General features: G+C 42.9%; 2 protein-coding genes across 3 annotated transcripts; one reads left to right on the top strand and one right to left on the bottom strand.

Annotated features, from left to right (window-relative positions):
- Window positions 1–4,932: 4,932 nt before the first annotated feature.
- On the bottom strand, window positions 4,933–68,023 carry LOC115143879 (rhomboid-related protein 1-like). 2 transcript variants are annotated; one of them, XM_029684313.2, is made up of 8 exons: window positions 67,566–68,023; window positions 53,981–54,139; window positions 42,027–42,251; window positions 40,258–40,406; window positions 39,871–39,983; window positions 17,068–17,168; window positions 11,979–12,039; window positions 4,933–10,820 (listed from the first exon to the last, which is right to left on the bottom strand). In XM_029684313.2, exons 1-8 carry the CDS (start codon window positions 67,602–67,604, stop codon window positions 10,549–10,551), a joined length of 1,119 nt encoding a protein of 372 aa, XP_029540173.2. In that variant the 5' UTR covers window positions 67,605–68,023; the 3' UTR covers window positions 4,933–10,548. The 2 variants fall into 2 exon arrangements, with proteins under 2 accessions (XP_029540173.2, XP_029540174.2); XM_029684314.2 differs by lacking the exon at window positions 67,566–68,023 and having other exon boundaries at window positions 42,027–42,618; window positions 53,981–54,060.
- Window positions 68,024–78,833: 10,810 nt separating this feature from the next.
- Window positions 78,834–80,253, top strand: LOC115143880 (histone H1.0-B-like). The gene has a single exon (XM_029684316.2). The coding sequence runs from the start codon at window positions 79,069–79,071 to the stop codon at window positions 79,663–79,665; it is 597 nt and encodes a 198-aa protein (XP_029540176.1). The 5' UTR covers window positions 78,834–79,068; the 3' UTR covers window positions 79,666–80,253.
- The last annotated feature ends 44,416 nt before the right edge of the window (window positions 80,254–124,669 follow it).

Below are 124,669 nucleotides of genomic sequence, written 5' to 3'. Positions count from 1 at the left end.
TAAAACACCTGACATTATATTTAAAGACTTTTGGAATCCACATTTTACACTAAATAAGAGCTGATATTTCCTGGGGACAGAAAAGGCATCGCTTACTAGGAATGACCCAGCACCGACATTAGGTCCACTTAGTACAGGAGTAGCCGTGGAAGCTCCATCATTCCACACTGTAGTTCCACCAATCTGTGTTACAGGCTCTACATATGATACAGCGTGGCTAATTATATATCTCTGAGCCTCTCTCTGCACCTTGCATCCACCAAATGATGCATAATGTTCCCCCACACAATTACAACACTTAACCTTCACTTTGCTCCCACATTCACCGTAATCATGTTCCCCTCCACACGCGGCACATCTTTCCTTTACATTGAACAGCTACATGTCCCATTCTTTGGCATTTAAAACACCGCACTACAGATGGGACAAATTCTCTGACATTGAAACTAAGGAATCCTCTCTGTACGTTTCCAGGTATAACCTTCTCAAACCTCAGCAGCACTGATAGGCTTTCACTTCTTTGACCTTCTTTCCTACTGATCAACCTTTCATTTCTTCCCATTAGGCGTTTTCCATTTTCAGAATCTTCTCTTGCTGAGCCTTGCTACCACAACATATGAACAATTTACCATTTCCAATGAACCAAACTAATTTGACTTCACCTACCTCTTTCTCTATGGCAATAGTTAGTCAGATAGGGTGTAAATGAGGCCCCGTGGTCTCATCAAACACTATCACCACTTTCCACCCTAACACATCATCACTCTTGCTTCCTACCTTGGTCGTCTTTATGCTTTCCTTACTAGATGCTCCACTGCTTACTGTATCACGATCTCTCTTCTTCATATGTCTTTCCACTACTGACCATTACGGTCCTTGACCCTCATCCTCCCACTCCATACTATGCGAACTGACACCAATATTGGTCGCATTCCAGCACAGCTGTTGCTTCACCAACTTTTTCTCAATTTCCTCCAATTCGCCAGCACTACTCGCCACGATTTCCAAATCTCTCCTCCATACATAAGACAGATGGTTACTTAAAGAATGTAGGGTGGGTGGGCGAATGATCCGAATGCAACATATCATACTAAATGGAGTGTCTCGGATTTACATACAGAATAATACAAAATGCTCTGAGACCAGGTTGCAGCCACACATGGTAAGTGTTTGTTTAATGTTTACTATTCCGGCATCATGACTGTCTTTGAAGTTGCAGCTGAATACATTTTTCGTGTTCTTCAATACAGTTTCAGTTCATGGGCATCCATTGAATATGCTATTTTTGGCCAAAATGAATATCAATACAGAGAGTACTGAACTGAGAATGAGGCTTGTCAACTATGGTTTCTGTTCTCCAGTGCATGAAGGTTTAGATAGCAGCAGTCCTCGCAGTGTGTGTCAGGGGAAAAAGCACCCCCTCAGGAGTTTTGGGTAATAACAACATTCCCTTGTGTGTGCTGTCTCCTCAGGTCTGAGGTAGTTTCAGCCCACCATTAACCCTGTACAGCAATGAATGGAGCAATATTTTCCATGCTTTTTGATTGATGTAAGTTAACATGGGATATTGAGTCTGAGACTTGTCTCCAGCCAAGTATCAAGAGGAGCTGCATGCAGCCATCGCTGTGTGTCCTTACAAATATCACCCAACTAGAGCTGGTGAAACTGATGGAGTGGATTCTCACTGAAGTGCAGACAGATGCAGAGCCTTATTGACTCAATAGCCATTTTTTCAATGTTTCTGAAATTCAAGGTAATAATGTGAATTGAAAACATCTCCTACTAAGATAAATAAAGCTGTGCTTTATTTACTTTCCATGAGCAGAGGAATCTCTTTAAACTCCCTGCTCCCTGGTTGTGAAATGTCTTGGCACTTTATCCCCTGCAGAGGGGGGAAGTTCCGCCCGTGGCTGCAGCAGCTGGTGGCCACTAACAGTGAGGAGATATGGAGAACTGCTACAGAAAGGCCTTCAGTTTCCTCCCTGACATACATGCAGCTATCACAGAACTCGGCTCTATCAAAGCCCTGGGCCCAGACACCGCCTCAGGTCAGCAGCAACTAGGGGCCAGGGCAGGGGTCTGGAGTGGAAAATGCTTCTTTAGGCACTATCTAATACCGACAAATAAGGCAGATATTTTTTCTTCTTATCAAGAGCAGAAAAAAGTAACCTAGACAAAGTTGGTTCAGTGGCGCTCTCAATCAGATTACGCAAGCTGAAGAGAGCTCACACTGCAGCCTTAATAGACGGAGTTCCCTACCCTGTAGTTAATAATCAGGAAATATCAGAAATCTGGCTAGGGTTCACATTAATTTGGCCTATCGCTGACAGTCCGTTTTGTTCCAGCTGTTTTGGCACCAGGAGCTCCGGAGCAGGCAGCGTTCATGGCCAACAAAGCTGTTGAAAGTGTCCCTGGACTGAGGCCCTTCCAGTACACAGCCAGACACTATGCACTCTATCTGAACAAGATGGCTTCACACACACAAAATCAATCAATCAATCAGATGTATTTATAAAGCCCTTCGTACATCAGCTGATATCTCAAAGTGCTGTACAGAAACCCAGCCTAAAACACCAAACAACAAGCAATGCAGGTGTAGAAGCACGGTGGCTTGGAAAAACTCCCTAGAAAGGCCAGAACCTAGAAGGAAACCTAGCGAGGAACCAGGCTATGAGGGGTGGCCAATCCTCTTCTGGCTGTGCTGGGTGGAGATTATAACAGAACATGGCCAAGATGTTCAAATGTTCATAGATGACCAGCAGGGTAAAATAATAATTATCACAGTGGTTGTCAAGGGTGCAACAGGTCAGCACCTCAGGAGTAAATGGCAGTTAGGTTTTCATAGCCAATCATTCAGAGTATCTCTACCGCTCCTTCTGTCTCTAGAGTTGAAAACAGCAGGTCTGGAACCGGTAGCACGTAGTGACACACCCCTAGCGATGGCATGGAAGAGCACCAGTAAGCCAGTGACTCAGCCCCTGTAAAAGGGTTAGAGGCAGAGAATCCCAGTGGAGAGAGGGGAACCGGCCAGGCAGAGACAGCAAGGGTGGTTCGTTGTTCCAGTGCCTTTCAGTTCACCTTCACACTCCTGGGAAAGACTACACTCAATCATAGGACCTACTGAAGAGATGAGACTTCAATAAAGACCTAAAGGTTGAGACCGAGTCTGCGTCTCTCACATGGGTAGGCAGACCATTCCATAAAAATTGAGCTCTATAGGAGAAAGCCCTGCCTCCAGCTGTTTGCTTAGAATTTCTAGGGACAGTAAGGAGGCCTGCGTCTTGTGACTGTATGTAACATTCGTCGTCTTCCTCTGATGAGGAGTAAGAGAAGTCGGACCAATTTGCAGCGTGGTAAGTGTCCATTTTAATAAGACAAACTGAACACTACAAAAATACAAAATAACAACATGACACAAACAAACCGGTCTCGTGTGGTAACTAACACGGAAAATAATCACCCACAACTCAAAAGTGAAACCAGGCTACCTAAATATGGTTCTCAATCAGGGACAACGATAAACAGCTGCCTCTGATTGAGAACCATACCAGGCCAAACACAGAAATCCCAAAACATAGAAAAAGAAACATAGACAACCCACCCAACTCACACCCTGACCATACTAAAACAAATACATAATAAAAGAACTAAGGTCAGAAAGTGACACCGTAGCGTACGTGTAGGTATGTACGGCAGAACCAAATCGGAAAGATAGGTAGGAGCAAGCCCATGTAATGCTTTGTAGGTTAGCAGTAAAACCTTGAAATCAGCCCCTTGCCTTAACAGGAAGCCAGTGTAGAGGGGCTAGCACTGGAGTAAGAGGATCACATTTTTTGGTTCTAGTCAGGATTCTATCAGCCGTGTTTAGCACTAACTGAAGTTTATTTAGTGCTTTATCCGTGTAGCCGGAAAGTAGAGCATTGCAGTAGTCTAACCTAGAAGTGACAAAAGGATGGATACATTTTTCTGCATCATTTTTGGACAGAATGTTTCTGATTTTTGCAACGTTACATAGATGGAAAAAAGCTGTCCTTGAAACAGTCTTGAAATGTTCGTCAAAAGAGAGATCAGGGTCCAGAGTAACGCCGAGGTCCTTCACAGTTTTATTTGAGACGACTGTACGACCATCAATATTAATTGTCAGATTCAACAGAAGATCTCTTTGTTTCTTGGGACCTAGAACAAGCATCTCTGTTTTGTCCGAGCTAAAAGTAAAACACTTAAGTTAAACACTTAACAAAGGTGGGATAGCAACTTGGTTAGAGTGTTAACCTGTGCTCTGGAATGCACTTTTTTTTTTAAATATTCAGTTGGTCAAAATATGATCAATCTGCAACATTGTAGTATTGCTCCATGTCCATTGCTCCTGGTTTGTTTGTGTGAGAGACAGGAGGGGGATGTGAAAAACCTGTGCTGTAGTCTATGCTGTTGTTTGTTGACCCGCCTCCTCCATCTCGCTCAGTGAACAGCGAACAGGAATGGACGCCCCATAGGGTGGAGCTGTGTTTGTGGGCATGGGTGTAGCCAATCAGCTGCAGCTTCCCCTGATGAAGGACATCAATCTAGAGAGCAGCCTTAGCAATAAGACAGACCCAGAGACCAATGACAGGCCAGCTAAGAGACAGAGGACAAAGTAAACCCTGTTTAACTTCAACAAACAACCTTGTTAAGCCTTTAACTTTGGAGAATATGACTGATGAAAGAAGGCTACCTCAACATCATGACAATATAGTATTTTGTCTTTACGTCTACAGTAGATTTGTATAGTGTAACTTGCAAATAAATCTTTGATATTAAACAGGATTGATTTTGCATCTGGCACTGTGTGTGGTTAACTCACCCCATGTACCCACAATGTGTAGTGCCCAGTGCCCACTTGATGATATGTACAAGGACAAGGAGGCTAGTAATATAGCAGTGGGAAGATGAGACATTTCCACAGTATTGTTCTTTATTCATATTGTTCCGAAATTAAAGCAAGTACAATGAACAGTACAAAATAAAACATAAATATATACCATATAAAAGGGTTCAATTCAGAACATTTAAAAAGTACAATACATCATTAAATAATTAATGAGGAATTTAATATAAACTATCCATATTTACATACATTTTGTGACCCAGAGAAAAATAGCCTCTCTATTAATTTTTTATTAATTATTTTGTAAACGCTGTTTTGGCACAACTTCTGGTCTGGATTTGGAGGCTTAACCTCCTAAGCTTGGCAACATTTTTATCAATGCAAGAGAACAGCCAGTGTAAACTACCACAGCAGCACACATATGACCATAAACCAAACTGCCCCAGTTATCCATAACTACTGTATCATATGCTGCATTCAAAACCTATATATACTGGTATTCTAATGGTCTAGACATAGATGAAAACAACTTGGATAACTATTCAGCACTGGTGATTGTTGTATGTTGGTCAAACCATGTGTGGATTCCACTGCGCTCAAATAAATTAATATTAGGAGATACTGAAAAAGTAATGCGCTGGTTTGCTTGCTTTGATTTTTATTTAAAATAACAGTTTATCTGTCGAATGAGCTACAGTAGCCTGCCTCATACAGTACAGCATTAAAGTACCCCATGTTCAAGTAGTACACCACTGACACGTACTGGGAGAAGGCAACCTGCTTGTTCACAAGCATCAGCTTAGAGCAGGTATCGATATAATTAAGGTTGGTTGATCTACATATCCATACTATATAAAGATCAGGACAGTGACGCAGTGCAGTGACCCTCATAACCTGATGCCTTTAATCACACACACACGCAAAAGCCAAGCCCCCTCTCCCATTGCTAAGTTTAGGATGTTGACGCACTCGTTGTAACAAGGCATTATCCGTAAGAGCACAAAAAATTGGGGTAAAGAGGTAATACCAATGAAAGCATAAAGAACAAAATGGCACTATAACATATTGGCACGAGGACATGTCAGTTTACCACATTACAACAAGTGCAAAAAAGCTCAATGATGTCAAAACACAAGAGGCTGGAGTATCTAATAACAGTATAAATCTCGCTACAAAAGTTATGTTGCATTTAGACATGAACACAGAAAGGATGAACAGGGAAAGGGGTTTGAGAACGGCCCCATAGATGATGTCAACTATGGGGTTGATGCATCCAAGGAAAATGGAGGGCACATGGCAAGGTGGTATGTTGGTCCCACTTTTTGTTTTAACCAATCATTTATATATACACACTAGAGAAGATTTAGAATTCCATTTATTCTTATTGAGGAATGCTTTTCTGAGGAGTGCCAATATGGCCGACCAGTGGCTTCAAAGCCTGTCATCAGCAATCAAGGCTTTATATATATCATTGGTTTTAACAGTGACGTCCTTTAATGGTGATGTGGTTCAATACCGATCCTTCCTTCCTTCAAAATGTTAGGCTATTCATGGACACTGACAAATACACTACATAACCAAAAGTATGTGGACACCTGCTTGTTGAACATCTCATTCTAAATCATGGGCATTAATATGGAGTTGGTATTCTCTTTGCTGCTATAACAGCCTCCACTCTTCTGGGAAGGCTTTCCACAAGATGTTGGAACATTGCTGCGAGGACTTGCTTCCATTCAGCCACAAGAGCATTAGTGAGGTCGGGCACTGATGTTGGGCGATTTATGCCTGGCTCACAGTCAGTGTTCCAATTCATCCCAAAGGTATTTGATGGGGTTGAGGTCAGGGCTCTGTGCAGGCCAGTCAAGTTCTTCCACACCGATCTACACCAACCATGTCTGTATGGAAGATTTCCCTTCACTGGAACTAAGGAGCCTAGCCCGAACCATAAATAACAGCCCCAGACCATTATTCCTCCTCTGCCAAGCTTTACAGTTGGCACTATGTATTGGGGCAGGAAGCTTTCTCCTGGCATCTGCCAAACAAAGATTAGTCTATCAGACTGCCAGATGGTGAAGCCTGATTCATCACTCCAGAGAATGCGTTTCCACTGCTCCAGAGTCCAATTGCGGCGAGCTTTACACCACTCCAGTCGACACTTTGCATTGCGCATGGTGATCTTAGGCTTGTGTACGGCTGCTCTGCCATAGAAAACCATTTCATGAAGCTCCCGACCAACAGTTATTGTGCTGATGTTGCTTCCAGAGGCAGTTTGGAACTCTGTAGTGAGTGTTGCAACCAAGGACAGGCGATTTTTAAGCACTACGCGCTTCAGCATTTGGCGGCCCCATTCTGTGTGCTTGTGTTGCCTACCACTTCACGGCTGAGCCGTTGTTTCTCCTAGATGTTTCCATTTCACAATAACAGCACTGACAGTTGACCAGGGCAGCTCAAGCAAGGCAGAAATTTGAGGAACTGACTTGTTGGAAAGGTGGCATCCTATGACGGTGCCACGTTGAAAGTCACTGAGCTCTTCAGTAAGGCCATTCTACTGACAATGTTTGTCTATTGAGATTGTATAGCTGTATGCTCAATTTTATACACCTGTCATCAACGGATGTGGCTGAAATAGTTGAATCCACTAATTTGAAGGGCTGTCCGCATAGCTTTGTTTACATATTTGAATGTGAAGGGGGCGGGGACCAGTAGACCACTCACTAAAGAGGTGGTGGTGGTGGGGTTCTAATCAATAGAGCATCATTTATATAATGGATCACATGGTATGGTTGGCTGGCCCCTATCCTACTCTTCACCAGATGAAAACAAATATGTCACATAAAAGACAGCAATTAAATCAGCATCATGCAGCCTTTCACATCGACTTAAAGAAAAATAGATCATGTTTACAGTGGTGGAGCCCCGGGTCCTGGTAGAACAGAGCCCCACTTAACAGCCATACATCATTTCTGACGCCCGAGGCATTGTGACGGGTAGAAGACAAGCTATGAAGGCACACACAGTTGTTTTGACCCCAATGGTGTTTTATGAGTGGTGCCCATCTCCAATCCTCCTCCTCTGTTCCCCCTCTCCCGCCATCGCTCATGGACACACATTGGCACCATCTAAAACGGTCACATATGTCAGCCTGTAGATTGACACTTGCTCTTTCGTCACAGCATTTATGCCTCTCCCTCCAGATCCTCGGATGTCTGGACAAAGCAGGGGCATCTCAGCCAAAAGGAGAGTGGGATTGGATGGGCTTTTGTAGAAGATGTGTTGTTAATACTGCTGTGTTTGGATGCAGCCCAAGGTGAAGTCATTTGGCTTGCAGACGGGTAATAAACTACTCCCGTCGCCTCTTCTCTGCCTGCTTAATTAAGATATACGCACTTCTTAATTCCTCCGACGGCTGTCTCATTCGCGATGGTGAAAAGAGAGAAAAAATGAACATGTCTATGAATACAGAATTGGAGACTTATTTGAGACGGAACAACCGGTTGACAAATAACTTAACTGAGACCTGGGTGTGTTTTTAAGGGTGGGGAAATAGATGCTTGTACCTTGTACTTCAGCTTTTATCATCCCCTTTAGTTTTCATTTTCTGGAAGGTTCCTACTCCTATTAACAGTTTTACCAATATTTAGTTTCTAGCCCTATGTAGGCCCCATTGCCTTTTCTGTGTTAATGTCCTATGGATTCTATGGTTTACGAGTATCATCTGTCAGACCAACTGTCAACATTGGAAACTAAAACTTCTCTAAAGCAGTCAGAAGAAACCTTTCACATGAATTAGCTGACAAACTGAAAAAAAGAATACATATAAGCACATTTAATTTCAAGTTTAGCAAATGCTTGGTTCAGACAATGAGCTAATTTGGGGCATGTTCCTCTATCCAAAATGTGTCATTAACCAAAAAAGACTAGTCAGGCATCACCACACTGGGGTGATTTGGAATCTGTCAATCATACAGTAATGCTGTGTCTGAATATTCTATCGGTCAACCAAGTTGTTAAGATGTGTTGAACAACAAATATTTAATGTTTAACAGTCCAGCATTTCTCAAGCATGTTCTTGCACAAAGAGTTTGGCTTTGTCATCCTGTATTTCATTTACCACATAACATATTAAATATTTGATCAGCTTTGACCTTAATAATGACGACTACACGGCAGAAACATTCACCAAAGCATATACCAGAAATCAGGCACGGACTGTTTTTACTCATCCTTTGTTTTCCATGTCTATGTTGAATTGGTTCTTCTATGGCTTATTCTTTAAAGCACTAAGATTTATAAAGACGAGTGTAACCTGCGTCATTGGTGTTCATTCGTCATAGTAACCAGGGATTTCTGCTCGCTGATTATTTTCAGAGGAACAAAGCTGTATTGTAAGAGTAATCGTAAGAACAATCATAGCATTATGTCTGCACCGTTTGAAACGTTTTCTTCTTTTGTTTTCCCAAACAAGGAAAAAAATACAAGTAAATATACTCTTAATTATGAACATATAATATCCACATCCACTATCAAAGGAAAAACAGAAATAAATTATTAACACTTTTTTTATGCTTACATTCCTTTACAAAAGTGTACAGTCCCTAAGAATGAGACACTGAGGTATAGACTGGGCCTCGACAGACCGACCCCAATGCCCGCTGGGGCACAGAGGTCAGAGGTCAGGCGATGATAACATGTCCGTTGCCCTCCCCAGTTCAGTGTGTTGGAGTGAGAATTGACAGTGTGTGCATCTCTCTCTTTGCGTTCCCACACCGACAGCATCAGGCAGTTGTTGTTCTTGGAGATGGCAACACAGAAGGGTGAGGGCTGGTGTGTCCAAGGTGCACAGAGCAAGCGTTTTAGTTACGACCTTATAGCATTAGCTAGATGAGATGCTGGTGCTTAGCAGGTTAGCATATGGTAGTGGTAGAGATTATGCTAACCTGCTGAAGCATTTAGGTTGGGTGGAAAAGGAGAGTGACAATGGCTACGGACATGAGCACCACGGTGGTGACGGCGAGGAGAAAGGATGTCACAGTTTCAGCATTTTTTTCCTCCTCTCCCCTCTTGTCTTTTCCACCTCTATACTTCCTAGCTGCATGCCTTGTTACATGTAATGCCTATTCCTGTGAATTCCTATCATTATTCCACAGTGTAGATCTTGTGTTTAGGTGCATGTTGAGCAATAGAACACTGGTGCCCTGCTGCCTCATGGCTTTAAAAGGGGCAGTGAGGGATACTGACAGAACGCACACCTGTCCAGTAAGAAGCACCTAGAGGGTCATGAACCCACTCTGAACACAGGAGAACTGAAGCTGCATGGGTATTAATCAAAATGGCTCGCTGACAGGTTCAACCTTGAGGTGGGTAAAGCTTCAACACAAAAGACAAAAGGGATGACCTTTTTACATAGCTGCTCCACAATGAGGATTTGAAGAGAGCTACACAGGTTTCACCTGCATATGTTGCTACCAAATTCCCTCCCACCACAAAACAGATATGATTTTTTGATGATATGGGTACATGGAAAGAATCATTCCTGCCCCGTACAGTTAAAACGTATGGTGTTTTGAATGGTGTTGTTGGGAGGTTGGCTGAGGGGACAGGAAAAGGATATGGTAAAGTGGACGGGTCTTGACATATGACAATGAGACGGGCAATGTAATGGAGTGGGAGGGAGCTTCTTGGTGTCAGGGAGCAGGCGGGAGCTGCACGCCTAGCAGCTCGTAGGCGAAGATGTTCCAGAAAATCGCAAAGAGAAGGAACGTGATGAAGGAGAAGACGATGACCCACCAGGAGCACTGCTTCTGCAGGCTCTCTTCATAGCTGCGCAGGATGAGCAGGCCCATGCTGATGCCTACCACCGCCCCCGACAGGTGGGCCATGAAGCTGGGCTGGGGCCCTGAGGAGGGCAAGGGCGGGGAGAAGCGCAGCCACACTGCACGGCCCACCTCCGAACTCACTGCAATGGAAAGGAGAGGATGTTTATCTCCTCCCCCATTAGGCTACTGAACAGTGGGACATAAGAGATTCAGATTCAGATTTGATATGTGAAAATGTACATTTGTGGCTTGTGTACTAACTTTCCAGTTTTCCTTACTGCATGTAATATATTGTATTGTGTTTGTGTATTTGTGTGCTGACATCACAAAATGAATTTCCATGTAAATGGACAATAAAGTATATTGTATCATAAGCCATCAATATCAGTTGAAATGTGGGATTTGGCAGATAGATTTATGGTTTTGAGTACAGTTCAGTTGGAAGCAAAAGCCAGGGTGCAGATAACATAAGAGTTACACTTCTGGCCAAGACTAGGGCTATGATAAGGCTAAGGCTATGTTAACAGATAGGGTTATGGCTAAGGATAGGGCTATGATAAGGCTAAGGCTATGTTAACGGATAGGGTTCTGGCTAAGGATAGGGCTATGATAAGGCTAAGGCTATGTTAACGGATAGGGTTCTGGCTAAGGATAGGGCTATGATAAGGCTAAGGCTATGTTAACGGATAGGGTTCTGGCTAAGGATAGGGCTATGATAAGGCTAAGGCTCTGTTAACGGATAGGGTTCTGGCTAAGGATAGGGCTATGATAAGGCTAAGGCTCTGTTAACGGATAGCTAAGGATGGCTAAGGATAGGGCTATGATAAGGCTAAGGCTCTGTTAACGGATAGCTAAGGATGGCTAAGGATAGGCTAGGTTGAGGTTTAGAATCAGACGAGGGACAGATGGAGGGGACATATAGAACAGTAACGAAAGTCGTAGTGAATTGGCCCCCATGTGGGGAAAAGTCACTGCCATACAGCACGAGTAATATCATCGGAACAAAATGCAACATAACCAACATGTAACCCGAGGACCACTCATTCCTCCCAATTAACGACTGCACTAGAACAATATCTCCATTTCAGGAGGCCAATAAATCCCACTCAAGTTATAATTACCTCGCAATTAAATGATACTGTCAGCAGTTGTGTGGACATGAGGAAGGCTTAAAGTTAAGGGGTGTTATACGCACACCAATTATGTCTGGATGCAGCTATGACCATAACACCAATGGCTCTCGAGAATGAATATAGTGTGGCTATGGAATGGATATATGGATAGAGTATGAAACTTACTGCACACCAGCGCCAGAATCATGCGGAGGAGCTTGTATGGACAACGCATGCCGGCCCAGTTCTGCAACACAGAGCGAAAGAGGCAAGTCAAACACAGTCAGTTCCAAAGACCTGCATATTTACAGCTTACACAGTATCTCCACCATCTCTGAATTCTGTAAGGAATGTATGTAGACCACAGAGCGATCAGAAATCCATTTCAATACAGGCAGGATGAGAATAGGCCTACTAGATGGAGAAATAATTATCCACCTGGCTGGTCTCCATTTGGTGGTTTCACCTCGCTAACGATCTATTAATCAGGGTTAAGATACCTTTAACGGAGGATGAGAACGGCCCAATAAAAAGCACGTGTTCCTCCTGGGATAAAACAAAATCCTTTTGCCTCACAATAACGTATTTATTCCACAGGATGAAGAATTGCACCAATCACATCCCTCTTCACGTCCTCTGGGTCCTGGGAGAACCGGGGGGAGCAGCAGTGTTTTTCTCCATGCAGAGGAAGCCAGGCAGGCAAGATTGAAGATACTAAAGAAAGTCAATAAAGTGGAGTCCTATAAACATGACTCTGCTCATTTGATTGATATGCCTGTGGGACGGCAGGGCCTCATAAAAGTGCAATAATATCACAAATAAAGGATGAGTGTTTTCCTTACTGAGGTAGGGTTTGTTTTACATGACTGTGCTCTCGGCGGAGAGAAGTGTGTCCTCCATTTTGACTGTCTCAACACCAAGCTTAGGGATTTGATTGAAGCTGTACCTCCACAGAGACAAGAGGATAATACGGTGCTTGTAGTACAATATTCTGAAAGCTGAATACTTTTCTTTGCATTGCAGCGTCAAAAGACGCTGTCCGCTCCGAAAAGAAGTGTCTGTTTTTAGGTGTCTTCATTCTTATGAGCAACGCTAATCTCGCTAATAATTTCATCCTATTATTGTCTTTAGCTTGTCGCTCAAGATTTATTTTTATTTTTTACACTATAGGTAAAGACAGTTCGACATTATTTCTATACGCTCTCCTTGAAAGGCTTGTATTCCACATTCATACACGAGCAAACTTCCATCACTAGCTTTTAGAGTCGGAGACATCTCTGGAACGCACAGTAACTGTACTTGTGTGAGTCCTGTCGTTCAGGGAGAGGAATCTGATGAGCACCACAAACATAAAAACATGAGCGACATATACACAAACGCAGAATGATTTAAGTTAGAGAATTGCAGACAAACATAATTTAATGATAATGCACGCACACACCCCCACAACAAATACTACAGTTTACTATATAATTGTATAGTACCTACTATAGAATTCTGTAGTAAACTGTAGAATCCTATACTCCACACTGTAGCATCCCTCGATCGTGTAGTGCTTGCTATAGATTTTTGTAGTATACTGGAAAAGCATATACTACACACTGTAGTATCCCTCAATTGTGGGGATACTAGTGGAAGTAACAAATCTAAGAAGTCATTTTGGTGTACTCTTGTTAATGTGTGTTATCTGTCAAACAAGCAAACCTAATCCTCCAAACTTTAATGAACTTAGCTTGTTCTTTATATCTGCCTCTGTACTGTTTCCCTTTAATGGGCCTAGAATCCGTGTCTAAAGTTTAGGTGTTACAATTGTAATAAACATGTTATACTTTTGCTTAGGTGTTGTCTGGTCCGTTGCATTGCTCAGAACTGTTGACCCAACTCAATGGGTGGCCTGCTACGAACATGTGTGTCTTATGTAGTCTGGTAGCTGGGAAATTTGAGCTAACCCTAGTCAGCAGGTGTTTTTGATTTATTATTTGATTTATTAGGATCCCCATTAGCCCACGCCAATGGCGACAGCTAGTCTTACTGGGTTCCGACACATAACGAAAAATACACCACCGTTCAAAAGTGTGGGGTCTCTTAGAAATGTCCTTGTTTTTGAAAGAAAAGCACATTTTTTTTGTCCATTAAAATAACATCAAATTGATCAGAAATGCAGTGTAGACATGGTTAATGTTGTAAATGACTATTGTAGCTGGAAACGGCAGATTTTTTATGGAATGGAGGATGGTTGCCACCGTTGATATAAAATATTGCGACATAAGAGTATTTGGTTTTCTTTGTAAAATGATTCCCTCATTCAATGAATCAGGGATCAAATGAATAAGGTTGGCTACTTCAAAGTGAGGTACACTACATTACCAAAAGTATATGGACACCGTCTTGTCTAACATCTCACTACAAAATCATAGGCATTAATATGCAGTTGGTCCCCCCTTTGCTGCTATAACAGCCTCCACCCTTCTGGAAAGGCTTTCCAATAGATGTTGGAACATTGCATTTAGGCTCCCGAGTGGCGCAGCGGTCTAAAGTACTGCATTGCAGTGCAAGAGGTGTCACTACAGACTCTGGATCGATCCCGTGGGGTCCCATAGGGCAGTGCACAGTTTGCCCAGTGTCGTCCTGGTTAGGGTTTGGCCAGTGTAGGCCGTCATTGTAAATAAGAATTTGTTCTTAACTGACTTGCCTAGTTAAATAAAGTTTAAATAAATAAATACAATTAAAATTGCTGCGAGGACTTGCTTCCATTCAGCCACAAGAGCACTAGTGAGATTGGGCACTGATGTTGGGCGATTAGGCCTTCCAATTCATCCCAAAGGTGTTCGATGGGGTTGAGGTCAGGGCTCTGTGCAGTCCAGTCGAGTTCTACCACACTGATCTCGACAAACCATTTCTGTATGGACCTCTGTATGGACAACTGTTGCCACAAAGTTGGAAGCACAGAATCATCTAGAATGTCATTGTACGCTGTCGCGTTAAGATTTCCCGTCACTGGAACTAAGGGGCCTAGCCCGAACCAGGAAAAACAGCCCCAGACCATTATTTCTCATCCACCAAACTTTACAGTTGGCACTATGCATTGGGGCAGGTAGCATTCTCCTGGCATCTGCCAAACCCAGATCCGACTGGCAGATGTGAAGCGTGATTCATCACTCCAGAGAACCTGTTTCCACTTAGCCATTTAGTTAGTCTGTTGTCTGTCAGTATTTAATACCTGCTGCTGAAATGTCGCATTCTCTCTCCTCGGGCAATGGCACCCCACACGCACACGCACGTGCACGCACACACGCACACGCACACACACACAGGTCATTCTGATAATGGCTGATATGGTGATTTGTAAGTGATTGTTCATCTTTAAAAGTGTGCCTTCATGAATTACATTAACAAAAATGATGAAGCTAATTTCTATGACCTTACGAACCCTCGTTTCACAACTTGGAACAGCGCATTATGCACATTCATTTTGGTGCATTTTCAATCGAACAGCCTACTATCACACAGATTCACAGACTAGTGGCAAAGCAGAATCAGAAAATGAATGTCCACTCTCCATTGCTAGTCAATGCAGATCCCACCTTTGAGCAACCTTTTTTGCCTCCATGTGTGAATCTGGGCCGGTGATAGGGTACTTTATAGTGGAGCCGGTATGCCGGTAAGGCGCTCTGGAGAGTTCCGGCACTGAAAGTCAAGCACTGCCTGTCTGCAAAAACTTCACAGTGAAATAGTATACTACAGTCATGTCTGCAAAAACTCCACAGTGAATTCTATAGTATACTACAGTCATGTTCGCAAAAACACTACAGTAAACACGAGTATATAAATAAAGCAATGCTGCAGTATTTAGACCAGTTTACTATAGTATTTATTTTCCATATGGGGGCACACACCCACAATGGGGTGAATAAAATTGAACGTTTTTCTCACTTAACTTTGGATGAGTAGATGAAAAAAGTTTTCTATAAAATATAAGAGCAACATACATAAAAAGTAAATGCTGGGGAGGTGCAGACTTCTTGTTCAGTCTGAACTTTAATGAAGAGGCATTCGGACGATTTAACAGGAAATTACCTAGATCATTTTGATGGCCTTGACAGCAGTGAGTCAAAACCTCAGTTTAATCGTCTCATCCACATAACCAATGATACAAGCCTTCAGACAGATGAGGTCATCTGGGGTAAAAAGACCTGACATAAACGAGTCAAAACTCATTTTCATTTTGAAAACATCAGAAAAAGAACAAAAATCATGAGTACAAGACGTAATAATGAGTCAACTATTGTGTGACCAGTGGGTTAGTTGCCGGGAGCAGGGACCAAAGTTTAAACTCTTTTCTCTGGGGCTGCTGATGCATTTTGAGTTAGACTTTTGTTGGTGTGTCTTTTGCCCGTAGTAAAGGCCTACTCTACTTAAGAGTGATTCATCAGCTTATATACACAGCGTTGAGTCCACTGACAGAATGTGATGAGACATCACACATCCTGTCCCACTGATCCTGACGTTCACACACACACACACAAACACTGTGATCACACATTTGATGTTTTCTGTTGCAGGGACATTTGGCAGAGCAGTCATCCAGAGAGTAGTGAGGAACAGATTGACTTTAATATTCCCATATGCATCGGATTTGGCTCTAAATAGAGAGGAAATAAGAATACATTACAAAGGAAAACAATGAATAACAGATTAAGGGTGGAATAAAAACATCCTTTGCTGGAAAAGGAGTGGAGAGTAGATAAGGTGTATTCAAGTCAAGTCAATAGTCTATGCACCCACTGCAGAGGGCCTTTCTGACAATTCTGGATTATTTAATGGCGCTTATCCAAAAAGCACTTCTTAGTCAGTTATAAAAAAGTCCTTAACTCATCATATTGATAGGGACCACAGGATGGGGAGCACAGCGCATTATTATGGCTGAAACGGCGCAAACGGAATGGAAACCACGTGTTTTATACCATTCCACTCCAGCTATTACTGCGAGCCCGTGCTCCCCAGTTAAGGTGCCATCAACCTCCTGTGATAGGTACCCCCTCTCTATCGGCACTCGTGGGCATGGAACACTTAGTAAAACTCATCGGTTCCATTGAAGATCCCACCCTCCCCCGCAGAGCTTCAGGGTGACGGCAAGCACAGCAGTCTATCTAAACACGCAAAAACAGGAGGATGTTGTGTGGAGGAGCTCTCTCCAAGGGGATGGCTCTGACATTGTGTCGCCATTAATACTGTTATCAAGCTTAACAACGGGGGCAATAATGACGGCGGTTACCATGACAACGTTGGCCAGATGCGCCGAGCACAGAGCATAGACCCCGCCGGAGCCCCCCACCACTGGAGCACGCATGTCTGTGATGGACACCGTCAAGGACCCTGAAGAGAGAGAGAGAGAGAGAGAGAGAGATGGAGAGAGAAAGAGGGGAGGGAGAGAAGGAGGCAGAGAAAGATGGCGGGAGAGCGAGAAGACGTTCAGAAAGAGAGAAAGCGTGAGTGAAAGAGGAACATGTTGGGGGAGGGAGGGAAAAAGAAGAAGAGAGGGTTAGAGGTTACTCATCAAACAGCCGTTTCAGTCACCTTTCTTCCAACATCACCCAGAAACCAAAATAACACATCCCGTCTGTCTGTCTGTCTGGCATGAGTCGACTTGCCCTCTTTACGCCCACATACTGTGCACATGCTTACACTGTAGTGCAGGTCCCAGCACCACCACCAGGCCCATAAAATAGAACAGTCATGTTAAACAGAACAGAACATAGTGATAAAATGTCATTTTATATACTTGGACACATATTAACCTCATGGGCAGCTACAAAGACCATAATCTACACATTACACGGAGCCCATAAGAGGGTTTCTTTATGATGTTGTCGTGCTATAATGCCATGATACCATGAAGTCCTCTTGATCCCGTGTGCAGATTATAGTGAAACTTTGAGCATTGGCTTTTGATGACTGAAAGTGTTATCGAAAGAAGTAGAATTGAATTAGATTTGTGATTTCTTTAGGATGCTAAAGAAAACTGTCAATGAATGCCCAACACCAATGAATGATCTTATACAACATCTAATATGATAACAAAAGCCTAGTATGACTACTTTGGAAGATAAATGTAATTGGGTTCCCAAAATAGACATGCTACTCAGACCAGTCAGCTGGATGATTTCATCAATTCTGTATAAGACTGGCTGGATTCATGAGAAAAGTCTAATCAGAAATATGCATAGCATGGCTATGGGCCAATTCCTTTGCAAGACTGAACTTAAAACGATTGGTTAATTTAAGGTGGTTCAGACACTGGCAAACTAAATGATGGGGCAAACAGCTAATGTGACCAGACAAAGACTGGAGTGGAAAAATGTAGTACAATGAAGTATCTCTACAGTTAAACTATATTTATATGTAATTATATGGGTAGCAGGTACTGTCTAGTTGTGCAGGAAACAAATTGTCACAGCACAGGAATTTTTATGAAAACCTCCCTTCACTCTAATTATTGTCTCAAATCACGCAGTGAAACTTAAGTGCTTTGTCGAAAAATGTGTTTTCAAGTCTGAAACTGTGCAAGTCATAAAGATATAGCAATCATTCTACAACGTGTCACACTGTTGTTCTACTGACAATCTACCGACAATCACCATGTAATATATAGTTTTAGTGATACTCGCTATGAAGTAGAAAATAACCTTAAGAAGTAAATTACAGTGACAGTTGCTCACAAGGACACCATCAGCCATTGTTAAGTATGCAAATGAGCAGATAACAGAAATGAAAAAGGGCTGATTAATCAAAAGTAACTTTTTTAATTAAAGCAGGGGTGTGCCAGCATTCTGATCTCAGATCTATTACACATGTTCCATTGGTATTCTGTGTGTGCATGCAGAGAGACCACAGAGAGTTAGAACAGCTCCTTAAAGAGTGCCATGTCAAGCCTGTGGTGGTGATCATCATCTGATGACAAATGGTAATCGGAGTGCGTTTCCTGAGTCATTTATCCCCCCGACACTCACACGTCCATTTTACATAGATTTATGGAAGATACAAGGCTTGATGAAGTGGGTGCAGCAGCTCAAGACTTGAACAGATCTGTGGGGCCTCATTTTTAGTGGTTCCAAGAAATTGCAATTACACACGGAGTGTCATATGTGCTCTCTGATCTCTTTAAAGTCAAGAAAACTTTCACACAGACTAAGTTGACCAGATGTTTTAAATGAACATCTGGGGAAAAACATTGGGCTGCGTGAAAATTCTAATTCTATGGTGTGGAACTACAAACTATACATTTTTGCATTTGTCCTTTCAAACAGTGTTATTAATTATTATACAGATATGGATTCCCCCTCCACATTTTTCTTAGCCTACATTTAATCATTTCTGAATCCCCCAAGTTTGTAACCTATGCTGAAACAGTTTCTGGCAGTGGTTCATGTTCTGGTTACAATGTATTAATGATCAAATGTCCTCATAAAAGGTTTGCAGCTTCAAACCTTATTGAGAATTTGTTTTTGTTTTAAATAACTGAAATATCACATTTACATAAGTATTCAGAGCCTTTACGCAGTACTTTATTGAAGCACCTTCGCCATCGATTATAGCCTCAAGTTTTCTTGGGTATGATGCTACAACCTTGGCACACCTGTATTTGGGGAGTTTCTCCCATTCTTCTCTGCAGATCCTCTCAAGCTCTGTCAGGTTGGATGGGGAGCGTTGCTGCACAGCTATTTTCAGGTCTCTCCAGAGATGTTCCATCGGGTTCAAGTCAGGGCTCTGGCTGGGCCACTCAAGGACATTCAGAGACTTGTCCCGAAGCCACTCCTTCTGTCTTTGCTGCGTGCTTAGGGTCGTTGTCCTGTTGAAAGTCAATAGAACCTTCGCCCCAGTCTGAGGTTCTGAGCGCTCTGGAGCAGGATTTCATCAAGGATTGCTGTACTTTTCTCCTTTCATCTTTCCCTTGATCCTGACTAGTATCCCAGTCCTCGACGCTGAAAAACATCCCCACAGCATGATGCTGCCACCACCATGCTTCGCCGTAGAGATGGTGCCAGTTCTCTTCCAGACGTGACGCTTTGCTTTCAGGCCAAAGAGCTCTAGCTTGGTTTCATCAGACCAGATAATCTTGTTTCTCATGGTCTGAGAGTCCAAGCAGGCTGTCATGTGCCTTTTACTGAGGAGTGGCTTCTGTCTGGCCACTCTACCATATAGACCTGATTGGTGGAGTGCTGCAGATAGTCCTTTTGGAAGGTTCTCCCATCTCCAAAGAGGAACTCTGTCAGAGTGACCATCGGCTTATTGGTCACCTCCCTAATCAAGGCCACTGTGTTCTTGGGGACCTTCAATGCTACATCATTCTTTTGGTACCTTTCCCCAGATCTGTGCCTCGACACAATCCTGTAATCGGAGCTCTATGGACAATTCCTTCAACCTCATGGCTTGGTTTTTGGTCTGACATGCACTGTCAACTGAGGTCTTCCTCAAAGCCCCAAAAACATGAAGTCAATGCGATTCAATTATAACTCCAATACAGCATTTATCGAATGTGGAGATTTCTCCATAGACGCCCCCCCTCCCACACTTTTTCAAGTTGAGACTAGCTGGATGTGAAGCTTTGATGTTTATTTGAACTGAAAAAGTGAATTCACAGAACAAATGCATGAGTTTCCATGAAACACAGCACAGAGAGCAGTCCTGACGTTGTACTGCAGCTAAACTGGCATGCTGTCATAACATAAGTGTTTATAGCGGCCAGAGCAGTTACAGCGCCATGGCTACATCCCAGTATGCTGCCACCTGACACTAGTCGCTGATGGGCCACTCCATCTGTAGTTAAGTGGGGGGAGCAGGGAGAAAGGGGAAGCAAAGGAGTCCGTGGGGATGACAGAAGTGTTTCACACGGCTTCCTCTTTCTGCTAGCACAGCTCTGGTTAAAAGGCTTCGGATATATGAACCAGGGCCTGTCATCTGGGCTCTCCTGCTTACAGGGAATTGGAGACGTAGGGATATCTCACTCAGCAGGAGCCCAGAGGTGAGGTCTCAGATTATTTTTTTCTGTGTGGAGATGGCAGTTTACCGTTCAAGGCACAGATTTATTTGTTGGGACGATTTTCTAAGCATCATCAAGTTTACCCCCCCGCTCTTTGTATGTGTGTGTTTACAGTACGAATCATCTTGTTATGTTTAGAAAGTGCATTTTTACCATATATATATATATATATATATATATATACTGAACTGTCTCTGGTTCTGCCTGTCAAACTAAACCAAGCAGCACAGCAGTGATGTTAGCAGATTATTCCCCTAAGCAATGGCTAGCCATGCACATTTGAGTTATCATGGATAAGGTTCTGATGTGGGAAGGGGACACTGATCCAAGACCAGTGCCGACTGCCTAAGGCTACATTTCTCTTGAGTCACTCCAACTGGCAGCTACAGAAGAGAACAAAAGATGATACAATAAAAATCATTCTACTCTTAAGAGGGGAGAAAAACATGGCAAATCTAGCTGCCTCTGCATCCACCTCAGTGCTTTCAGAGCAAACATGTTTAGTGTTTTCAAAAGGATAGCAGAGTAGTTCTATAGCACAACAGGCTTAAGTATTGTTGTCTCGTTACACATTTGAGGTGATTTTGGACATATCATTTGGCTAACAGATGTAGGATTTTCAACCTATTTTATATTATATTATATGACCCAAATGGTTAGGACAGCCAAGGACACCAATGGACTGATTGACCCAGAGCACTGACATGCACTGAGCAGCATTTCCTGATTGGTGAGTCAATAAGTGAATCAGGAAGGGACTCTGCAAGGACAATTAGTGGAGATTTATTAATGTGATTCACACACTTCATGAGACAGTGCTCAGTGCTTCCATTCCTTCTAGGTTGATAAGCCCACTGTGAAAGGAAGGATAGGCTTTTTATTTTGCCAGAGCTCTCAAGTCACAGAAAAGAGATGACCGTGTCTGATATCTGATCCCACATAATTTGCCATTAACCAGACTGCATATTTTTTGAATATGTTTTGATAATCCTACATTGTGTCTACTTCTGTGAAATTACACTAGTTGCATACATTAAATCAATACCAATTGTTCAAATGTACTACACTGTATTTTGCCTCAGCTTTAAACCAAATTCAGGTGCTTTAAACCAAACTCAGAGCTCTGAAAGTCTCCCTGTCAGAGCTCTTTTCAATAGAGGCTATTTCAATCCTATCAGAGAATTGCTTAGTTTGAGTTCTTGTTGCCCTCTTTGTACATGCTCATCTAACACATTTGGATCATTGTAAGTTGTGTGAACGTACGCTTTTGGTTTCCCATTGGTTCTGGGAAAGAAACCATAAGTTTCCTGACTGGTAAACCTCTACAAACGTTTTTATACGGAGCTAGCATGCCATGTTAGTTTTTTTACTCATACAAAGCTGTTCATATCAGTCTATTCAAATAGACCTCATTTAGAAAGGAAACAAGCAATCATTAAGATCAGGTGTGACCTGATCACACCTGAACACACTTGACAAGATAGGATAGAGAGAGTTTTGTTAACACGGTTTTTAATAACGTTCTTAAAACGTTCTTTAAATGTTACACATGTTTTTTTCTGGAAAGTTTTAATGTTCTGAAAATGGAATGTATGTTTAAATTAATATTCTTAGAATGTTCTCTGAACGTAATTAAAGTTGTAGTTTTATTCATCCACGCTGGATGAATAAATGATTTTCTAACAAGTTTTTAATTTCTAAAGGACATTTTGAATTGCGGTGTGTTCAGCCTCCTCATTAATTCACATAAAAGTAGGACCTTTTACATTTGCGGCCAATTTTTTTTTTTGGGGGGGGGGGGGATTACTGATCCGGACAAAATTCCCCAAGCACTTCCCAATTGTTTGTGCAGTTCAAGTCTGCAGACATTTGCGCATCTCCCGTCAGAACAAGATCTGCACACACGTGTTCACATTTTCCGTCTTATTTATTTATTTATATTTCATTTCACATTTATTTAACCATGTAGGCAAGTTGAGAACAAGTTCTCATTTACAATTGCGACCTGGCCAAGATAAAGCAAAGCAGTTCGACACATACAACGACACAGAGTTACACATGGAGTAAAACAAACATACAGTCAATAATACAGTATAAACAAGTCTATATACGATGTGAGCAAATGAGGTGAGATAAGGGAGGTAAAGGCAAAAAAGGCCATGGTGGCAAAGTAAATACAATATAGCAAGTAAAACACTGGAATGGTAGATTTGCAGTGGAAGAATGTGCAAAGTAGAAATAAAAATAATGGGGTGCAAAGGAGCAAAATAAATAAATAAATAAAATAAATACGGTAGGGAAAGAGGTAGTTGTTTGGGCTAAATTATAGGTGGGCTATGTACAGGTGCAGTAATCTGTGAGATGCTCTGACAGTTGGTGCTTAAAGCTAGTGAGGGAGATAAGTGTTTCCAGTTGTAGAGATGTTTGTAGTTCGTTCCAGTCATTGGCAGCAGAGAACTGGAAGGAGAGGCGGCCAAAGAAATAATTGGTTTTGGGGGTGACCAGAGAGATATACCTGTTGGAGCGCGTGCTACATGTGGGTGATGCTATGGTGACCAGCGAGCTGAGATAAGGGGGGACTTTACCTAGCAGGGTCTTGTAGATGACATGGAGCCAGTGGGTTTGGCGACGAGTATGAAGAGAGGGCCAGCCAACGAGAGCGTACAGGTCGCAATCGTGGGTAGTATATGCCCCATATACGGATTGCACTGTGATAGACTGCATTCAATTTGTTGAGTAGGGTATTGGAGGCTATTTTGTAAAGGACATCGCCGAAGTCGAGGATTGGTAGGATGGTCAGTTTTACAAGGGTATGTTTGGCAGCATGAGTGAAGGATGCTTTGTTGCGAAATAGGAAGCCAATTCTAGATTTAACTTTGGATTGGAGATGTTTGATGTGGGTCTGGAAGGAGAGTTTACAGTCTAACCAGACACCTAGGTATTTGTAGTTGTCCACGTATTCTCAGTCAGAGCCGTCCAGAGTAGTGATGTTGGACAGGCGGGCAGGTGCAGGCAGCGATCGGTTGAAGAGCATGCATTTAGTTTTACTTGTATTTAAGAGCAATTGGAGGCCATGGAAGGAGAGTTGTATGGCATTGAAGCTTGCCTGGAGGGTTGTTAACACAGTGTCCAAAGAAGGGCCAGAAGTATACAGAATGGTGTCGTCTGCGTAGAGGTGGATCAGAGACTCACCAGCAGCAAGAGCGACATCATTGATGTATACAGAGAAGAGAGTCAGTCCAAGAATTGAACCCTGTGGCACCCCCATAGAGACTGCCAGAGGTCCGGACAGCAGACCCTCCGATTTGACACACTGAACTCTATCAGAGAAGTAGTTGGTGAACCAGGCGAGGCAATCATTTGAGAAACCAAGGCTGTCGAGTCTGCCGATGAGGATGTGGTGATTGACAGAGTCGAAAGCCTTGGCCAGATCAATGAATACGGCTGCGCAGTAATGTTTCTTATCGATGGCACCCATGACCCGCTCTGAAACCAGATTGCATAGCATAGAAGGTATGGTGAGATTCTAAATGGTCGGTAATCTGTTTGTTGACTTGGCTTTTGAAGACCTTAGAAAGGCAGGGTAGGATAGATATAGGTCTGTGGCAGTTTGGGTCAAGAGTGTCCCCCCCTTTGAAGAGGGGGATGACCGCAGCTGCTTTCCAATCTTTGGGAATCTCAGACGACATGAAAGAGAGGTTGAACAGGCTAGTAATAGGGGTGGTAACAATTTCGGCAGATCATTTTAGAAAGAAGGGGTCCAGATTGTCTAGCCCGGCTGATTTGTAGGGGTCCAGATTTTGCAGCTCTTTCAGAACATCAGCTGACTGGATTTGGGAGAAGGATAAATGGGGAAGGCTTGGGCGGGTTGCTGTGGGGGGTGCAGTGCTGTTGAGGAGTAGCCAGGTGGAAAGCATGGCCAGCCGTAGAAAAATGCTTATTGAAATTATAGTGGATTTATCAGTGGTGACAGTATTTCCTATCTTCAGTGCAGTGGGCAGCTGGGAGGAGGTGTTCTTATTCTCCATGGACTTTACAGTGTCCCGGAACTTTTTTGAGTTAGTGTTGCAGGAAGCAAATTTCTGCTTGAAAAAGCTAGCCTTGGCTTTTCTAACTGCCTGTGTATAATGGTTTCTAGCTTCCCTGAACAGCTGCATATCACGGGGGCTGTTCGATGTTAATGCAGAACGCCAGTGGATGTTTTTGTGTTGGTTAAGGGCAGTCAGGTCTGGGGAGACCAATATCTGTTCCTGGTTCTACATTTCTTGAATGGGGCATGCTTATTTAAGATGGTTAGGAAGGCATTTAAAAAAAATAACCAGGCATCCTCTACTGACGGGATGAGATCAATATCCTTCCAGGATACCCCGGCCAGGTCGATTAGAAAGGCCTGCTCGCTGAAGTGTTTCAGGGAGTGTTTGACAGTGATGAGTGGAGGTCGTTTGACCGCTGATCCATTATGGATGCAGGCAATGAGGCAGTGATCGCTGAGATCTTGGTTGAAGACAGCAGAGGTGTATTTAGAGGGCAAGTTGGAGGGCAAGTTGGTTAGGATGATATCTATGAGGGTCTGGTGCCCGCATCGCAGTCATTGTTGTTTTCATTACTAATAATAACTTTGGAAATGTGTGCATTTGAATCAAGTAAGTGCCTTATTACGTTATAATAGATTATGTAAGTCGTGCTATGTTGTTTCTACTGTAGCTCACTGTATGTATGCATGTATGTACAGAGCATAATATATTTGTGTATATTCCTTATAACCGTGGACACGCGAGGTAACGTTACTCATTTCATAACCTTTATGGTGTTATATTCAATCGTGCTTATGTAGCTAGCTACATTCTTCTATTAGTTCTGTAAAACAATGCTAATTGCGTCAGTGAAGTATTCGCTTGTGTTGTATTTTGAAGCTACCCCGGCCTCATGACTCCCAAGTGGCGTAGCGGTCTAAGGCACTGCATCTCAGTGCTAGAGGCGTCACTACAGACCCCCTGGTTCGAATTCAAGCTGTATCACAACCGGCTGTGATTGGGACCGGCACACAATTGGCCTAGCATCGCCCGGGTTTGGCTGGTGTAGGTCGTCATTGTAAATAATAATTTGTTCTTAAATGACTTTCCTAGTTAAATAAATACAACATTTATGACCATGGTTGGTTTTTGATTGGCCTGTTCTGCCCTGCTCTGCCCCCATGTGGAGCTCAACAGTTACTGTTTCTTACACATAACACAAATTTGTGATTTTGCCAATACAATATATTATTTTTTATAGCAGTGTTTATTATGTTACTTCTTTGTAATATTGTTTTATTGCTATATCCTGATACTATATTCTAATTACTAATAATTCCTCTTTATTATGTACTTTCAGAAACCAAAACACACAAACAGCATTTGACAATATCATAACTGGAGCTGGACATCTTTGGAGCTGAAGATTGAGGCCAGTTTTTGTGTGCTAGCGTACACTCTTTAACAGTTTTACTGGATGAAAACACAGCAAGAAAACACATAGGCCAATATGTAATAGTTGTCTATTTTATTGCAGTATTGGTGGTACATTTGCAAATACTGTACCAAATCATATGTGAAGAATGCAACAAAGATGCAAAATCATCTGGCAGAGTGCATAAAGTTCCCTCAGCGCTCACAACAAGCAACCTCTGACAAAAGTCTCTCTACTTCTATTTGAGGTGAAAATGATGAAGACGACACCTTATCGATAGCAACAGCTCATAGTCTTCCTAGAATCAGAAGTTTTTTTGACTCTGTGTATGCAACTGGTTCACCTCTGATGCTCACAGGCAATGTGTATTGTTAGAGATTTCTGAATGTTCTTCGCCCAGCATACACTCCTCCAACCAGACATGTTTTATCTACTAATTTGCTGGATGCAGAGTTCCACAGAGCTCAAGTGAAGGTCAAGCAAATTACAGAGAAAGCAGACTGTATTGCAATCATCTCTGATGGGTGGTCGAATGTTCGTGGGCAAGGAATAATTAACTACATCTCCACCCCTCAACCAGTATTCGACAAGAGCACAGACACAAGGGACAACAGACACACCGGTCTCTACAGTTGAGCTGAAGGCAGTCATCAATGACCTTGGACTGCAGAAGGTATTTGTACTGGTGACAGACAATGCTGCGAACATGAAGGCTGCTTGGTTTAAAGTGGAGGAGTCCTTACCCTCACATCACACCCTTTCTCTGTGCTGCTCATGCATTGAATCTGCTTCTCAAGGACATGGCACTGAAAATAATGCATACACTACAAGAGAGCCAAGGAAATGGTTAGGTATGTGAAGGGTCATCAGGCGATAGCAGTAATCTACCTCACCAAGCAAAGTGAGAAGAATAAGAGCACCACGTTGAAGCTGCCCAGCAACACCCGTTGGGGTGGTGATGTCATCATGTTTGACAGTCTCCTGGAGGGGAAGGAGTCTCTCCAAGAAATAGCTATATCACAGTCTACCGATATGGACAGCCCCATCAAGAGGATCCTCCTGGATGAAGTATTTTGGGAGAGAGTGGTAAGCAGCCTGAAACTCCTGAAACCTATAGCAGTAGCCATTGCACGGATTGAGGGAGACAATGCCATCCTGTCTGATGTTCAGACTGCTTGCAGATGTAAGAGAAGAAATCCGTGCTGCCCTGCCCAATTCCCTGTTGCTCCATGCAGAGGAAACTGCAGTTCTGAAATGCATCAAAAGCGTGAAGACTTCTGCCTGTACATGTTGGACCCCAGGTATGCTGGCAAGAGCATCCTGTCTGGTGCAGAGATCAACAAGGCCTATGGTGTCATCACTACCTTGTCTCGCCACCTTGGCCTGGATGAGGGCAAGGTTCTTGGCAGTCTGGCGAAGTGCACATCTAAGCGTTGGCAGTCGTGCCAACATATCTCATCAGCCACCTGGTGAAAGGGACTTTGTGGCTCTTTCCCCTGTTGCCTCTATCATCCTCCAAATCTCACTAACATCAGCCGCCTCAGAGCGCAACTGGTCCTTGTATTGAGAACACACACACCAAAGCACGCAACAGGCTGACCAATACAAGGGTTGAGAAATTGATGGCTTTTTGAGCCTGATAACGAGACATCCTCCTCAAGTTTGGAAAGTGACAGTGAAGATGAGGCCTCAGAGTCTGATGTTCAAGAGGTGGACATTAAGGAAGTCCAGGGAGAAGACATGGAAGCCTGAGAGGAATACAACCAAAGCTTTAGTTTCTTGACTTTCATTTCACAGATATGTTGAAATAGTTTTTGGGAGATGTGATAGTGATCATTGGGGATCATTCAATATTCCCTTTTGTTGTTCAGTGAAATAATCCCATGTGAAGAGTCAACTCATTTAATTAAAGTTAAATAACTAAATAGATTTTTTTATTTCTATTGGAAGGATTGAATTAATCATTTGCAATTATGTCTACTTATGATAACGCAAAAGGTTTATGTTTCTGTCTCCATATGATATGGTAAATATATCCAATGCAAAAAACATCTACATTTAATTAAATAATTTTAATTCATTTGCATATATTCCCGTTAATTCCCATATATTCCCGTTAATTCCCATATATTTCCGTTAATTCCCACGGAAGGTTTCCACCTCAAAATGTGCAACCCTGGTTGCACAAATGTGCAACCCTCGTTGTCACCCATTTAGCGAGTTTCCCTCTCACTCCTGGCTCTCTCTTCTCCTGTAGCTCCAAGGCATAGCGATTGGTCTCCTCTACTATGTATTCCACCAGCTCCTCTGTCAGAAACAACTCGAAGCACTCTGCCTGAGATGGAAATGGCAAGAGGCTTTGCACTCCAGACTGGGACTCATCAAAGCAAACAGCAGGGCCAGGAGGGGTGAAATGGCTGGCAGCCTTCCAGCTACCACAGAACTCCTGTACTTCATCCATTGTCGGTCTGCCTCCATCACCCCCAGCATCTTCAAAGGGAACTGGGACTTCGTCAGTGGACAAGGGGTCCTCAGATTCAGGGTTCTTAATCCTGTTGGGGCAAGTAGTTCCCCTCAGGGAACTCCACCCCCCGTTCAGCTGAAAAGGTGGCGCAGGGAATTCAAAAATATTCTTTAGAAATATTTAACTTTCACACATTAACAAGTCCAATACCTCAAATGAAAGATAAACATCTTGTTCATCTACCCATCATGTCCGATTTTTAAAATGTTTTACAGTGAAAACACAACATATATTTATGTTAGATCACCACCAAATCAAAGGGAAAACGCAGCCATTTTTTCCAGCCAAAGATAGTCACAAAAGCAGGATTAGAGATAAAATGAATCACTAACCTTTAGAAAATCTTCATCAGATGACACTCATATAACATGTTACACAATGCATTTATGTTTTGTTCGATAATATGCATATTTATATCCACAAATCTCGGTTTACATTGACGCCATGTTCAGAACTGCCTCCAAAATATCCGGAGGAATTATAGAAAGCTACGCCAGATAACAGAAATACTCATCATAAACTTTGACTGAAGATACATGTTCTACATATAATTAAAGATACACTTGTTCTTAATGCAACCGCTGTGTCAGATTTTTTTTAAACGTTACGGAAAAAGCCTAACATTGCAATAATTTGAGACGGCGCTCAGACATAACAGTATTTCTCCGCCATGTTGGAGTCAACCGAAATATGAAATTACAACATAAATATTCCCTTACCTTTGATGATCTTTCATCAGAATGTAGTGCAAGGAGTCCTAGTTCCACAATAAATCGTTGTTTTGTTCCATAATGTTCAATACTAGTGTCCAAGTAGCTGCATTTGCTATCACTTTCAGCTCACGTGCCCAAAAACTGACTGCTGGTCCAGCATAACTCGCACGAAAACTTCCAAAAGGTATATTCCAGGTCGAATAAACTGGTCAAACTAAGTAGAGAATCAATATTCAGGCTGTTATTATCATATATATCCAATAACGTTCCAACCGGATCATACGTTTTCAGCTGGAGCCAAATGGAACAGCCGTAGCACCCACAGAGAAATGTCGGGACACTTACTATTTCCCCTCCCATTCGGTCAAAGTTCACAGCAAATGCTCCATTCCACTTTCTACTGAATGAGGACATCTAGTGGAAGGCGTAGGAAGTGCTACCAGATCCATATATTTTTGGGAAAGGAGGGGGCGATGACGTCAAAGTTGCCCCACATTAAGAATTTCACTTCTTGTTTGGAAGATTGCCTGCCCTATGAGTTCTGTTATACTCACAGACATAATTCAAACAGTTTTAGAAACTTCAGAGTGTTTTCTATCCAATAGTAATAATAATATGCATATATTAGCAATTTAGGACAGAGTAGGATGCAGTTCACTATGGGCACGCAATTCCTCCAAAGTGAAAATACTGCCCCTTATCCTCAACAAGTTGGCTACAGGGTTTGGGGGCAGCTCCTCACTGTCACTGTCAGAATCTGAATCCTGACTTTCATACTCAGACTCATTGTCAGAATTTTAAAAAATCTCCAGAATTTCCTCATTTATGAGTCGTCTCCTTTTAAAAGACACAGCTTAGCTCACTAATTACATACATAAACAACAACACTGAATGGCTCAGAGTGGGAGGTTATGTGATTGTCTGCCTGCACGCGACACTTGTATCAATAAATCACTATCAGAAAATGTTTTGTGTGGTAATTACTTATATATTTACTGTTTTATTCACATGTTTTCAAGTACTGGTGACAAAACATGCATTCAACTTCTTGCCTAGATTGTAATGACACGTGTGTAAAATACTTTTTTGAAGTTTGTACTGATTATGATGAGCTAAGCTAATTCCAGCTGTGTGTGGAGCCATGTTTGTTGACATACAGCGCATTCTGGGTTTCACGTAATCGTCTGTGGAACCAAAGATGGTATAACAAAATTAGGTGAGTAAAGGTTCACTCGTTTTTTTTCGAGAACTTCCAGAAGTGAATGGTGGGATGTGAACGATGGTAGACGACACACCCCCTTCAACATGCATACTATAAACAGACCAAACTCATCTCGTCTCCTCTTATCTTTGGTTTCTGTGAGAAAAAACAAACATGACGGCGTGCAGAAACTACCCATCGGCGGTCTACTTTTGATTTCTAGAAAGTGTTTTACTCAATTATTTTGATCAATGGTGAACTCACGCGTGATGTGATTAATTATAAATAGTAATTGCTATTCGCTAATTCATATTGTAGTTTCTGTCAGCCGAGAGTTATACAAATTCGACCGCTTGTGTTATATCAATCTTTCCTGTTAGTGCTAGGACAAATGTAGCCTATATTTTTCCGGTTTGGATGATTGTGTTATGCTGTAGCTACTTCTGTGAATGTCTGAACATTGCATCCAAAAATAACCTGCTCACATTCTGGACATAACTTTGTAAGGACTATTTTGTGTGTGGCCAGCTCAAATGCTGATTGTTGCATCATACCGAAACTGGACGTTCTAAATAAGCATTCTGATCGTATGCTACAAGGATCACTGTATAATGATCACACCCGTGTTCTGGCACGTGTGAAAAGGTTCAAGGTTTTCTTAACATTCTCTGAACTATTTGATAAATAGAACCATGAGGAAACATTATGATGAAGAATTGAAATTCCCACAAAATAATATTGTTTCTTAATGTTCTCTGAGCTAATTGAGAATATTCCCAACGTCAAACCAGTTGAAGATTTAGAACATTAGCAAAATTGAAATGCAATCATGTTTGCACTTTAGGAAACGTTCTATGAAAGAAAATTACTTTTTTTTTGTCAAGTTCCTTGTGATAATGTTCCGATGCCAAGCAACTACCCTGCACCATTCCCAGAAAGTTGTGGGAATGGTGCTCAGACCATTATGTGCTAGCTGGGAGATCTATCCTGTATGTATTCAATCTCCTGGTCATCTAAGCAAGATGTGCTGTAGTCAGCACTGTTCCTGTCCAAAGGCTGCCTCGGCTTGCTAATAAACTGGGGAAATGCCTGATCAGATTTATTTACCAATCAGAAATGGAGGGAGGGAGAGAGTGAGAGAAAGAGCAAGAGAGAAAGAAGGCGTGAGAGAGTAGGCCCACAGGAACAAATAGTGTTAATGCAGAGAGGGCAAGAAACTTAAAAGGCCGGAGAGGCCTTTCTATGCGTGTTTTCTCAAAGGGGTGGGGGTTTACCCACAGTAGGAGGAGTATCTAATGTTCCTCAGGTAAAGTGAAACTGACAGCCTCTAACGAGACACAGATTAATTAGTGTGCTTTTCACAGTGCAGCCGAGGAGGCAGCCACATTAAACATGAGTAGGAGATCTTAATCAGCAACCTTGACAATGTCAAATTAACACAAGTTGACTGCAATGGGGAAGGATCACAAGCGGTGCACATGAGAGGACTGAGCTTGGGTCAGGAGGTCAACAACACATTGTTCTGTTACACTGGGATGAGCACATATGGAACGCCTGTATCCCAAACCTAACTTTAAAGGAAAATACCACTCCAAAACAATCATTTGGTATCTGTTTCATTATACAACTGTTGAGAAAGTCCCAAAATGTTTTGGATGAAGATATAGAACTAATGAAACCAATGCTAAAATATAGTTTTGGAGTGGTATTTTCCTTTCAAGCTTACATAGCCTAGATCTGTAAAGACATGTGCTTTTGTTCCTTTATCAAAAAGATTTGTGTTTGAGTGGTGTCATTAATTACACAACAAGAGTCATACACATCAAGACAAGGGCATCTAGGAACTCTGCTGATGTTGAGAGGTAGAAGGGAGGGGAGGGTGGAAGAGGGTGGCGGGGGTGACATGACTGGAGGCTAGCCATCTGTCACATGGGCTTTTGTCTACCCTATCCTCTATTTGACATGCTCATAACTCTAAAGGTCATTACTCGAACGGGCCCCCATTTTCTAGTCCCATTTGAACTATAATGATCCTGTCAGTCTGAGGAAGTTTGTTTAAAATATGATGGTACAACAGGGATAGAGATGAACACTTCCTCTCCCTGACGGCACGGAGACATAAGGGATATATCCTCATTCTACTATCTGTGGCTTTTCTTCAAAGGGGAGCCGCACAATCTACAATCAGTCCACATCCAATCTGCCACCACTATCCATTTCTCTGGCTTGGTGTACGAGTACGAGTACAGAGGAAAATATTCAACCTTAGAATGACCTTAATGGAAAGAGGAGACTGAGGCCTTTTAATCATCATCCCCAGTTCACAAGGCCACCAACGGGATACAAACGCTAATTCCCATAGAAATCAAAGATAAACAACACTCCCACCTGTATATCCAGTCAAAACAAACCACCAGAGTCCCTATACGCCAGACAGACAACATTTAGGGCCAATACACAACGCAAAAGCCCATTCTAAACACACAGCTGAGTTCCATAGAATCAATGGGTTTCCAAAACACTGTGTCAAAACAAAAGCAGTAATATCAACATCAGGGCCTTGAGAGCAGCACTTAATCACACAGGCATATAAAACTCGTACATTTTGCACTGTGCTAAAACACCCGGTCCAAAGACACTTTGCCCTCGGTCTCCTCGGAGATTGAGTCAGTTTATTCTATCGCAGACAGTGTTCTGCTCCGCCCAAATTTGCCAGGGGAAAAACCTGATAATATGTATGTTTTCCCAGGAGCACAGGGGCCACCAAGAAAAATCTATAGTCTCCCGCAGTCACATCCTCAGAGCTGCTGAGAAGAGAGACCATTCAACACAGCACCAGGCATCAGAGACCAGATATAATCACATCTGACGCCTGGGTGTGCACGTGTGTGTGTTTAGCGTAAATGAGAGTAAGTGTGGTGTATATTATAGTGTGTGTGTGTACTGTTTGTGTCTCTGTGTGTGCGAATGAATACCAGTGGTTGCTGATATGTGTCCGAATAGACTCTGGTCACGACCGATCTCGTCCTCAGTCACAACAGCTTTTCAGCAAACAGATACAAAAGACACTTGGGAGAAAATTATTCACTGTTTTAAAAAAAACGAACTAATGAAATACATTCCTGTGCTCTAGAAAGCAAACAGAACGCACCTGGACTAGACTGGACAGGATAACCCACAGAAAGTCGCTCTGGATAAGAGCGTCTGCTAAATGACTTAAATGTAAATGTAAATGTAGAAATAGAATATACAGTGCATTCAGAAAGTATTCAGACCCCTTCCCTTTTTCCACATTTTGTTACGTTACAGCCTTATTCTAAAATGTATTAAATGATTTGTTTCCCTCATTAATCTACACACAATACACCATCATTACAAAGCGAAAACAGGTTTCTAGAAATGTTTGCTAATTTATAAAAATTAAAACAAATACCTTATTTACATAAGTATTCAGACACTTTGCTATGAGACTCAAAATTGAGCTCAGGTGCATCCTGTTACCATTGATCATCCATGAGATGTTTCTACAACTTGATTGGAGTCCACCTGTGGTACATTCAATTGATTGGTCATGATTTGGAAAGGCACATACCTGTTTATATAAGGTCTCACAGTTGACAGTGCATGTCAGAGCAAAAACCAAGCCATGGGGTCAAGTAATTGTCCATAGAGCTCAGAGACAGGATTGTGTCAAGACACAGATCTGGGGAATGATACCAAAACATTTCTGCAGCATTGAAGGTCCCCAAGAACACAGTGGCCTCCATCATTCTTAAATGGAAGACGTTTGGAACCTCCAAGACTATGCCTAGAGCTGGCTGCCCGGTCAAACTGAACAATTGGGTGAGAAGGGCCTTGGTCAGGGAGTCGACCAAGAACCTGATGGTCACTCTGACAGAGCTCTGTGGAGATGTGAGAACCTTCCAGAAGGACAACCATCTCTGTAGAACTCCATCAATCAGGCCTTTATGTTAGAGTGGCCAGATAGAAGCCACTCCTCAGTAAAAAGGCCCATGACAGCCCGCTTGGAGTTTGCCAAAAGGTACCTAAAGAACTCTCAGACCATAAGAAACAAAATTCTCTGGTCTGATGAAACCAAGATTGAACTCTTTGGCCTGAATGCCAAGCGTTACGTCTTGAGGAAACCTGGCACCATCCCTACTGTGAAGCATGCTGGTGGCAACATCATGCTGTGGGGATGTTTTTCAGCAGCAGTGACTGGGAGATTAGTCAGGATCGAGGGAAAGATGAAAGGAGCAAAGTACAGAGAGATCCTTGATGAAAACCTGCTTCAGAGCGAGTGCTCAGGACCTCAGACTGGAGTGAAGGATGGCCTTCCAACAGAACAACGACCCTAAGCACACAGCCAAGACCACGCAGGAGTGGCTTCAGGTCTCTGAATGTCCTTGAGTGGCCCAGCCAGAGCTCCCCATCCAACCTGACAGAGCTTGAGAGGATCTGCAGGTGTATCAAGCTTGTACCGTCATACCCAAGAAGACTTGAGGCTGTAATCGCTACCAAAGGTGCTTCAACAAAGTACTAAGTAAAGGGTCTGAATAGGTGATATGTTTTTATTAATTTGCAAAAATGTAGAAAAACCTCTTTTTGCTTTGTCAGTACGGGGTATTGTGTGTAGATTGATGAGGGGGAAAAAGGCTAGGAGAGGAAGTGAGCCTGGATGGTGCCACATTGTGTGGTGAGGTTGACGGTGAGGAGGGCCCCATGGAGGAGGGCTGGGGGATTACCATAATCACACCGGCAGCCAATGAGCCAGCTGCACTGCGCCAAGGTCACCCTGCCTGCCTCCTCAATGCACAATCACACTACCCCACCGCCAAGAGACTACATCAGAGGGGCTTACAGCCACAGAACCGCACACAAGGCAGGGGCTTTATGCAACACCAGGATCTATACACAATACAGGGCTCCATGGCTAATATTAAAGGGATACATGCACTCAAACAGAACTCAGTTCATACAGGCTATACTGCAAATGTACTGTGTAGTGTTAGTGACAACTGAGCCCACACAACACCATTAATGCATTCAAAGAACCAAAAGAACAAGAAGTATAATGAAGCAAGTGACTCAACTGGCTGAAGCAAAGCCAAATTGACAAGTACATAAGCTAGAAGAGTGGTTCATGTTTCCTCCATCTCTCACTCTCTATCTATCTTTCTCTCTTCCTCCCTCAGGGCCACAGTGAATAATAAATATCCTTCCACCAGGAGTCAGAGCCTGAGTTAGGGTCAGGGTGTTAGAGTCACCTCTCCCTGGCACCTGAGGTGATTTATCTAGCCTTGTGTTCTCTGCACCCTCTTCTGTCCTCCTCTAACACTCCTCTGCTCTCATTCTCCCTTTCCCTATAGGCTGGCTCAAAGTTGTTCTACATGGCACAGCATGAAGGGAAAATAACTGTCAACTTGTTGTCTGATCGGACCCCTCTACTCCATCACAGCCATACCAGGTATTCACGATGGCACTCATTCAAATCAACTTCCTGGGAAGAGATTAAAGAGGGCAGAGGACTCTAACATTTTATTCAGATAAAAAATATCTAAAATACAAAGGACAACTAATCCATCTCACATAACGGTGCATCAAATTCCCATGTCTTAAAATTCCCATTAGAGAAATACAATGTGGACTCCTTAATACAGATTTATTGGGTCTCCGTGACCTGATGAAACTGAGACAAATGTAAAAAGACTTGCCTACCTACAGCATTCCCTTGTCTGGTACTGCAGTGAAACACTCACACCTCCTGGGCTTACAAAACAAGTGATCATTTTTTATCAAAAAAAATACAAGGCAATTAAAAAAAAGATTATAGCCATTTCACCAAAACCGAGGAACAGAGATAACAAAAAAACGATTTAGCCCAGTCTCAGGTCTGAATCATTCTTACAGGCTTTATTTTTTATCACATTGACAACTTGATGACCAACTGAATGCTCCTGAATCGATCCCATTAAGAGAGATCTCAATGATGGACTGACACCATTATTAGAATTGAGAATCAGCATCAGCGCAAAGCCATCCATATTTCTTATTCTTGTTTGAATTAATGTCTTGATATGGGAGCAACAGTATGGATTTTTTCACATATCTTCACAGGTTTTGGGGGTTTACAGTGGGATACAGTAGCAGTACACAATGACTGAAACTGGCTAGGGTCCCTATAAGCCTACAGGATCAACTGCTTTTCAGTCAACACCCACGCACTAATGCAAGTATAAGCATATCTACACTTGCAAATACTAGGCCATGTCCAGTAACCGACTATTACATTAATGAATTCATGAACACTGAAAATCAGCACCACGCAGAGCAGCTCATGACCTAGCTAGGATTCCTCATCCTCCACATTATGTCACGAAGAACTGATGGTATAGTTACTCAAAAAACAGAAAATAACTACTATGCATACGTCAGAGATGTCTACTGTGTATAATCTAATCCCTTTAACTCTTGTACCGCCCTGTAACACACACACACACACTACCTGCTGAAGGTCTCCCTGAGGATGTAATCTCGAAGCACAACTAAACCCGGTGAGCTCTACTGTTTTACAAGAACAAACAAATCCTGACATGATTGAACAGAACATGAATATTAACATGAGATAGACAAAGGCTACAAAATGGAAAGAGAAATAAAAAAGTTATCCCAAGTCATCTGTATCCCTGGGCAATTTTTATTAACCTGGTACAAGCATCCAGAAGTCTTGCGAGATTACTTTAGGGCGGCAGGGTAGCCTAGTGGTTAGAGCGTTGGACTAGTAACTGGAATTTTGCAAGTTCAAACCCCTGAGGTAAAAATCTGAGGTAAAAATCTGTTCCTAGGCTGTCATTGTAAATAAGAATTTGTTCTTAACTGACTTGCCTAGTTAAATAAAGGTAAATAAATAAACATTCTGTTTTGCTAAAACATAGGTAAGTCTAGCGCAGCGGTAATCAGTCTGGTAATACAAGGTCTACGTCGTCCAGACACGGTTGTTCTCACCGAGCTATGCAGTAACTTTACAAAGACAGACATATATACATACATTCAGACATACACCCCTCACACACACACACACACACACACACACACACACACACACACACACACACACACACACACACACTTGGAATAAACCATATAAAGCACAGTAGAGAATTTATTGTTACGATTGCTCACAATATGTTAATGGAGGTTGCTACTCGGCCTTAACTCAAACAGACAATTAATTCCAACAGCATAAAGCTATAAACCTTGCTATATGGCGTTTGGCATTAAATGAGCCACACTAAAACTCCAGTGGAAGAGTCAGCACCACTTGCTCACTTACTTGTCCCCCCTCTTTTCCTCTGTTTGATGTCTGCCTGTTCTTTTCATGTAAAACTGTTAGCTGAAGGCAGGAGGGCTCGGGGATCCGGGTCTTTATTACTCTCCCACTGTGCCCAGAGCCAGGGCGTTTGGCCCCACTGACCTCGCACCTGGACGTGAATCCTCGGTCTCTCATAACTCCCTTTATTACGTGTGCCTCATCATTAGCTGCCCTAAAACCCTGCCTGAACCTGTGAGTTTGACCCCCGGCTGTGCCTGTAGACCCCAAGCTCCCCTGGCGCCGATCTACCTGCTTGAAAACAGACCTTCCACTGCTTTTCTTCCTACTTCAGTTTTGTCTGCACTTAGGCTAATACCCGAAGAGAGGAGGCCTAAAACCCTCAGCTTCACTGGCTCACTTTTTTTTTCTTTTTCCGCCTTTCTCCGATTCTTTTTTAACTTTACTTTATTTCACCTTTCTTGTACCAGGTAGGCTAGTTAAGAACAAGTTCTCATTTATAACTGCGACCTGGCCCAGGTCTGTCATCATCACAAAAATAAATAAAAGCATGAGCATGTACTGTGTGTGTGTGTTTGTGTGGGCATGCGTGCACGTGCAGGTGTGTGTAAATTTCAGGGAGCACGAGGAGTTGAACGACATTTACACCATCTTATGCTAGGAAGGAAATAAGGGTAGTGAAAGAATCAATGTTTTTAGTAGACAATAGAAAAACAGTACAAAATGAATGAATATCGCTCAATTGGAATTAGGCTTCAGCTTCTGATACAAGTACAAGTCAGAGAGAAAGTGATTTACAACGTCAGAAAACAAAATCATGCAGAGTGGGCATAAAAGAGATACAGTACTAGGAAACAAGGGTTTTACGCGTCAAGAAGGCCGTCATCTCGGAGTCGCCTCTTCACGGTTGACGTTGAGACTGGTATTTTGCGGGTACTATTTAATGAAGCCAGTTGAGGACTTGTGAGGCGTCTGTTTCTCAAACTAGACACGCTAATGTACTTGTCCTCTTACTCAGTTGTGCATCGGTGCCTCCCACTCCGCTTTCTATTCTGGTTAGGGCCAGTTTGCTCTGTTCTGTGAAGGGAGTAGTACACAGCGTTGAACGAGATCTTCAGTTTCTTGGCAATTTCTCGCATGGAATAGCCGTAATTTCTCAGAACAAGAATAGACTGACGAGTTTCAGAACAAAGTTATTTGATTCTGGACATTTTGAGCCTGTAATCGAACCCACAAGTGCTGATGCTCCAGATACTCAACTAGTCTAAAGAAGGCCAGTTTTATTGCTTGTTTAATCAGAACAACAGTTTTCAGCTGTGCTAACAATTGCAAAAAAAAATGTAATGATCATTTAACCTTTTAAAATGATAAACTTGGATTAGCTAACACAATGTGCCATTGGACACAGGATGGATGGTTGCTGACAATGGGCCTCTGTACACCTACGTAGGTATTCCATAAGAAATCAGCCATTTCCAGCTAGAATAGTCTTTTTCAACATTAACCATGTCTACACTGTATTTCTGATCAATTTGATGTTATTTTAAATGGACAAAAAAATGTGCTTTTCTTTCAAAAACAAGGACATTTCTAAGAGACCCCAAACTTTTGAACGGTAGTGTACATTTTATGGCCAACGTACCAGCCATGTGGAACAGACTAACACACCAAGGAACTAAAATATTACTACACCAACAGATTCATATACTAAAACACCAAAGTACCAAGATACAGTACTATCAGCACTAAAATACAGGGTTACTAACACAATTAACACCGATACTATCACATCAACCAACGTTGCTAACACACTGACACTCACCTGCCAAAACACCGGCCATGTACAGCAGACTGATGCGTAGGATGCCATGGACCATCTCCAAGGGAACTCCGATCATCAGCTGGAGCAGAGCGTTGAACCCCAGCTGCTCCAACCTGAGAGACGCAGTGAACAGGAGGATGATTCTGGTCTCAATAAAATATTAATTATGCATATAATTTTAATCAGCTCCTTTAGTCTAGACACTTCATCAATGTTAACTACAGTAGTCATCTATCACCATCAATCCTATCTAATGCATTATCGGTCAATGCCTTCCAGTATCAATTCATGTTGCTTCACACTGAGTGTGTGTGTGTGTGTGTGTGTGTGTGTGTGCGCATGTATAGGTGCACGTGTGTATGTGAATCAGGTGGGGTGGTCTCTTACCCAACGTGCATGAACATGTAGCTGAAGAAGCGCCAGACCTGGTGGCGGTGTCTGGGGTGGTACACCAGGGGGCTCTTCATGAAGTCTGGCTGGTACGTCTGCAGCATCCACTTATTCAGCATGATGCCATAGCACATGAACACGATGATCTGACGGGAGAGACGACACACGCTGGTTCACACCCACGTCTCTTCATTCAGACACTCATTGATATCATATAATACAGATTTCTGTTATGAGAGCCAAGAAATTGTAGTGCCAAAACATATTGTGATTTTGCTAATAAATGCCATGAATGTTGTCTTTTTTCGAACGCCGTATGCCTTGCGTCGGTTGGTGACTTCCATTGGCACCGGCAAGAGACGCAAATACAGAGAGACACAGAGCTGGACCGATTCCATTTGCTCCTTTCATAAATCATTATCTCCATGAATTTTAATGAAAGGAAATAGTAATTATCATAGCCTCATTGTCATTTCAGACCATTCACCGCCATTGTGAAGCATTTAGATATAAACACAGTGTTGGTCCCATGTTTCATGAGCTGAAGTAAAAGATTCCAGAAATGTTCCATACGCAAAAAAAGCTTATTTCTCTCAAATTTTGTGCACAAATTTGTTTAGATTCCTGTCAGTGAGAATTTCTCCCTTGCCAAGATTTTAGATTTTTGTTGTTGTTGAATTGAACCTTTATTTAACTAGTTAGTTAGGAACAAATTCTTATTTACAATGACGGCCTACCCTGGCCCAACCTGGACGATGCTGGGCCAGTTGTACGCCACCCTATGGGACTCCCAATCACCGCCGGATGTGATACAGCCTGCCCCACTAGGGAGCCCTAATCATCCACCTGACAGGTGTGGCATAAACCGCCACCAACGTCGTCTTAGAGAATTTGTTAGTACGTCCAATGACGTTGGAGGCGGCCTATGGTAGAGAAATTATCATAAAATTCTCTGGCAACAGCTCTGGTGGATATTGCACGCTCCCTCAAAACTTGAGACATCTGGGGTATTGTGTTGTGACAAAACTGCCTTTTATTGCCCCCAGCACAAGGTGCACCTGTGTAATGATAATGTTGTTTAATCAGTTTCTTGATACGCCACACCTGTCAAGTGGATGGATTATCTTGGCAAAGGAGAAATGCACACTAACAGGGATGTAAACAAATTTGCGCACAAAATGAGAGAAATAAGCTTTTTCTGCATTTGGAAAATCTTTTATTTGAGTTCATGAAACATGAGCCCAAGACTATACATGTTGCATTTATATTTCAATTGACTGATTTCCTAATATGAACTGTAACTCAGTAAAATATTTTAAATTGTTGCATGTTGCATTTATATTTTAGTTCAGTGTAAGAGCACTTCATTCGCTTTCTTCAGAATGGCAGTGAGTTAGAACAGAAAGTGCTGTTGCTTCGCTGAGAAACAGCAGGTTTTATAGCATTGCCTGTTCAAGCCAAGGCCTCTGGGGCTAAAGCTGTCTGGTGGTTATTTTCTTTCCTCTCACTAAATTGTTCCAATAATGTCAATGACTTGGCCAGAGACTAGTCCACTGGCTTGGTTTCCCAGTTCTACATTCAATCATGAAATTCAATCATGAAAGCCAATACAGTGTTGCCTTCGAGGACAGGCATCGATTGCACCTCCTTAACCATTGTTTACCAAATAGTTGGTCAGTGCCCACATATGACAAAGCTAAAGACTTTTTATGCCATAAACATCGTTCTGCTTATTTGAAGGGTCTTCTTTCTCTCTTCCCTCTCACCTGGACAATGGTAATGATGGCCATGAATATGGGCGGGGGACAAAGGCGGTTCTGGTGGAAGTACCAGCGCCGGTCTGTCTCGCAGGGCAGGATCTCATAGGCCACGTAGCGCACAAAGCGCTTGTACACACCAAGGCCCGTCTCATCCAATAGGATCTCTCGCTGCAGTGTACGGCGGCCATTGGCGATGGCCCGTCGGAAACTGCTGGAACGCTTGCTGCTCATCTGAAGAGAAGGGCGGGAGATGGATGACATATAGAAAAAGAAAGGAGAAAGAGAGAGAACAAGAACAAAGTTAGTATTCCTTTGACTGACAGAGTGAAGAAATATATCACTTTATTGATGAACTGGCATGCTAAATGCCTGCAACTGCTTTTAGAAGTTGACTTTTCAACTGCACTCAACTTAAAACAAAGGGCGGGGGGGCATGCGGTGGGGAGACCGGTGACATCCTTCTGTTATCATTGAGACTCCAGGTTTGCTTAGTGAGCAGGAACGGCACAGGCGGGGCTAGCATGACTTGATACATGGAATCCCTGATGTCTGCTGCTTTAGTAGGACGTCTTGATGAAACACCCTGGTGCAACCACAACTGACAAGGATGAGGGACAGATTGTACAATGAATCTGGAAGAAAATGAACTTCCTCATATGATGACAATACATCTGAAAGGTCCTACAAGGGAAGGAGATAAGAACGTCACATCTCAGCGTATATGAATTTGTGTATGCCTATGCCATAGAGAGAATGATGCTTAAATCCAAGATGATACATAGACAATATGTCAAGCCACATTCATACTGTATCTATCTATACTGCAACAGTCGTCAGAGTGCCCACAGACCCCACCAAGGAGGCCGCTAAAGCAAACCAACCATATTTCATTAGGTGCTGTTGTGTGCAGGCTCATTACATCCGGACACTGTGGGGAGCATAATAATGAAAGTAATCGGGTGTAATATCTACATGGTGCTAATGAAAGAAACAAAACAAGGAGACAAATAAATATAGAAACAAAGAAATCACATACAAATGAGTCCTAGTCCTCTGAGGCTATTAACCTTTTTATTTTATTTTTTAGGAATAACAGATATATATAGTGTCTGTAGAGCGGTAGTGGATTGTGATGAAGTATAGTCGAGTGGGATGCCGTGAGACACATATTAGGTAATTATGATGCCAGGGTTGAACAATGAACGAGTGTGGGCCTGTGGCACACCGATAAGCAGCGTGAAGACGAGAGGGGCCGCCGGCCCTCCCGTGGCTGCACTACCGCATATTTTAGCATGGAGATCAGGCCCAGGAAATGCAATTATACTGTACATGCTTTAGGAGGGAGAGGAAAGCGCATTAGGAAGGAAGGAAAGGAAAATGATATGCCCTCGTGGATCTACTAGCTCCGGGGAAGCACAACAGCGGAAGTGAATGGTTTCCACCTGTCTTTACCAATGTCTTCAAGAGACTGAATAGGAGAAAAGGAGTTTGAGGGATGTATAATAAAAATAATAAAACAATTTCTTCTCTGTGGGCTTTCTTCTCTAAACGATGCCTGTGTTTCCAGTGTTTAAACCAATTTTTTTTTAAATCTGAAAACACCTACTGCTTTTCCTCTTAGCGATGCGTTTCTTCTCCCTCTCTGAGATTTGTGCTCCTGAACGTTCCCGGGAGACATTTCCAATTAGACACACTTGTCATTCTGCCTTGCCTTCTCCTCTGACGTGTGGGACTGCCGCTTCTAAAGTGTGCATTAAGTGGCCTTTGAAGTTTGAGACAGGGAGGCAGACAATAAGGCGTGTTAGTACGAGAGCTGACGACTTGACTGGTGAGCCCTGACAAACACAGCAGGAGCATTCTAGCAGGGTGTGCTAGTATCACATCCCATTGCATCACTACTCTGTACTCAGGAGAACCTCAGACTCTGGCATCAACAAGGTCCGCAGCTAAAATTCCCCTGACAAGAAGCAAGATGATGTCTGCCAGGGACAATAATTGATATTAAAGGCTAAGGATGGAGCTGAAGATAGAATACCCTTTAAGGGAGACCGGAATGGACCTAATTGACATCCGGTGTGTGTGCTTCCGTTTGTGTGTATTCCGAACAGCAGGATCCTCACACTCCCCTCCTTGTGAACAGTGTGGGCTTACAGTACATACTAGTCTCAGCTCAGCTCCAGCCTCTGTTCTTCATGATGACTTAATTAGTTCTGGTGTTTTCTCAATAAGTGTGCAGTCGTGGACAAAAGTTGAGAATGACACAAATATTAATTTTCGCAACGTCTGCTGCCTCAGTTTGAATGACGGCAATTTACATATACTCCAGAACATTATGAAGAGTGATCAGATGAATTGCAATTAATTGCCAAGTCCCGCTTTGCCATGCAAATGAACTGAATCCCCCAAAAACATTTCCACTGCATTTCAGCCCTGCCACAAAAGGACCAGCTGACATCATGTCAGTGATTCTCTCATTAACACAGGTGAGTGTGTTGACAAGGACAAGAATGGAGATCACTCTGTCATTATGATTGACTTCGAATAACAGTCTGGAAGCTTCAAAAGGAGGGTGGTGCTTGGAACCATTGTTCTTCCTCTGTCAACCATGGTTACCTGCAAGGAAACACGTGCCATCATCATTGCTTTGCACAGAAAGGGCTTCACAGGCAAGGATATTGCTGCCAGTAAGATTGCACCTAAATCAACCATTTATCGGATCATCAAGAACTTCAAGGAGAGCGGTTCAATTGTTGTGAAGAAGGCTTCAGGGCGCCCAAGAAAGTCCAGCAAGCGCCAGGACCGTCTCCTAAATTTGATTCAGCTGAGGGATCGGGGCACCACCAGTACAAAGCTTGCTCAGAAATAGCAGCAGGCAGGTGTGAGTGCATCTGCACGCACAGTGAGGCGAAGACTTTTGGAGGATGGCCTGGTGTCAAGAAGGGCAGCAAAGAAGCCACTTCTCTCCAGGAAAAACATCAGGGACAGACTGATATTCCGCAAAAGGTACAGGGATTGGACTGCTGAGGACTGGGGTAAAGTCATTTTCTCTGATGAATCCCCTTTCTGATTGTTTGAGGCATCCGGAAAAAAGCTTGTCCGGAGCAGACAAGGTGAGCGCTACCATCAGTCCTGTGTCATGCCAACAGAAAAGCTTCCTGAGACCATTCATGTGTGGGGTTGCTTCTCAGCCAAGGGAGTGGGCTCACTCACAATTTTGCCTAAGAACACAGCCATGAATAAAGAATGGTACCAACACATCCTCCGAGAGCAACTTCTTCCAACCATCCAGGAACAGTTTGGTGACGAACAATGCCTTTTCCAGCATGATGGAGCACCTTGCCATAAGGTAAAAGTGATAAATAAGTGGTTCGGGAACCAAACATCGATATTTTGGGTCCATGGCCAGGAAACTCCCCAGACATTAATCCCATTGAGAACTTGTGGTCAATCCTCAAGAGGCGCGTGGACAAACAAAACCCCACAAATTCTGACACTCCAAGCATTGATTATGCAAGAATGGGCTGCCATCAGTCAGGATGTGGCCCAGAAGTTAATTGACAGCATGCCAGGGCGGATTGCAGAGGTCTTGAAAATGAATGCTCAACACTGCAAATATTGACTCTTTGCATCAACTTCATGTAATTGCCAATAAAAGCCTTTGACACTTATAAAATGCTTGTAATTATACTTCAGTATTCCATAGTAACATCTGACAAAAATATCTAAAGACAATGAAGCAGCAAACTTTGTGGAAATTAATATTTGTGTCATTCAAAACCTTTGGCCATGACTGTATTTATCGAATATCGTTTGAATATATAATAACAAAAATTATATTTGTTCCTGTCACGGTATTGTGTAGAGACAGACCAAGGCATGGCGTGCTCAGAGTTCCACATCTTTATTTTTGTGAAACGTACAAAAAAAACTAAAGGAAACAAACAACGAACCGTAACATGAGGTGCTACATGCACTAACTCACAAACAAGATGCCACAAAAACCCAGTGGGGAAATGGCTGCCTAAATATGATCCCCAATCAGAGACAACAATAAACAGCTGCCTCTGATTGGGAACCATAACAGGCCAACATAGACATAAAACAACCTAGATAACCCACCCTAGCCACACCCTGACCTAACCAACATAGAGAATAAAAGGCTCTCTATGGTCAGGGTGTGACAGTTCTATAGTTTTCCTTATATAGATGTATATTAGGAGGTATTGAGTTTTGTATCGAGTTTGGTATCAAGTCATTCTAAATGATTCAGACGTGCCATTCCACTACATTTCCAAAATTGGTCATGATGGTTTCCAAACAATGTTTGATACATTTAGCTAATCTAATTTATTTAATTAATAGCTGTTTGTGAGAGCATCAGCCCTCGCTCTCTTACACACAGAGCCCTCCAGGTGTAGAGTCAGAGAGTCCTGCTGCTAAACGATAGCTAGCTCAATTAATAAATCATTCAATTAATGTTACTAAATGATTTACCAAATCAAATCACATTTTATTTGTCACATGCGCCAAATACAACAGGTCTAAACCTTACCGTGAAATGATCAATTACAATCCCTTAACCAACAATGCAGTTCAAGAAATAGAGTTAAGAAAATATTTACTAAATAAACTAAAGTAAAAACAAAAGAAAAAGAATCAAAAAGTAATACAAGAAAATCACATAACAATAACGAGGCTATATACAGGGGGTACTGGTACAGAGTCAATGTGCGGGGGTACAGGTTAGTCGAGGTAATATGTAAAGTGACTATGCACATAGATAATAAACAGCGAGTAGTAGCAGTGTAAAGACAAATACGAGGGGGTCAAAAAAATTGTCAGGAGGGGACTAAGCAGGAACCCTGAGGGGCCCCAGTGTTGAGGATCAGCCTGGCAGATGTGTTGTTGCCTACCCTTACCACCTGGGGCCAGCGCGTCTGGAAGTCCAGGATCCAGTTGCAGAGGGAGGTATTTAGTCCCAGGGTCCTTAGCATAGTGATGAGCTTTATGAGCACTGTGGTGTTGAATGCTGAGCTGTAGTCAATTAACAGCATTCTCACATAGGTGTTCCTTTTGACCAGGTGGGAAAGGGCAGTGTGAAGTGCGAGTGCGATTGAGATTGCGTCATCTGTGGATCTGTTGGGGCAGTATGCGATTTGGAGGGGGTCTAGGGTTTCTGGCATGATGGTGTTGATGTGAGCCATGACCAGCCTTTCAAAGCACTTCATGGCTACAGATGTGAGTGCTACGGGGCGGAATTCATTTAGGAAGGTTACCTTCGCTTTCTTGGGCAAAGGGACTATGGTGGTCTGTTTGAAACATATAGGTATTACAGACTTGATCAGGGAGAGGTTGAAAATGTCAGTGAAGACACTTGCCAGTTGGTCCGCGCATGCTTTGAGTACACATCCTGGTAATCCATCTGGCCCCGCTGTTTTGTGAATGTGTGAATGTTTAAAGGTCTTGCTCAGCTGGTGCTCTCATGCATGCTTCAGTGTTGCTTGCCTCAAAGCGAGCATAAAAAGCATTTCGCTCGTCTGGTAGGCTCGCATCACTGGGCAGCTCGCGGGTGGGTTTCCCTTTCTAGTCTGTAATAGTTTTCAAGCCCTACCACATACTGTGAAGAACCAGGTTGGAATCTGAATGCCCCTGAATTACCATATAGTAAATGACTCACCATCATTTAGTACTGTTAAACAGGATCAGCACGCCATTTACTACACATTTACTGGTAATTTATAATCCATTATTAAGCTATTAAATAAATGCAAACACACAGTGATAAGAAAAAATGAAATCACTGTGGATCTCGGCACTGTTTGCACCCACCCTTATTCTCGCAAAATCCTTTTAAAATGAGAGCCCACCTTTATCTCCCCATAAGCCCATAGCCATAACCCTCCTTCATGGTTTTATCTTCAGGACCTAAACTGGAAAAACCTTCGGTTATGGACACTTAAGCAAAGTGCACCACTCTGGAGCAAGCAATCCAAGCAAAAAATAAATGGTGCCTGCCTGAGTTTGTGGTGTGTTGCGAGGGTGTGTTTGTATGTGTGGAGCGTGTACGACGAACAGCCAGTATGTGTGTGTGTCAGGGATGATGGGGTGCATCTATCATCTTTTTTGTCTTTCCCTTCAATCAGACCCTGCTCTTCCACTCAGAAGACAGATGGACTGTGGGCACTAAACACGGTCAGATGACCCCATTGACACCTCTAAACAATATAATGACCACACTGGAGTCACTAAATATCCCAAAATGTCCTTGTTGGGGACACTCAAATAATCCCCAAGAGAGCTTCAGTCAGATCACAGGTGGCAAACGGTTCTCTGGGCTTATGGTGTCAACTTCATCCATCATCAAGTGGAGCAGAAACCCAGATAATCCCAGGAGCAATATTTCTGTTACAGAGGAAACGGAAATATTCTTACTGTAGGTAACTGAAACATGTTCAGTAAAGTTTTCCTAACGTTGTATATATTTCTGTGTCATGACTACAACACAAAGCATATTGTCAGATTGTGGCAGAGGTGGGATCCGTATTGCTGTATCTCTCCCATTAAGGAGGAAAAATGACTACGGCAAGGAGTTTTTCATGATCACAGTCACCTGATAATGATCCTTCCAACAGGATGGGAGCTGTTGAATGTTCTCAGAACATCATTTAAACTGCCACCTGAAGGAGAGGAATGACAGATTGATTTAATTTAACACAATACATGATAGCAACTACCGGCACACTCTGTTAACGAGGTGAAATCAGTTGTTATGAAACCCATAGCTAGCCTACGGATATTGTTGCACTCCCTTTGTCTAGGGGTCCTAGGCCTAGTTACTACAGACCTCATGGCCACCAAACAAAACCAGTCACCTCCAAACTTGGAGGTGCAAGTGGAGGTGCACTCCAGTCACCCAAGTCATAGACTGTTTTCTCTGCTACCGCACGGCAAACAGTACTGGAGCGCCAAGGCTAGGAACAAAAGGCTCCTACCCCCAAGCCATAAGGCTGTTGAACAATTAATCAAATGGCCACTGGACTATTTACATTGACCCCCCTCGCTGTTTATTATCTATGCATAGTCACTTCACCACTACCTACATGTACAAATTACCTCAACTAACCTGTACCCCCGCACACTGTACTGGGTACTGGTACCCCCTGCATAGAGCCCCGTCATTGTTGTTATTGTGTTACTTTTTATTTATTTTTAACTTTAGTTTATTTGGTAAATATTTTCTTAGCTCTTCTTGAACTGCACTGTTGGTTAAGGGATTGTAAAGAAAGCATTTCACTGTAAGGTCTACACTTGTTGTATTTGGAGCATGTGACAAATAAAGTTTGATTTGATTTGAAGCTGGAACACTGACTGACAATCACCTTAATTGGCAACACCTGATGTGCTTATCAACCAGGCTCATCACCTGGACAAAGTTGCTGGTGCTCCCTTGGGGAATAGAGTGTGGAAGTGGTAGTGAGCTGTAGTGTGCTGTTCAAACTACAGTACCTAATCTATTCCATAACACAATATGCTCAATTAGCCTACACATGCACACCAGCCGCATGTGGCCTCAATTCCCCTTCCACTTATCAGCTATGCTAACCCCTGAAACATGTTTATACACACAGCCATACACTACTGAACCTGTGGGCTAACAGTTCGCTTCCAAGACATTTACATACATTTATTGAGCCTGAAGACCAATATAGCAAAGGAAAGTTTAACATCCCTGTTCAGCAGACTAACAGAATGAAAGTCACTGCCCCTCAGGCGAAAAGAGCCTCAGTGCATTCAGAAACTATTCAGACCCCTCAACTTTTCCCCAATTTTGTTACATTACCGCCTTATTCTAAAAGCCTTATTCCATCATCAAGCTACACACAATACCCTATAATGACAGAGCTAAAACAGTTTAAAAAAAACAACATTTTAGCAAATGTATTATTGTCATGGTCGAGGATCATAAGGCCTCAGATCAGCTTGGTAAATAGCTGACAACAACCAGACCCTCTTACCCACAGTAGAGGGGAAGGGAGGGTGGGCCGGTTTTGACACTTAGTTGTAAATTAGGCAGGAGGGGAATCTCTCCCTTTGCCCCTCATTATTGGGAAAGGAATGTATTTTTTACAGAGACATTTTGCCGCCCAAAACTATAACACCCAAAGAGTGAACTTTAGAACAATATGTATAAGATAGGAATGTTAAAGAATGGTCCGTGGGGATCTAAAGAATAATCCTGTCATATTGCTTTTCATTTTGTGATGTAATTAAAAACGGTATAATGAAAATACTGTAACTTAGGAAGGAAACACATTCAAGCTTTCAAGCTTCTATCCAATATGATGTTAATATAATATGAAGAATGATGAAACTATTTTTGTTAACATATTAATGTGATTTTGGTTTTCTAATAAGACAATGGTTTTTCATGTCCATTGCACATTAACTAAGCGACACCCCTAATCAGAAGAGCGTGTCAGTGTGATGGAACTGCGTTTCCAACCAGAGTGCTTAAAAGGATTCACTAAGAATCAACATATCAGACCAGCAGATGGACAGTGTGAGCTGAATGTTACAAATGGTTGAAACGCTAAGACTCAACACGAGGTGAGAAGATAAGCTCATCAGACCAGAAAAGCGTGGAGCGTTGGCCACATGTTGAAATGGTTAGAAACTCTGAAACTCTCAACACGAGTGAAGATAAAGACTAGACCAGAACATTTGACAGTCTGCAGCTGTGCATGTAAAGCGGTCTAGAACTTGACTATCTACCTGAGAAAGGAAGGAGAAGATCCCATCTCAGACAATCATTTGAGCATCTAAAGAAACATCCACTATATGCCAGAACAACTAAGAAGGTCATTGTGACCTCTGGTGGACAACCAGAGCCTTACACTCATCAAGCCACTTCCATAGAAGGATCGATTGCTTTCAGAGAGACGAAGGACAAAGACATCTACACGTAAATACATTACATTCCTTACCCCAAATGGACAATGGTTCATGAGCAAAGTATTATTATTACTTTAAGGGTAGATTCCAAATGTACGTTAAGTTTGACTCTCATTGTCTCTCCCTCTCTTTATCTACCCCTCCCTCTCCATGTGTGTAACAAGCTGTCATATCTTGTCAGTCCACTAGGGACTTTTGTCTAAAGTAATTGTGAATGTGTATGCTGTGTTATTATTTAGTTAGTTAGTAAATAAATGATTAAATCAATTTGTGTAGTACTGAATAATCAGAAAGGCTGGGGTTCTTGTGGATTCAAGAGGTCTGCGACTTTCAGAATGAGACTGATGAGGTAATGATTAACAGGTGACTGTTATTGATGTAAGAGATATCTACATATCTTCTAGAGTTAATTCGGGAGATGGTAACTTGTTAAACAACTTTTCCCGTGGTGCCCAAAATTCCTAATGAGTTAATTGTTACATGATTAATTGAAATCAGCTGACAATTAAACATAGTTGATTCGATAAATAACAGTCATCACGTTAATGAAAGTTACGTCACGACATTTAAAAAAAATAATACACAGAAATACCTTATTTACAAAAGTATTGGTGGTTCCAAACGTCTTCCATTTAAGAATGATGGAGGCCACTGTGTTCTTGGGTAACTTCAATGCTGCAGACATTTTTTGGTACCCTTCCCCAGATCTGTGCCTCGACACAATCCTGTCTCGGAGCTCTATGGACAATTTCTCCGACCTCATAGCTTGGTTTTTGCTCTGACATGCAATGTCAACTGTGGGACTTATATAGACAGGTGTGTGCCTCCAATCAAGTTGTAGAAACATTTCATGGATGATCAATGGAAACAGAATGCATCTGAGCTCAAGTTCGAGTCTCATTGCAAACGGACTGAATACGGTATTTCTGTAAAAAACACACATAGAACGAAAGAAACACTGTCCCACATACACAATACACACTGCTCAATCTCCCTAGGCAGGGTTGTTCTATCTTTCTGGTCAAGTCTTAACTCAGGCTAGATGTTCACTGGATGTGCTACCTTGTCCCGGACCTGCTGTTTTGGACTCTCTCTCTACCGCATCTGGCTTCTCTAACTCTGAATGATCGGCTATGAAAAGCCAACTGACATTTACTCCTGAGGTGCAGCCCTGTTGCACCCTCTACAACCACTTTGATTATTATTATCACGTGACCCTGCTGGTCATCTATGAACGTTTGAACATCTTGGCCATGTTCTGTTATAATCTCCACCCAGCACAGCCAGAAGAGGACTGGCCACTCCTCAGAGCCTGGTTCCTCTCTAGGTTTTTCTTCCTAGGTTCTGGCCTTTCTAGGGAGTTTTTCCTAGCCACCGTGCTTCTACATTTGCTTTGTTTGCTGTTTGGAGTTTTAGGCTGGGTTTCTGTACAGCACTTTGTGACATCGGCTGATGGAAAAAGGGCTTTATGAATACATTTGATTGATTGAAATCAATTTGATTGATGAGATAATATAATGGCAGTGGTGCACTTTCCAACAAAAAATACCATTTACCATTTACATTTGAGTCATTTAGCAGACGCTCTTAACCAGAACGACTTACAGTAGTGAGTGCATACATTTTCATACTTTTTTATACTACTGTCACAGTGGTGTAATACTCGAGACAGACTGGTCTTGAGTCCGGTCTCGAGACCACATATTGAGTGTCTTGGTCTTGTATCGGACTCGGATATATTTTGACTCCGTCTCGGGCAACGATAATTCCAAGACCATCATTTCTTCACGAGACCAGCAGAGCAGTAAAACTCATAATTATCAACCCCAGTTCAGTCAACACATAAAACCGCTTCGCCAGGCCAAAGACACACTTCTTTCATGCTACATTTATAAAGTGTGCTTCCTACTTTACTCATAACGTTACTGTCCTTTACTTTTGTTGAAAAATATCCTCAAACCTTGTCGCACTTGTCAGAATTTTCTTGCTCCACTAGTAGGGGAGACTGGGGCAAATTTGAGAAAACTTAACATATTTAGTCATTTTATCTATTAATTTGAGATCATTTGTAGAGCTACATTTATTTTTTACAAATTTGAATGGCTGAAGAATCTACATGTTCGACTGAAATATTAACACGGAAATACTGGGTTCAAATGTCAGCGAGAGCATCTGCATCGCTGATCGCACACTAGCAGCGAGACCTGAGAATTTGAAACGAAAGCTTTCATTTACAAACCATGAGCAACACAGAGGGAAAGAAGGAATCGGCTTAGCAAAGTGAAAAAGGAATTGCATTGCGTCGAATGAACCCCGCTGCTTACACCACATGCTGTGAGGAGGAGCGGAGACATGCTCTGGTCTGTGGCCACACAGGGCTGAGAATCACCTCAGCCCCTTCAAAAGGCTTTGCATTCATTCATAACTGGAACACCAGGTCTAAACACAGACAGGTTACAGTAGAGAGGAATGAATGAGAATGATGTCTCGGACCTAGCAGCATCACAAGACTCAGAACACTACTCAGCAGAAGACATCGAGGCAAGGTTTTCTCCTCTGCTCCACCACCAGATAATACAGTACATTTTTTTTTACAATTATTTGTTTGAACCTTTATTTAACCAGGCAAGTCAGTTAAGAACCAATTCTTATTTACAATGACGGCCTGGGAACAGTGGGTTAACTGCCTGCTCAGGGGCAGAACGACAGATTTGTACCTTGTCAGCTCGGGGGTTTGAACTTGCAACCTTCCGGTAACATGACACTACAAGTGCATGATATTCTCATGCTATGAATTATGAGTTTGAACGTCTGTGTGCGTGTGTGTGTGTGTGTGTGAGGCGCACTTGTGTGTTTGTGTGTATTATCATTCAATATTTTGAGTGTGCAATTCTAACCTTTCTCAAATAATTCTGCAGAGTGTGTGTGTGTACTATGCCTTCTTCTGCATGAATGTGCCTCTGTGTGTGTGCGCGTGCTTCTGTGTGAGTACCCTTTCAGCCACTTACCAGCTCAATGAGCTCCTGGTAGCACACCTGTCCCTCCTCATTGCTCTGCACCAGGGCGAACAGCATGTCCAGTTTGGAGGGGTCCAGCTGCAGCTCATGGTGCTCCACCAGACTGGTGAAGTTCTCCACTGCGATGAAACCGGTGTTGTCTGGGTCCAGCTGGCAAACACAACACAACAAACACTCAGTACAGGCTGACCAGAACAGTGCTGCTGTTGATGATGATAGTAGTAGTGCCTATTAGTAAGAATGGGCTCAATTCCATTCAAATTCACTGCATTTATTTTCATGGAAGATTTTTTAAAATTCTTGCGAATTTAAAAGGGAATTTACCTCATCCCTGAGTATTAGAGTGATCCTCTTTCTTTACCTCCCGTTATACATAATCGTAATGAATGAATCTTCCTGAGTGCATCAGTAATCACCTGGTCACACACATTTCCTACATTTACATTTAAGTCATTTAGCAGACGCTCTTATCCAGAGCGACTTACAAATTGGTGCATTCACCTTATGACATCCAGTGGAACAGCCACTTTACAATAGTGCATCTAAATCTTTTAAGGGGGGGGGGGAGGAGAAGGATTACTTTATCCTATCCTAGGTATTCCTTAAAGAGGTGGGGTTTCAGGTGTCTCCGGAAGGTGGTGATTGACTCCGCTGTCCTGGCGTCGTGAGGGAGTTTGTTCCACCATTGGGGGGCCAGAGCAGCGAACAGTTTTGACTGGGCTGAGCGGGAACTGTACTTCCTCAGTGGTAGGGAGGCGAGCAGGCCAGAGGTGGATGAACGCAGTGCCCTTGTTTGGGTGTAGGGCCTGATCAGAGCCTGGAGGTACTGAGGTGCCGTTCCCCTCACAGCTCCGTAGGCAAGCACCATGGTCTTGTAGCGGATGCGAGCTTCAACTGGAAGCAGTGGAGAGAGCGGAGGAGTGGGGTGACGTGAGAGAACTTGGGAAGTTTGAACACCAGACGGGCTGCGGCGTTCTGGATGAGTTGTAGGGGTTTAATGGCACAGGCAGGGAGCCCAGCCAACAGCGAGTTGCAGTAATCCAGTCGGGAGATGACAAGTGCCTAGGTGGCCAAGGTCGAATCAGGTCAAATATTATTTGTCATATGCTTTGTAAACAGTCTCTCCCAACAGTGAGAGAAAATGTTTAAACAATAGAAAGATAATGCGGAATAACTACACAATAACAATAACTTGGCTATATGCACAGGGTACCAGTACCATGTCCGGATGGATATATAGCCATTTATCGGCGTAGTAACAAACCCCCAACTTGACACCCATGCGACCTCCCCAGTAATGATCAGCCCCTCAGCAACCTGCTCCATCTATTTTTACACACACAACTATTACAATTCTCAACAGTAATTTAAAAGCAAGACAGGATCTTAAAAATATATTACATTTCGTCCAGGAGGTCACCTATTGAGTAGGGCTGAACTATTCCATAGACAGCAGTCGACAGCAGAGACACAACAGACATGCCAGGACAATGGCGAGCACTAGAGCCAAGAGAGATGAAAATGTCAATAAGAGCAGCATTAATTAAACCATATTGTAAGTGGGAACATCATTGGAAGAATCAGACCAGCCTTAAAAACAGAATACAAGCCAGCTGTATTTTTTCTACTAATTAAATGGGCAGGCCTAAAGAAAATAACAGACTGGTAACAACAGGCATTGGCAGGACTGATGGGCCAACAGGTCATTCTAATGGTACACCGTGATCTGAACACACTGTATGACTGAAATCCCACTGCTGACACCATATGTCATTATACAGACATTGTATTATCTTTTTCTTTCATTTTGGAGTTAGTGAGTTGGGTTCTACCGCATTTGCATTTGTGGACAAATCATTGTGGTTTTCATGAATCACCACTCTCACTGTGAGGCCCCCATGGGTTATTACCGCTGATGGATGCTTGCATGCTTCGGCCTCCCCATAATTGATTTAAGCAGGGAGTGTCATAAAAATGCCAGAGTTGAGCAGTCTGAAATAGTGCCTGGTTAAAAATGGCCCATAAAGTACAGGGTATGTATGTGTGTGTGGTGTACTGTGTCTGTGAGCCCGCATTCTAGTGTGTTTTTGTGTTTGTACTGTATCTATCCATCGTCGACTGCCTCTTTATTTATTTATTTATTTTATATTAGATTTAATTTGTTTCGATGGCGCATTAATATCCTGTTCTAGTTTCTCTTTAGGCTGTCGAGCTGTGTCTGTGTTTTTACTACATTTCTGTGATTTTACTGTGTTTCAAATAATGATAAAAGAGATGAAACCAACAGCTCCTTGTTGCTCTAGGACCGAAAAGTGGTCTTTCAGCTGTTGCATCACTCTGGAGTCACCCACAGTGTGTATCATGTTGGTCTGTGTAAATATAGGAGGAGGAGATCCTCTCGTTCTGAATATAGATGGCTCCATGACTCAGTAGGCAGAGGCCATTCCTTGGCTGCCTCAGGAGGGTAGAGCGGTTCTATAAAACACTGAGCCTGCTAGTTCCAGTCTCTACTGTAGCTGTCTCAAGGTTTACAGCTCGCCAGCTCCACTCAGGGACAAGGAAGATTCATCAGAAAATCCCTGGGAGTGTCTGATACAGTGTGTTTGTGTGTGTGTCGATCCCTCTCTCTTTGTGGAGTTCTTTTCCTCCTCCCCGGGACTGATTTCAGGAACGTTTACGGCTGTTTAATTGAATACAAGAAGCTCTTTAATTCCATTTCTACTGCTCACCCTCCCAAGGTCTCTTGTTACTTATTTATTAGTCAGGGGTGGGGTATTAGCAGTCAAATACTAGTGTGTTAGCTTTGATCATGCTTCGAGTCAGATGGTAGCATTTTTGCAGGGCCGGCTTTAGCCTTTTGGAGGCCCTAAGCGAGATTTGGCTGGGAGGCCATCCACCTCACGGCAAAACATTCTAGTGGCCCCCACTCTTGACGATGGGGAGACATATTTTTGATTGAAAGTTAATTTTCATGCAAATGTTGCATGAAAATGTTCTGCAATTCTACACATTTTGCTCTGGGCGGAGAGAAATGTTGGCAGTTTTAAAAGCTATTTTCCTGCAATTCTACACATTTTGTTATGACTTATACCATGTTAATATGATATCCGAGTGAGAATGACTAACAAAATCAAATGGGGCTTCCTGGAGGTCAGCGACCCTGGGCACGTGCCCTGCGTCAGTATTCGGCCATGATCACTACAAGTTTAGATAGCTTGCTAGACTAACTACCAATCTAAAAATGGTTAGCGGACATGGCTAATTGAGTGACTGTCAGTGACTGACATAAGAGAAAAACTGCTGATGCACAAACAAATTTTGAAATTGCACCTTGTGTATTCTACTATTCTTACTCTCAGGACGGGAGCCTCCTAGCGGCCGGGGCCCTAATTGACCGCTTATGTTGCTGATGCCTGGAACCGGCCCTGCATGTTTGCTCTGTTGATGCAAGCAACCAAATGTTATCAGCCTTGTGAAATAGTAGGGAGCTAAGAGCAAATAGTGTAAATTCTTGTGTTTTCACAATCACAGACTTTGTTGTGAAGCCATTTTTTCATCCCAACAGGCAGGCGCCCATACAAAAGTACACACACAGATCGACGCGAACACAAATACACACATGGACACACACACACATCAGTAATCTGAGCCATCTCCCTGCTCAGTCATCGCACACACATATCACACACAGAGTAATTTTGGCTGAATGCCGGGGCCCCTCGCTGGCTGGGCCTGACAGTCTTGAGCTTGGGAAGTGGCTTCCTGAAATGCGGCTAAAGCAAATGCATGTATGAGAATGAACCAAGACAGAAAAAAATGTCCCAGATCTATTTTTACTTAAACCCCTTACTGTGTGTTTCACAGAGGTTTGTTTAAACACAGCCTATTCTGCCCCTGGGGAGAGAAAGAAGGGTTGCAGATAAGGCCAACATTTTGCATAGGCTGAGTGTAGGGCACTGGGATGTTAGGATGGGGAGGGAGGGAGGGAGGGAAGGATGGAGGGAGGGAGGGAGGGAGATGGGTACATTTGCAAGAAAAAGTGTGAACCCTTTGGAAATATGTGGATTTCTGCATAAAATGGTCATAAAATTTGATCTGATCTTCATCTAGGTCACAACAATAGACAAACACAGTCTGCTTAAACTAATAACACACAAACAATTAAAACGTTTTCATGTCTTTATTGAACACACCATGTAAACATTCTCAGTGAAGGGTGCCAAAAGTATGTGAACCCTCGGATGTAATATCTGGTTGACCCTCCTTTGGCAGCAAAAACCTCAACCAAACATTTCCTGTAGTTGTGGATCAGACTTGCACGGTCAGGAGGAATTTTGGACCATTCCTCTTTACAAAACTGTTTCAGTTCAGCAATATTCTTGGAATGTTTGGTGTGAACTGCTCTCGAGGTCATGCCACAGCATCTCAATCGGGTTGAGTTCAGGACTGACTGGGCCACTCCAAAAGGCATATTTTTTTTCTGTTGAAGCCATTCTGTTGTTGATTTACTTCTGTGATTTGGGTTGTTGTCCTGTTGCGTCACCCAACTTCTGTTGAGCTTCAATTGGCAGACAGATAGTCTAACACTCTTCTGCAAAATGGCTTGATAAACTTGGGAATTCCTTTTTCCGTCGATGATAGCAAGCTGTCCAGGGCCTGAGGAAGCAAAGCCGCCCCAAACTATGATGCTCCCTCCACCATACTTGGTGTGCTTGTTGGTGTGCTGAGCCTTTTTTTCTCCACACATAGTATTGTGTGTTCCTTCCAAAAAACTCAACTGTAGTTTCATCTGTCAACAGAATATTTTGCCAGTAGCGCTGTGGAACATCAAGGTGCACTTCAGACGTGCAGCAATGTTTTTTTTGGACAGCAGTGGCTTCTCCCGCGGTGTCCTCCCATGAACACCATTCTTGTTTAGTGTTTTACATATCGTAGACTCGTCAACGGAGATGTTAGCATGTTCCAGAGATTTCTGTAAGTCTTTAGCTGACACTCTAGGATTCCCCTTAACCTCATTGAACATTCTGAGCAGTGCTCTTGCAGTCATATTTGCAGGACGGCCACTCCTAGGGAGAGTAGCAACAGTGCTGAACTTTTTCCATTTATAGACCATGTCTTACCGTGGACTAATGAACATCAATGCTTTTAGTGATACTTTTGTAGCCCTTTCCAGCTTTATGCAAGTCAACAATTCTTAATCTTAGGTCTTCAGAGATCTCTTTTGTTTGAGGCATGGTTCACATCAGGCAATGCTTCTTGTGAATAGCAAACTCAAATTTTTGTTTTTTATGGGGCAGGGCAGCTCTAACCAAAATCTACAATCTCGTATCATTGATTCGACTCCAGGTTGACTTCTGACTCCAATTAGCTTTTGGAGAAGTCATTAGCATAGGGGTTCACATACTTTTTCCAACCTACACTGTGAATGTTTTAATTATGTATTCAATATAGACAAGAAAAATACAATAATTTGTGTGTGTTATTAGTTTAAGCACACTATGTTTGTCTATTGTTGTGAAGATTAGATGAAATTTGATGACTAATTTATGCAGAAATCCAGGTCATTCCAAAGGGTTCACATACTTATTCTTGCCACTGTATATAGAGAGCAGGAGAGAGAGAAAGACAATTGAATTGAGGGAGAGAAATAGAGGAAAAGAGAGAACGTCAGAGACTGCTCAACCACTGTGTAGCATTCAGTTAGTCAGACGTCTCTAACACACTCCAACAGTCCAAATCTATCAGAAGGCTGTGACACACTCCGGTGCTCTGCATCACCCTGGCACACAGAGGAGCCACGAAGTCTGATCACTGTCTGGCCCCATATGTCATTGTCACATCGCCACGGTTACCATGTGGGGTTTTACACTGCAAATTGAACTGTAGCCTATACTGTAAATAGAGACAGTATTTGCCTAACCTTCTACTGGAAGGGTGTTACACAAGTACCGGGAGCTGAGAATGAAGGTGAAGAGGTGGTGAAAGATTGGTCCTTGTTGGTAGTTATGACGATTAACAATCAATACATTCAGTGAGGAAAACAGAGACAAATGAACGTTAGGTTATAAGCGTCACCTTTTTCGTAGTAAGGGTAGTGGGGTCCATGACTGTTTGAGAGAGAGAGAGAGAGAGAGAGAGAGAGAGAGAGAGAGAGAGAGAGAGAGAGAGAGAGAGAGAGAGAGAGAGAGCTGTTATTGAAATAATACAACACCGGGAGGATGATGGGTTGACAAGCCACATCGTCGCCATGGTTACGGGTTTCCTGTGTGTCACAGCTTTCGCATTTCCCTTTATGAGGGGGAATTGAGAGAGGAGGGGGTAGAGAGCCCTGGAGTAGGGAAAGAAGGATATAGATGGATGGAGAGATAATTAGAGGAATGGATAGAAGGATGGGCTGGTGAAAAAGGGATGATGAAAGAGGTGAGGGCTAAGGGGGAGGGGGGTTCCAGCAGGACCTGCGGATGAAGAGGGTGAAAGGGTTAACAAAAACAGAGAAAAACAAGATAGGGTGAAGAAAATATGGTGGGAGCAAGTAGAAGGGGATGGATGAAGATAAGGGGATGAAACAGTGTGGAGGAGGAGGAGGCGGCTATGCTGACAGCAGGGGAAAGATCACGTTGTTAACCCTCAAGACCTCTATTACCGTCAGCAGACAACCAGCCACTGAGGCTAACCCCAGAGCAGGTGTCACTTAACCGAGTCCAGCACTACAGTGGGAGGGGGAGGAAACCCTGACCTGGGAACAGACCTTGGCCTTAAATAAAAACAAGGAAGCTTTGTTTGTCCACATTGCAAGATCTACATCCTCACATCCAGACTAAAATGGATGGGTCTGTGTGTGCCTACCTAGTAAGAGTGTAGTACTGTAGTAGCATGAGTGTAGTAATGTAGCAATGTAGAAGAAGTGTAGTAATATTTTAAGTACTGTAGTAGTATCAGAGTGGTGTGGTAGTGTTGTATAAGCAGGGTTGGAAAATAAGATAGCCCAAGGCTGGTACTTTTCAGACTGGGCTAGTCAAAATTGTGGTCTACTAGCCTGCTATGCCAGTGCCCAAAATCCTTAATTTCCATACCAGAGTACAAGTATAGCAGGGTAGTAATATACCTGTAGCATCTGAGTATTGCTGTAGTATGAGAGTTGTATCAGTGTTGCAGTAATATTTGCGCGGCAGTGTATTAACACAGCGATAGCGTCTGAGCTAAGCAGTGAATCAGCTCCAGTGCCCCCAGGACCCACTGCTGTTCTTTGACAACCGGGCCCTCTAATTATTATACATCAGCATCATTCTAGGCTACTGTGGCACTGACTGCAAGATGGTGGCAGTCAGGCCATGACAACAGCTCTCTCTCTCTCTAGTCTCTACTCTCGCTCCACACAGACAGAGCAGAACTCCTTGATTCATGTCGAATCCATGACCACATTTTCTCACTTTGACATTCAGTCACACAAACAGCAGCAGGAGACATTCCTCAAATGCTATGCATGAAAAGCACCACGCTGATGGCATCAGACCTCGATGAAAGAGAAAATAAGAACCTCATCCTTGCTATGGTTGGCATATATACACGCCAAAACTGTATAACACTGTATAACACTGTAGCTCTGATAAAGAGTGGAATTGCAAAGGATATATTAATCAACTAATGATTGCAAGGCTCAGTGATGGTGGAGCTCGAACTCAGGCTGCCAATTTCCTTATTAAGTGACATGGCTATATGAATAACCATTAGACAAACAGAAGTGTGAGTGCGTCTGTGTTTGTCAAGTATGAGTCTGAGTGTGAGTCAGTGAGTGTATGTGCCTGCATGGGACAGAAATAGCCTGAGCTCAGCACTGCTACCTCCTGCAGACAAAGACTAATAAAACTCACTCCTGTAGCTACTCTCTCTCTCGTGCTGCAGTCTGATGTAGCAGCCCAATGTGAGAGGTACATGCAACTAGCTACATGTAGCACAACTCCACTCATAACCCTATATGAGTGAAAGGAGACTAGACCAACATGAAGGCCTGCTGATCTAGGCCTACATGAATGTCTACACATCTGAGCCTATGAAAATACAGCCTACAGAGACATTTTGAGGAGACAAGAACAAGAAGTATCTCTTAGGGGAGAAAATATTGGTCTACTCTACTTTCAAGTTGAGGTCTGCCACACATTATGGATAAATAGATGTTGACATGCACACCCTCCGTTGCTTTCCTGGGCTAACATAAGGAGAGTTTTTCTCCATTGAAACCAGACACTTTAAAGCTAAAGAATTCCCTCTACCTGTGCACCTTCAATGAATTACTCATAAATGATTCAATATGCATGCTGCTGCTCGAAAACTTTGAAAACCACCACCATGACCACAGCACATCCTTTTACCACATTGATATTCACACAATATTCCTTGGTGGCTTTTCACCTTCTGCTCATACATAAACACACACAAATATTGAAAAAAGGTGGGGTAAAACACGCACACACACCACAGCTTGTATTGCTATCCTTGTGGCGACCAAATAATTGATTCCCATCCAAAATCATATTTTCCCTAAACCTAACCCCTAACTTTAAAACTATACCTAACCTTAATTCCGTTCAACTGACGACGGGGTCAGCCTGCAGGCGCCCGGCCCACCACAAGGAGTTGCAAGAGAGCGATGAGCCAAGTAAAGCCCCCCTGACCAAACTTTCCCCTAACCCGGACGACGCTGGGCCAATTGTAAACTGTTCTATGGGACACAGCCCGTTGTGGTGCAGCCCGGGAATGAACCCGGGTGTGTAGTAACGCATCTAGCACTACGATCCAGTGCCTTAGACCGCTGTGCCACTCGGGAGGCCCGGCCTAACCTTAATTCTAACCCTCATTGTATCCCAAACCCTAAACCTAACCCCTAAGCCTAAAAAATACATTTTCCTTGTGGTTATTGGCAAAATGTACCAACTTCCAAATTCTCCTTGTTTTACTATCCTTGTGAGAACTTCAGGTACCCACAAACACACACACCTCTAAGTCTGTTGATAAATGTGTTACTGATGGGCCACTCGTGACCCTTAGACCCTGCAGCAGATATTCGATGCCTCCCTCTCGGTGCCCAATCTGTCAATCAGTCAAATCCCCAGCTGGTGGAGGGATGAGGGCGGGGGGGGACTGACACGATGCACATTAGACATTGATTAAAAAATAACCATTAAAGTAGTCTTTGATTTTGATAGCAAAATGCTTTAAATACTAAAATGTTAAAAGTTGAATAAATGCTTCCTGAGAGAGCTGAAAAGAGTGCTTGAGGCTGTAGCTGTCTCAGTGCTGGACAATGGTGGAGAAAAGTACCCACTTGTCATACTTCAGTCAAAGTGAAGATACCTTCATAGAAAATGACTCAAGTAAAAGTCAAATACTACTTGCGTAAGGTCTAAAAGTAAAAGTATTTGGTTTTAAATATCCTTAACTTGTTCACGCTACCATGTTCCCCAAGGGCACCCCCCACGCTCAACTCAAAAGATGGCGCACAGAATGCAAAAATATTCTTAGAAATATTTAACCTCCACACATTAACAAGTCCAATAGCTCAAATGAAAGATAAACACCTTGTTCATCTACCTAGCGAGTCAGATTTCTAAAATGTTTTACGGCGAAAACATAGCACATATTTATGTCAAACCACCACCAAAGACACAGCCAATATATAGCCATTTTGTCGAACAAAAGATGCAATCACAAACGCAGGATTAAAAGAAAAATAATTCACTAACCTTTTGAAAATCTTCATCAGATGACAGTAATAGGACATGTTACACAGTACATTTATGTTTTTTTCAATAATATGCCATTTATATCCATAAATCACCGTTTACATTGACGCCATGTTCAGAAAATGCTAAAAAATGTCCGGAGAAATTATATATAACTCCGCCAGATAACGCCAGATAACAGCAATACACATCATAAACTTTGACTAAATATACATGTTCTACATATAGTTAGAAAGATACACTGCTTCTTAATGCAATCGCTTTGTCACATTTATTTTTAACGTTACAGAAATCGTTCATTTTTCAATAATCTGAGACGGCGCTCAGACATAAGCAATATTTCTCCGCTATGTTGGAGTCAACAGAAACACAAAATTACAACATAAATATTCCCTTACCTTTGATGGTCTTCGATCATAATGTAGTGGAAGAAGTCATACTTACCCAAAACATCGTTTGGTTTCAATTCGTGTGTCTTTATATTAGCATATGCTGCAAGTTCCAGCTGAAATACTACCAAAATTTACTTCTGGTCACGAACAGTTGCGCATCAAAACTTCAAAATTACATATTATATGTCGACTAAACTGGTCAAACTAAGTGCAGAATCAAGCTTTAGGATGTTCTAAACGTACAAAACTATTATATAATCTCTCGGACGAACGTGCTTCTTCGCAGGCGATCTGGAACAAAGGAACGTGTTTCCAAAAAGCGCGCTCTCGTAACCTCGAATTTTCTCGCGACACTCAGTCTTTTGCCTACTAAAGGCTCAAAACACGCGGGATTTGCACAATTAAACGCTGTACTGGATGAGGACATCTAGTGGAAGACATAGAAAGTGTCTCCAGATCCATAGCTGGTTGCGAAGGGGGGGGGGCGATGATGTCAAAGTTGCCCCAAGTTTGAGGCTCCCAAAAATAGTTTGGGAGATTGCCTGCCCTGTGAGTTCTGCTATACTTACAGACATAATTCAAACGGTTTTAGAAGCTTTAGAGTGTTTTCTATCCAATAATAATTATTATATGCATATATTAGCAATTTTGGACAGATTTTTTTTCAGTTTACTATGGGCACGCAATTCCTCCAAAGGGGGCAGTAATTCTACATCAAAATTAAATATAATTGCTCAATTATACTTGACGCTACAATATATAACTTTTTCAGTGACCTGACCAAATTCATATAGAAATGTGAGTTATAGATCTATAATTCCCGTTGAAGGCAAGTCTAAGAAACGATAGATCTGTTTTATGTCTCCTATTTCTAACGCTTCCCGTCGGGAAATGTTGTTTTTGCGTCATTAACACTAGCTTCTAACAGCTGAATATACAATATTTTTGCTTATGGAAAATATACTTCACAGCGGTTTAGATGGTACAATGATTTTCTACACAATGACTGCTTGTTTTGTCACATAAACTGAAATGAGGCGAACTATTCAAATTTTAGTAACCAGGAAATGGCAGTGATTTCTGCATAGTTTCAAATCTTTAAGTATCAAATGTAAAAAAAAAAATAATAATAATCCAATTCCTTATATAAAGCAAACCAGACAGCACCATTTTTTTTTTTTTTTTACATTTATGGATAGCCAGCGGCACACTCCAACAGTCAGACATCTTTACAAACGAAACATGTGTGTTTAGTGAGTCCGCCAGATCAGAGACAGTGGGGATGACCAAGGATGTTCCTCTTGATAAGTGTGAATTGGACCATTTTCTTGTCCTGCTAAGCATTCAAAATGTAACTTTTGGGTGTCAGGGAAATGTATGGAGTAAAAAGTACATTATTTTCTTTAGGAATGTAGTTATGTAAAAGTAGTCACAAATATAAATAGTAAAATAAATTACAGATAACCCAAAAACACTTTTTTGGTTATCATCAAACTATGACATAACACATATGGAATAATGTAATAACCAAAAAAGTGTTCAACAAATCAAAATATGTTTTATATTTGAGATTCTTCAAAGTAGCCACCCTTTGCCTTGATGACAGCTTTGCACATTCTCAGCATTCTCTCAACCTGGAAGCAGTGGTCACGGGGTAATTTATCTGGAGATGGTTGGTCCTGACCTGATGATTTTACTGTAGTCAGTAGGGCAATCATCTGGGCACTAGCTTGTACCTGTGTTGCTGTGTGCCATAGGTCTGTCTAGGTGTCTGGTCTTTTTCCTATTCCTTGAGTATTATTCCATATGTGTTATTTCATAGTTTGATGTCTTCACTATTATTCTACAATGTAGAAAATAGTCAAAATAAAGAAAAATCCTTGAATGAGTAAGTGTGTCCAAACTTTTGACTGGTACTCTGCGTGAGAATGCTGTTCATTAACTACAGCTCAGCATTCAATACCATAGTGCCCACAAAGCTCATCACTAAGCTAAGGACCCTGGGACTAAACACCTCCCTATGCAACTGGATCCTGGACTTCCAGACGGGCCGCCCCCAGGTGGTAAGGGTAGGCAACAACACATCTGACACGCTGATGTTGAACACGGGGGCCCCTCCGGGGTGCGTGCTTAGTCCTCCCCTGTACTCCCTGTTCACCCACAACTGTGTGGCCAAGCAAGAAGTTTAAGTTTGCTGACGACAGGGCCTCCCGAGTGGCACAGTGGTCTAAGGCACTGGATCGCAGTTGCTAGCTGTGCTACTAGAGATACTGGTTAGAGTCCAGGCTTTATCGCAGCCGGCCGTGACCGGGAGACCCATGGGGTGGCGCACAATTGGCCCAGTGTCGTCCGGGATAGGGAAGGGTTTGGCCGGCAGGGATGTCCTTGTCCCATCGCTCTCTAGCGACTCCTGTGGCAGGCTGGGCGCATGCAGGCTGGCACAGTTGCCAGGTGTACAGTGTTTCCTCTGACACATTGGTGTGGATGGCTTCCGGGTTAAATGGGCATTGTGTCAAGAAGCAGTGCTGCTTGGTTGGGTCGTGCTTCGGAGGACGCAAGGCACTCGACCTTCGCCTCTCTCAAGTCCGTACGGGAGTTGCAGCTATGAGACAAGCCTGTAACTACCAATTAGATACCACGAAATTGGGGAGAAAAATGGGTAAAAGTATTTTTAAAAAGCTTCCTGACATCCAGGACCTATATACTAGGCGGTGTCAGAGGAAGGGCCCAAAAAATGGTCAATACTTCAGTCACCCAAGTCATAAACTGTTCTCTCTGCTACCGCACAGCAAGCGGTACCGGAGTGTCAAGTCTAGGACCAAAAGGCTCCTTAACAGCTTCTACCCCCCCCGCCAAATGGCCACAGGAACTACTTGCATTGACGCCCCCCTCCCCCCCCCCCCTTTGTTTTTATACTGCTGCTACCCCTACCTACATGTACAAATGACCTCGACTAACCTGTACCGATGCACATCGACTCGATATATTGCTATTTTGTGTTACTTAAATATAATATTTTATTTAGTAAATATTTTATTAAGACTATTTTATTAAAACTGCATTGTTGGTTAAGGGCTTGTAAGTAAGCATTTCACGGTAAGGTTTGTATACGGCGCATGTGACAAAATTGTATTTGATGCCGACATCACATTTTATTTGTCACATGCGCCGAATACAACAGGTGTAGGTAGACCTTACCGTGAAATGCTTACAAGCCCTTAATTACAACAACGCAGTTCAATAAATAAAGTGAATAATTATGATATAAAATAAAGTAAACCTTTTTTTTTTAAGTAACACAATACCACATGCCCCTTCCCCCTTCCCCTAGCAGCAGTTCTACACCTGCCTCTTGTCTTTCATCCCTAGATAGAAAGAGTGCGGCTGGCTGCTGGCAGGAGACGGTAACCATAGAAACCTCCCGCCGCTGCTTTGCTCGCTTACCTGCTCTTGTATGAGCTGAAACAGGGAGCTTCTATCCATATACTGGCCAGGGAGTTGAGAGGAGCCGCCGAGGACAAGGGCATAGATAGGGAGGAGCAAGCGGGCTGCTGGTGGTGGTTGGGGAGAAGTGGACGGGGAGTGGGGTTGGGGGAGGTAGGAGCGGGTGACTAAATCGTAGCGTCAGCCCCCTCCACTACACGACACGGCTACGTCCCCTGCTCAAAGGATGGAGAAACCCGGATAACTTGATTCCTGGTGGCCCCTTGCTCTCCTGTTAGCGCCGTGGCTAACTAGTGTGGTAATCAGCAGCTTCTGTAGTGGTGGCAGGGTATTCTATGGTGCCAGTGCTGTGTGGAAAGGAGGCAGCCCAGCAAAACAAGCAAACAGCAGATTCAGCAGCTCTCATTCACGCACTCTCCTCCTCGCTAACCTCTGCCCTGCAGCACTGACTGCTCCCTCTCTCCTCACTGACACTGCACTGCCTGCATACCAATGATGCAGGGGAGGGAGGTGGCTCCTCTCGGCCAATGGGAACCGGAACAGGAGGGGCCACTGGCTGCAGCTCATTTCCACATTGCAAGGAGAGCGTCTTGAAGAGGAAGAGAGGATGAGCTCCACTGCGGCTGTGTGCCTACTACAGGCTCAGATAGGGATGCACGTAGGCACATCTAAAACACATACACATGGACAGAGAGAGAGACAGAGAGAGAGAGAGAGAGAGAGAGAGAGAGAGAGAAAGAGAGAGAGAGAGAGAGAGAGAGAAAACACCTAATCTCCTTGTGAACAGACTGAATATATGCACACATGTACAGTACATGCAGGCCTATCACACATTGTAACAGAAACGTGAATATACATCACACATCGAACACATGGAACCACACAAATATTACACTAAAGCACACTTACAGAACCATGACGAAATACCAATTCCACCTCCATGGTATCGCATAAATGAATACAACTGCAATAACATTTGGGCAAAAATCCCTGGTGTACAATTGATCATTATAAGTAAAACCAGTACAAAGCCTTTATGTTAATCCCATGCATAATTAATGTAAATTACGAAGAGACTGGTGTATGGGGACCTGAACATAAAGGTCAGAACATCAGATTAATGAATGGCGACTCATAACCCCTTGTGTGGGCAGCCCTGGTAGGAGCAGTGCCATTACCAGACCTATTTCCTTAGAAGAGAACACATTATCATTCCATATGCATGTACACATCATAACCACTTCTCTTAAGGACAATGTGGATAGCTGGGGATACAGTAAATCCTGCTTCATAAAGTGAGCTGGTGTATTCCATCCAATTGAAAGCTGTAGTAAGGTTGCTGTAGCTCAGCTATGACCTGACAGTGTATGAGGCCATCAGTGTGTGACAACAGGTCAGGATCCCCTCTCCGTCTACAGTCCACTGTCCCCTCTCAGATCCAGTGCCATCTCCCAGGTCCAGATGACCTGGTCTCCACAATCACCCGACCCTCAACCCAGTTGAGATGGTTTGGGATGAGTTGGACCGCAAAGTGAAGGAAAAGCAGAAAATAAGTGCTCAGCATATGTGGGAACTCCTTCAAGACTGTTAGAAAATCATTCCAGGTGAATCTGGTTGAGAGAATGCCAAGAGTTTGCAAAGTTGAAGGCAAATGGTGGCTACTTTGAAGAATCTCAAATAGAAAATACATTTTGATTTGTTTAACACTTTTTTGGTTACAACATGATTCCATATGTGTTATTTCATAGTGTTGATGTCTTCACTATTATTCTACAATGTAGAAAATAGTAATAAAAAAAAAATCCTTGAACGAATAGGTGTGTCCGAACTTTTGACTGGTACTGTACAGTAGATAATGCTTGACCCTCTCGCCTTCAGATGTCCGGCAATGGTAAGTGGGCAGTGTGGGGAATCACCCATATGATGAAAATGACAGCCAAATGAATCGGGTCACTATGTGACATAGTTTTAGTCCAAAGTGCTCTATTTAATGCAATGTCCAGGGATGAATATGGAGGGAGAGAGAGATATTAGGAGAGAGATAGGATGCAGTAGAGAGTGAAACCAAGGGAAAGAGAGAAGGACCAAGGGAGAGAGCGAGATGAGAATGGGGAGGAAGATTAGAAAGTGAAAACAAGGGAAAGAAAGTGAGAGAGAGGGAGGAAGAGCACAAACAGATGAGAGATTGAGCTCACATTCTTGCAGCACAAAATGCATTGAAATGATTCTTTACATGATGAAGAATTGCCTATGGTTGGGAGGTTTTGCCACCACCCAGATTTAGACATGGAATATGTGTTGCTCTGTAACATCTCTGTAATGTTCAAGTCCCAAATGACGTGCTGAACTGTTAAGAATATCATGTCACGTTTCAACATTTTGGCGTCAGGCCAAAGAGGTTTGTTTATTGAGTTGAATCAAGCCTCACTCCTTTTAAGCAGTTTCCAATGATAGGGGTGGCACTGGAATAGCTGAGGAAGTGGAATAATTAACTCAGAGAGAGGAGTGGAGAGCCCTCTAGAGTCTGGACGTGCAATTGCGACTTCCAGTCCAACAACCAACCCAAATTATCTTGGCAACCAGCCATGGAGTCCAACCACAGAACTGCTTTGGAATGTTGAATATTATCCTCAATGGGTGTTATACAGGTTGACCTTGACCAAAACCACTGAATCAGTCTGTGTGTCTGATTTGTACTGACTGCAGAACTGATGCTGCCTTTTCAACTGGCAGAAACCTATTATCTTTTTGAAATTGTATTTTTATAACACATGCATTTTAGTTTCTGGGTTCTATTTTAACAAACCCTCTTAGCGTTGGTGGTAGCGCTATAGTCCAGGTTGTGTCAGAAATATTTTAGATATTTTCACAGATATTTTCACTAACGTTATTTTAGATATTTTCACAGCGAGAATTATGGGTGCAGTAGCTGGCGTTGTCACAAAAAGGCTGTTTTTTGATGAATAAATCATTTGTAGGCGTGTTGAGGATTGACTTATCACTGGCCAATCGGAACATGGCCCATTGCGAAATATGTGGTTGCTTCAAAATGTAGGCCTATCCCATCTTTGCTAAATATGTTGAACATGTTTCAGTCCACTAGTTGAAAGCAATTGCATGGCTTTAATATGGAAGTATACTGTTAAACATAGCATTCACACTGATATAGGGGCTAGGGCAACTGTAAATTGCATTATGCCTGAGCCATGGACATGCCAAACGTTGTCAATAAGTGAGATTTAATTCAGTATTGATAAGGCCAAGAAAGAGCGCATCATTCTGTTAATTTAAATGCATTCCAGGTCACTACCTCATGAAGCTGGTTGAGAGATTGCCAAGAATGTGCAAAGCTGTCATCAAGGCAAAGGGTGGCTACTTTGAAGAAACTCAAATATAAAATATATTTAGATTTGTTTCACACTTTTTTGGTTACTACATGATTCCATATGTGTTATTTCATAGTTGTGATGTCTTCACTATTATTGTACAATGTAGAACATTTTAAAAATAAAGAAATGAATGAGTAGGTGTGTCCAAACTTTTGACTGGTACTGTATATCACCGGAGAAACTATCTGAGCGATCAAAACTGCGCCCCTCTATATGTAGCCTATATATCTGATGCCATCTGGCCAGAAATAATATGACATGCCATTTATTTTGCATCAGATTCATTTACACACAGCATCAGATTCATGGTCTACACATACTGAGACATAGGGGGCGCTGTTTCGCTCGCTCGGATGCTTTAACTGAGATTGGTGCGTCTTTCCGCCAATTTAAAGGCGCTGCAGGGTCAATTTGCATTCTGCAATGGCCGTGCAACATTTACGGTGATCCATATGGAGCCTCCGACCACATTTTCGTATCAAGCATAAATTCGCTCTTACGCTTGATCCAAACCAAAAATGTGGTCGGAGCGTTGTATAATATAAGTAGACATACAATCATATGGTGTGACGCAATTGCGGGTCTCCAGAGGCAAGCAAAGGCCAAATTGAGCTCGGTACCACATCGTTGTGTCCCTCTCAAATGTTTTAACAATACAGAGGGCTCCATGTAGCTCCGCATCGACATGATTGGTTGACTGTAGGTGAGGGTGGGAGGTTCTGTATTAAACAAACTCACTGAATGCCCTGGCTTCTGCAGAGGCCGTATCATCATAAATGCTGCACGGCAATGTAGACTTCAGAATGACCATGCAGCGCCTTTTACTGTTGCAGCTTATCTAGGTCAAATCAATGATCAATCATTTATTTGGATGGGCAAGGAGGGCTGCATTTCAAACTCAAATTAGACAGCCCTCGGCCTTATGCATTTGGGGGAATCCCCACGGCCATATTTGTCGTCGGTCCAAATTAGCCAAGCAAGGGAAGTTTGCAACGTTGCCTGAAACGATGATTGTTCATCCGGCTAAGAAAAGTCTGTCAAAACTAAAAACCTCCATCAATATGGAGTCAACATACAAGTGTAAGTAAAAATTAATGTAAAAAAAGTTAGAAATTGTGCTACTAACGCAAAAACACATCTCATAAAAGTATTTACGTTTTTGTTTGGTTAGCTTTTGGAAATTGTAGAAACAAAACATTTTCCTTCTTCAGAAGTAGCTAGGCAGGCTAACGTCAGTTAGCTAATTAATTTGCTAGCTATCATACAGTAGGTGTATATTAATAATGATATAGTTAATATAAGTAGACATACGATCATAATTGACTGTAGTACACATAAAGGACCCACAAGCTACCGGTGGCTGAAAACACAATCATCGAGGGATGAACGAGTGATGAATTTCTGGGTATGGGCGTTCCATTTAAAAATCATTCCTCCTTCGCCCATTACCCTGCAAGTGTATGCTCGTCAGACATCATGAACGTCATCAGAAGTGTCCACTTAATTTGAGGGCTGAGGGGATAGGGTGTGTCTTAAGTGTTTGGAATTCAACCGAGGTTTGGTAGGGCGGGCCATGCCACCTAAGGCCCGCCCATATGCAGGCCCTGCCCACATACTGTCCACCAATCATATCAATGCAGAGGTATAAGGAGCTATACTGAGCCCTCCACATTGTTAAAAAAAATGGTGGGGGCGCAAGGCGTTGCAGCATGAAGCTTGATATCGCCTCCAGATCAAGCATACATCATCTTCAAGAGTAGCCTACGGAGGGCTTGGTTTTTAATCATATGAAACGTTAGACAATCAATTGTTACAGGAAAATAACTTCTAATTACGTTTTATGATGGGCATATAGACACAGCTTTTGGAGGGGTTTTATGCAAAACAAATGGGAGCTGGATAAAACAATGTAGACTCTACAATGCATAGATAAAAAGAGGATGTCAGCTCACTGTTTTGCTGCTCCCAAACTTGATATTTTAATAAAGATTTGGTGGTTAAGATCTATTTCAAACCCTGTATCTTAAGTACTTGGCCATGCATTCCTCTCACTGAGAGGAGGGGAGACTATTGATGGTTTAATATCAAATGAAACTAAATGGGAAAAAACAAGTATTTTATGTTTCTAAATATTATGTTTACTGGCACCAAAAGCAAATTTCTTGTTCGGTGTGCACATGGGCACTGTGCATCGCAGTTGGATAGGCTGAGCTTCTGCTGTCAAAATCCATGTCATAACATAACCAACCTCGTTCCAACCGTTACTGCTAAGATCAGCTTTTGGTTGGTCTTAAATATCCCCACCAGTGCTGTCTGAAATTGGCACTTTGGCGCACGTTTTTAAGGACACACCTCAGATATTGCCACCCCTCCCACCTCGGCGCAAGCCAGCTCATATAAAACAGGTAGCCTACATTACAAATCCTGGTGCACGTGTTGGAAAACAGCAGAGTGCTGGCTTTAAAAGGTTGAAATTGCGTTTTTTAAAATTGGGCTAGTTTTCCGCCAGCTGAAAATAGAGCCGCCTATCTAAAACCAGACACTGGTTTATCTCACATCTTCCGTCTGGCACAAGATTGAAAACCGGACTGCCCAGGTGAAAATAATATAGGTGGCAAAGGAACCCTAGGCTGTACTGTAAGCAAATGTAGGCTAAGGGTAAATTACTGTTCTTGTGCCCCTATTAGGGGGCTGCTGCCATCTGTTGGTGAAAAGGGTTCAAGTCAAGGACCAACTGTAAGGAAAAGTCCGGAAACCAAACAGTATTTGTTTTCCTTCAAATACCTGAGGTGCATGGGTGGAGTTGGGCTTTTCCCATTGGTTCCGTTACATCAGGAAGCTACAGTATATGAATCAAGTGCACCTCAAGTATTTGAAAGAAAACAAATCAATGACAATTTCAAACCTGTCGTGAGCCTGTCAGTCACCAAACAAGCTTCATGTATGAACCTTAACCAATGCTCACACATCATGACATTGTTAGGCTCTGTATATAACTACAGGTTTATAAAATAATTATAATGGTTATAATGGTTTTATAATCCCTCGAGCTCTAGTGAAATATGACCAAAATATCTAACCTTGACACCGAATCAGAGGAGAAAAGAGGCTTCATCTACATGATCATCTTTAAAAAAGTATTGGACAGCTGCTGCTGGTCTAAAAAAACAATAGACCATTCTGCCACACAACTATACTGCATTCATTTACTGAGAGCTGGAGAACATGTAGCCTAATTTTTTTAATGCCCATGATTTATTGCTAAAATGTATGCTAAGATGTAAGCTGCCCTAGACAGAAAAAAGAAGCCTGCCGAGTGATGAAAGGATTAAAGGCTTTTCGTCAAATCGTGATACCATCAGAGGACCACGATAGAATGGCTACAGCATGTGATCAAATTGAAAGCAGTCCTAATACAGTCAATTTAAGCATTAAACTGAAATTAAACAAACATACTTCTGGTGACCGATATCAACTCAAATGCAATAAAGAGTAAGTTAATGGTTATACCCTTAATATGTATCAAAGGCATAGCCTATAATAGCCTTGATCAGACAAAGTCTGTTGGCTTTGACTGAAGGCACACAGGTGCATCTCAGATGATGTCCAATGAGGGGGCTGTCAGGAGAGGAGGGGGTCACAGCTGTCACAGTGGCAATAATAAGCTGATCTAAACACTGAGCTCAGGGGGAGACGGCGAAGTTATGGAGAAGGAGGGTAGGGCGTTTCAAAGAGAGACTTGGCGTGGGCCACGAACCACTGTGCTTCTGTTGGCTCAGTCGGACACTCTCCTCATTGTGTGGCATTGCGTGTGTGTTTGAGTGTTGTGCTGCAGTCAGCAGAGCACTTGTTCTCCGTCACCTGCTCATACAGACACACAACCATGTGTTGTCTCAACTGTCAAAGGGAACACACACTAAACGGCATGTGTGTGAGTGAACACACTACAACTGTTTATGGACAAAACATTACAACAAAATAGTTTCCCAGTGTATGGGGGCGGGTCACAACAGCATTGGTTGCTGTCTCTGCCTGGATCAACAAGATGGACACCTCTTCTAATACATACAGTTTGAAATACACTCAATAATGTAACAAAGAGGACACCATAACATCAACTCTCAACCATCATACAGCCCCTGAACCCAAACCAGACCCTCATACACCCCTTGCACCTTCAGCAACATTCAGTAAATGGTTAATTCAATCTACACTTTCATCTGTACTCATTTAATCTGCAGGACTCCTACACAGTATCTGCAGTTAAGAGGGTTTCAGATGGCAAGCTTTTCATAGAGAGAAAGAAGTACTCTACATAGATCCTTTGCTGTATTTGCTTTGGACTCCAAGACAATGGTCCCATAGCAACAATCCAGAATAAACGCACAAGTTTTGAGCAACATGGAGAACAACTTTTCCCATAATTCTGCATGCCAGGACCAGAGAGGTTTTAAAAAGCTAAAATTACTAGTTGGCAAAGGGATGAATTTAGACTTAACTAAGACAAAGTATTTCGGACATATATATTGAAGTAGGCCTTTATGTGCAAATTTAGACCTCACTTACCTACTTCTTAAAGTAGTGTGAACTTTATTTTAAGAACATGCAGGCACTGCATTATGTCGCTATTACACTGAACAAAAACACAACATTTAACGTGTTGGTCCCCTGTTTCATGAGCTGAAGAAAATATCCCAGAAATGTACAAAAAGCTTATTTCCCTAAAATTGTGTGCACAAATGTGTTACATCCCTGTTAGTGAGCATTTCTCCTTTGCCAAGATAATCCATCCACCTGACAAAACTGCACATTTAAGAGTGGCCTTTTATTGTCCCCAGCACAAGATGCACCTGTGTAAAGATCATGCTGTTTAATCAGTTTCTTGAAATGCTATTCCTGTCACACAACACAATGCCATAGATGTCTCAAGTTTTGAGGACGCGTGCAATTGGCATGCTGACTGCAGGAATGTCCACCAGAGCTGTTGCCAGATAATTGAATGTTAATTTCTCTAACATAAGATGGCTTCAATGTTGTTTTAGAGAATTTGCCTCATGTTTCAGCATGATAATGAACAGCCCCATGTTACAAGGATCTGTACACAATTCCTGGAAGCTGAAAAACTCCCAGTTTTTTCATGGCCTGCATACACACCAGACATGTCACACATTGAGCATGTGTGGGATGCTCTGGATTGCAGTGTACGACAGCGTGTTCCACTTCCTGCCAATATCCAGCAACTTTGCACAGCCATTGAAGAGGAGTGGGACAATATTCCACAGGCCACAAATCTATGCGAAGGAGCTGTGTCATGCTGCATGAGGCAAATGGTGGTCACACCAGATACTGACTGGTTTTCTGATCCACACCCCTACCTTTTTTGAGGTATATGTGACCAACTGATGCATATCTGTTTTCCCAGTCATGTTAAATCCATAGATTAGAGCGTAATGCATTTATTTAAATTGACTGATTTCTTCATATGAACTGTAACTCAGTAAAATATTTGAAATTGTTGCATGTTGCATTTATATTTCTGTTCAATGTATATACAGTATATGGGCATGTCAGGAAGTTATCATATATGAAATGCTGAATAACGAGTCAATTGTGTTTTTTCAGTAGGCTGCACTGTCTGCAAAAGTGGTTGATGTCTGGAAGTAAAGCATACACCTGCAATAATAAGCATTGATAATAATAATTAATAATAGCTAATAATGTACTTATTATTAATAATTCGATAATTCTAACAATCATCACCTATATTAATTAATATTTGTAAATGAACTATCTTACAATCACAACTGACACAGAAACGGGAGCAAAGACCGAAGTATGGCACTATTATGCAATGATTGCGAGGTGTTACAAATGGACTTCCTGTTGTTAAGCTACACAGATTCATGTAAAGGCATATTTACAGTTGCCATGGGGCAATTAATTGGTTCTAAAATCCTACCGTTGGCGCATTGACTGCTGATTCAGTACCGCCATTACAGTGTTAAGATAATCAACAGAAAAAATGCGATGGATTCTGTTGACCTAACAACGGGCCGCCCATTGTTAAAGACGTCCCTCTGTCGGTGAAGGGAGGGAGTGGTCTGCTGGTGCGAGAAGTGCGTGTGGGTGCTGTTTTCAGAACTAAACCACATAGGCATAACCACTGACTGAAGAACTACCATTCTCCCGACACGTTTAAGTGTTCTGTGACCATAATGAAAAGAAATAAACACATATCGATTAAGAAGGCCATGAAAGAGGTCGACCACTTCTGCTCTCAAATTGCTGGCACTCGTCAACAAGACAGTGAACAGGAATGTTCAACAAATTACCGAACGACAGTGCGCGCGCATTCATTCGTTCATTTAGCGCGTCCCCTCATGAGCACTCACTTACTCATACTCTCACATACATAGGCTACTCATCAGGGAGAGGGAGAAGGAAAGAACGAGCGGGTCAGAAGGGGGGAGAAGGAGGGAGCGCATATACAGCAAAACTGCATAGCCTTGGCCCCTCTGTGCAGGGTATTCCAAAAACATTTTCAAATGACATAGAACATAGCCTACACTAGCAGCATTTTGGCACAACTAGATATTCTACGACTTGAGTAATTGTTCATACTGGAAACATCACCTGCTAGCCTAAACCTTTTTGACAGTGTTATGCGACGTTATGGATTAACTGCAAAGTGTCTATGATGTGAAATTCAGAATAATGAAAATAACAGGTCAAAATTAATTGATTGTAAACAGTCATAAAGCCCTTATAGCAGAAAATGAACAAACAAAGTAGTAGGAGATTGACTAAGGGATCCAAGATGGCGTTTAGGCTACAGGGGAAATATATCAGATGAAAATCTAAAATAAAAACAACCAATTGGAATGTTTCCTGTTGTAACAAATGTAGACTATATCACTGCGCACTATACGTGTATAGCCATGGGAAATATGTGATGATCCACATGTAAATTAGTCATGTCGTTCAGTCGGCTCTCCTATTGCCTACCAGCCAATGAACAAAAGAATGTCATCAATGCGCCCTATGTTAAATGATGGGTGGTTTAATATAGATAGTTGTCGCACTCACACTTGAGCGAATACCCCATCAAATATCAGACAATCATGATTATTTTATGAAAATTGACAGATTTCGTGAATTATTATCAGAGAACCAGATCTTTGGAGGTGTTGTCAACTTTCCTGACAAAAGGAGCACAGTCGTGTGGAGCAATAGTGCCCGTTTGTTTATTTCTCATTCCGCCTTAAAACATCAAATAAATTAAACGTAACCATTCCACTAAATCCCAGATAAATCTATATTAACAACAGATGCTTTATCCATACATCAGATAGTATGTCATTTAATTTATAGGAGGTTTAACACTAAATAATCTCAACCACGTCACTCAAAGTCAATGGCCGGGCTGTGTTAGTTCGACAATTATTTCGGTGTATTAAAAGCAAAAACTAGCTTTTGCATCGGTCAACCCATGTGCATTCGTTAAAGTATTGATTCGTCTTCATTATGCATTTGTCATTTTTCTATTCGGTTCCGTCTGTTTGGGTCAATTTAATAGGAATTCTGCAAAATTGATCACAACGCGCTGTGCTTCGGGTAGGTTTTCGGGAAATAAAAGTTTGTCGGTCAGCGAATTATATAAAAACATTTATATGACAGTGAAGCCCCAATTGTCTACTTTCAAACCATGCGGTTTTGTACACATATGCAATGCCAGACTTTTAAAATTTTGCAAGAGTTCGAGGATGAAGAAACACAAACGGGACTGCGCGAGTTCCATGGAGCCTGCTGGATCAGCTGCTGGCCGTTGGTGTTCTCAATCACGTCCGCGCTTAGGCTTCATAAAGTCAGAGGAGCGCTTGTAGAATAATATACATTAAGAGACAATCAGCTGTGACGCTCCATCGTGTGTGTCAAACATATAGTACTCACAACTTTTTTTTATTATAAGCTTTGCGTTCTCACAAACCAGGACCTTTTCTGGAATATTATACGTTTGGAAATATTAATTTAGAAACGTGTGACGCTCTGTGACAGACGTTTGCCGGGAATACTCGAACTGAACCTGCATATTCAACCAATTTTAAGAGTCAACAATGGCAGAGACGGTGGCAGCTCCAGCCCCAAAAGCTAAAAAGGCGAAGGCACCCAAGAAAGCTGCTTCACACCCGAAATACTCGGATATGATTATGGCGGCCGTCCAGGCAGACAAAAGCCGTGGAGGTGCGTCCAGACAATCTGTCCAGAAGTACATCAAGAGCCACTACAAGGTGGGAGACAATGCCGATTCCCAGATTAAGCTGTCTCTGAAGAGGATGGTGAGTGGCGGGGTCCTGCGCCACACCAAAGGCATCGGCGCGTCAGGCTCCTTCAAACTGGCTAAAGCAGAGGACACCAAAACGGCGCCTAAAGCTAAAGCCGTTGTGAAACCAAAGAAGTCGCCTGTGAAAGTCGCCAAGCCCAAGAAGGTAGCAAAGCCCAAGAAGGTGGCCAAATCACCAGCAAAAGCCAAGAAAGCGAAAGTGTCAGTGAAGAAAGTGAAAAAGTCCCCGAAGAAAGCGGCACCAAAGCCCAAGAAAGTAGTAAAGAAAGCCAAGGTGGCAAAGCCAGCCAGGGCAGCCAAGCCCAAGAAGGCCAAAGCTGCAAAACCCAAACCCAAGGCAGCAGCCAAGAAAGCCACAAAGAAAAAGTAAAATGGACATTACAGAGAGACTTGTAAATACTTTGAGGAAATGTTTCTGTATATGTCATATTATTTTTGTATGGTCTCATGCGAATTGAACCGTTTTTACAGATCGTTTTCCACTCCATTGCACTATATGATGCTGTAAAAAGTGGATCTGGAATTAAAACATTTTTTTTGTAACAGCATTAATTGTTAGGCTACTATTTATTATTCCTCTCTGAACCTTGGAAACCTGAGGCATATGGACCTGTTAGAAAATGTATGTGACACTAATCAGGAATTATTATTGATTAGGCTATTGGAACAAGTGAATAGTTCTTGTTCTCTGTGCACGAGGTCATTCTGAAAATACACTTGTTTCAATAGCGAGCATTGTTGAGCTACACAACGTATAGAAGAACTGTGTAGGCATGGACTTCAGCAAGATTTTCAAGTGATGGTATGGCTCCAAATGTGGACTCTATGCTACTTTTTGTAAACCAACCATGCCATGTTCCATTAATTCAGTCTATTTGTAATGAACTGCAGACTATGTATTGCATCACTTTTGAAACTGTTTATACTGTAATACAATAAACTTTTCTCATCTTCTAAATATGTCAATTTATTAGTCACATTTTAGGCATGGCATACACGTCTGCAAATGCAGTTCTCAAGCCTAATTTGAATGAAATGTACAGATAAAGTAATTGAAGGCTATTGAGGAAAGAAAGAACGACTGGTAATATCAAGAATGGATTATATGCCGTTTATGTGACCTGACTGAAACTATTGTCTAGATTAGCCCTAACAATACCATAGCCCATATGATTAAATAAGATGGTCCTAGAATATGCCCACTTCAAGGCTTTTTTTCTTATTGAATTGACAACATATAGGGCATCACATTTAAGACATCAACCAACACTCTACTTACACAAACTGATTAGGCTATTAAGGTTTTAGACATATACCGATCAATTACCAACAAATATGACAGTATTAAGAATGAAGTATTAAGTAGTGTTGTTAATAAATTAGACTTTCTAATTCTTTATGTTCTCAATCTTTGAAGAATGTACATTTTCTAAATCCTGAAACAAGCCCAAGGACCCTATCTAAAGGCCAGGAACTGAGGAGCTCAGTCATTTTTCTCTATACTGATGACTGGACATAGCTCTGAGCAATAGGTGAAGCAACATTCTTTGTTGAGCATTTGTTTTCAGCTTTTTTTCTGTCCTACTATACAGTGCAGATGGGAATTGGAAAAGGAGAGGAAGCCACCCCTAAAGAAAACAAATGTTCCTTCCTGAAGTTAACTCAAACTCGATACCTCCATCTCCTGGTTGCACTCTGTATTTTCTATCCCACCATGTTGTTGAAGCGGTTTACAGGGCAGCAGTTAGAAACCTTAAAAGGACAGGAATATACAAATGCCCTTTTCTTCAAAGTAGTCCAATGGGCATTTCCAACTGAGTCTCACCCCACACTAGTTAGTCGAGTCGACAGAGATTATGTTAATGTCAGCTTTAGTGTAATTTTTCAGGAAATGGCGTTTCCATCAGGAATGTGACACTAAAGCCCTGGGGCAAGCAGAATCAACATCCGCTGCATCATCAAGACAGTTGCTTTGTGAGAAGATGTTAACCCATGTTCACATATGGCCATTTGTTTTGTAAATAACATCTGAAAACTATCAGTGACCTGGCCTTGGCCCCAAGTCAGATCAGGTCCACTGAGGTCATGGGCCTAGTGAGACACTGGAGCTGGGCTGTGTAGGTGTAAACAGAAAGTCTGAACCATTTTGGTAAAACACGGGTAAGTCTCCGGTGAAAATTCACCAGAACATTTATTTTCTATTACGTCTTAACTTTGAACATCAATATTTCAGTTATTCCACTTACTGCTTGTAAAAAAAGGGAAGCAGTCTTGGTTGGTGACAGGTAAGAGTTGACCGAGCCTAAGAGTTCCATTTGTCACCTATAGCAACAGCTATTTTGCATTCAGCAGTCCAAAATGTCAAACATGCACTGGAGTCAAGACAGAAGTCCATTTGAACTATAAAATATGTTTTAAAAGCTTTGTGTTTGTCACTTTGTTAAATATTTTTTGGTCACAATATAGTGAAATGCCGGTATAGTATACCTGCAAAGTGCCCTAATTAAATCCAGGTGACGCTGAATGCTCAAGTGCAAAAGAGCACAAAAAATATAATAATAAGTAGAGGGCCTCTCAGAACTTATCAAAAATGAGTTCTGTGATACATTCAGTATCCTTACAAGAAAGCATAACCATTATGTTAGGCCAGATCATCTAACATCTTTATGTCAAACTTGTACAATTGTGTAGAGTTTTGCACACAATCTATTTGATAATTTAGCACACATTGAACACAAAGCACCAGTGTGTGCACACACACAAATATCCCCAATATGACAGTCATGGATACATGTTTGGCAAAAGGGTCAACAATCCCAATTTTTCTTTCTTTTTTTGTTGGAAAAAAAATGGCAAATTAAGTCATACAATCAAAATCTTGACACGCATTAATTTATGCACGCATGCAAATGAACATGCACACACACACACACACACACACACACACACACACACACACACACACTCAATTCATGGCTGATTTAGCAGAAATACAATTTGGGGCCTAAATTCCAATTTGTGGTGAATGCACGTAAAAGATAAGACGAGGCAGACATTTTGCTTTGAATGATCATTTGGAGTGTTCATTTGCACGGGGAAGGATTTAGATTTAATATCATGAAATAAGAATGACAGCAAAATAATTTGGATGTTTTAACACTACTGATTTAGGATGTGGCTTTTTCATCAATCTGATACAATATAATCACTTCTCTTCATGCACAACAAGACATTGCTTCCTCCACAATTCTTATCTGGCAAGCCACCACTGGTGCTATCAGAGAACAAACCTAAAAATAAAAAAAAACCTGTACAGTAATAAATTGATTTCGTTCGTTTCACCCACAACCCTAGTATAGCAGAACCTAAAGGAGTGATAGCATGTATTTTACCGCTACTGTCTGTAACATGGAGGCTTTTGAATTAGGCAAATCAGGTCTGAAAGTCTATCTCAGTGGCTTGTTCAGTGGGAAGACAAGTTTCGCGGGGCTCCTTTTGGGACTTCCAGCAACTTCCCAGTATTGAGCTAGAGTGTCTGTTGCTCGGTTACGATCCTTGCAGCATGTTCCTCCATAGCTGGTGCTTTAAGGTTTGGGGTTGCTTGACAGATGCATTCGGACCCTCTGTCGTCACTCCCCCCAGGTTCGTGATACGAACTGTATGAATTTGCCATGTTGCTCTTTGGTTTGTAAACAACACCAGTCTTTCTGAAGTTTGATATGTTTTTCTAAATTCCCATCTCATTTTGGATTCATTATCTTTTCCTTAGGAAATACTGCATATTAAAAATTAAATATATCTATGCATTTTCCTCCTGAACACCTTGTGGATGCATGTGGAAATGTCTTGGGTTTGAAATGATGTAACTTCCTTGTATTTTGCATATCCTGATTTGATAAAGCACCCATATATTTGTAGCAGCTCTTGGGGGAATCATTGCATTGAGCACAGGGAGTGTACCGCCTTAGCCTGGAATTTGACACCATAAGGCAGAGCAAGCAAGGTAGGAGGTCAGAAGAGGGCGAAAGAAATGGTCACAAGCCTCTATTTTGACTAGTGTAACTAGTCAGTGAAGAGGACCTGACTATCTGGAGGAGTCGGGAATAGCAGAATAAAGATGAGGAGAGGGACGGGGTGGTTGGTGTACGAATAACGATGAAGTAAATTGGATGAGTTTTGTCTGTCAGGTCTAGATGGCTAGTTTGTCTTGATGGCTAGTTTGTTTAGTCGGTTGGTCTGGAGTGTTGGTTTTTGAAGGCTGGTCTGGAGATTGGGGTTGAGGGAAAAAGAGGGTGGGTGGGGCTCCAGTCAGGAACCCAGTTATTTCTGTCGGGCGAAAGCTCTGTAGATGGCGAAGCCTAGGACTGTGACTACTGCTGCGCCTGGCGTCACTCTCAGCCAGAAGGAGGTGTTGCTCATGTCGGAGTCGTTCAGGTGTCTGTGGGGGAACGACGACAAAGTAATCAATGACAGTCAGTGTACTAATACGTGTACTAATACGTACGGGAACATGGCGGCCCAGGCCAGCTTGGTGTAAATGTTCTTGCTGGTGGAGTCCAGGGACAGGCCGGAAAAGGGGAGTGGCATTGGCAGCCGGTGTTTGTAGCAGAACTCTTCTGGGGTCAACCCGTGGAGTTGTCTCACCTCGGGAAGGTCTGCCTTGGCGGCCACCACCACACAGGGAATACTGCTGTTCATGTAGTGTTGCTACAGATAAGACATAGATATCTGTGGATGAAGAGAAATGGGGTGTGGTAAAGAGAAAGAGGATGTGGGTAAGATAAAAGGGAGGGAGAGGAAAATAAAAGAGTAAAAAACATTGAAGAACAGACTCCTGATCAAATCAAATCAAAATGAAATCAAATTTATTTATATAGCCCTTTGTACATCAGCTGATATCTCAAAGTGCTGTACAGAAACCCAGCCTGAAACCCCAAACAGCAAGCAATGCAGGTGTAGAAGCACGGTGGCTAGGAAAAACTCCCTAGAAAGGCCAAAACCTAGGAAGAAACCTAGAGAGGAACCAGGCTATGTGGGGTGGCCAGTCCTCTTCTGGCTTTGCCGGGTGGAGATTATAACAGAACATGGCCAAGATGTTCAAATGTTCATAAATGACCAGCATGGTCGAATAATAGTAAGGCAGAACAGTTGAAACTGAAGCAGCAGCATGGCCAGGTGGACTGGGGACAGCAAGGAGTCATCATGTCAGGTAGTCCTGGGACATGGTCCTAGGGCTCAGGTCAGTTGAAACTGGAGCAGCAGCATGGCCAGGTGGACTGGGGACAGCAAGGAGTCATCATGTCAGGTAGTCCTGGGGCATGGTCCTAGGGCTCAGGTCCTCAGAGAGAGAGAGAAAGAAAGAGAGGAGAGAATTAGAGAACGCACACTTAGATTAAAAAAAGAACACCAAATAGGACAAGAGAAGTACTCCAGATATAACAAACTTACCCTAGCCCCCCGACACATAAACTACTGCAGCATAAATACTGGAGGCTGAGACAGGAGGGGTCAGGAGACACTGTGGCCCCATCCGAGGACACCCCCGGTGATCATTTCATTGATACACATTCTGTTCCTTTGTGAAAACCAGAGAAGCTCTGAAGCAGACATGAGATACTGCTCACCTTGTATATACTGGCACAGTAGTCGAAGGAGTGGGGGTCGTTTGTGTCATACATGAGACATGCTACGTCGCACGCAGCGTCCGAAGCCTTTAGGAACTCCGTTTCCACGTCCACCTCTGTATCGCTATTTAGTCAAAATAATATTTAGGCAAACAATAGTAAGATGACCGTACCGCTGTGTTTCGGCCAAGGAAGACCTGAAGGAACGCAGACTTCCCAGTCCCCGCGGTCAAATCACCTTACATAGGAACACTGACCTCTGAGTCTGGCCCTTCTCCAGGTCCACGGCCTTCTCCCGCGTCACTGCAGAGCCACACACACATGGACAGCACCAACACACACACACACACACACACACACACACACACACACACACACACACACACACACACACACACACACACACACACACACACACACACACACACACACACACACATAGTAGGGACAGGGAACCATTGACTAATACAATGGAGTATTATCAAAGCAATTAAAACAACCATATTTCCTCCTAGTTAATGTGGGGGAATGCTAAATCTGATCTAAGATGGTGGGGGTAAGAGTAACCTTGGGTGTTTTGGAATTATTTGAGCTTTTGGCCCACTCCCACATTTATAGCAGGGTCAGCTAAACCTGCTCACCTCCGTGGCACAGACTGAGTGCGTGTGAGGTCATTAGCGGCGGTGAGACTCTTACATTACGCCACCCTACCCTAATCCTGGGAAGCCCTACCCTAATCCATGCAGCCACGCCCTCAATTTTACACACGCACAAAAACATAAATACACACTGGGAGGCCGGTTGAGGTCAATTGACCAATTGAAGGATGCGACTATGGAATTATTATTGATAACCTCAAATGTGTACATTTTGTGTTAGCAGCCCATATGCTAACTAAACCACACATTCAATCTCCACACCAGTCAAACTGCATATTCAAAGTTGAACTTTCAGTCATTGTACATCCACAGAAGGCATACAGACTGTATATAATTATGTCTGTAGGGTCTATACTGAACCAGATTATAGTTCTAATCCTCTAACTACATTGAGTGAGGTTTACTTTGGCACTAGGATTATTGGTTCTAGTTTACATACATACAGTCCACCTTCCTAGAGAGGCGTGTGCAGACACAGACCCACACCTGTGGAGTGGTTTGGGTGTTCTGCTGAGTAAGGATGGTGTAGCACCAGGTATAACAAGTACTCCAGGCAGCGATGGATGTCAAGGTATGCTGAAAGCCTGTATACAAAGGGAAGTCGCATTAGTTAAGGTAGAGAACAGAATAGGAACCACAGAATTAAGAATTATAGTACTAAAATGGACATGAACCTTTTTATGAGATAAAGGTCAGCCATTTTGGTCAGGGAGTTGGTCAACCACGGTTGGCCAGTGCTGTGCTAAGATAGTGTAAAATAATGATTTTGAAGAATTGGCACTGTATGTTTGTTAACTAGCCAGCCAGCCAGCCAGTTTAAGAGAAAGAAAATAAAAAAGTTTACATTTATGGTCTGTTGACATACATTTTAGAAGCTATTTATACAGAACATGTGTATAAAATCTGTATAAAATCTATGTATGATTATATGACAATAATTCCTGTTGTTTGCGACAGCAGACATCATTTACATTTACATTTAAGTCATTTAGCAGACGCTCTTATCCAGAGCGACTTACAAATTGGTGCTTTCACCTTATGACATCCAGTGGAACAGCCACTTTACAATAGTGCATCTAGGACAACCTATAAATATTGTAAGATTTATTCTCACTTATTAGGTAAGCATGCAAAGCAATGCACAACTCTCGATTTCTTACATAGTGTTATTATTATTAGGCGTGCTTGCGAAGCACAAATCTAGATTTCTTATGTGAAATAATACTACGTCTATGTATTACACCCGCTCTAGAGCTTAAATGAGTTAAGCTATTAACCTCTTGGAACCCAAAGCGGCGTTTCTTTAAATTATTATATAGCGGCCTCGACCCGGACTTGTTTTAATAACAATATCATCTGTGTCAATATCGCAAAATTAACTTGCTAACAACCCGTTGTCGAATTCTGCGTGACTGTTGTCATCAACCAGAAACTTGGAAGAGGCTCCAAGATGGCAGCTTGAGCACACGCTTCCTACCGAGCACTGCATACCAATTTTTGAAGATCGTTCAAAAGAATACACTTTTCACTACCAAGATAATACTTTGCTTGCTAAAAACCCCCAGGCAATATTATGATTTAAGATTATATTTCTCAAAATGTCACAGCACGCTGACAGAAAGAGAAATCTTATGGCTACCTCCTCAGCTAGCAATGCTCAGCCATCATCCAATGTCATTACACAGGAGGCAAGTGCTTTGATTGATCACTGCCAAAAATGGCCTGACAGACTATGACACCGTGTCAGACGAGGATTTTCCTTCTTTGCCTATAACCCCAAGCAAACCTCAAACTTCCAAGAAAGGCATGTTTGAACTGGGCCCAGATGCTGCTGCCAATAATGGTGTTATCGCCACTCTTTCCAGGCTCATCAATACAAGGTCCGGAAAGGTTTTCTCTTATAGATATTTGGATAGTAAAGTTTCCTATGTCAAGTCTTTCACTTGGAGTAATAAGGCACGCACCAGACAATCACGTATAGATTTTTGGCTGGTGTCTAAATGTTTTGATTAACAAGGTATTTCTGTTAACGTCCTTGACACTCCCCTTACTGATCATAGAGCTATTTATATTGACATTGAACTTTTATCTCTGATAATGGCATTGGCAGAGCATCCTACTGGAAGCTGAATAACTCTATATTAAAATATGAGTTGGTCAAGATGGGTATAAACATTTTATTTCAAGACTTGTGGAACAAAGCCAAAAATGACAATTCATACAGTAATAACTGTGAGCCTTTCAAATATGAGGTTGGAAAATATTTATGAAAAAATGGGAGTATTCTTGCCAAGATGAGGAGAGCTGAAGAAAGTAATTACAAAGATCACCTCTTGTTCAAAAGCCTGTTGAAAGTCCCTCAGAGAAGGACAAATATGTTCTGTTTGAGCTACAACACAAGTTGGAGGATATGTATAAACTGAAAGCAGAGGGAGCCTTTGTCAGAGGGTGAAGAAAATTCATCTTATTTTTTCAGGTTAGAAAAATACCACTCTAAAAATAATACAATTCAACAATTAAATATTAATGGTCTCATCACAGATGACCCCAAATTAATCTCTAACTTTAGTTGCAACTTCTACAGGAATTTATATAGTTCTAACTATTGTGAGGTTTCCTCAACTCTTTTTTTTGACTCTCTGGGGGATGTGAAATCAATTGGGGAGGCTGAGGGAACAGTGTGATGACCCTATTATAGTTGAAAATATAATTGATTATATTTAACAACTTAAAAATAATATGTATCCTGGGACTGATGGTATATCTGCTGAGTTTTACAAAACGTTGTCTCAAGAGTTAGCCCCATTTCTGTTGGTCTTTTCTGAAAGCATTGCAAATAATCATCTCCCTCCCAGTTTGACTCAAGGTCTGATTACATTAATACCTAAAACCAAGAAAGACTTGCTTCTCCTCAATAATTGGCAACCAATCTGTCTGCTCAATAACGACTACAAAATATTAGCCTATATATTTGCAAAAAGAATGAAGGCAGTATTGGACTCAATTATAGAAGAGACCCAATCTGGCTTCATGAGGAATAGACATGTACAGTGGGGCAAAAAAGTATTTAGTCAGCCACCAATTGTGCAAGTTATCCCACTTAAAAAGATGAGGCCTGTAATTTTCATCATAGGTACACTTCAACTATGACAGACAAAGTGAGAGAAAAAAATCCAGAAAATCACATTGTAGGATTTTTAATTAATTAATTTGCAAATTATGGTGGAAAATAAGTATTTGGTCACCTACAAACAAGCAAGATTTCTGGCTCTCACAGACCTGTAACTTCTTCTTTAAGAGACTCCTCTGTCCTCCACTCGTTACCTGTATTAATGGCACCTGTTTGAACTTGTTATCAGTATAAAAGACACCTGCCCACAACCTCAAACAGTCACACTCCAAACTCCACTATGGCCAAGACCAAAGAGCTGTCAAAGGACACCAGAAACAAAATTGTAGACCTGCACCAGGCTGTGAAGACTGAATCTGCAATAGGTAAGCAGCTTGGTTTGAAGAAATCAACTGTGGGAGCAATTATTAGGAAATGGAAGACATACAAGACCACTGATAATCTCCCTCGATCTGGGGCTCCACGCAAGATCTCACCCTGTGGGGTCAAAATGATCACAAGAACGGTGAGCAAAAATCCCAGTTCCACACGGGGGGACCTAGTGAATGACCTGCAGAGAGCTGGGACCAAAGTAACAAAGTCTACCATCAGTAACACACTACGCCGCCAGGGACTCAAATCCTGCAGTGCCAGACGTGTCCCCTTGCTTAAGCCAGTACATGTCCAGGCCCGTCTGAAGTTTGCTAGAGAGCATTTGGATGATCCAGAAGAAGATTGGGAGAATGTCATATGGTCAGATGAAACCAAAATAGAACTTTTTGGTAAAAACTCAACTCGTCGTGTTTGGAGGACAAAGAATGCTGAGTTGCATCCAAAGAACACCATACCTACTGTGAAGCATGGGAGTGGAAACATCATGCTTTGGGGCTGTTTTTCTGCAAAGGGACCAGAACGACTGATCCGTGTAAAGGAAAGAATGAATGGGGCCATGTATCGTGAGATTTTGAGTGAAAACCTCCTTCCATCAGCAAGGGCATTGAAGATGAAACGTGGCTGGGTCTTTCATCATGACAATGATCCCAAACACACCGCCCGGGAAACGAAGGAGTGGCTTCGTAAGAAGCATTTCAAGGTCCTGGAGTGGCCTAGCCAGTCTCCAGATCTCAACCCCATAGAAAATCTTTGGAGGGAGTTGAAAGTCCGTGTTGCCCAGCAACAACCCCAAAACATCACTGCTCTAGAGGAGATCTGCATGGAGGAATGGGCCAAAATACCAGCAACAGTGTGTGAAAACCTTGTGAAGACTTACAGAAAACGTTTGACCTCTGTCATTGCCAACAAAGGGTATATAACAAAGTATTGAGATAAACTTTTGTTATTGACCAAATACTTATTTTCCACCATAATTTGCAAATAAATTCATAAAAATCCTACAATGTGATTTTCTGGATTTTTTCCCCTCATTTTGTCTGTCATAGTTGAAGTGTACCTATGATGAAAATTACAGGCCTCTCATCTTTTGAATTGGGAGACATTGCACACTTGGTGGTTGACTAAATACTTTTTTGCCCCACTGTATCTTCAGTCAATAAGTATTTTATGGCAAGCCTAAATATGTTCAGCAGTAAAAATGTGCTTAACAAGTCACATAAGTTGCATGGACTCACTCTCTGTGCAATAATAGTGTTTAACATGATTTTTGAAAGACTACCTCATCTCTACCCCACACATACGATTATCTGCATGTCCTTCAGTTGCGCAGTGAATTTCAAACACAGATTCAACCACAAAGACCAGGGAGGTTTTCCAATGCCTCGCAAAGAGGGGCACCTATTGGTAGATGGGTAAAAATAAAATAAAGCAGATATTGAATATTCATTTGAGCATGGTTAAGTTATTAATTACACATTGGATGGTGTATCAATACACCCAGTCACTACAAAGATACAGGCGTTGTTCCTAACTCAGTTGCCGGAGAGGAAGGAAACCATTAAGGGATTTCACCATGAGGCCAATGGTGACTTTTAAAAAATTACAGAGTTTAATGGCTGTGATAGGAGAAAACTGTGGCTGGATCAACAACATTGTAGTCACTCGACAATACTAACCTAATTGACAGAGCAAGAAGAAGGAAGCCTGTACAGAATACAACTATTACAGAACATGCATCCTGTTTGCAACAAGGCACTAAAGTAATACTGCAAAAAATGTGGCAAAGCAATTAACTTTTTGTCCTGAATACAAAGTGTTCTGTTTGGAGTGAATCCAATACAACAAATGACTGAGTACCACATTTTCAAGCAGTGTTGGCTGCATGATGTCAGGGAGTGGTCAAAAATTACATAATTACCCAGAGGAAAAGTGGGGAGGGTCATGCTTTTCCAACCACTCAGGGAGAGAGTTGTCTTTAAAAAACGAATGTTGTCCAGGGTAGGGTCATTTAATTTGTAATAGATTAAATGTCATATTTCTCAGGGTTTGAGAATTAGTTGCTTATTATATCTTAATGTGTGGCTGATGCTACCCCAATCCCGGATTTTATGCTGGCCGCGCAATACCAAGTGCGCCTAGTGTAGTCTCAGTCAAATGAGCCATAGGCTATTCTGATGTACTGTTCAGTTTGAGGTAGAGCGCCAAGATGAGAAGGAGGACCGGAGGTAAGTTTGCTATTGCTATAACTGATTTTAATATAAAAAACACATTTCGTTACCCATAATGAAGCTATTTATCAGAGTTATTGACCTCACAATAAGGCATATTCCAGAAATGTACACTACTATGAAGAGGCAGCCGCAGATGGACAGCGCATTGGTTCTGAAAGTAGGCTTGTGAAGGCCTAAATCATTTAAACAGTCTTCATTTTAATTTGACTTTAAGCTACTAACAATAAAAGGGCTTTGTGTTGGAACCCATTTCTTCCTATTCAAGAAATAAGAGGTAGGCCTACCTCTTAGACTGACGAAATCATAGTCTACAATCAATTGATACCACGTTCATCAATAGGTACCACGTTCATCTGCACAAACAATAGTACGCAAGTATAAACACCATGGGACCACGCAGCCGTCATACCGCTCAGGAAGGAGATGTGTTCCATCTCCTAGAGATGAATGTTGAATCTACAACTTCCGGCGCCGACAGAGATGGCCGCATCGCTTTGCGTTCCTAGGAAACTATGCAGTTTTTTGTTTTTTTACGTGTTATTTCTTACATTAGTATCCCAGGTCATCTTAGGTTTCATTACATACAGTCGAGAAGAACTACTGAATATAAGATCAGCGTCAACTCACCATCAGTACGACCAAGAATATGATTTTTGCGACACGGATCCTGTGTTCTGCCTTTCAACCAGGACAACGGAATGGATCCCATGCGGCGACCCAAAAAGACGACTCCGTAAAAGAGGGAAACGAGGCGGTCTTCTGGTAAGACTCCGGAGACGGGAACATCTTGCACCACTCCCTAGCATTCTTCTCGCCAATGTCCAGTCTCTTGACAACAAGGTTGATGAAATCCGAGCAAGGGTAGCATTCCAGAGGGACATCAGAGACTGTAACGTTCTTTGCTCCACGGAAACATGGCTCACTGGAGAGACGCTATCGATGGCTCTGAACGAACTTTATTTGACTCTTTGCAAACTGGAATCCATTTATCCGGAGGCTGCATTCATTGTAGCTGTGGATTTTAACAAGGCTAATCTGAAAACAAGACTCCCTACATTTTATCAGCATATCGATTGCGCAACCAGGGGTGGAAAAACCTTGGATCATTGTTACTCTAACTTCCGCGACGCATATAAGGCCCTGCCCCGCCCTCCTTTCGGAAAAGCTGACCACGACTCCATTTTGTTGATCCCTGCCTACAGACAGAAACTAAAACAAGAAGCTCCCACGCTGAGGTCTGTTCAATGCTGGTCCGACCAAGCTGACTCCACACTCCAAGACTGCTTCCATCACGTGGACTGGGATATGTTTCGTATTGCGTCGGATAACAACATTGACGAATATGCTGATTCGGTGTGCGAGTTCATTAGAACGTGCATTGAAGATGTCGTTCCCATAGCAACGATTAAAACATTCCCTAACCAGAAACCGTGGATTGATGGCAGCATTCGCGTGAAACAGAAAGCGCGAACCACTGCTTTTAATCAGGGCAAGGTGACTGGTAACATGACCGAATACAAACAGTGCAGCTATTCCCTTCCTAAGGCTATCAAATAAGCTAAGCGTCAGTATAGAGACAAAGTAGAATCTCAATTCAACGGCTCAGACACAAGAGGTATGTGGCAGGGTCTACAGTCAATCACGGACTACAAGAAGAAAACCAGCCCAGTCACGGACCAGGATGTCTTGCTCCCAGGCAGACTAAATAACTTTTTTGCCCGCTTTGAGGACAATACAGTGCCACTGACACGGCCTGCAACAAAAACATGCGGACTCTCCTTCACTGCAGCCGAGGTGAGTAAGACATTTAAACGTGTTAACCCTCGCAAGGCTGCAGGCCCAGACGGCATCCCCAGCCGCGCCCCCAGAGCATGCGCAGACCAGCTGGCCGGTGTGTTTACGGACATATTCAATCAATCCCTATACCAGTCTGCTGTTCCCACATGCTTCAAGAGGGCCACCATTGTTCCTGTTCCCAAGAAAGCGAAGGTAACTGAGCTAAACGACTACCGCCCCGTAGCACTCACTTCCGTCATCATGAAGTGCTTTGAGAGACTAGTCAAGGACCATATCACCTCCACCCTACCTGACACCCTAGACCCACTCCAATTTGCTTACCGCCCAAATAGGTCCACAGACAATACAATCTCAACTACACTGCACACTGCCCTAACCCATCTGGACAAGAGGAATACCTATGTGAGAATGCTGTTCATCGACTACAGCTCGGCATTCAACACCATAGTACTCTCCAAGCTCGTCATCAAGCTCGAGACCCTGGGTCTCGACCCCGCCCTGTGCAACTGGGTACTGGACTTCCTGACGGGCCGCCCCCAGGTGGTGAGGGTAGGCAACAACATCTCCACCCCGCTGATCCTCAACACTGGGGCCCCACAAGGGTGTGTACTGAGCCCTCTCCTGTACTCCCTGTTCACCCACGACTGCGTGGCCACGCACGCCTCCAACTCAATCATCAAGTTTGCGGACGACACAACAGTGGTAGGCTTGATTACCAACAACGAGGAGACGGCCTACAGGGAGGAGGTGAGGGCCCTTGGAGTGTGGTGTCAGGAAAATATCCTCACACTCAACGTCAACAAAACTAAGGAGATGATTGTGGACTTCAGGAAACAGCAGAGGGAACACCCCCCTATCCACATCGATGGAACAGTAGTGGAGAGGGTAGTAAGTTTTAAGTTCCTCGGCATAAACTGAATTGACAGACAAACTGAATTGGTCCACTCACACAGACAGCATCGTGAAGAAGGCGCAGCAGCGCCTCTTCAACCTCAGGAGGCTGAAGAAATTCGGCTTGTCACCAAAAGCACTCACAAACTTCTACAGATGCACAATCGAGAGCATCCTGGCGGGCTGTATCACCGCCTGGTACGGCAACTGCTCCGCCCACAACCGTAAGGCTCTCCAGAGGGTAGTGAGGTCTGCACAACGCATCACCGGGGACAAACTACCTGCCCTCCAGGACACCTACACCACCCAATGTTACAGGAAGGCCATAAAGATAATCAAGGACAACAACCACCCGAGCCACTGCCTGTTCACCCCGCTATCATCCAGAAGGCGAGGTCAGTACAGGTGCATCAAAGCTGGGACCGAGAGACTGAAAAACAGCTTCTATCTCAAGGCCATCAGACTGTTAAACAGCCACCACTAACACACTGACACTGACTCAACTCCAGCCACTTTAATAATGGGAATTGATGGGAAATTATGTAAAATATATCACTAGCCACTTTAAACAATGCTACCTAATATAATGTTACATACCCTACATTATTCATCTCATATGCAAACGTATATACTGTACTCTATATAATCTACTGCATCCTTACGTAATACATGTATCACTAGCCACTTTAACTATGCCACTTTGTTTACATACTCATCTCATATGTATATACTGTACTCGATACCATCTACTGTATCTTGCCTATGCTGCTCTGTACCATCATTCATTCATATATCTTCATGTACATATTTTTATCCCCTTACACTGTGTATAAGACAGTAGTTTTGGAATTGTTAGTTAGATTACTTGTTGGTTATTACTGCATTGTCGGAACTAGAAGCACAAGCATTTCGCTACACTCGCATTAACATCTGCTAACCATGTGTATGTGACAAATAAAATTTGATTTGATTTGATGTACTTTGGTGTGAAAAGTGTAAATCAATCCCAGGACAACAGCAAAGGACCTTGTGAAGATGCTGGAGGAAACAGGTACAAAAGCATATATATCCACATTAAAAAGAGTCCTATATCATCATAACCTGAAAGGCCGCTCAGCAAGGAAGAAGCCACTGCTCAAAAACCTCCATAAAAAAGCCAGATTACGGTTGGCAACTGCACATGGGGACAAAGATCGTACTTTTTGGAGAAATGTCCTCTGGCCTGATGAAACAAAAATAGAACTGTTTGGACATAATGACCATCGTTATGTTAGGAGGAAAAAGGGGGAGGCTTGCAAGCCGAAGAATACCATCCCAACCGTGAAGCACAAGGGTGGCAGCATCATGTTGTGGGGGTGCTTTGCTGAAGGAGGGACTGGTGCAGTTCACAAAATAGATGGAATCATGAGAGGGGAACATTTTGTGGATATATTGAAGCAACATCTCAAGACATCAGTCAAAGTTAAAGCTTGGTCGCAAATGCGACTTTCAAATGGACAATGACCCCAAGCATACTTCCAAAGTTCTGGAAAAATGGCTTAAGGACAACAAAGTCAAGGTATTGGAGTGGCCATCACAAAGCCCTTACCTAAATCCTATAGAAAATTTGTGGGCAGAACTGAAAAAGCGTGTGCGAGCAAGGAGGCCTACAAACCTGACTCAGTGACACCAGTTCTGTCAGAAGGAATGGGCCAAAATTCACCCAACTTATTGTGGGAAGCTTGTGGAAGTCTACCCAAAACATTTGACCCAAGTTAAACTATTTAAAGCAATGCTACCAAAAATGAATTGAGTGTATGTAAACTTCTGACCCACTGGGATTGTGATAAAAGAAATAAAAGCTGAAATAAATAATTCTCTACTATTATTCTGACATTCTACATTCTTAAAATAAAGTGGTGATCCTAACGGACCTAAGATGGGGAATTTTTACTATGATTAAATGTCAGGAATTGTTAAAAACTGAGTTGTATGTAAACTTCCGACTTAATTTGGCTGCATTTGGCTTCTGGACAACAAAATAAAGTTGATATGAAAAGCAGTAGTGAAAACCAGGAGCGAAATGCTGTGAAACCTTCTTGAATTCTAGCTTACACCTCGATCACGCCGACAGAGTTTAGCATTTTGGTGCACTAGAAGTACATTCATTTCCAATGGAACGCAGCAATTGCGTTGCAGAGGTAGTTGCAGTGCGTTCCGTGTGGTGCATTCCTTGGATATATCAAACATATGCATCAAACTGTATGCGTAGACGGCTTGACAGAAATGGTAGCAGAACGTTTATGTTGAACTTTTGTTGCACACATATCCAGATGATGCTGCGTAACATTTGCAGCAATAACACTTTCGGTGTGATCTAGGTGTGTTGTTGTTAACAGTTTAGTGCTGCTCCTCTCTCTCCCACTGCTCCACTGCAGCCTGCATCTGTGAGCTGCTCATTCTGACTAGAGAGAGCCTTTAGTTGAGGTAAGAAAGCTACTTTCAAACTCTATAACTCACTGTACATTACTATTTTCTGCAAAATAATAATTCTGGTCGACCTGTTTAAAAACAGACGAGATTTGTTCAATTCTGACACTAATTTAACTCCAATAAATTATGCAAATTCACATATACTATTGTCATGACTGGCCTGTTCGGGTCAGGTTACCGTGGACCACAGTCCTACAAGAGACATCTCTCACACCCGCTGGAGGGGGAGAGATCAAGAGGTATGTAGGTGGGGGTTTTATGACACCTCACGCACACTGTAAATCTTAAGGCAGCAGACAAAATCCCTTTGTCCTCTCACTGGAGGAATGGAATGTATGATGGGCCTATGGAGAACCTACCTCAGAACAGTAACATGCAATAAATGGACATATTGTCCATATGTTTCGTCAGCCAAAATGGTAGTAATGTCGATAGATGGAATATGAAAATGAATGTCGTTTTTGTTATGTTATTAAAAGTGAAATGACAACGTTATAAATGGAAACCTTGGAAACATTGTAACTTGAAGAGGTTTGACAATATTTACCTGATGTTTGCATACTGTATGTTGTGTGGAAAATATCTAGATCAAAGAGAATGTTTTTGTAAAGATGAAATGTGAAGTTAGTTGTCTAAATTGGATCTGAGTAAAATCCAGACCTTGCCTCGTAACTAGTTACGCCCAGAGAACTTGCCCTAAAATGCAGAAACGCCCATTTCTGACCCGAGGGCAAAACACATGAGTTAAGAATTAACATGACTAGGTGACCATGAGCTGCAGCCAAGGTCCAATTAGTTGTAGCCCCAAAACGCAACACCCCAAACGCAACACAACATTGAAGACAAAGGAACCTATAACAATTCATGCTATGGATGAGTAGCTGTGTCTACTCTCCAAGGAATCGTGTGTCTACACTGCTTTCATTCCTACACTGGAGCCCTGAGCTACATGGCTGGCAGTCCTCAGAAGACCCCTTCAGAACAAGGGCGCGGAAACAGACCACTAAGAGAAAGGACACTGACATCGTGTGGACAGTCAGAGAGTTACACCCGGTAACAGCAGAAGCGTCGCCATCAGAAGAGAATTCATAACTCGGTCCACGAGGAGATACCGCATCGGGGACCTTCGACACGTAATTACATCATTATATTCTGACCCATAAGAGCTGCAGTTCTGGGCAAGGTTAGGGTTAAACTAAGCATAGTTTACAAATGTACACAAGTGTGCTTTTCTCTCGTGCACTCTCTCTTTTTTGAAATCCCCATTTTGTGTAACACGTTTCATATTGTGTTTCATTGTACTAAGTTCTAATCAAAAGCCTAGACTGTGTTTGTGTATCTTATCATTTTAGCTTGATAGTAAATAAATAATCAACTCAATTGGTGTGGTACTTAGTGGGACTCGGGTTTGTGCGGATTCCTGGATTATGCGATGTTCAGAATGAGACTGTAGAGGAAATGTATTAATTAGCGACTGATGTAAAATCGATATTCTGAGTTAATTTGGGAAATAGAAACTCAAAGCCAAACTTTCCCATGGTGCCCCAGGTTACTGAGTTAATAATCACCTGATTAATTTAATCACGTAATTATAAACAGTTAAACATTCGATGAACAGCAGTCATTACATTAATCAATCCAACGTCACGACACTATAAACTGATAAGCATGACTGGTCAAATGTATTTCTGGCAGCTAGCTGAGTAACTTATGGCTAGGGGGTAGAAGCTGTTAAGAAGCCTTTTGGTCCTAGACTTGGCGCTCCGGTACCACTTGCCGTGCAGTAGCAGAGAAAACAGTCTATGACTTGGGTGACTGGAGTCTCTGACAATTTTATGGGCTTTCCTCTGACACGTCAATTAAATAGGTCCTGGATGGCAGGAAGCTTGGCCCCAGTGATGTACTACAGTCTACAGTCTGTAGCGCCTTACGGTCAGATGCTAAGCAGTTGCCATACCAGGCAGTGATGCAAACGGTCAGGATGCTTTCGATCGTACAGTTGTTGAACTTTTTGAGGTTCTGGGGACCCATGCCAAATCTTTTCAGTCTCCTGAGGGGGAAAAGGTTTTGTCGTGCCCTCTTCTCAACTGTCTTGGTGTGTTTGGACCATGATAGTTTGTTGGTGATGTGGACACCAAGGAACTTGAACCTCTCGACCTGCTCCACTACAGCCCCGTTGATGTTAATGGGGGCCTGTTTGGCCCATCTTTTCCTGTAGTCCACGATCAGCTCCTTTGTCTTGCTCACATTGAGGGAGAGGTTGTTGTCCTGGCACCACACTGCCAGTTCTCTGACCTCCTCCCTATACGCTGTCTCATCATTGTCGGTGATCAGGCCTACCACTGTTGTGTCGTCAGCAAACTTAATGATGTTGTTGGAGTCGTGTTTGGCCACGCTGTCGTGGGTGAACAGGGAGTACAGGTGGGGACTAAGTAAACAAGCCTGAGGGGCCCCATTATTGCGGATCAGCGTGGCAGACGTGTTGTTGCCTACCCTTACCACCTGGTGGCGGCCCATCAGGAAGTCCAGGATCCAGTTGCAGAGGCAGGTGTTTAGTCGCAGGTTCCTTAGCTTAGTGATGAGTTTAGTGGGCACTACGTAATTGACTATTCTTACAGTTTGTTTTTGAAGGTGCAGAATGCTGTGTATGGATGATCGACAGGGGGGTTCTGTACAGATGAGCAATGCCAGTGGAACTCTGGGACGCAGCGGAATTTAGCGGCAAAAAGGTTGAGTGAGATCTGTTTCAAACATCACAAACCAAGTGACAAGTTCTCTGACAGCACCCCAGTCGCTTCTCGATCTCTACCTCCAACTCCTGCATACCACTCCCAAAACACACTTAAGAAGAGTTTGGAAGAGGCCAATGTTCCAGTTGGGAGCCTTCTGCACACGTACATCAAAACGAAACCAAACAGTCATCAAGTTCCAGCAGCAGCCTCATGGTGAACACGGCATCAAAATGCAAGTGCCAGAAATGATTGCTATTTCATGACGTTTTTGTTTACCTGAAGACGTGTAAATGTGCCAGCTTGGAGGTCACTAAAGCACAGAATGCCTCCAATGCATAGTATGATGCACGTAAACTTCAGATCACTGCTAGCTCAGCAAAGAAGGTTCATGTGCGCACCTCAACAAATCCCGACAACGTTGCATCATTGTGCAAAATGTTACGCAGCATCATCTGGATGTGTGTAACAGAAGTTCAACATTCACTTCATTTCTGTCAAGCCGTCTACGCATACAGTTTGATGCTTAGGTTCGACAAATCCAAGGTATGCACCACACAGAACGCACTGCAATTGCCTCTGCAACGCAATGCTGCAAGGCAAACCCAGCGTTCCATTGGAAATGAATATACTTCAGAGAGATTAAAGTAGACGGCACGCGTCAAAGTAATTAATTTATGACCCTGCGTCATGATGACGTGTGCATGTCCGAATATGGGCTGAAGGCCCTGCCATCCTGTTCCTGTGGTCACGTGTTAGAGGGTGTGTGTTATTTTATATCTATATGGCCTCCTTTGAAGTAGTCATGGTGATTGATGTCTAGGGGCCTGGTTGAACTGGGGGGGTTGAGTGTTTGAACTTTTGGAACGTGTATGTCCCCCACCCCCAGTTTTATTGCCCTTATGTTTGTTATCTGATTAAGCAGGAATGTCCTGGGGTATTGGGCTGTGGCATATGCATTATAAATGTCCCGAACAAGGCGTGCGAACCCAGAACCGTAAACACGATTTTTAAACATGGATTTTGCGATCAGTGGCAAAGCTGTGATGACTGTAGCAACTGAAGCAGGACCGCGGCTGAAACATAGAGAAAGGGTAAAGTATACAGCCGCAATATACAATGCTCCAAAAAAGCGGTTTTTAAACGTGTATAGAACCCAGATACCGCCCGCAACTGCGCTGAAAGATGAAGTGCCGATGTCTAACGGACAGCAATGGGGGTATCTGTTTGATTACTTGGCCTGTAGAGTGAAACTCTATACGGTAGCCGAAGGAGAAGAATATGCCGACCAGACATTAGGAGTGGCCTATGGGGTTGAAGACTGGATGGTTTTTCGCCAGGTTTTATGTCCCGAACTGAGACGTATCACCAAGGGTTACAGCTTGTTCACAGGCTACGAGACCCGTTGGGAAGGTACCCCTGACTCCTCAGGAAGAGTATTTCACCGGGTGAAAATACAGAGAAAGAATGGACTTCCCTGTGGCTGCGTGGAGTTCTATATCAGCACCGAGGAAATCCGCAACCAAAACATCCGGGATGGCGGTTTGGTCGGTGATTTTAGGCTTCGCATGCTTATCCCCTTTAAAAGTTGGCCTTTAATGGAATTGAAAATGTTGGAGTTGTTGGACGCTCTGTTTGTACAGAGCCAACAGCGCCAGAGCGTTGTTCGGCTAAAGAAGTGCATAATATATACGAATCCGGAGGATTACGACTCAAAGTAGCCCCAAGAAGGTACATCGTCAGAAGGGTCAGCCCCTGAAGAAAACTAGGTAAGCGGCTGCGTTAACCACGCCCAGATACCCCGAGGGCTGGTTCAACAATTAAAGGAGGGTCCTTAAAACCTATAGTTCTTACATTTTTTTTTTTACATTTAAGTCATTTAGCAGACGCTCTTATCCAGAGCGACTTACAAATTGGTGCATTCACCTTATGACATCCAGTGGAACAGTAGTGCATCTAAATCTTTTAAGGGGGGGTGAGAGGGATTACTTTATCCTATCCTAGGTATTCCTTAAAGAGGTGGGGTTTCAGGTGTCTCCGGAAGGTGGTGATTGACTCCGCTGTCCTGGCGTCGTGAGGGAGTTTGTTCCACCATTGGGGGGCCAGAGCAGCGAACAGTTTTGACTGGGCTGAGCGGGAACTGTACTTCCTCAGTGGTAGGGAGGCGAGCAGGCCAGAGGTGGATGAACGCAGTGCCCTTGTTTGGGTGTAGGGCCTGATCAGAGCCTGGAGGTACTGAGGTGCCGTTCCCCTCACAGCTCCGTAGGCAAGCACCATGGTCTTGTAGCGGATGCGAGCTTCAACTGGAAGCCAGTGGAGAGAGCGGAGGAGCGGGGTGACGTGAGAGAACTTGGGAAGGTTGAACACCAGACGGGCTGCGGCGTTCTGGATGAGTTGTAGGGGTTTAATGGCACAGGCAGGGAGCCCAGCCAACAGCGAGTTGCAGTAATCCAGACGGGAGATGACAAGTGCCTGGATTAGGACCTGCGCCGCTTCCTGTGTGAGGCAGGGTCGTACTCTGCGGATGTTGTAGAGCATGAACCTACAGGAACGGGCCACCGCCTTGATGTTAGTTGAGAACGACAGGGTGTTGTCCAGGATCACGCCAAGGTTCTTAGCGCTCTGGGAGGAGGACACAATGGAGTTGTCAACCGTGATGGCGAGATCATGGAACGGGCAGTCCTTCCCCGGGAGGAAGAGCAGCTCCGTCTTGCCGAGGTTCAGCTTGAGGTGGTGATCCGTCATCCACACTGATATGTCTGCCAGACATGCAGAGATGCGATTCGCCACCTGGTCATCAGAAGGGGGAAAGGAGAAGATTAATTGTGTGTCGTCTGCATAGCAATGATAGGAGAGACCATGTGAGGTTATAACAGAGCCAAGTGACTTGGTGTATAGCGAGAATAGGAGAGGGCCTAGAACAGAGCCCTGGGGACACCAGTGGTGAGAGCACGTGGTGTGGAGACGGATTCTCGCCACGCCACCTGGTAGGAGCGACCTGTCAGGTAGGACGCAATCCAAGCGTGGGCCGCGCCGGAGATGCCCAACTCGGAGAGGGTGGAGAGGAGGATCTGATGGTTCACAGTATCGAAGGCAGCCGATAGGTCTAGAAGGATGAGAGCAGAGGAGAGAGAGTTAGCTTTAGCAGTGCGGAGCGCCTCCGTGATACAGAGAAGAGCAGTCTCAGTTGAATGACTAGTCTTGAAACCTGACTGATATGGATCAAGAAGGTCATTCTGAGAGAGATAGCGGGAGAGCTGGCCAAGGACGGCACGTTCAAGAGTTTTGGAGCGAAAAGAAAGAAGGGATACTGGTCTGTAGTTGTTGACATCGGAGGGATCGAGTGTAGGTTTTTTCAGAAGGGGTGCAACTCTCGCTCTCTTGAAGACGGAAGGGACGTAGCCAGCGGTCAGGGATGAGTTGATGAGCGAGGTGAGGTAAGGGAGAAGGTCTCCGGAAATGGTCTGGAGAAGAGAGGAGGGGATAGGGTCAAGCGGGCAGGTTGTTGGGCGGCCGGCCATCACAAGACGCGAGATTTCATCTGGAGAGAGAGGAGAAAGAGGTCAGAGCACAGGGTAGGGCAGCGTGAGCAGAACCAGCGGTGTCGTTTGACTTAGCAAACGAGGATCGGATGTCGTCGACCTTCTTTTCAAAATGGTTGACGAAGTCATCTGCAGAGAGGGAGGAGGGGGAGGGGGAGGAGGATTCAGGAGGGAGGAGAAGGTGGCAAAGAGCTTCCTAGGGTTAGAGGCAGATGCTTGGAATTTAGAGTGGTAGAAAGTGGCTTTAGCAGCAGAGAGAGAAGAGGAAAATGTAGAGAGGAGGGAGTGAAAGGATGCCAGGTCCGCAGGGAGGCGAGTTTTCCTCCATTTCCGCTCGGCTGCCCGGAGCCCTGTTCTGTGAGCTCGCAATGAGTCGTCGAGCCACGGAGCGGGAGGGGAGGACCGAGCCGGCCTGGAGGATAGGGGACATAGAGAGTCAAAGGATGCAGAAAGGGAGGAGAGGAGGGTTGAGGAGGCAGAATCAGGAGATAGGTTGGAGAAGGTTTGAGCAGAGGGAAGAGATGATAGGATGGAAGAGGAGAGAGTAGCGGGGGAGAGAGAGCGAAGGTTGGGACGGCGCGATACCATCCGAGTGGGGGCAGTGTGGGAAGTGTTGGATGAGAGCGAGAGGGAAAAGGATACAAGGTAGTGGTCGGAGACTTGGAGGGGAGTTGCAGTGAGGTTAGTGGAGGAACAGCATCTAGTAAAGATGAGGTCGAGCGTATTGCCTGCCTTGTGAGTAGGGGGGAAGGTGAGAGGGTGAGGTCAAAAGAGGAGAGGAGTGGAAAGAAGGAGGCAGAGAGGAATGAGTCAAAGGTAGACGTGGGGAGGTTAAAGTCGCCCAGAACTGTGAGAGGTGAGCCGTCCTCAGGAAAGGAGCTTATCAAGGCATCAAGCTCATTGATGAACTCTCCGAGGGAACCTGGAGGGCGATAAATGATAAGGATGTTAAGCTTGAAAGGGCTGGTAACTGTGACAGCATGGAATTCAAAGGAGGCGATAGACAGATGGGTAAGGGGAGAAAGAGAGAATGACCACTTGGGAGAGATGAGGATCCCGGTGCCACCACCCCGCTGACCAGAAGCTCTCGGGTGTGCGAGAGCATGTGGGCGGACGAAGAGAGAGCAGTAGGAGTAGCGGTGTTGTCTGTGGTGATCCATGTTTCCGTCAGAGCCAAGAAGTCGAGGGACTGGAGGGAGACATAGGCTGAGATGAACTCTGCCTTGTTGGCCGCAGATCGGCAGTTCCAGAGGCTACCGGAGACCTGGAACTCCACGTGGGTCGTGCGCGCTGGGACCACCAGATTAGGTGGCTGCGGCCATGCGGTGTGGAGCGTTTGTATGGTCTGTGCAGAGAGGAGAGAACAGGGATAGACAGACACATAGTTGACAGGCTAGAGAAGAGGCTACGCTAATGCAGAGGAGATTGGAATGACAAGTGGACTACACGTCTCGAATGTTCAGAAAGTTAAGCTTACGTAGCAAGAATCTAATTGACTAAAATGATTAAAATGATAGAGTACTGCTGGGGTAGGCTAGCTGCGTTGTTGACACTACCTAATCAAGTCGTACCGTTGAGTGTGAAGTTTCTACAATGCTGCTTATCGGGAGCTAGCTGGCTAGCTAGCAGTGTTGGTTACGTTACGTTGCGTAGGAGAACGACAATAGCTGGCTAGCTAACCTAGAAAATCGCTCTAGACTACACAATTATCTTTGAAACAAAGACGGCTATGTAGCTAGCTACGATCAAACAAATCACACCGTTGGGACTGTAATGAAATGAAGTGAAAAAGTGATACTACCTGTGGAGCGACGCGAATGCGACCGGAATGCGAAAGTTCTATTCAGTAGACGTTGGCTGGCTATTGGCTAGCTAGGAGTGTCTCCTACGTTAAGGACGACAAAATAGCTGGCTAGCTAACCTCGGTGAATTAAGATAATCACTCTAAGACTACACACTCTAAACTACACAATTATCTTGGATACGAAGACAGCAAAGACAACTATGTAGCTATCTAATACTACACTAATCAAGTCGTTCGGTTGAGTGTGATAGTTACTACAGTGCTACGGTAGCCGGTGAACGTATGCTAGCTGCTAGGCAGATAGGAGGGCGACGAAATACAATAATAACGCAATTATCACTCTAAGACTCCACACTCTAAGCTACACAATTATCTTGGATACGAAGACAGCAAAGACAACTATGTAGCTAGCTATGTAGCTAGCTAACACTACACTAATCAAGACGTTCAGTTGAGTGTGATAGTACTACAGTGCTACGGTAGACGGTGAACGTGTTGGACAGATAGGAGACGACGAAATACGACCTAAATGACTAATGATGATAAATACAATCCACCTGTGTGTAATCAAGTCTCCGTATAAATGCACCTGCACTGTGATAGTCTCAGAGGTCCGTTAAAAGCGCAGAGAGCATCATGAAGAACAAGGAACACACCAGGCAGGTCCGAGATACTGTTGTGAAGAAGTTTAAAGCTGGATTTGGATACAAAAAGATTTCCCAAGCTTTAAACATCCCAAGGAGCACTGTGCAAGCGATAATATTGAAATGGAAGGAGTATCAGACCACTGCAAATCTACCAAGACCTGGCCGTCCCTCTAAACTTTCAGCTCATACAAGGAGAAGACTGATCAGAGATGCAGCCAAGAGGCCCATGATCACTCTGGATGAACTGCAGAGATCTACAGCTGAGGTGGGACACTCTGTCCATAGGACAACAATCAGTCGTATATTGCACAAATCTGGCCTTTATGGAAGAGTGGCAAGAAGAAAGCCATTTCTTAAAGATATCCATAAGTGTTGTTTAAAGTTTGCCACAAGCCACCTGGGAGACACACCAAACATGTGGAAGAAGGTGCTCTGGTCAGATGAAACCAAAATGGAACTTTTTGGCAACAATGCAAAACGTTATGTTTGGCGTGAAAGCAACACAGCTCATCACCCTGAACGCACCATCCCCACTGTCAAACATGGTGGTGGCAGCATCATGGTTTGGGCCTGCTTTTCTTCAGCAGGGACAGGGAAGATGGTTCAAATTGATGGGAAGATGGATGGAGCCAAATACAGGACCATTCTGGAAGAAAACCTGATGGAGTCTGCAAAAGACCTGAGACTGGGACGGAGATTTGTCTTCCAACAAGACAATGATCCAAAACATAAAGCAAAATCTACAATGGAATGGTTCAAAAATAAACATATCCAGGTGTTAGAATGGCCAAGTCAAAGTCCAGACTTGAATCCAATCGAGAATCTGTGGAAAGAACTGAAAACTGCTGTTCACAAATGCTCTCCATCCAACCTCACTGAGCTCGAGCTGTTTTGCAAGGAGGAATGGGAAAAAATGTCAGTCTCTCGATGTGCAAAACTGATAGAGACATACCCCAAGCGACTTACAGCTGTAATCGCAGCAAAAGGTGGCGCTACAAAGTATTAACTTAAGGGGGCTGAATAATTTTGCACGCCCAATTTTTCAGTTTTTGATTTGTTAAAAAAGTTTGAAATATCCAATAAATGTCGTTCCACTTCATGATTGTGTCCCGCTTGTTGTTGATTCTTCACAAAAAAATACAGTTTTATATCTTTATGTTTGAAGCCTGAAATGTGGCAAAAGGTCGCAAAGTTCAAGGGGGCCGAATACTTTCGCAAGGCACTGTACATAAGACATCAAAATTAAAATTATGGAACACCGACATCTCGACCCTAACCGGTATGTCTCATACTATGTTGATCAAGTGGGTAATGGGTTACCCGGCTATTATGGTTCCCCCACCATGTATGGTTCGGCGATAGGAGGTATATTTCGTAACCTCTTTAGGATGGTTTTACCGTTTATGAAGAGAGGCCTCAGCATAGCCAAACCACATTTAAAATCAGCAGCAAAAAATATAGTAAGTGAGGTTGTAGCCAATGCTATGACCAGAAGGGCGTCACCAGATGTCGAGAGTCAAGAAGGCTCAGGGTTGATGATGTTGTCTCGAAGACCGAAAAAGAGACCTCCGGGTATAAGGCGAAGGCTTGCGCCTAAAAAACGGAGGTTAACGGTTAAAAGAAACTCAGTTAGTCAAAGACTGGGTAAAGTGAGGAGGTCTGGACCAAAAACGGTAAAAAGAATACTCTGAAGTATTTTCTAAAAGAACAAGCACCATGGCTCTTTTACACCGCATGTCCTCTGAAGCTATAAAGCCAGAGCTCGATCTTTTCACGGCCCCCTTAACCCAACATTCAGTAGAGAGGTCCAGTTATGTGGAGATAGCCCCACTCTCTGCCATTACAGACAACGGCCCCGTAGAGTTTTTCATACCAGGCCACGGTGACAACTATCTGGACCTCAACAACACCTTGGTGCATTCGCGTCTAAAAGTGACCAAAAGAGATGGTACTGATATTGCAAACGATGCCAAAGTGAGTCTCATTAATTACCCAGTGGCCACCATCTTCTCCCAAGTGGATGTGACTTTGGGGGAACGTCTAATCAGTCAAAGCAGTGCCACATACCCATACCGGGCCATCATGGAATGCTTACTCAACTACTCTGAAGACACTCTCAAGACCCAATTCAGCGCAGGGCTTTTTAGCAAGGATACTGCAGGAGGCTCTATGGAATCGACAGACCCATCCACCGGTGCAAATAAAGGACTGGAGGCACGGGCTCGCTACTGTGCAGAATCTCGAGAGTTTCATCTGCTAGGCCCTGTACACTCTGACATTTTCTTTCAAGAACATTTACTCTTAAATGCGGTTGATTTAAGACTAAAATTAACCAGGGCCAAGGATGAGTTTTGCCTAATGTCTGCAACGGACTGTTGAACTTTTGAGGGCCAGTTTTTCCAGCGGACCAGCACTAATTTTTGACCCTTTTCTCTCTTTTGATCTAGAATCTCATCCACGTGAAACACTTTGTCTTTACCCACCTGTACCTTCTGTAATTCCTTCTCATAAAAAGATCCCTCTATACGTTCCCCGTCATATTTTTATATGTAGACCGGGGGTATGCGCAGCAGACATTCTGTAACCGTGAATAGTTCGTCACTGTATCCTTGCACGTATTTTTTGTCGAAAACACCCCTCAACTTGGATATACGAACCAAGACCCCCACAATGAATGTAAATTTTTTTTTTTTTCTTACGGCGAAGGGGGAGCAAACCATACAGATTTTTTAAGAATTGAAAAGAGTTTTCAGATGAGACCTCGGAGGGTTTCATCCTTATACTCTTATGATAACTATTGTTATACCCAATTACTAAATCTTGAACTATATCGATATATCTATGCGTGTTGTGAGCTGTAAAATAGCGCCACATCCGCTCCTTCAGAGTTCTGTTAAAGCGTTCAACAACTGAAGCTTTCAAATCCGAGCCTGTAGCAAAATGTACAATATTGTGCTTCTTCATGAGTTTCTGAAAAGTATTATAAAAAAAGTATTTTCCGCCATCAGTCTGCACTTTCTTGGGGGCGCCTACTTCCTTCAAGATAGAGTCAAAGGCCCGGGTCACCTCTGCACCACTCTTATTTTTTAAGACCCGGACAAAAGCTATTTTAGAGAAAATATCTATAACCGTTAGCATGTAGCGATTTCCATCATTTTTATCTGCAAGGGCCTGCACGTCACATAGATCAGCCTGAAATTGCGACAATGGTTGGGTAGAAAACTCTATTTCTCTGAAAATGTTTTCTTACGGGCTTATGCAGAGTGTGCGCATCCTGCTCTGATAGCCACTCATTCACTTTAGCTTCGCTTAACCGGCTACCTGTTTCTTCGGCTAAAGCTCGCTGTAAACGTTCCTTGCCCCCATAAGACCCAGGATTAGAGGGATTATAATAAATGTTTTTCAACATCTGCTCTGCCATCCTTCTTGCCTCTCTGAGGTACAATAACGTTAATGAGCCACTTTCAAATAACAACAACATTTCATTTTCATTTTTGGGATTTTTATTTTCAAGAAAACATTATGTATTACGTATACAGACAATTCAGAATTCGTTGCAGGATACATGTCCCCGCTTTGTCAATGAACGCATCATGCAAAACCTTGTATATTTGGTTTAGATTAACAGGTTTGTTTCGCTGAATTTTTACAACACACACATCCGCTATAAAAGTATATAAACAACAAATATGATACATGTTACAATTAAATGGTGTTTCAAACAAATAAAGTAAAATCTTAGACAAGGTTGTTTCTAGTTCTTCAGAATCACCACCAAGCCGGGTTACCATTTGTGTCCATTGTAGACACTCGCCCACATGTCGTACATGATTCATGATTTGTTCCATTTTCAACACACGCTCTACATTAGTCCCGGAATTGTGGGTTGTGTAGAACGATACAGTGTTCACTTTATTTTCAATAATTTGATGCATAACACTTGTAAGTTCTCTCAAAATAAAAAAATGTATTTATTCTCTCTAACATCGTAAACACATAGTTACCCATTGCTCTACATCTAAATAACAAAAATGTCACTCGGTCTCTTGGGGTTTATTGAGCCAGAAAGTCATCACGTCAGCCACCACAGCCTCCCGGTATTTGTTATCGTCCACCAGGGTGTGTCGGATTTCTTTGAGTTTCTCGTGGATGTGGATCGCCTCCTTCAGTTCATGTAGGAATGCCTCGGTTACCCCGTAAACTCTGGGGATAGACGGCACAAGGCCCATAGCCTCCAGGGCTCTGACCAGCGATGGTATAAACCTGCAGGACCAAAGTCTTTTCACCAGCGCCTCAAAATTGTTGAAGTAGTATCTTGGGGGGTCGTATAGGCATGGATGCCTGCGCTGGCTGGGGTGATTAATCTCACAACCGATGCATTTTTCTCCAATCACCATGTCTAAAAGCGTGGCTACAGAGGCCTTGATGGTGTCCACAAAAATAGCACTGACCACCCCATCAAACACGTCCTCGGGCTGTGTACATGTAGGGGGTGTCGAGGGTCTTGCCAGGGGGGAGTAGAATGTAGGGCTGCGCGGCATACAGTCCTTAGTGTCGGGCCCCCATGATGTTTCGGAGTTCTGGTATGCGTTAGGAATATCCATGTTTAATGCGTAAGTGAAGAACTATAGGTTTTAAGGACCCTCCTTTTATTGTTGAACCAGCCCTCGGGGTATCTGGGCGTGGTTAACGCAGCCGCTTACCTAGTTTTCTTCGGGGGCTGACCCTTCTGACGATGTACCTTCTTGGGGCTGCTTTGAGTCGTAATCCTCCGGATTCGTATATATTATGCACTTCTTTAGCCGAACAATGCTCTGGCGCTGTTGGCTCTGTACAAACAGAGCGTCCAACAACTCCAACATTTTCAATACCATTAAAGGCCAACTTTTAAAGGGGATAAGCATGCGAAGCCTAAAATCACCGACCAAACCGCCATCCCGGATGTTTTGGTTGCGGATTTCCTCAGTGCTGATATAGAACTCCACGCAGCCACAGGGAAGTCCATTCTTTCTCTGTATTTTCACCCGGTGAAATACTCTTCCTGAGGAGTCAGGGGTACCTTCCCAACGGGTCTCGTAGCCTGTGAACAAGCTGTAACCCTTGGTGATACGTCTCAGTTCGGGACATAAAACCTGGCGAAAAACCGTCCAGTCTTCAACCCCATAGGCCACTGATAATGTCTGGTCGGTATATTCTTCTCCTTCGGCTACCGTATAGAGTTTCACTCTACAGGACAAGTAATCAAACAGATACCCCCATTGCTGTCCGTTAGACATCGGCACTTCATCTTTCAGCGCAGTTGCGGGCGGTATCTGGGTTCTATACACATTTAGAAACCGCTTTTTTGGAGCATCGTATATTGCGGCTGTATACTTTGCCCTTTCTCTATGTTTCAGCCGCGGTCCTGCTTCAGTTGCTACAGTCATCACAGCTTTGCCACTGATCGCAAAATCCATGTTTAAAAATCGTGTTTACGGTTCTGGGTTCGCACGCCTTGTTCGGGACATTTATAATGCATATGCCACAGCCCAATACCCCAGGACATTCCTGCTTCATCAGATAACAAACATAAGGGCAATAAAACTGGGGGTGGGGGACATACACGTTCCAAAAGTTCAAACACTCAACCCCCCCAGTTCAACCAGGCCCCTAGACATCAATCACCATGACTACTTCAAAGGAGGCCATATAGATATAAAATAACACACACCCTCTAACACGTGACCACAGGAACAGGATGGCAGGGCCTTCGGCCCATATTCGGACATGCACACGTCATCATGACGCAGGGTCATAAATCAATTACTTTGACGCGTGCCGTCTACTTTAATCTCTCTCTTACTTCTGGTTTTCCAAAATGCAATGACACAGTCGGTGTGATCGAAGCATAACTCTGCGCTCCAATTATGTTCATCTATGTGGTATCTAGGCTCAGGGCCTAATACTTCTGTGTTTTTAAATAGTTATTATTTTTTGTGCCTTGTAAAGCTCTCTCTGCCAGCTCTACCCTATCGTTTTTTTGTTGTCTTGCATAGTTCTCTTCATATGCACATTTAGCTGATTATATTTGCATAATTCTTGGTGTTTTTTTATGTCTTGTCTTGTACAGCTCTCGTCATACATGTTTTTCTAATGCCTATGATTTGAATATTTTTATTGTACCTTGAATAGCTCTATCTTTTCATATGGCACTTCATGAACTTATCTAAGCATACTGTAACTCATCTTTCACATGGCAAATTATGGTGTTAATAAAAACAACATGAAATTGCACTGACATTTTCTTTGATATTTAACATTTTGAAATTAAGGACAAGGAGGCATGTCTAAGCTTTTCAAATGTGTTTTCAGTTTGATTCTGGGTTTGGTTTTCAAGGGCACAAATTAAGAAAACAATGTGGTACTTGATAAACAGTTGTCTTCTCTCTTGGTCTGTTAGACATTTTGGTGTTGAAGAAAATGTATTGTAAAAAGATTTTAAGAAGGCATGTGTAATTGTCAGCAACAGGCAAAGTTACAGTACATTTCAAATGTAGGAACATTAAAATTATTCAGATTAAATGGCAAACTATATATACACACACAGTGCTTTTGCTACGTTACACCCTTATTCTACAATGGATTAAATGCTTCCCCCCCTATCAATCTACACACAATTCCTCATAATGGCAAAGCAAAAAAAACAACATTTTATTTAAGAACATTTCTAAAAATAAAAAAACATAAATATCACATTTACATAAGTTTTCATACCCTTTACTCAGTACTTTTTTGAAGCAACTCTGGAAGCGATTACAGCCTTGAGTCTTCTTGGGTATGACACTACAAGCTTGGCACACCTGTATATCTGCCAGGTTGGATGGGGAGCGTCGCTGCACAGCTATTTTCAGGTCTTTCCAGAGATGTTCAATCAGGTTCAAGACCGGGCTTTGGCTGGGCCACTCAAGAGACTTGTCCCGAAGCCACTCCTGTGTTGTCTTGGCTTTGTGCTTAGGATCGTTGTCCTGTTGGAAGGTGAACCTTGGCCCCAGTCTGAGGTCCTGAGCACTCTGGAGCAGGTTTTCATCAAGGATCTCTCTGTACTTGGCTCCGTTTGTCTTTCCCTCGACCCTGACTAGTCTCGCAGTTCCTGCTGCTGAAAAACATGGATGGTACCAGGCCAAAGAGTTCACTATTGGTTTCATCAGACCAGACAATCTTGTTTCCTATGGTCTGAGAGTCCTTTAGGCACCTTTTGGCAAACTTCAAGCGGGCTGTCATGTGCTTTTTACTGAGGAGTAGCTTCCGTCTGGCCACTCTACCATAAAGGCCTGATTGGTGGAGTGCTGCAGAGATGGTTGTCCTTCTGGAAGATTCTTCCATCTTCACAGAGGAACTCTGGAGCTCTGTCAGAGCCATTTAAGAATGATTGAGGCCACTTTGTTCTTGGGGACCTTCAGTGCTGCCGAAGGGGTCTAATACTTTCCGAAATAACTGTATATACACAGTATCTCATGTGGATGAAATTATAGTGTATAAAGTTACATTTCAGATGTATGAATATTCTCACTGCTCACTCGGCATCCTCGTGGGTGAACTCACACTGCATGTTAACAAGTGCTGCACAGATTCTGAGGACATTGTCCATTTTGTGTGTCAGGTTAATGGGAACAGTCAGGGAGAGGATTTTGAACACCTTGAGTCGTCTGATAACTCTCTCAACATTAGCTACCCTTCTCGTGCTTGTGACATCCTTATCAGACAGCTGGCCTCCTGAGTGAAGGCTGGTATGGCAAGGTTTACCTTCCTCTCATACAGTAGATCTCGGATGGTGAAGCCCGTCTGCCATAACTTCATCGCCAGGCTTAAGGTATTCCAGGAAGCCAGAGTTTTGGGTGATGAAGTTGTCACTGCATCTGCCTCCATATGCAGGAGAGATGAACATAATGAGTCCACATAGAGCAATGGCAACCAAATACTTGAGAGTATTGCTGGAATAATATTTGCTGTATACTTACACTCTATGTGCTTTCTGAAGAGTGGTTACAGAGCAGTCGATGATGCAAGTTGGTGTTCTGTTTGAAGCACTGAGGCAATGTGTTCTGGATTGTCTCGCCTCGGCAGCCATGGAATGTAGATCCTCATGTGCTCCTCAATTGCGTCAATCCAGTAGAATCCAGTAGGATTCTGCTCATTACTCCCTGGGACACAGCAAAGCATTGTGGGAGCATAATTACAAGATTGTTATTTTTATGCACCAAATGATTGTTTTATGAAATAGAGTAAGGTTCTTGGAACTCTCTCGCTTCCTTCCTGACTTAATAACAGAGAGGAGTCTTTTGAAGCTTGGGCTGGCAACTGTTAAAGAGATGGTTTGACTCTTGCTTCCTGCAGTTAGTCTGCTAGAGACAATGACTTGGTGATAAAAACCTAAAATCTGGAATTTCATAGACAAGATGTGGTGTGTGTGACCCAAGATACAGATAGCCTGGAAGAGTTTAGAACAATGCCTCATTGTCTAACCTTCCTGGCATCTGGGAAACTAAGCCGGGTTGGAAGTAAAACAACATCCCGTGCAGATAACATGGAGATGGACCAAGGAGGTCTTATCGGAAGGTTGGCACCAGGCTGACTACGCATTTTTTGGTCCTATGTAACATCTGTTTTTTCATTATCAGTTAAGCACTCGGCAACACACTTCAGAGTGTGGGGTCGACGGTTTCATTATTGCAATAATTAATTGATATCGCATAATGATTGTTTGAAGAAATGACACAGTCTCTCTCACTTTAATATAATATTCCACCACAGCTTTCAGCAAGATCACCCTGGAGTAGATTTAGCTTCAGCTAGGTGATATGCATTTGGAAGTCAGCTGGGTAGAATATCCACTGAAATACTACATGGTTAGGGCTGTTGTGACCGTATTACCGGCACACCGGCGGTCACAAGTCATGAAGCCAGTCCAATTCCACATTTAGTCATGGTAATTAGGCTGCTGCTGGTCATAAGTAGCCAACCAAACATGCTAACTGCCTGGTACTCAGCACTCTATTGTCCCTCTAATCACTCTGACATGAATGCAAATGTATTGGATAATCTAATCTAACACTTAATGAGAGCCCATGAGCTCATGTTGGGCAACATTTCTATAGGCTCTGCAATTGCGGGAGAAAACAGAGTGATGGCCGCTAATAAAATGATGATCAGCTTTCTATAGGCTAGGCCTACTATATTTATTTCTCTACTTTCCTAATATTAAGCACATTGCTTATATTTACAACAAGAGTACAGCCTACCTGACTGGCACGAAAATAAACGATGGGGGGGAAAAAAGAAAAAAGAAAAGTGCCCTCCATTCCCTATTTAAGTGCATAGATGACATGTATTTTTTCCTCATCGCCCCCGTTTCGATGCAGGTGCATGATAATGGTCCATTCTAAATCAAAACAAATGTCACAGATATTATTTAGTGGGATCAATGGCTCTGCACCACCACATTGGGTTTGTTTGTGGCAGGTTGGCTTGTTGACTGGTTCTCTTGACAGTTAGCTAAAGTATGTTAGGACTTAGGAGTGGCCAGCTAACTTCTGTCTGATTCAGGACACCCCATCTGTGACCGTAGCTAGTGAGTATTAGCTAGCTAACAGCTACCTGTATGTGTTGATGTCCTGATGAGATGTCGCATTCTGGTCTGTACTGGAGCATCATAGCCCAGCCACTTCTCAGGGAAAGGATGCTCTTCAGTCGGCCTCTTGTCCACGAAGCGATAGGAACACACAATGCTTTGAGCCAAAGCCAAAAAGACTCTTCGTCCTTAGGAGGTGGGTGCAAATCAAAAGACGCTTCAGCTCACTGATCTCCTCAAAAAAGATTTGTGGTCAAAACACTCCTGTTCCATGAACAGCTTCTGATTCTGCCCGTTATTTTGGCATCCCCTTACCGAACATAAAATGCCCGTTTTGAATGAATCCATGTTTGGGAAGTTGTGAGAAGCGATAGGGAGTTAGTTAGCTTCAACCTATTGGCTGGAAGTGACTAACTGGAAGTCCTCTGCAAAAAATCTACACTACCGGTCAAAAGCTTAATGACACCTACTCATTCAAGGGTTTTTCTTTATTTTTACTATTTTCTACATTTTAGAATAATAGTGAAGAGAGCAAAACTATGAACTAACACATATGGAATCATGTAGTAACTAAAAAGAAAAAGTGTTAAACAAATCAAAATATATTTCATATTCTTTAAATTTGCCTTGATGGAGGATTTGCACACTCTTGGCATTCTCTCAACCGGCTTCACCTGGAATGCTTTTCATTCCCACATATGCTGAGCACTTGGCTACTTTACTTCACTCTGCGGTTGGACTCATCCCAAACCATCTCATTTTGGTTGAGGTCGGGGGATTGTGGAAGCCGGGTCATCTGGTGCAGCACTCCATCACTCTCCTTCTTGGTATAATATCCCTTACACAGCCTGGAGGTGTGTTGGGTCATTGTCCTGTTGAAAAACAAATGATAGTCCCACTAAGTGCTAATCAGATGGGATGGCGTATTGCTGCACAATGCTGTGGTAGCTATGCTGGTTAAGTGTGCCTTGAATTCTAAATAAATCACTGATAGTGTCACCAGCAAAGCACCCACACACCATCACACCTCCTCCATGCTTCACGGTGGGAACCACACATGCAGAGATCACCTGTTCACCTACTGTGCGTCTCACAGACACAGCAGTTGGAACCAAAAATCTCAAATTTGCTCATGAGAACAAAGTACAGATTTCTACCGGTTTATTGTTCATTGCTCGTGTTTCTTGGCCCAAGCAAGTCTTCTTATTGGTGTCCTTTAGTAGTGGTTTCTTTGCAGCAATTCAGCCTTGAAGGCCTGATTCACACAGTCTCCTCTGAACAGTAGATGTTTAGATGAGTCTGTTACTTTAACTGTGTGAAGCATATATTTGGGCTGCAATTTCTGGGGTTCTTAACTCTAATTAACTTATCCTCTGCAGCAAAGGTAACTCTGGGTCTTCCTTTCCTGTGGCGGTCCTCGTGAGAGCCAGTTTGATGGTTTTTGCGACTGCACTTGAAGAAACTTCCAAAGTTCTTGACATTTTCCGGATTGACTGATCTTCTGGTCTTAAATAATTTATGGACTGTCATTTGTTTAGCTTATTTGAGCTGTTCTTGTCATAATATTGACTTGGTATTTTTGGTATTTTATCTTCTGTATACCTCCCCTACCTTGTCACAACATAACCGATTGGCTCAAATGCATTAAGGAAAGAAATTCCACAAATGAACTTTTAACAAGGCACACCTGTTAATGCATTCCAGGTTACTACCTCATGAAGCTGGTTGAGAGAATGCCAAGAGTGTACAAAGCTGTCATCAAAGCAAAGGGTGGCTACATAAACAAATCAAAATATTTTAACACTTTTTTGGTTACTACATGATTCCATGTGTTATTCCATAGTTTAATGTCTTCACTATTATTCTACAATGTAGAAAATAGTAAAAAATAAAGAAAAACCCTTGAATGAGTAGGTTGTGTCCAAACCTTTGACTGTATGTAAATTAAATTGTAAACTCTTTTGTCTGTAATGTCTTTTCGTAATATGTCATCCCCCGTAAGACAAGTTGACGCCGTTGGCGTCAGTTAATGGGGATCTTAATTCATCAAATTAAATGAAAACACACCATCTTCTAAGCACAAGCACAGGTAATTGAAACAACAGTATTTTCATACTTGTTCCCCTTCTCTGCTTTGCCGTTTACCAAGGGGATCCATTTTGTTCGGATCTGGAAGGTGAGTGCATAAAAAATGACAACAAAACACTAATAAAAGTTCTTATTTATCATACAGGGATGCAAACCAGTCACCTTTTCGCAAAATTCGCCGTTTTGAATCCAGAATATGTGACCTACGTGATTCGTGTGGATCTGATAAGAAAAGTTTGGGAGGGAGGCATTTGGATCATTACTGGCTGTGAGCGAACAAGTGATGCGCGTTTGGAGCAATACCGGCTGAATCCAGGACTGTGTTAAATATTTAGGAATACATCTGTCAAAAAAACACTTAGTCAGACAACATTTGAATTTCTCTCCTAAAATTAAGAGAACTAAAAATATATTTAATAATTGGCTACAAAGAGATCTTTCTATACTTGGGAGAGTACTTCTGTCCAAGGCAGAGGAACTGTCTCGTTTTGTGTACCCCTCATTATCGTTATGTGTAAATCCAGCTACTTGTAAAGAGATCAATAAGACCTTTCTTGACTTCATCTGGAAAAATAAGTCTCACAAACTAAAAAAATATGTCCTTTCTAACAAAAGAGTTGAAGGCGGTCTAGAAGTGTTGGACTTTGTTGACATAAATAATACTTTCAAGATAAACAGGTTGAAAAAAATGTTTGCTCGATACTGATTCAATATGGTGGTTCATTCCAAATAATGTCTTCAATTTTTACTGAAATGTAATTATATTCCTGAAAGATTACCTGCTAAATTGGCTAGGTTTCACCAACAAGCTGTCACGCCCTGGTCTTATTATTTTGTGTTTCTTTGTTATTTTGGTCAGGCCAGGGTGTGACATGGGTTAATTATGTGGTGTGTTTTGTCTTGTTTTTTTTGTAGGTATTGGGATTGTGGTATAGTGGGGTTATCTAGAAAAGTCTATGGTTGCCTGAAGTGGTTCTCAATCAGAGGCAGGTGTTTATCGTTGTCTCTGATTGGGAACCATATTTAGGCGGCCATATTCTTTGAGTGTTTCTTGGGTGATTGTTCCTGTCTCTGTGTTTGTTTGCACCAGATAGGCTGTTTAGGTTTTCACGTTACATTTGTTGGTTTGTATTGTTCGTGGTTTCATCGTTATTAAAGATGTATACAAGTAACCACGCTGCATTTTGGTCTGACTCTCCTTCGACAGAAGAAAACCTTAACACAAGCTTTACTGGCCTGGAAAATAAGTTTCCTGCACAATTTTTCCCCTCAAACCTCTTTTGTAGAATAATTCAGACATAACTAAGGAATAAGTCATTGTTCTACCCCAACTGGCATGAGAGGAATATTGACTTTGTTCTTGATATTTTTGACAACAAGGGTAATATTCTCACATATGAACAATTTATAACATTGAAAGAGTTTCCAATACCCTTCAGATAGTTTATTTCTGTGATCAAAGCTGTTCTCAGTGGTCTAACTACACTTCTGAAAAGTAATTTTAAATTTTGGGAATTATCAAAGTTTATCCAGAACTCAGATTGGAAGGCATGGAATTACTTGAGAAATCTTGTTGTAATAAATATATAGGACAAATTCTTCATTCACAAAACCAACTTACACCGAGAGGAAAGTTTTTCTGGAACATGCTTATTCCTGACATTGTCTGGAAAAATGCATGGTTAAGACCTTACAAATAATGTATACCAAACAAAGTTAAGGAAGTGCACTTCAACATTTTGCATAAGATATATACATGTAAGTCTATGATTTCCAAATTTGTGGCTATTGATGATAGCTGCGTTTTCTGTGAAAAAGGTGAGAATCTGTCTCGTTCTTTGAATATAAATTTGTTTCCGAATTTTGGGAAAACCTTGCAAAGTACTTATTTACCATTATGAACACTGCCTATAATTTTAACATAAAATATATAATATGTTACTATTGCAATGATAACAAAACCACTGAAATGATTGTTCATTTTTTTTAAATTCTTGTTGCCAAATACTTTATACACAAACAAAAATTCAAAATTCTTCATGAATCATTATAATAAGATATTTTCAGAGTGAATATAATTGCACTTAAATAGTTTTTTTGTGTATTTTATTTATCATTTTTGTATGTTTGAGCATTGTTAATACCTGTGTTTGGTTTGCTAGACATGTTTGATTTAGCAATGTAAGTTGATTTTTGTATTATGAATAAAATAAATGTATAATTAAAAAAAAATAATAATAAAGAATACTGGCTGTATCCAAGGCTCAGCCAATCATTCACGTAACAAAATACAGCACGCGACTGAAAAGACAAGAGACAACCAATTGGCTAGTTACAACATCCGCGTGCGTTCTGGAAAGACAGCAGAGAGTGGAAAGGCAGCTTGCCAGTTACAGCAGCACGTCCCCTGAACGATAACAAAGAGGTAGGTGAGAAGCCTGACCACAGAGACAGGGGTGAGAAGGTGATGAAGCGTACTTCATGAGCTGTAACCAGAAAGTTTGAGGTGAGGGAGAAAGTGTGGTGGAACAAGTATTGTTAAGTATCTTGCTAGCTGGATCGAATTCTTCGTTAGCTAGCCAAAGAAATGTTGAGCAACATTAGCCAACTTAACTGATCAAATAATTGAGTTCATGGTGTGAAAATTAGCTGGCTAATAAAGTCAGACAGCTAACATTACAACATCAGATGAGCTAACGTTAGTAATCTAACCAATTCGCTATAGTATTAACTGGTATACGACTCCTTGCCGTTCCTCAAGTAAGATTCCAAGAACACAGGATGAGATGTTACTATCCTTTGTGCAAGCACTTCCAAGAGTTAATGAACAGTGAAGCCTGGTGAAATTTGGGGAGCGCATCGTCAGTAGTGTACCTTTGGTTCCTAGAGTGTTTCGGCCTTTCACACTATACACCCTCCCCAAAGGCTGCCAGCGACAGGGTGATCAATCCTACGCTTGCGTTCCATTCCCAATTAGTCATAGGAGTTGACTTGTTGTTGATAGCAAACATCCCATGGGACTATGTATGGCAGGGGCGTCCTCCTCCCTGAGTCAAGCATTGTTGACCGCATACCTCCTGGACCGCATACCTCCTGGCCCTCTCACTTCGGGGCCCAGCTGGGGTCTTTCCTCTTCATCCAGAGCCACTGACTGCTGCCTTCTGCCGCCTTCGATACAGCTTTGATTGCCGAACGCTGGCTCTGGCCCTTAATTCCCAGGTCTCTGAGCAGTCTGGTTGTAGATGTTGCCACAAAACCTCTGCAGCCCACCTCCACTGGTCGGACTTCTGTGTTCCAGCCATGATGCCGTGCTTCGGCAGCTAGATCGGCATAGCGCAGATGTTTTCGCTCATAAGCCTCATCTACTGAGTCGTCCCAGGGTACTGTGAGCTCAATGATGAAGACCTTCTTGAGCGAACGGGACCAGAGCACAATGTCAGGTCTTAGGGTGGTGGTTGCGATCTCCGGAGGAAACACACGTTGCCAGCCAATGTCAGCTAGCATTTTCCAGTCGCGGGCCAAGCGCAGCTGGTCTCGCTCTAATGGTGTAGAGCCGCTCTTCGGTGGTTTAGCCCCTTCGCGGACAAAGTTCGTCCGTAAGGGGTGTGATGCTGCTGGGGGTGGTAGGGAGTTGGTGGCAGCTCGCTTGTCCTCCAGGGCGGACGCAAGGTTTTTAAGGACTTGGTTGTGACGCCAAGTGTAGCGTCCTTGGGTGAGGCTTGTTTTACACCCTGTGAGAATGTGCCTGAGGTTAGCTGGCATGGAACAGAGGGCACAGTCCGGATCTTCACCATACCATTGGTGAAGATTAACTGGTGTTGGAAGGACGTCATATGTTGCTCTGATGGAAAAGCTCAACCGCCTCGCTTCCATGGCCCACAGATCCTTCCAGCTGATCTTCCTCTTCTCCACACTGTCCCATCGAGACCACTGTCCCTGTTTGGAAAGAGAGACTGCCTTGGCCCACCTTGCAGCCTCCTCCTGATGGCGTACTTCCTGCACTACCATCTTCCGCCGCTCTGGTGCAGTGGCCTTACTCCAAGCAGCACGGCTAGTTAGCCCAAGGCCTCCTCTCCCTTGCTGAACATGACCCACAATGTCAGCATGTCTGAGGGCTGCTGTTGCCTCCTGGACTGCTTTTCCTGGCCTCCATTTGCACCCAGTTGCCAAGGTCGGCGCGTTGTTGCTCACCACTGGGTCTCGAGATTCATTCAGTGTCATCTGGAGCCTGGTTTTTGCACACTTGAATTCCTCTGTTAGACTGGCGAAGGGCAGCTTGAGGACACCATCTCCATAGAGGCCTATGGTGGTAAGGCATCGTGGAACTCCGAGCCACTTCTTTAAGTAGCCTGTGACTCCTCTTTCCACCTTCTCCACTGTTGAGATTAGAACCTCACACTGCTAGGGGCCACAACACCCGGGGTAGGAGACCAAACTGCAGACACCAGGCCTTTAACTTTCCAGGTAGCTGTGTTGTCGATGGACTGTAGGCTACTACTGATGTCTTTGCGCAGCTGTTGCACCTGGTCTTTGTCCTTCTGGCTTGCATCATACCACCTTCCAAGGCTTTTTACCGGCTGCTCAGACACTGTTGGGATTTGGTCATCTCCGATGAAGAATATCAGGTCAGAGAGAACTCCCTTCACAATCGAGATGCTGCATGACTTGGATGGTTTAATCTTCACACGGGCCCAACTGATGTTCTCCTCGAGTTTTCTGAGCAGTCTCCTGGTGCATGGGACAGTGGTGGTCAATGTTGTAATGTCGTCCATGTAGGCTCTGAGTGGAGGGAGGCGGAAACCAGAGTCGACTCGCTGTCCACCAGCAACCCATTTTGAGGATCTGATAACCTCCATTGCCATTATGAATGCCAACGGAGAAATGGTATATCCCGCCATTATACCTACATTCAGGCACTGCCATGAGGTGGTGAAGCAGAACTGCAGATCCTGGAAGTACGACTTCACCAGGGTTGTGATGGTGTCCGGTATGTGGAAAAATCTGAAGGCAGACAACAGGAGTTCATGGGGCACAGAGCCAAATGCATTGGCGAGGTCGAGGAAGACTACATGGAGGTCCCTTTTCTCCACCTTGGCCATTTGGATCTGGTGCCAGATCATGCTGGAATGTTCCAAGCAGCCAGAGAACCCTGATATTCCTGCCTTCTGTACAGATGTATCGACGTACACATTCCTTTGCAGGTACTCGGCTATCCTCTGGGCAATGACCCTAAAGAAGATTTTACCCCTCGACATTCAGTAAGGAGATTGGGCGGAATTGGCTAATGTTCACTGCATCCTTCTCCTTAGGGATCAAGACCCCGCCTGCCATACGCCACACTTTGGGTATTATCTTCTTTTGCCAAGCTGTTCTCATAAGCCTCCAGAGGAACCTCAGGATGTCTGGTGCGTTCTTATACACTTTGTACGGAACTCCATTTGGCCCCGGGGCTGATGCTGTTCTTGCCCGTCGAACTGTGTTTTCCACCTCTTTCCATGTCGGAGGGCTGGTCTCAATAAGATGTTCCGGGGGTTCAATGGATGGGATATCTGATGGGATGGCCAGATGTTCATGTCACTTTGAATCAAAGTTTGTTGTTCTCAGGTGCTCCTCTAGGTCTTTCTTTGTTGTTTTTAGAGCTCCACTTTTCCTTCGTGAAGAGACTTTCGTGAAGAGACTTCACATACGGTCTGTGCCCTGGTAGTCTCCTCTCGACTGCAGGTCTGGGAGGCTGGGGGAGTTCCACTCCTGTTGTTGGTTCCACCTTAGTTGTTACTTCGGTGCTTGAGTTTACGTCCTCCATGATAGTGGTGCTGATGCACTGCAAACTATGGTTTGCGTCCAGTTGCTGTGCTTCATTCGACTGATTTGATTGCTTTCGCAGAAAGTAATCAATGCAAGGCCTCAGTCTCTCTTTACCCAAACACCCCTTCTTCCCCTGGTGGATCCTCAACCCATGGTGTGATGTAACTTTCCTCCAACCACAGACACATACCTGCATCTGTTTGTGGCCCGCTGTTGCAGCGGAACTTGTGACAGTTGCTGTGGTGTTCTCTTGTGCTGTGCTCTCATTACTCGTAGTCGTTTCCGGTCCAGTTGTTACCATGTTATCAGCAGACTCTAGGGGTATTCTCATACGTTGACTTTCTGTAGCTAAAGCGGGTGTTTCCAACATACTGCGAAGCATGGGAAACTACAGAAATGGGAAGCTACCCCATGACTGTCCCAGTGGGGTCTATTCCCTCCTGTCAGCCGTCTCTCCGTGCCGTCACAAGGACTTTCCCCTGTTGTCAGCTGATCTTTCTCAGCAGTCACTGGACGTGTTAGTTGCTTACTGGACCCTGGCAATCTGTGTGAAATGTTAACTAGCTAACAAACTAACCACTATGTTAACTGTTTTCCATCTACAGTATTTGGTACATTTTCAGAATGAGAGAATTATGTGAAAAATTAGGCATTGCTTTTAAAACAAGTGGATTCAGGGATCAAGTGTAGCTGGAGCTGGGCTTGGCTTAGGTTGGATGCCACTATTGAGGTGAAAGGAACAACACACACTTTCTTTCTTTTCACTTTTTCAATACAGTGGATAAAAAGGGGTATTCCAGATATACTCTCTGCCTGAAAGAGATCAATTATGCCAACAAAGCATGGCATCATGCTCTGCTGGCACATTGTAGAACAGATGTCCACAGGCAGAGGGTGTACAATGTAAATGTGCAGTGTAGCCCAAATATATTTATTTTGTTGTGTTGAATTTGACAGTAACACCTGTGTGTGATTGGGGGGGGGATTATTACATTTTTTACTCAGTGAAAGTGACTTTATTTTTTCCCCCAAGTGCAATATTTAGATGTGTGTGTGTGTGTGTGTGTGGTCAAAAGCGTTCTATTACAAAGGCTGTCATGGTAACTGCAATATTAGTGTATTGTTTTTTTCTCAAGACTTGAGTGTCATTTGTAGTAAAGTCTAGGCAACAAATAACATTGGATTGCTTTCTTTAAAATTATTTATCTGTGAGGTTAGGTTTCAAATGAACCACTTCATTTAACACACAGAGACTGATCATGTAATTCATATTCTTTGTTGTTAGATGAGTTAAAACCTGCATTTCCCCCTAGCAATGATTTTTTTGCATGTCTCAGTGCAAAAAAAGTGTCACCTTTTTGGGCCCTCACCAGTTTGCATCCCATCATATTGTTGGTCCCATACTGTAGGCTACATGATACAAATGCTTGTTATACCATGCCAAATGCTTCCATATGGGGTTGCTCTAAGAAGGAATTTGAAGCTCTATGGAAGAAATTGTCGTTCCACCTCAAAAAGCAGAGGTTTGACACCCACCATCTCAGATTGTGCTCAAATTGTTTCTGTAGTTAGAAACCGATACGATTAGCATTCCTGAAACATGTTTTTTTTTTATATATATAATTTGATATCTGAGAAATTAAGCCAATTGATTGCACAAAATTGGCCATTTAAATGTATTGGATTTATATAATCGTCAATAAAAATAGTACATAACATCTGATTTGGACCATAATTCCTCTTAACAATGAGTAAGGCATGAAGAATCCAATTATCATCAAGTCACCCACGTACTCGGCTCCGGGCAGCCGAGCGGAAATGGAGGAAACTCGCCTCCCTGCGGACCTGGCATCCTTTCACTCCCTCCTCTCTACATTTTCCTCTTCTCTCTCTGCTGCTAAAGCCACTTTCTACCACTCTAAATTCCAAGCATCTGCCTCTAACCCTAGGAAGCTCTTTGCCACCTTCTCCTCCCT

Source organism: Oncorhynchus nerka, linkage group LG16, assembly GCF_034236695.1.
Source record: "Oncorhynchus nerka isolate Pitt River linkage group LG16, Oner_Uvic_2.0, whole genome shotgun sequence".
Taxonomy (NCBI): Eukaryota; Metazoa; Chordata; class Actinopteri; order Salmoniformes; family Salmonidae; genus Oncorhynchus; species Oncorhynchus nerka.
Note: the sequence above shows the minus strand (reverse complement) of the source record. Positions and strands in the feature narration are given on the sequence as shown.

Excerpts from the sequence above, each read along its gene's own strand:
- LOC115143879 (XM_029684313.2), bottom strand. The coding sequence starts at position 67,604 with ATGGATAGAAGCTCCCTGTTTCAGCTCATACAAGAGCAG. Across the intron at positions 39,984-40,257 it reads TACATGTTCATGCACGTTGG|GTTGGAGCAGCTGGGGTTCA; the intron begins GTAAGAGACCAC and ends TGCGTCTCTCAG. Across the intron at positions 10,821-11,978 it reads GATTCTGGCGCTGGTGTGCA|TGAGTTCGGAGGTGGGCCGT; the intron begins GTAAGTTTCATA and ends TTTCCATTGCAG.
- LOC115143880 (XM_029684316.2), top strand. The coding sequence starts at position 79,069 with ATGGCAGAGACGGTGGCAGCTCCAGCCCCAAAAGCTAAAAAGGCGAAG.